The sequence below is a fragment of the Betta splendens genome, chromosome 10, assembly GCF_900634795.4.
Source record: "Betta splendens chromosome 10, fBetSpl5.4, whole genome shotgun sequence".
NCBI classification, from domain to species: Eukaryota; Metazoa; Chordata; class Actinopteri; order Anabantiformes; family Osphronemidae; genus Betta; species Betta splendens.
Window position 1 is genome coordinate 9,696,592 of NC_040890.2, and position 107,834 is coordinate 9,804,425.

At 45.9% G+C, this 107,834-nt stretch overlaps 9 protein-coding genes across 12 annotated transcripts; 5 read left to right on the forward strand and 4 right to left on the reverse strand.

The window, feature by feature from the left end:
* The first annotated feature begins 8,083 nt into the window (after positions 1-8,083).
* On the forward strand, positions 8,084-13,410 carry si:ch211-153b23.7 (uncharacterized). The gene is made up of 7 exons (XM_029166112.3): positions 8,084-8,339; positions 10,976-11,126; positions 11,492-11,635; positions 11,739-11,867; positions 11,949-12,188; positions 12,454-12,579; positions 12,674-13,410. Exons 1-7 carry the CDS (start codon positions 8,194-8,196, stop codon positions 12,899-12,901), a joined length of 1,164 nt encoding a protein of 387 aa, XP_029021945.1. The 5' UTR covers positions 8,084-8,193; the 3' UTR covers positions 12,902-13,410.
* Positions 13,411-14,329: 919 nt separating this feature from the next.
* Positions 14,330-16,102, forward strand: zgc:174917 (uncharacterized protein LOC565650 homolog). Its single transcript, XM_029166118.2, has 7 exons — positions 14,330-14,413; positions 14,506-14,653; positions 14,729-14,987; positions 15,059-15,150; positions 15,279-15,418; positions 15,525-15,629; positions 15,723-16,102. The coding sequence occupies exons 2-7, from the start codon at positions 14,524-14,526 to the stop codon at positions 15,807-15,809; spliced, it is 813 nt and encodes a 270-aa protein (XP_029021951.1). The 5' UTR covers positions 14,330-14,413; positions 14,506-14,523; the 3' UTR covers positions 15,810-16,102.
* Positions 16,103-16,411: 309 nt separating this feature from the next.
* On the forward strand, positions 16,412-20,702 carry si:ch211-153b23.4 (uncharacterized protein LOC335392 homolog). Its single transcript, XM_029166106.3, has 9 exons — positions 16,412-16,566; positions 16,893-17,006; positions 17,093-18,769; positions 18,852-18,951; positions 19,029-19,177; positions 19,261-19,373; positions 19,457-19,546; positions 19,639-19,761; positions 19,837-20,702. Exons 1-9 carry the CDS (start codon positions 16,512-16,514, stop codon positions 19,978-19,980), a joined length of 2,565 nt encoding a protein of 854 aa, XP_029021939.1. The 5' UTR covers positions 16,412-16,511; the 3' UTR covers positions 19,981-20,702.
* A 4,235-nt stretch (positions 20,703-24,937) lies between these two features.
* On the forward strand, positions 24,938-27,029 carry si:ch211-153b23.5 (uncharacterized protein LOC321177 homolog). Its single transcript, XM_029166121.3, has 5 exons — positions 24,938-24,988; positions 25,662-25,774; positions 25,889-26,060; positions 26,345-26,546; positions 26,629-27,029. The coding sequence occupies exons 2-5, from the start codon at positions 25,667-25,669 to the stop codon at positions 26,819-26,821; spliced, it is 675 nt and encodes a 224-aa protein (XP_029021954.1). The 5' UTR covers positions 24,938-24,988; positions 25,662-25,666; the 3' UTR covers positions 26,822-27,029.
* An 8,114-nt stretch (positions 27,030-35,143) lies between these two features.
* Positions 35,144-38,242, reverse strand: irg1l (immunoresponsive gene 1, like). The gene is made up of 6 exons (XM_029166111.3): positions 38,102-38,242; positions 37,221-37,275; positions 36,951-37,138; positions 36,728-36,820; positions 36,446-36,651; positions 35,144-36,335 (listed from the first exon to the last, which is right to left on the reverse strand). The coding sequence occupies exons 1-6, from the start codon at positions 38,117-38,119 to the stop codon at positions 35,408-35,410; spliced, it is 1,488 nt and encodes a 495-aa protein (XP_029021944.2). The 5' UTR covers positions 38,120-38,242; the 3' UTR covers positions 35,144-35,407.
* A 30-nt stretch (positions 38,243-38,272) lies between these two features.
* On the forward strand, positions 38,273-43,178 carry si:ch211-153b23.3 (uncharacterized). Its single transcript, XM_029166105.3, has 12 exons — positions 38,273-38,410; positions 38,497-38,545; positions 39,073-39,260; positions 39,344-40,822; positions 40,898-40,990; positions 41,077-41,181; positions 41,265-41,374; positions 41,476-41,667; positions 41,781-41,943; positions 42,027-42,192; positions 42,359-42,453; positions 42,537-43,178. Exons 3-12 carry the CDS (start codon positions 39,104-39,106, stop codon positions 42,620-42,622), a joined length of 2,646 nt encoding a protein of 881 aa, XP_029021938.1. The 5' UTR covers positions 38,273-38,410; positions 38,497-38,545; positions 39,073-39,103; the 3' UTR covers positions 42,623-43,178.
* Positions 43,179-48,977: 5,799 nt separating this feature from the next.
* glod5 (glyoxalase domain containing 5) lies at positions 48,978-50,588 on the reverse strand. Its single transcript, XM_029166122.3, has 4 exons — positions 50,360-50,588; positions 49,807-49,962; positions 49,409-49,564; positions 48,978-49,332 (listed from the first exon to the last, which is right to left on the reverse strand). The coding sequence occupies exons 1-4, from the start codon at positions 50,414-50,416 to the stop codon at positions 49,177-49,179; spliced, it is 525 nt and encodes a 174-aa protein (XP_029021955.1). The 5' UTR covers positions 50,417-50,588; the 3' UTR covers positions 48,978-49,176.
* A 285-nt stretch (positions 50,589-50,873) lies between these two features.
* On the reverse strand, positions 50,874-57,368 carry rlim (ring finger protein, LIM domain interacting). 3 transcript variants are annotated; one of them, XM_029166108.3, is made up of 4 exons: positions 57,240-57,368; positions 55,969-56,195; positions 54,541-54,645; positions 50,874-54,456 (listed from the first exon to the last, which is right to left on the reverse strand). In XM_029166108.3, the coding sequence occupies exons 2-4, from the start codon at positions 56,135-56,137 to the stop codon at positions 52,811-52,813; spliced, it is 1,920 nt and encodes a 639-aa protein (XP_029021941.1). In that variant the 5' UTR covers positions 56,138-56,195; positions 57,240-57,368; the 3' UTR covers positions 50,874-52,810. The 3 variants fall into 3 exon arrangements, with proteins under 3 accessions (XP_029021941.1, XP_029021942.1, XP_029021943.1); XM_029166109.3 differs by lacking the exon at positions 57,240-57,368 and adding an exon at positions 56,538-57,180; XM_029166110.3 differs by lacking the exon at positions 57,240-57,368 and adding an exon at positions 54,992-55,049 and having other exon boundaries at positions 55,969-56,109.
* A 2,740-nt stretch (positions 57,369-60,108) lies between these two features.
* nexmifb (neurite extension and migration factor b) lies at positions 60,109-102,599 on the reverse strand. Of its 2 annotated transcripts, XR_003787476.3 has the most exons (4): positions 101,827-102,599; positions 71,914-72,044; positions 61,981-67,524; positions 60,109-61,110 (listed from the first exon to the last, which is right to left on the reverse strand). XR_003787476.3 is itself a non-coding variant. In XM_029166104.3 (3 exons), the coding sequence occupies exons 2-3, from the start codon at positions 71,993-71,995 to the stop codon at positions 63,314-63,316; spliced, it is 4,293 nt and encodes a 1,430-aa protein (XP_029021937.1). In that variant the 5' UTR covers positions 71,996-72,044; positions 101,827-102,599; the 3' UTR covers positions 60,109-63,313. The 2 variants fall into 2 exon arrangements, 1 of the variants encoding a protein (XP_029021937.1); XM_029166104.3 differs by having other exon boundaries at positions 60,109-67,524.
* Positions 102,600-107,834: the final 5,235 nt, after the last annotated feature.

Sequence of the window (107,834 nt, forward strand, 5' to 3'; positions counted from 1 at the left end):
CCCTCTGTCTTCTATACTGCTTGGTGACAAGTGTGTGTGTGTGTGTGTGTGTGTGTGTGTGTGTGTGTGTGTGTGTGTGTGTGTGTGTGTGTGTGTGTGTGTGCTCCTTGGCTGTCAGCATGAATGAAGGGATATGTGTATAACCAGTGTTTTCTCTGCTCTACAATTAAATAGACTCCCACAGAATTGCATTAGTATCAATTTCAGTGGAGAGTTTTACTGTTTCTGACATATTTCCAAGTACTTGTCAGTGTGTACTTTAGTGCATGTGTGTGCACGGTGAGACGAGGAGCAGAGGGAAAAGTAAAAGTGAATGGCCAATATTTTGGATAGTTTCCAATCCGATACGGCGCGGCACCTTGCTTCTTCCCCCTCAGGCTGCCTTGACATTTAATTTCTCTGTCCTGGTGACCAATGCAAAACAGAAAAGGTGCTGGTGCAATTACAGCCAAGGTCAGTGCAGCGGAGCACAGTGTGCTGTAATGTTAAGATGTTGAAAAGAAGCTTTTATGGTGTCATTATTCTGCCATGCCCACACACACACACACACACACACACACACACACACACAACCACATGTACTGTATTGTACAGATGGAGCGTTTCAGAGTAAGCGGTCATAACTTCTGTATCACATATATGTACTGTGGCTTGTTTATGAAACTATACTATCACACTTTTTTCACCACTTAAAAGTGTCATAGTACTAGTATTATTGTACTGTATGTAGTGAAAGACCAGCCAAGATATAGTATTTAATAAGGAGTATAGTGTATATTTATTTTAGCACACACGAAAATGCAGTAAATGCATGGAGGCAAACCCCTTCCACCAGATAATAAACGTCAGTCAGGATGTTTGCATACTTAATTTAATCCATTTAGAGCTATTTCAGTGAACTGGCGTGTGATCCATGTGTGGCATAAATTCAGCCTCCTCATAATGGTTTTAACGTAATGGTTTGGCTTTGCTCTGCCTGAAAGATGAACACGTGTCACTGCATGTTTGATAATGGCCTGTCAGTCATAGCGATGCGGTCACCGCGGCAACCACGGACCGACACACTCCGGCAAATGGACATGACTGTGACCTGAACGCTTACATGCATGGAAGGTGAAATGCGGCTCAGGCGCACGCCCGCGTGCACGTGTGCGGCGGCTTGTTGATCTGTGCTTGGAACAATTATTGGCCTGGTGAGTCTCGTCGTGCAGATGCTGTTCCACTGTTACATTCCAGCCTAATTTAATTCCCGGCCGACTGATTCAGTTATAACTTACGTTTCTTTTTTTTCCACCCCACTTACTGCAGCTCTGTCTCCCTCCAGCTCTTCTTATCCCCTACTTCTCTCCTGTTTTTTTTTTCCAGAGCCTCATTAGGGGCATACTGGACCCATGCCTGGCCAGAGGAGCTGTCTGTCAAAATGGAAACAGCCACTGTATGTGTGTGGTGTAGTGGCGGGGAGCGGACTCAGGGGGGCTGTAGTGTGCCACCTAGTTTTTGACTTTCCAAAGCCAGTATTTCTTGACGTGGCTCACAATGTTCCCAAAATGAAAAGAGCCGTCTAATGTTGGACTGGACAAATCAATGCTGTGTAGAGACAGGAAAAATGTACCGGGTACCATGCAGCCCACACGTGGGTAACAAAGTAAGGGAAGGGAACCTGGGGAGAGGAGTGTTATTGTTCAAAATGAACATGGGGTAACATGGGTGCTGGGAATGTCGATGGATGGAGCAGATGGCAGACAGATGGAGGAGGGAGGAGAGGAAAAGGGCGACAGAGACAGAAAGGAGAAAGGGCAGGATCCGGGGTGAATCCATCAGCGTCTCACTGTGAGGCGTGACAGAGGAGCGGACGGCGAGATGGATGTGTGAGCGAGCGCTCACTGAGGGGCAGAGCAGCTGGCTGCTCACTCCTCCGTCTTCAGTTGGACTCACCTGGATGCCCCATTGACACATAATGCTGATACAGCACTGGTACCACACACACACACACACACACACACACACACACACACACACACACACACACACACACACACACACACACACACACACACACACACACACTCATGCATCCACCCACAGCTAGTATTTAAAATTCACAGTAAGTCCTGCACCGAGCGGCGGAGCAGACAGCCCCGGCGTTGTTTACCAAGTGTTCAATATCAATGCAATGCCACACAGATTCAGGCCTGCGCTCAATCAACTATCTCAGATTAAGGTTTGTGCAGCTGCAGTTGCAGCACAACGCCGGGGGTGAAATTAGCAGGGAGGCGTAGGCTCAATAAAGAGGATGGAGAGACAGGGGGGACAGATGGAGATAAGCCGGAGAAGAAGTCAGATGCTGAGCAGGTCCTGCCTGAGGCCTGCGAGCCAATATCCGTCACCGTGGCATTAATTATATTCTTTATTCATTAGAGCACACCTTTGGGACTGCAGTTATTAGACACAGTCCAATTAGGCCTGTGGTGAGCTAACGATGCTGGGCCGGGTTGATGGGGCAGTGGGACGGATCAGGAGACCTTAACGGTTGCTGCAGCTCGCTTTTTATAAGGGGGGGGGGGCTTAAAGCAGATGGAAAGTGTGATGTCTCAAGTCGTAGCCTCCAAGACGTCCTAATGAGAGGAGACTGCGCAGGGTTGCATCAGGAGTTAGGGAGAAAGTAAATTAGCATAAAACCCACACTGCTGCTGAAGCGCGGCACAAATAATCTTCATAGACAAAGGTCTCCAGACTTAAAGATGCTTTAGGAAAGTTGCCTCTCAATAAAAGACAGTGACTTCTTCTATTACTCACTTTAAAGTGGAAAAAGGACAGAGCTCACGGACTGACGAGATAATACCTCATCTTTATGATTTGGCGAAGAGCTTACAAAGCCAGCAGCTCTGCAGTGAAGGGTGGGGAGAGCTTTACGGTGAGACCTTTCCCGAGTCCGACGACGCATATTTCACCGAGACGGCCGTCGTTCCCGGATCCGGGCAGCGTGAGGATGCGGCGGCCGTGAATCCCGGCTTGCGCTCCATGTTCTCCTTCCAAAGGCGTGCAGTCACGTTAAAGTCAACCTGCCTCGCATCCCCTCACTCTGAGCCGCACACACAAACTGATCTGTGTGATGACTTCATTTACAAATAAGTGGAAGCAGCGGCGCTCCCATGAGACACTGGGAGAATCCACTGGGAAAATGAGAGATCAAAGAGTATTTCATGCTTGAAGTGTAATTGCTACCACCAGCCTGTAAGTGATTTGCTCACTACTACATTAATTGTGTGCTTGAGTGTGAGGCTGTATTTCTTATTTCTTACTATTTATACACCACTGACGTGATATAGATGTGCAGGGGAGCTACTGGAGTCCTATTGATCTCAATAACGGCAGCACGCGTGGCTCATGCGACGCACGTATGACGTAATGGCTGTAGGTGAGACGAATCAGTGTATCAGCTCTTCTCTGATCCAGAGCCCGTTTCCCTATAGCGTGTTTCTGGCTGATTAAACACATGGACTGGGCTGTCAGCGGGCCGGAGGGATGGCCCGCTGCAGCCCTCTCCCAGCCGCCGCCGGAGGCTGAGGGAGAAGAGCATCGCTGGACAGGAGGCGTCAGCACAATGAATCCCACAACACACGCGAGCGTGTCTTCATCACCTGTGTTTTCCCTCAGGAAGCTTGGATGGTTTGTCCTTCCACTTCAAACCGCAAGGTCTAAACAACTCCTCTGTCCGTGGCAATAAGGGTCCAATTTAAATGCTAAATGGACGACCATACTCTGTAATTGCTTCATCCAGTCCTCTGTCCATTATTGGATTAATGGTTTTAGATGTCTCCTGTCTCTGAATGTCTCCTCCCGTCGTCCCTTTGACTGTCTCGGCCTCTCCGTGCATGAGCTTGATGCAATGATATCGATGACTCCCTGACTACAGTGCATCCATGGGCTGATTATGCACTTTTCCCTCCAATCTTACCCAGCTAATGATCCAGGGATTTCATATTTATTAGGCAGCGCACCATCGTCTATCATTTCCCCGCTCCCCGCATAAATAGTCATATTGGCTTTGAGTAAATGAGAAGCGGGCGATGGCAGAAATTAACCGTCTGGAAGCTGGGAGGGATTGCACGCCCATATATTAGAACGAGGCCTGAGCGCGATTGGAGGTGAACGTCTCCCACCTTTGAGCTTTCTTACGCCGCCGTGCTTATCTAAAATAAATCAACAGATTAGGTTCAAGGATATCTGTGCCTCCTGTCATGCATAGACTTGTGAAAGGCACCTAGAGTGATTTAGAGAAGACAATGTTAAGCTCCACCCGTCCCATATGATACGTATGTGCCTGTCCAGACACACTCTCCCTAAAGAGCCGTAGTGGATTACAAAAATGGATTTGATATAGTGTTTACTTTCGGTCGGCCCTATGTTAATTGACGCTATCGATTCTGTCAGGCTGATCCAGAGCCTGCAGGCTCAGAGCCACCCTGCCCCCCCCCCCTCAGCTCCCATCTCTGCATTGCTTTGTCAACATGCACAGAATCTCACAGATGCACGGTGCCGCATACAAATGCACTGATTAAATCACAGGTCATGGAACTCCTGTTTACTTTAGTTCTGCTCTGTAACAACAACAGACAGTTGTGAAATGACTGTGATGTTGCCTCTGCACATATATGCTGCTCTGCATGTGTCCTCCCATTGAAAGCTACAGTACAGTATGCAATAAGAGGCCGTCCAGGAAATGTGTGTTATTATCAATTAATTAGTAATTAGTAATTATTAAATCGTAATTATGTGTGTGAGATTTCATGAGGTATGTGAATGGGCTCAGAGGTGGAGGTGCAGTCATTTTAAAAGGTCAGGCACATGGTGTGGCCCAATGAGACAGGAACTGGATCCAGTCAACGCTGAAACTGAGCAACAGGAACTCACAACTTCACAGAGCTGCACTCTGACATTGGAGCTCGTCAGAATCAGAGACTTGGTGTAAAGTCCAATAACGCGTTCAGGGAAGACGTCGTGTTTAACTGTCCCAGTAGGGACCCCCGAAATACACAGCGAGGCTTCAGGCAGCGCTCCGACCAACGTGAGGCACAGGCACCGATGAATGTGTAGTGAGGCCTGTCAGTCCGAGGGCGCTTCTCCTCTTCCTCTGCTGGTCGGGTCCAGGCAGCATTTCCCTGTAATTCTCCTTTTACTCTATGATCGTTATTCAAAGTGTGAACCTCACAAGAACACTGGCCTGCTTTAGCTCTATGTCGCCCGTTGCGATGAATAGAGGTCATGAGCGCCCAGATGAGCACAAGAGAGACACAGAAATGGAGGAGGAACTCACACTGGTAGAAAACAGACCAGGAGGAGTCAACCATCACAAGGATAAGCCACATGTGGATGCGACAACATCTGGACTGCACCAACTAGCTTGAGTTGCTCCCGTACGTTGACCCAGTTACTGCATGTTACAGCACAATAAACTGGGGCTGTAGCGTGTTTTGTCATGGTCAGGCAAAGAGGAGCCGCGTTCACAGATTGTCTCTAATGAGCTCGCCCATGCCGGAGCACAAAGCGCGCCGACATTAATTCTTAATAGGCGCATTAAAAGCTTAGTTAAGGGGGAAAAGCGAGCGTTCGTGATTAAGTGTCACATTCCAGTGTTTCTGAACTGAGTCTGCAGCTTTTCACGGGCACACGAGACGCTAGAAGTGATAACGCAAACATTTTTTCAGTGCACCCCTAAATATTTTCCAGCTCTAATCTCCAAACTGCCCTGTGGTTCTTTTCATTGGTCTTTGTTGGGGACTAGGTTTTGCCTAGCTCCACATTTGGGCTATTTGAAGTTAAAAGGGCTTCCTTTTTTTATTTTCACACTTCAAACCTGACTTCACACGACTCCAGACCAGTTTACAGCCAGACCAGACCAGTTTACATCTGGACCAGACCAGTTTACATCTGGACCAGACCAGTTTACATCTGGACCAGACCAGTTTACATCTGGACCAGACCAGTTTACAGCCAGAGCGGGTCGCCATGAAACAGCAGATTCTTTCCCCCATTTGCTTTCTCCTCATGCTTATAATAAACAGAGACAGTGCATGTGCTAGGGGACACCTAATTAAAGTACATTTTATGTTATTGACAGCTTTTGAATTTTAAATGGCCCTGGCTTGCTGTGGGTGACATGCTGATGAACTCTACATTGGCGAGCAGAAAAATGCTTTACTGTATTAATGTCTCTCATGCTCTTGGTACTTTCACTCTTTTCCAATGCCTGCAAATACGTTTGTATATTTAGAGCATAAAGAAATCTAAGTATTAATACTGCGCTGGGTTATGTGAATGTGCCAGTGTCCTTTGTTGTGACAGGTTGCAAACTGAAGAATTATTGACCAAGACTTGAGCTAAAAGTGCTGCAGCTATTTTAGTGCTCACATGGTTGAAGCTCACATGACTTCCCTTTGTGGTCAGCTACTGGACTAACCCATGCATCCTGGCCCTGGAACAGTTAATCCCATTCAGTCCTTTCACTCAGTGGAGTCTGCTGCAGGTGAGACAAAGTCCAGTTAAAGAACTGAGACTTTGTTTTCGATTAGCTGATGAAGTATTCACTTCACATACAGGAACTTAGGAAAACTATCCACCCCTCACTGTTCCTCCATCCTCGGGACACTCCCCATTCCTCTCCACGGTCTCCTGTTAGGCTGAAAATCAATCCCCTCATCGTGCAGCAGCCCATTTGTCCTTGGCTTTGACAGTAGCTCGGGTCAATAAAGGCACTGCATCGCTACTCCCTTGCCGGGCCTCCCAGCAAAGCCCGCGCTTGGCGCAGCCATGCTCTGGCGTCCGTGATAGATGGCGCAGGTATATGAATGGAACCGCTGGAGCAAACCAGAGCCACCGGGCTGATGCATTCTGTGGCCTCTGCTGCATTTATTTCATGCTGCTGCGTCACATGATACAATGACTTTGGCCTATAGCTGTAGTTACCACAGTAGGTTATAGAGGCACAGGCACTGTTCGTATTGGGTTCATCCCACCTGGGCTGAAGTGCCCTGACGTAGAGACACGAGGGCTTGGAAGGCAGCTACATTTACAGTTTCAATGCGTAACCAACCTTTACTCTTGGGACGTAGTAGCAGGGTTTACAGAAGTCTGTGGCTGCATTTGAAATCTTAAGCACAGCTCAGGACTGATGTTTTACAGACACAGAAAGCCGTTTCAATGCTGGGTCACTCCAGGGGGTAAGAACCTCATAATGCTGCTCTGTAGCTGATGAGTGTGTACATAAGCAAAAAGTTGGTTCTACATGTGAACAACTTTCTTTCATTACCGAATGGAAATGTGACAGGTCCAGACACTGAACTTTGAACTCCATTGCCCTAAGTTCCTGTTTTCTGTCTGCGACACCAGAGTCTTTGTCTTCATCTGGGCTGTACTGCCCCTTCTTTATTTTTGCCTCTATTTCTCTCGCCTTCTTCACCTCAGGTGCCCTTAAATGGGTCGGTTGAGATGGTAGGCAAACGAGGGAGGCAAATTAATTCTCTTAGCGTTAATACCGACAGCTTAGTCTGACTAAAAGGATAATTAACTAAAATCCTTTCATTTACTTGATTGTTCCTTGGATGAAACGTCTGATTTACTAATTAACCTGTTGCAGCAGACTAGTGAATACAATTTGCCTGACCCTCATCATTTGTCATGAATAAATGTATGCGGTTCTGTTATTATCAGTTACATGTACTACAATATACAATCATGCACAAATTATGCATATCTATTCTGATCCACACCCCTTTGTTCTTTCAAGAAGTACTCGCTTGAGAACATTAGACAACAGCCTGGAAAACAGTGTCTCATAGCGCGCGCACACACACACACACACACACACACACACACACACACACACACACACACACACACACACACACACACCATTCATACCGACCCTGAGGACTTTTCTACGTAGAATTAAACATGTGAACGATACAATCCACCTCAACAAACAGTGGGACGGGCCCTTTTTAACATAAAGCTCACACAGTCTGGCCGTGTCACTTCCTATTTTCTAAACTGTGCATTGTGTGGTCGGCTACTTCCTCTTTTGCTACGTATCAATACTGGCGACAGTATTTACTCTCCGCCGCATGCTGAGCGGAGGCTCAATGAGGAGGACCTTCACCCTGTGCGTTCAGCTCTAACTGTGTCGGGTCAGCCATGGATGGAGACGTGCTGTCGTTGTCCTCCTCCTCATCGTTACTGTCCTCATCGGCGACGGCGGGAGCGCAGACAGATGCCTTGCCCAAGAGCGACAGCAGCCTCCCTCAGAGCCATGAGGAGCACAAGTCAACTGAAGAGCTGTGGTATGTCCACCGCGTTAATTCTTCTTAGAGTGAACGGTCAGAATGGTTAAAGAACCTCATACTGGTTCATGTAGTGTCAGTTTAGGTCAATCAGAGTTTGACACTAACTGTGACTAAACCAAACAAAGTTAGATCGTTATCTGTAGCCTCTGAAACACAATATAAATCATGTTGTCAGAGCTGCCTGGTGAAAAAGCTGATCTGGGTAAGAAGAGGAATAAAGGGCAACGCTGGAGTTTCCCATGATGTCATGTACTAAAAACACAGACGCTTTGTTTCACAATTCTGACATTTCAGATGACTGCGAGGCTCTGGGTCATAATGTCACTTCTCTTAAATACAAGGGACTTACAGTGATGCTGTGACATCTGGTGACACTCATAAATGCTGCGACCTACGCGTATGAATAGCCCACCTTGAGGCGTGCGGGCGGTGAAACCCATCCGTAGGACAGTCTGAGTGTGCGGCCAGACACACTGTGACACCTGCTGTATCTGATGAGTGATATGTGTAAGAGTTACTCGTGCTCTTTATCACAGCCCGCGACGGTGAATTAACATATCTCCTTGGCAGTGTTAAACTGGGTCGCGGCTTCCAGTGGGCTGTCAGAGCGGTTCTGGGTGAGGTACCAGAACGGCTGCCTGGCCAACACAGGTTCCGGTACTGGCCGGTGTAAGCGGGTTGGGTTTGAGCGCATGCCTTCATCCTCCCGCTGATCGCTGCGGATGATTCCCTCATTAGCAGCCAGAGACAGGTTTCACTAAAGACCTTTCCTGGCCTGTTGAACCCGGTGGGATCACAGATGGCTCAGTGTGAGGAGGGAAATTAACATCTAGCCTCTGGTTAAACTTCACTCTTACGCCATCACAGTTTTTGATTATCTAATTAGGACACAGAGGTTTCATACAGGCTGTGATATGCGTTATATAAATACATGCGGCGAGAATTGAGATACAGTAAGAGAAGCTCATATTCTGTATGATCTCATATACTGTATGTTTCTTTCATACATTAAGTACGTTGGGATTTTACGGGGATGTTACTGTTACAGTTCCCCTCCGGCCCGTTGGCGTTGGCGTGGGTTTATTGTGGATTTTTTGTGTGCTGATGTCTCGTGGTTCTTTTGGTTTCAGGTGCGTCTCGTTTCATTGAGTCTGTGTTTGTGTCTGTATCTATTCTGGCCCTCGTCACTCTCTTAGTTGCTGCTGCGTCGGGGTCCTTCACCTGTTTGCTCCTCTTCCTCCTGCTCGTCTTGTTACCCACAGTTTGTGGGTTTGTTGGTCGCTGTTTTGACAGCTCGTTAGCTCCTGCCCTGAAGTGATTTTGTTTTCTAGTATTTTCCAAAACTGTCGGTTCGCTTCCTCTCTTGCGTCGCAGTGACTTTATTTTCTTAGTCGTTCATTATTTGTAATTCAGTTGTTACTGAAGTTCCTGTTTTGTGTAGAGCTTAATGTTTTCTACTTTTTCTAAATTTAGAATTTTGTAATTCCAACGTTGCTGTGACTTTTGGTTCTGTACTTATTAACTCTTTAAAAGCCAACACGACATCTCTCCTATCTATTTTTTGCTTCTGGGCACAACCTGTTTCCTGTATGTTTGTGACAGTTATAGGCAGGTTGCCAGGCAACCAGTGGAAACACTGGAAAATCACCACGGCCAAATAAAAACAGTCCCACCACTAAACCCTGGTAAAAGTGCAGCTTGTAGTGTTAGTTTCATTTTTATTACCTTTTGACAGAGTTTAGCTCCTTTACCCTTTTCTGGCTGTTGGCGACACTGACCCACTGGCACATACACAAACATATCATGTGGCGTATTTGTGCTGCCTTGACCGAACAACAGTTTCTAAAATAGTACAACACCAGTTTTTACAGAGCAGGATATAAAATATAGAATAAATATGAGTGAGTGGGTGACATTAGCTTCAGTTGGGTTGCGATGTGGTGGCAGATTGAGCTCTCTGAGGTTAAGTCATGGGGCCATTGCTGCTGTGTGTCCTTCCTCTTGGGGGTCTGGACCCCCCCCCCCCCAGCCTGACTAATTAAACTGTGCAAACATTTTATTTCTCTTCTGGAGGTTCGTTAGAAGTCGCCTCCTTTCCAGCGATCACCACCGACCCTGTTCCAAGGTGTTTTTGATACGCGGGTGATTCTGATGCCGATTGACCAGATGCAGAGAAACGCAGCGCTCTGTGTGCGAGTGTGTGCCTGAGTGTCTTGAGTGCATAATGTGACCGTGCTTGCATGTGTGTGCGTGGGTGTGCATAAAAGCTCCGACTCGATTCTCTGTAAGTGCACTCTGAGCGAGTGGGTGTTCAAAAGTACCCTGATGTTCTTTTGACCGTATACGTGTGTGCTTATTAATGGAAATCCTCTGCTAATGTTCTTCATCATGTCTTTATTTATGGCACACGGCCTCTGTGTGATGTTACCTTACTGTGTGTGTGTGTGTGTGTGTGTGCGTGTGTGTGCGTGTGTGTGTGTGTGTGTGTGTGTGTGTGTGTGTGTGTGTGTGTGGTGGGTGTGGTGCGTGGTGGCGTGTGTGTGTGTGTGTGGTGTGTGTGCGTGTGTGTGTGTGTGCGTGTGTGTGTGTGTGTGCGTGCGTGCGTGCGTGTGTGTGTGTGTGTGTGTGTGCAGGACAGAGGATGGGGGCCCTGTGGGTGACCGGCTGCTGTCCACAGAGGAGCAGGTCACTCTGATCACAGAGAGCATGACGGTCACCTCCACTGACCAGGAGAAACTGCTGCTGCTAAATCGGAACACCGAGCTCCGCCGAGTCAACAAAGAGGTACGACGCCGCGTGAAACTCTCTCCAGGTCCACGTCTGATGCTGGCAATTACATTCCGTTCTCCCGGACGACCGTGGGCGGTGTGAGCAAACTGCTGCTCAGCTGTGAAGAATCATCATTAATGCAACATTTTTTTTGTTTTTGTCGTTTCACGATTATACAACCTTTGCTTTCTGATTTTAATTAGATGCAGCTTTTATAAAAACGAAGGGGGGGGGGGGGATTATTCTCTCGGCCGATGCCAGCTGTCACGTATTAAACGAGAGCACAAAGTACAAAGTGTTTCAACTCGCCGCTGTGCGTGCTAGAGCAGTGCTGTCGGTGGCGGTGAGCGCGATGTGATGGTGACGGTGATGTGTTCCAGCTGATGAAGCTGAACGAGGACTGGGACCAGGTGTACCGCAGTGCCACCGTGGGCCTGCAGCACCGGCTGGAGGCCCTGGAGCTGGAGAACACGGCCATCAAGCAGCTCAACAGCAGGCTGCTGCTCAAAGTGGAGCACCAGGAGGTAAACATGCGCGCGGGCCTCGGGACGGCGCCGCTGCTGCAGCGCTTGTGGTTCACCCGCGGTGATGTGATACGATGCTTACCGCCTCGCGTTGCGGCCGCAGAGCGCGAAGGGGTACTACGAGCAGGCCCTGATGCAGGAGCTGAAGAAGAACCAAGAGCTGCGGGAGTACGTCGCCGTGCTCGAGAACAGGATGCACCACCCGGAGAGAGAGTGCACACCTGCCAAACAGGTTTCAAACACCATCAGCCTATTATCCTATACGTCCTGTCATCCCATACAGTGTCGCTCATGGCTTTTATTTTCACTGCAGGGCAACTTCGGTGCTGCGGTGCGTGACCCTCTCGCGTTCGCTGCCAATAAGCCGGCCGTTCCCGACCTGGCACCCAAGAGCAGCTCTGAACGCCTCTCCTCGCCCTCCTTCCTGCCCGCGTCCTCCCGCCTGGAGGCGGGGCGGCCGAGGAAGAGCAATAGCGCGCCACTGGGAGCGCTGGGAGAGTCCCAGCAGGACATGCAGGCTCTAAAAGAGCAGCTGGAGGCTCTGCGGTGTCAGGTAGGCTGCCCCCGTCTGCACAGCATCAAGAAATGTTCCCATTTCTGATGTGATGAAAGCTGAACTGATGTCAACTCACTGTTGCCAGGGAAAGATTTGCTTAATGCTGAAGTGACTTGCGTTAGACAGGGGAACTGCGCCATCAAGTGGTGGATATGGGAACATTTGAAATTTGCTCCCAGCTCAATAAAAGAAAAAAATCTGCAGGTCACAAGATATGACTTTGATATTGGACCACTGCCATATTGATGTCTTGTGTCAACAGACTCAGATTTATGAAGCAGAATACCAGACGGAACATAATGACCACAAACACACACTGCAGGAGAACCGGAGGCTGAGGAGGAAGAGGGAGGAGATGCGCCAACAGGTGGCACTGCTGCAAGAGCAGGTACCGTGGTTCACAACGTACAGCTGTGACGAAACACTGTGTGGACACAGACGATGATACTAATGGTGTTTTGTTTGTTCTGACGTCGCTAAAGCTCAAGATTTATGAAGATGACTTCCGACGGGAGCGGTCCGATAAACAGATGCTGCAGCGCCTGCTGCTAAAGAAGACCCCTCCGAAAAAGGACCCGGTGCTGGTTCACCGCTGCAATAACGACGAGCGGCCGCTAGGGGGAGACAAGAGGACACAAAGCGGGGAGAAACGAAATCAGCACCACCCACTGTGCCCCAAGCATCCAAATAGAGACAAGGAGTCTGAATGAACGAATGAGGCTCGGATGGAAGATATCCTGAGTCTGTGTGAGACGTGAAGCCGCAAAAAAAGAACAATGTGAAATGATTTCAAAAAACATGTTGTGACATTGCGAATGCTTTCTTATTCCATGTGCCAGTGACAGCACAGCATTATATATTTCCCATATATATGTGTGTGTGTGTGTGTGTGTGTGTGTGTGTGTGTGTGTGTGTGTGTGTGTGTGTGTGTGTGTGTGTGTGTGTGTGTGTGTTTAAAAGAAACAGTAACATGAAAAAAAATGTAAGAATGTGACCCAGCATGAACCAATCTGGCTCATAATGATCCATGATGTATTTTTATACCTAAACTTAATAGAAATTGCTGGAGTAGTAATTTTAATATGTAATGTTACGCAATCATTTATTAACTTTTTTATATTTAACATATATATCTTTCTAATATTAATTCTATATGAATTAATCTATTTGCTTATTTTTCAAGCATTGAAAAGAATAATAAAATAAAAGATGCACTTGGTTTGTTGCCTGTTTCATCATGTTTCTGCTGATACCAGGTTCTAAAACTGGTAAAAAATAATCTTCTCAATTTCTCATATTAAAACGTTTAAAGAAAGAAAACGTTTTACTGTAATGGCACCACATCGATCATAGGAACTCTCGACACCCCAACAAACTGTTACGTCAGTGTTTCTCTTCAAAGGGGATTTATGTGGAGGTAATTTACTTTGCAGAAGAAAGTTGGTGTGATTACTGATACTTATTCCTTGTCCCTAAAACAGGGTGAAGGGATGAAGTGAAACTGGTGACGCTTCAGTCTCGAGTCAAACTGATTCACAGTTTTATTGGGGTTTTCCACTAAATGTTCTCAGCATCCACATAAAGTTCCTGTAAATAAATAAATGAATAGTTTATTTATATTGATGAAATGTTACTAATTCTTTCTAAAAAGAATTTTAATTATGATTTGAAATAATTGTGGACAAAACTAAATATATAATGAAAAACACACAACATAATAAATAATAAGGATAAGTTTAGAAAATCACAATCAACAAACAAAACGCTTCACCAAAATATTATTGTAGCTCGTAGCAGAAATTAAAATACAGCAATATTCTCTTTTTCATTCTTCACACAGCTAAATGTACACTGAACATGAAGCCTTTGTTCTTACAAAAAGTGTTCCTCTTGATAGATAATGAATTACTGATAAAAAATGTGTCAGGTACCAAAAAAAGCCCTCGTGTTTAAACACCAGCACAAAGTCTCTGACAATGAAGGTTCACATGTCCTGCTGGTCGTTCAATCGCACCTTGAACTCACAGAAAACCAGGGCAAATTACAAATCCTGATGTCATGGGTCTCGTTTGATTTGTTCTTTTTTATCGAAGATCACGTGTCACCATACTGACAAAAGAGGACTTTCCCAGTGGTGCTCAGCACTACTTCTTCTTTGCCACAGAAGGCTTAGGCAGTATCTGGTCTCCGAGAGGCAGAGAGAAACGCAGAGCAGCCGACGGGTGAGTAGATTCTTCTTTATACTGAATAATACTAAGCTAAGCATTAATACACATTAACTCATCTTTATCTCATCCTGACACGCTGGTGTCAGAAATCCAGTCTGGCAACGATGACCGCAGCCACAGCTACAGTGCAGCAGCGGTACCGGGAGCAGGGCTTTGCCTCAGCGCTGCCCGTGCTGAGCGAGGCAGAGCTGAGGGAGGCCAGACAGGCCTTCGCTGAGCTGGAGAAGGAACGTGGTGAGTACCCCTGGAACCATGCGGAGCCCAGAGGGAGTCGGGAAAGCAATAGCTGTGAGCTGTCTGCGTCTCCAGGTGAAGAATACACCCAGTACGGCCTCCACAATGTGCACCTTCAGTATCCGTGGGTGATGGGCCTGGCCAATCACCCGCGTGTTCTACGGGCGGTCACGGCCGTCCTGGGCCCTGACGTCATCCTGCTGGACTCGCGCTTCATCTGTAAATACCCGGCGCTCCAACCAGCGCACGTGCAGACAAGCGGAGGAGAGTCCAAACTGGGTGAAGGGAGCGGAGAGGACGGACTTCCGTACGTGGCCTGGCATCAGGACCTGAGGTGGGTCGTGCACACGGAGAGGAAGGGGAGACTGTGGCGCCTTCAACGCGTTTGTTTCTGCTGCGCTGCAGGTACTGGGGCGTCGCTGGCGGCCCGGTTCTGTCTGTGTGGCTTGCTTTAGATGACTCCGTGAAGGAGAACGGGGCCCTTCAGGTCATCCCAGGTACAAGCATGCTCCTCGTACAGCTCTACATCTGTCTCCGCTGTCCTGCCTGGGCCCTTTCACAGCTCTCACTGCAGACGCCCGCTGAGCTCCACGGAGCTGAGCTCTTCCCGCTTCGTTTGCTGTAGGGAGCCACTGCTCCGGCGTGCTGCCTCATCGCCAGGCCTCCCGCCCCGGAAACATGCTGTCGGTGAACCAGGAGATCCCGGAGGAGCTGGTGCGGGTGGAAGAAGCCGTGGTTTGCCCCCTGTTAGCAGGACAGATGTCTGTGAGTTCATCACACGGCCAGAGTCAGTGGAATATGAGTGAAACCGAGTGCCTTTAATATAAAGTTGAGGTTAAGATTTGTCACTAGGTTTCGTTTGTCTTAACAGATTCATGATGGACTCCTTGTTCACGCCAGTGATGCCAACATGTCACAAAGGAGACGCTGCGGGTTCGTCGTCCGATATGTTCCCACCTGCGCCTTTCCCACAGAGGTGAACATGAACGCAGTGTTCCTATGCTCCCTACTGGTTGAGGGATTTGATTCGTACTCTAATTTAGAATAATTCTATTCTTTTTCTTGTCAGGATCCTGACCGTCCCAGGAAATTTCATGCCACCATGTTGGTCAGTGGAACCGACAACTTCAACAATTTCTCTAAACAAAGTCAATGAGGACTTGCTTTTGTTCTTTACCTAAAAATCAGTTTCTGATAAATAACACTGAAAACAAAACTCCAGATTTCTGTGGCGTAAGCACTAAACTATAGAGACCTAAAATCTCTCTGCTGTTTATAAATGTCTGTTTTTTGTTTGTTGTCAGTTAGGGCATTTAGGAGCTTCTGTTCTGTCACTTGACTTGACTTTCTCAGTATTTATTTTCTGACATTTATGAAATCAATAAAAGCTCTGTCAATGCAATTTATTGTTATAAAGTTGTGTTTGCAAAAACGTCCAAATTTGTTTGTTGAAATGAATCAGATCAAAGTGGCGAGGAAGAACCAAGGTTAGATTAGATTACAATTAATAAAATAACTCACTCACTCACTCACTCACTCACTCACTCACTCACCTACTCACTATCTCACTCATCTATCTATCTATCTATCTATCTATCTATCTATCTATCTATCTATCTATCTATCTATCTATCTATCTATCTATCTATCAAACGTAATGACACCTATTCATATTTCTAATAACTTCCTGCCGAAAGTTCTCGCATAGCTTCCTTAGTGAAAGGTGTGTGTGGGGGGGGGGGGTTGTGGGCGTGTGTGTGTGTGCTTTCAGGCCTCCGCTCAGGTGTCACGTGCACGATGACGTCACGCGTCACAACAATAAATTCTCCGTGAGCAGTCAGAGGTCCGCACTTCTGCGATGGCGCAGCCGCGCTCTCTGCACGTTTCCGTGGGCATCCTGGGCGTCTCTGGCGGTACGTGTGTGTTCTCTTTACGTTAGTTACGTTCGTTAGCGCGTCTCTCACACGTTACGTTGTTACACATTAGTTCCTTAAAATCTAATCAGCTCAAAACTGTTGCATGTCGGACCGGCGTCATGTTAAACAGATTTTTTTTAAATACTATCACAAAACAGCTAATTTCTTCTACAGATAGACTCAGTTTTAATAAACTAACAGTGTTGTACAATTGAATTCATTCTTCTTATTAATATGATTAGGAGCTCAGTCCCGTGGTTGCTGTTGTGTCTTGTAGCTACCAGCAGGGGGCCGCAGGTAAAGGTGCTTGTGTTAACCCACAGGTTCCCTCCTGCTCCTGGTCAACAGCTATGGCAGCTCCCCACAAAGATCCTTCATCGACCACACTGCTCTGGGGATCCTGCTCCTGATCATCGCAGCCCTCTTATGCTACGCAGGTGGGTTGTGATGTCATTGACGTGACTTTCCCTGCGTGCTGTTTATTTGTGTACCGATCGCCCTCTGTCTCTTTTCCCGCTTCCAGGCGTCCGACGCAGTCTGTCTCATGCCCAGCTGCTGTCCGCCCTGTGTCTGACCGTCTCCGCCCTGTGGTGTGGTTCAGGCCTGGTCTACGTGCTGGTGGGGCAGGGGGTGCTGCAGCCCACCGACCTAAGGTCCTCTCTGGTCCCGGGTTTCGCAGCGTTTGCGTTGGCCCTGCTCGTGTTAGGAGTTGTCGCCGTGCTGGTGAAGAAAGTCGTCCTGGCTCTCATGGCGATCGGCATCAGCTTAGCGTGCGCCCATCAGATCGCCGGCCTGTCGGCGGCAGGCTTCGGCCAGTCTGCCGCCGCTGCCAACTACCTCCTGGTCTGCGTGGTGGGGGTCTACTTTGGCTGTGGGCGCCTCCTGTCCACCATCACTCGTGGTAGAGTGGAGCCTCCGGGAACGGGTCTGAGGAGGAGCGCTGCAGCGAAACCAGAGGTGACCCTCGGCTGCAGTGACACTGTGGCAGTGGGTCTAGTGATGAACCTGCTCTCCGCCTCTGTGTTGGCCTGTCCCCTGTTGGGCGTGGTGCCTCAGCTCTCCGTGGGTCACGTCCCCTGGCTGTGGACGGCTGGGGTCTTCCAGCTCGGCACGTGTGTCCTCTGCTACCGAGCCATGGACGCGCTGGCCGCCACCTTTTACGCCTTCGCTGCTCTCCTGAAATTCGCAGAGGGCTACGGCGCGCTGCTGTCGCTCTACTCCGTGCTGCCGCTCTCTCCCGTCCCCTTCCCCGCCGTCTTCTCCGTGCTTTTCTTCGTCCTGGCTCTGTTCAGTTGCCAGAAGGACCTGCTGGAGGGGCTCTACCAGCTGTTCTACGTGGCCTACTGCATTGCCATCGCAGCCCAGCCTCAGGGCTTCTTCCAAGGAGGCACTCAGGGGGTGCAGGCGGCTATATTCATAGCCTCTGCTAGCATGATGTTCATTACCGCATTCAATATGGCTTCCGCTGCCAAGATCCCCACAGGACGGCGTCATTTTAAGGCGTTAGTGGGCAGAATGCAAAGTCTTACGCTCAGAGCTCAAGATGCCCAGCGGCACACGCCTCACCTGGGCTACTCTAAATACGCCGATGCGGAGGTGCTGGGCCACGCCTGCAGCGTGCTCGCCGCCTTCGCCATCACGGCCACGGCGGGCGGCGCCGCCCCTCTGTCTGTGCTGGTTCTGCCCTGGGCGGTGGTGGCCGGCGGGGCTCTGCAGCTGCTCTGCGGCGCGGTGGCCTTCGCCCGGGGGAAGACCCTGGAGAGCACGGCCTTCGTCCTGTACGGCATGATGTGGACGGTGTGGGGCCTCACCCGCTACGGGGGCCTGTACGGCCGGACGAGAGGCTTCAACGTGGCCGTCGGCATCGTCGGCTTCATGGCGTTCAACCTGCTGGTGACGGCCGCGGCGCTGTTCCTGAACGTGGCGTGGTTTGCCTGCGCGCTCACCTTCCAGCTCATCCTCATCAGCTTCCTGCTGGATGCGTTGGGCAGCCTGCCTTACGGCTACGACATTGGCGTCTCCATCATCTTTGGCCTCGTCAGTTTTTACTGTTTCCTGGCGCATATTTTCAACGGCACCTTTCAATCGCCCCAGATCCCTCTAGGGAGGCCTCTAGTCAGGTGGAGTGGGGCGGGGCTTGGGGCGCGTTCGTGCCCACACGTTCCAGCTCGCAAGGCCACATCAGTCCAGCAGATCGCAGGTGACGTATGGAACTCAGTAATGCTCATTAAGGAGGTAAGGGGTGCGTGGGAATTAGGTGACAGTTCTTCTCTCTTCTGCAGAAATCATGAAAAACGGTGGCACGTGTGGAATGCCGACTGACACCGTCTACGTCCTGGTGGCGGCTTGCAACAGGCCGGACGCTGTGGTCAAAGCTTACAAGTGAGTTCTCGTCCGTTTGCCTGAAGCCGCTCTAATAAAGCCGCTTCAGTCGCTTCAATGTTTGTGCTTGTTGTTAGAGCGAAGAAGCAGGCAGAAGACCGACCCATGTCCCTGTGGATCTCCTCCATCAAGCAGCTGGAGCCGGTGCGACACCTGCTGAGCCCTCTGCTGCTGGACTTCATGGAAGCTGCGTGGCCGTCCTCCATTAGCATGGTCATACCCAGAGGTGGGTGTGAGTGGGTTTGTGGGTGTGGACGTCGTGTTGTCTGCGTGTTGAGCTCCAGCTCTCGTTCTGGTTTTATCACACAGGCCCCTGGATGGACACGTTCGGTTTAGGAGACGCCGCCAAACATATTGGGACTCCACAAAGCATTGCCATCAGAAACCCAGACTGCTCCGTAGCCACACACCTCATAAGTCTGGTAGGGACACTCAAAATAAACACTATATGAGTGAAAGTCTTCAGAAAACCTTCCTAATAAAGATCTGCTTGTTGTTCTTGCAGGTGGGGCCCATTGCAGTGACCTCGGCCAACCCTACAGGAGAGGCAGACACAACCCACCACAACCAAGTCTATGCAAAGCTGGGAGACAAGGTACTTGATGCGCTGCACCTTTAGCTTGTAAGATACACTTGTGTTGACGTTTTGGTAGTTAACAATGCTATGTACCTGTGCGTCACCATAAGGTGGATGCTGTTTTATGTGACGGTCCTTCCCCAGAGAATATAGCATCTACTGTGGTCGACTGCACCAAGATCGACACAGGTCATATTGGTTTCTTCAGAGTGGGTCTCATTCCTAAATCAAAGGTAAGTGAAGTATCTGTCTGTGTTAAATTTCTCTTACCTGAAAGCTAACACAAACTCCCCTATCTTGGTTTGAAGGTTCTTCAGATCTTTGAGGATGTTCAGAGAAGACACAGGCAGGGGCAAACAAATCAAGCCTTTGAGTTGGATTCACCAGATACAGAGTCAGAGGGAGCAACTGGAAGCTCAACACCAGCTACAGATTCACTTGAAGGATCTTAGCACTAATAGTAACAAGGCAGTGGTTTTATAGTTGCTAAGTAATGTATAACATCAAGTCAAACATACATATGTATATGTTTTTTAATATATATTGTCAGGTTACTATCCAAGAGTAAATGGTTTTAATACATTGTGTTACTTGTATTATTTTATGACACAAATCAATGCACTGGTTTATCTAAGGTACATCACCAAACTGCACATGACTATTTAATTTTCTTTTAATATATATTTGCATATATTTGAATGTAACTAAACTACTGTAGTAGTGCAGAAATCTATACTGTAAATATTTTCTACTGTTGTGCTACATTGTCTAATTAACTGATGTTGGATGAACACTGAAAAGTAGTTTTATGTACAGAACAATGGCATACAAAAAGTTGCTGCTGTGCAATAATCTGCCTCCTGAAACGGTCTGTATCTTCTATCAAAGTGTGTGAGGGGGGGTTTTCTCTTATTTGTTTATTATTCTTACTTTATCTCACTCTCTAAATTTCAAATAATAAAGATGAAAATTATTACACACTACCCCCCCCCCCCCCCCCCCCCCCCCCCCCCCCCCCCACACACACACACACACAAAGTAAAGTAAGTCAGTAGAATACATGATCATCATTTGTTTGCGTAGGTGCTTGTGTATCAGATATCAAGGCTGTCTGGAGCACCCAAAACCAACACCTAAAGAAGTCAATTGTGAAATAATAAAAATCATACTGGTTTGTGGGGCTCATGTTTATTCTGCTGCGTGGTTTCCATTCTTTACAGACCTGAAAAAACAGTAAAAAGAGAGCATGAGGGTGGATGGATAATATGATGACGGTGATCATAGAAATATTGACTCCATCACAGGATGGCTCATTTAATCTCCAAAATATAATTACAGCATTATTTGACAGTGAAAGTTGTTATATAAATAATATTATAGAGATGGACTTTATAGTATGTTTAATGTAATAATTTGGTGAAGATTCTTTGTTATCCAGGTTGCCTAAAAGTTGATTTGTGTGAATTGGACAAAAACAAGGTTTAGGAAGACGTGATGACACAAATTTCAGACGCCGCAATATGTTTGTGTTTTAGCTTAGGTGGTTTTGCTTTTTGTATCCTTTTTACTCTCTGTTTTTCTGGATGGAAGGACTGTATATTGTGCAAAGAATGTGTCATTGTCTGTTTAGATGGTGTCACTGTCGAAACTGCAAACTCAACTGGCAGATTTCACCATGAACCTCAGGTGAGTTTCAGTACTTGGGGTTTGGTTGTTACATAATGTGCAGTGCTATATGATGATGATATTCACATAACTACAGTATGAGAACGACAGAGAAAGGGAAACGAACCCACATAACTAGAAAGTCAGTGAAGATTCTCATTCATGCTGGCGATGTTATGTTAAAGATGAGTCACATGAAAACATTCTTTTGTTACAATAGGTTTATTTTTGTTGTTCAGAGCAGAACATTTTACAGTATGTAATACATGAAGAGCTCATTGTAGGGCACTAACCAGCAGGAAAACAACTGACCTTCCATGTTAAAATGTGGTTGAAATAATGACAGGTAACATTGTGACATTAATGTAATGGTGAAACAGTTTGCTTGTGAAAAACTAAATAAATAATAACTGAATTGAAAAATAATAATTGAAAAACCAATAAATAAAATAAAATATGGTTGAAATAATTACTAAATAACATTGAAACTACGTTTAATGATTATTCTTGTAAACAGATTTATACTATGAATCAACACTAACATAAAATTTGTTGAAATTACAAAACTTTAACCAAAACATTTTGGCGGTTGGAAAATGTATTTTATTGTTTCAATGACAATAAACTATAATAAAAATGAAATAATGTTGCCCCGTCAACATTGATTCAATTTTCAAAATGAAAAACTAATCCAGTGGTCATTTAACCATGATCATGATGTTGATTCAACTATGATTCTACTGTAAAACTCGTGCTGGGTTTACAAAGAAAGTTCCATAGTGTTAGATAGAAAAAAACACAATAAAACATTAAGCAACAGAAGGCAACAGGGAAGAGGAAGAAATTATTTACCAGAAGAAAACCTGCACCTTAACCAGGCTCAGGGCTGAACCAGCTGCCTTGACTGGTTGGAGGGGAGAGAGAACAGAACAATAAGAGGCCACAGCAAAGCTGAGGACTTGATATCAATGTCATGTATACTAATATAAAACGACTTTCCATCCCTGTATTCATAAATAAGGCCCCTAAACCACATGTAAGAATGATCCAGTGGATCGTGGAACATGTGATGGTGCAGGCCTTATTAGAGAATGCTGACACAGAGCCAGCAGGAGGTCCAGACCAGTCACTCAGTGCTAACACAGAAGGACGAGGAGAGGCAGGGTGCCATGTAGCACCCAAGTCCATGGAGCAGAGAAAAGAGCATCTTTATCTCTAAAAACTAAATCATTGTATGAAACCAGAACGATGAAAACGATGAGATCATGCTATAAACAGGGTGGTTTTCATTCTTCACTGACCTGAATAACCAGTAAAAAGAGAACAGAGGGGGGATGAACAATATGATGACGGTGATCAGAGGAATATTGACTACATCAAAGAATGGTTCAGTTGATGTCCAAAATATAATTACAGCATTATCCGACAGTGAAATTTATTATATAAATAATATTTTGTCAATTTGTGGATGGACTGTATGTTTACATGTAATAATTTGGTGAAGATTTCTTTATGTATCCTTTTTACCCTCTGTTTTTCTGGATGGAAGGAGTTTATATTGTGCAAAGTGCGTCATTGTCTGTTTAGATGGTGTCGAAACCGTAAACTAGACAGGCATATTTCACCATGAACCTCAGGTGAGTTTCAGTAACTGGGGTTTGGTTGTTACATAATGTGCAGTGCTGTATGATGATGATATTCACATAACTACAGTATGAGAACGGCAGAGAAAGGGAAACGAACCCACATAACTAGAAAGTCAGTGAAGATTCTCGTTCATGCTGGTGATGTTACTGTATGTTAAAGATGAGTCACGTGAAAACATTCTTTTGTTACAATAGGTTTATTGTTGTTGTTCAGAGCAGAACATTTTACAGTATGTAATACATGAAGAGCTCATTGTAGGGCACTATCCAGCAGGAAAACAACTGACCTTCCATGTTAAAATGTGGTTGAAATAATGACAGGTAACATTGTGACATTAATGTAATGGTGAAACAGTGTGTGAAAAACGAAATACCAATAAATCAATGTTGAAATATGGTTGAAAGAATAAATAAATAACATTGATTTTTAACAAAAACATCTTGGCGGTTGGAAAACGAATGGTAATGTTACAATGACAATAAACTATAATAAAAATAAAATAACGTTGCCCCTTCAACATTGATTCAACTTTCAAAATGAAAAACTAATCAAGTGGTCACTGAACCATGATCCTGACGTTAACGACCATGATTCAACTTAAAAATGCCTGCTGGGTTGACAAAGGAAGTTCTATAGTGTTAGATAGAAAAAAAATACAACCTTGTGCAACACCAGGCAAAAGTGAAGAGAAAGAAAAACCTGTCAACAGAAGAAACCTGAACCATAACCAGGCTCAGGGTTGAATCAGCTGCTTTGACTGGTTGGAGAGGATCAGTCAAAATAAAAAGGAAAACAATAACATTAAATAAAAAAACATTTGACTTGTGAAAAATGTTTTCATTCTTAATTCATTTCCTTTATCTCCTTCAACTTTGAAGTTTGAACAAGCCAATGACTGTACATCAGGAGCGATACTGTTTTTTAGTATAGTAATTTCTCCATTGCGAGACAATGAAGGTATTCTATTATACGTCACCACCAGTCTGCTGTGGCAGAACCAGCACAGACAGAGGATTCCGTCACCCACTGCGGCTGCTGTCGCAGGCGTGTCCCAACTCCTCTGCATTTGCACATTTACGATACCGCTGGCAGATGTTGAATGCTGAAATGAAATGCCAGCAGAAACAAGTCTCAAGGCTTCTTCCAAGGAGCCACTCCTCGGGCTGCGATGGCACGAGGGGACCGCAAAGAGCAACTGGTAAAACCCCTCCAGCAACTTCTTCTGACAAGTGAACACCGCCAGGACAAAGAAAAGCAAAGAGTGGAAGAAAACAGCAGAGCACTGGAGCCTCTGCAAGTTCCAGCAGAGCAGTGAAGCCACAAAAGGTGGCAGCTAGTGCGTCCATGGCAACAGAGGACACAACTGTTGGAGGATGAGTGGACAGCAGACAAGCAAACCCAAAGTGAACCCTCACCGCGTAGATGAACGTGAAGGGGTGGTGTGTTTGACATGTCGGCCTCAACGCGGCCACAAGACCAATGTGATATGCTCTTATACTGTAGAAATGTGAACAGCTGATCTGCTGGAAGAAAAATATTACGTTTTAATTAATACCCTATTATAATTTTTATTATATTTAGGATATTTGGTGTCAGACAGCAAATGTAAGTGTCACTGGTCAATACAATACAATAGATACAGTATTACTTTGTCTTCATAACGTTCATGTATCAAAGAAATAATATACGCCACTGTCATCTTATACCACTTATGCCAGATGTTCAGCCGTGGCAGCAGATCCTCCCACCGCCATCGCTGCCGTCCTTTAAGCTGGTGGAGCGTTGCAGCGTCCACACAACAGCAACAACTACCTGACAGACGGCTGCTTGAATTCCTATCAGTTCAATGATGGTAAAGGCTAACTATCCTGGAAATTACATAAAAAAACATATTGACGGAAATTTAGATGTTAGAAAATAAATTAAAAACAAGTATTTAGTTTTGCCTTGACTGAAAACTGCCACACAATGATGACGAGTCTGTTCCCAGACATGAACATGAGTCCGTTTCCTGCTGTGCATGATGTCAGCGTAGGGAGGAGCCTGAGGCAGGCAGCACTATAAAGAGTTCACACCTGTGCGTGTTCACGCACACTGAGCAGCGTGATCACACACACACACTCACACGAGTCAACAGCAGAATACTGGGTGAGATCATTTCCTTCACTAACACTACTATGTATTTATTAATGAGCCACTGCTTTCTTATATTTTACTGTAAAGTAATTTTAAAATGAGTCTTAACGTTTCACACTCAGAGGTATATAATAGATATAAAATGTTATCATTATTACTGGCGACCCGTCCAGGGTGTACCCTGCCTCTCGCCCGTAGCCAGCTGGGATAGGCTCCAGCACCCCCGTGACCCCGCATTAGGGAGTAAGCGGTTAAGAAAATGGATGGATGGATGGATCGATGTTATCATTATTATCACAGGCCAAAAATGCACTGTTAGTGTTTATATTATATGTTAATGTTTGTATGAAATTATGCATTTCAAAATTTCAATTAGAAAAATAATGACTTTTTATACTATGTATTGAAAGTGCTATGTAAGTGTTCCTGTAGGCTGTGGTTGCTGGTTTAACCAGGCAGCAGACGGGGTCCTGAGCTTCCTCATTCACCTGGCTCAGTAAATAATTCATGTGGAGGTGAAACTAGTGTCTGAGGAGCTGTGCTCAGCCATTTGAGAAGCATTCTTCAGTAATGCTAGAGAAATGATTAAAGTACAACAGTTTTGCGGAACTTGCAAACACATCTAGTATGAGATGAAAATACATTGACTGTCTGTTTCAGTGTGACTTTTTTTTTTGTTCTGTAGGAGTCATGGCAAAGCGTGTTGCAGTTATTTTGTCGGGCTGTGGCGTCTACGACGGCACAGAGGTCCACGAGGCCTCCGCCGTCCTCGTCCACCTGAGTCGTGCTGGAGCCAAGGTTAGTTTACTAATGGTGACGTGACTGGACCAGTTGGTCATAAAGATCCCACAACCTTCACACACACACACACAGTGGAGAAATAGAGTGTTTTAGCCACTACTTTTATTTCAGGTACAGATGTTTGCTCCAAATGAAGATCAAATGCATGTCGTCAATCACTGCGAAGGAAAACCAACAGATGAGAGAAGAAACACCCTGCAGGAAAGCGCCCGGATCGCCAGGGGCGACGTGACTGATTTAGCCAAGCTCGACGTGTCAGCGTTTGATGCCGCTGTCATCCCAGGTGAGAACAACTCACAAACGAACCTGGTTGTCACATTTGTGACGTACTACATGACGTAACACACGTGCGTGCGTGTGTGCGTGCGTGCGTGTGTGTGTGTGTGCATGTGTGTGTGTGTGTGTGTGTGTGTGTGTGTGTGTGTGTGTGTGTGTGTGTGTGTGTGCGTGCGTGTGTGTGTGTGCGTGTGTGTGTGTGCGTGTGTGTGCGTGCGTGTGTGTGTGTGTGTGTGTGTGTGTCTGTGTGCGTCTGTGTGCGTCTGTGTGCGTCTGTGTGTGTCCACTCAGGTGGCTTTGGCGTGGCCAAGAATCTGAGCGACTGGGCCGTAAAGAACAAGGACTGCACGGTTCAGGCCGACCTAGAGAGGATCATCAGGGCGTTCCACGGAGCCGGGAAGCCGCTGGGAATGTGCTGCATCGCCCCCGTCCTCGCCGCCAGGGTCCTGCCCGGCTGCGAGCTCACGGTGGGACAGGACCAACAGTGCGAAGCGTGAGTGAAGCAGTTGCCGTCGGCCGCCTGTCCGGACCCTGCGAAGCTCTGAACGTCCTCTTCCTGTTGTGCTCTTCCTCAGGTGGCCGTTCGCTCAGACCGCCGGCGTGCTGAAGGACATGGGCTGCAAACATGTGAACAAGGACGTGGAAGAAGCCCATGTTGATGTGAAGAACAAGCTGGTCACCACCTCCGCCTTCATGTGCAACGCTCCCATTCATAAAGTCTTTGATGGAATAGGTGCAATGGTGCAAGAGACACTGAAACTAGCTTAAAAAGGCAGTGTCTGCTCATTTGTCCTAGAAACTATGACTAACTATGACCAGTGTGCTGTTAGTTATAATAAACCTGTTACCAGTTAAAGTACAAACCATGCAAAGAAAATCCAGGACTTTTGTGTATTATTTATGTTTATCAAAAGAAGTAAAAACAAAAATGAAATAAAAAGGATTGAACACCAAACAGAACCCTCCGACTATATGTGAGTTTAATGATGTCACCTGTGACCCACTGAGGTTTGGTCCATTTGGTCCTCGGACCATTTTCAGAACATCTTGTGATTTGACATACACTATGTTGCATTAATGTCAACAATAAAGGAATGGACGCAACACAAGGCTGTTCCACAGGGAGCTCTACCATAAAGTCATAAAAAAAATCTGACCTTAAGGCATTGAAGCTATGAGACTGTTGGTTTGCGGGAAATTATTGTTGTTTTATTATTGCTTTAACCTGGTTAAAGAAACTAGGATCTAAAAAAATCTATTGGAAAACTAGTAATTTCATACTGGCCTTACTGGTTTCTAATAATTAGGAATAGATGGTTTGTAGTTTAAAATGATTTAATGATGAACTGGTTTAGTGATATCTGTTTTGCAAAAGGATAGAGAACATGTGTCAGTCCAATGAGAACGGGTTTACACAATTGAAAGAAGTGTCTGATGCTCTGCTGGAATAGTGATAATAAAACTGAGTGGATCCTAGTTTCTTTAACCAGCTAAAAGTCATCATGAAAAACTGTAACAATGCTTTTATTTAACAAAATGTACTCGGACAAGTAAAATATGTGTATGTATTTTTTGAATTTATGTAATAATAATATATAATAGTAATTATGTAAATATTTGATGCTTGTAATCAAATTCTTCAAAGCTATTGCGATGACACCGTTTTGATTATTTTTTGAAGATTAAGGAAAGTTATTGGAGTACTGTTTTGGCCCTAACTGTGTTAAGACATTGGAAATATGCAACAAAACAAAAGCAAATTTTGCCTTAAAACAGCACAACTTACAAACAAGTACATGAGCTCTTACAATCAGTCATTACACAATGGACAACAGAACACAAAACACCAAACTCAGTGTGAATCAGTTCATTGATTGTAAGAACTGGATCCAGGTGAAGTAATGCTTTGATACTTTGTTTTTAATGAATCCATGACATGATGCTGAAAGCAAAATAGACTCAATCCTATTAGAGTGTAAGGCACAGCCCCTATTGATGCTCAGTCTCTGCATTAGTCCTCTTCCATCAATGCTGGCAATGAACAACAAGACGTGTCTTCTTCTCTGCTCAAAGAGTGAGAGTTTAGCTTTAATCAGCTGAAAGCAATAAAAAAAACTGTAATTTGTTTAAGAAAATGTACTTGGACGGACAAACAAAATGTTATTATCTTGTATTTTTTAGCATCATGACACACACAGAAACTCATGGCATGAATATGTCATTGTGTTAATAACTTACAGCAAACCAGTGGATGCGAGAAACCATTTGTTTTATTAAGACCACACAAATTCCAGTCTACACCTTTGTAATCAACCAAACAAGCTTACCATTTGACTCATCAAACTCAATTGTTCTATTGACATAAAAGGTGTTTTGTTTTCGAGCAGAAACAATCAGAGAACTGACCTGTTTTCCTCATTCCGACCAGTGGTGATGATGATGTTAAAGTGAAGCAATAGATCCAGGTGTTTCCTCAGAGGTGAGACGGAACAAACAGGTGCTCGTCTTTTCCGTCTATCCTTGTATGTACAGAAGAATGCAAGCGGAAATGATTTGCCAAAAAGCAAATATTATGTCACACACACTATAGTTATTGTTATGTAATGCTTCTACCAGAGGCCTGGGAGCTCGAGGGTCCTGCGCAGCATCTTTGCTGTTCCTAGGTCTGCACTCTTCTGGACAGAGATCTTGGATGTTATAAAGTAAAATGTTTCAGTAATGTCTAAGGAGAAATGCACGTTTAAAATGAATACCTCAGTAAAGCAGAGGCTGCTGAAACCTCTAACCCCATGAAATCATAGCACAATTGGTGAACATCAACTCAGCAAAACGTACAGCAATGCACGACCAAGTTATAACGATTTTAATGCGAACAGGCAAATGAGCTTAGGAGTTTCCTAGTGTGGATATTCTATATGTTTTTCCACTACTAAAGGACAACACAGACATGGTACCTTTTCTATGAGGTCTCACTGATTGCTAAATGAAGATTTGTGTGATGGAGTGTCAAACTGGAGCTTCAGTAAATTCATACTGGCCTTATTGGTTTCTAATAGTTAGGAATAGATGGATAGTTAAGTGAATATGAGTGAATGAGTTTTGGAATCGTGAAAACTGAGTGGATCCTAGTTTCTTTAACCAGCTAAAAGCAATCAAGAAAAACTGTAACAATGTTTTTATTTTTAACAAAATGTATTCGGACAAGCAAAATGTTATTTTCTTTTTTAAATGTATTAAAAATAATTATGTAAATATTTGATTCTTGATATTTGATAAATTCTTTAACACAATTGTGATGACACCATTTTGGTTATTTTTGAGAATGATTAAGGAAAGTTTTTGGAGTACTGTTTTGGCCCTAACTGTGTTAAGACATTGGAAATATGCAACAAAAGCTAATTTTGCCTTAAAATAGCACAACTTACAAATAAGTATATGAGCTCTTACAATCAGTCATTACACAATGGACAACAGAACACAAAACACCTAACTCAGTGTGAATCAGTTCATTGATTGTAAAAATTAGATCCAGGTGAAGTAATGCTTTGATACTTTGTTTTTTATTGAATCCATGACATTTGTTTTGTTTTTGTTTTTCAAACTGAGGCTGAACAATTAAATATAAAAAATACATGTAAAGCAAAATAGAGTCAAACCTATTGGAGCACAAGACACAGCCACTATTGATGCTCTGTCTCTGCCTTAGACCTTCTCCATCCATGTTGGCAATGAACAACAAGACGTGTCTTCTTCTCTGCTCAAAAAGTGATGACGAAAACTGAGTGGATCCTGGTTTCCTTAACCAGCTAAAAGCAATCAAGAAAAACTGTAATAATGTTTTTTATTTAACAAAATGTACTGGACACAGCATGAATGTGTCATCATGTTAATAATTTCCGGGAAACCAGTGGATGCGAGAAACCATTTGTTTTATGAGGACCACACAATTTCCAGTCGACTTGCAGAACATTTGCAGAGTGAGTCATCAAACTCAATTGTTCTATTGACATAAAAGGTGCTTTGCTTTCGAGCAGAAACAATCAGAGAACTGACCTGTTTTCCTCATTACGACTGGTGGTGATATTTGTTAAAGTGAAGCAATAGGTCCAGGTCTTTCCTCAGAGGTGTCACGAAACAAACAGGTGCTCGTCTTTTCCGTGTAGCCTTGTATGTACAGAAGAATGCAAGCGGAAACGAGCCAAAAAGCTAGCTATTGTTATGTAATGCTTCTGCCAGATATGTTTTTCCACCACTATCCACCTAAAACAGCAATAAAAGTGATCAAAATATCCAAATACCACATACCTATATAAATCTAAACATATATGGAGGTGTTCATTCGTGTCCCCCGTTTCCAAATCTGTCGCTGTACAGACCACTAGGTGTCGGTGTATTTATTGGTTTATTGTATAATATCTTTGTCTGTGTTTGATGCACATGAACAACACATATATAGTGTTGTAAACTGTAGTACAACCTGTAACATCATTATACATGTAACAATATCTTCTTGTTCCTCAATCCAGTCCTTTATGCTGAACACTCACATCCCATATCCTTTGGATTAATTGTCACCACTGCAAAAAAAAACAGTTTCTGTTTCTCTTCTTCCTCTTATATAAGAAATACAAAGACAAAGCAATCATTTTTACATCTTGACTACGTTGAAACAAACCAGTTACACGGGACTTAAGATGTAACAAGAGCTTTATTGAATGTTTTGTGCTCCGGTTTGTCAGAAAAGTCGTCCTCTAAATTCAGTGTTATTTCAGTGTTTGAACGCATTGACATTATGTTTCCAGCGAATAGTCAGGTAGAATTGTAGCTAAAGTTCTGTTGTTGATCTTTTTTCATTTCTGTTGTCTTCTGCATTTACTGGGTTTGCAGTGAATGCTGAATAGTCAGGCAGAATTTTAGCTAAAGGTCTCATTTTTATCTCTGTTTTCATCTCCTGTGTGAGAAAACTGTATGCCATACAGTACATACACTATAACCAAGACACACTTAATCACTCCATTTATTGAATAGGTCAATAACATGAGTTGGCGTAAACACTTACAGTAATCCCATTGCTTTCCATGTCAACACCGGTCACATGCTGGGAAAAGAAGGCTCTTCCTCATCCTTCCCCTCTGAGGCGCTTATACTGTAGGTTATTCTGTGGTTATTCTATGCTTGTGCTGAGCAAAGTATAAATAATGGTTAAAGTATTACCAGAGAAGGTTAATATTGGTGAATTTTTAACTTTACAATTTATGCAAATAGCTGTAAATACTGTCATAAAAACTGCATCCACCTACTCACGGATTTTAAGGGCAATGAGTAACTTACTGGGAAAAAAAGACATTAGTCACTGAGGTTTCTCAGGTTTCAACAATTGATAGTTGACAATTGTCTAGGTGACTTCAAAAATTTAAATGTGTATGTAGTATACAGCAGTGTTACAGTATAGAAGTGTTTTCTAGATATACAATAGCTGTCCAGGGCGGCACGGTGGTGCGGTGGGTAGCACTGTCGCCTCACAGCAAGAAGTTTCTGGGTTCGATTCCCGGAGGCGGCCCTGGTGCCTTTCTGTGTGGAATTTGCACGTTCTCCCCGTGTTTGCGTGGGTTCTCCGGCTTCCTCCCACAGTCCAAAGACGTGCATTAGGTTGATTGGCTTCTCTCCATTGCCAGTAGGTGTGAGTGAATGGTTGTCTGTCTATGTGTTGCCCTGCGATGGACTGGCGACCTGTCCAGGGTGTACCCTGCCTCTCGCCCGTAGCCAGCTGGGATAGGCTCCAGCACCCCCGTGACCCCGCACTAGGGAGTAAGCGGTTCAGAAAATGGATGGACAATAGCTGTCACTTTTTGTTTTATAATATATTGTAACAAATAGTTCAGATCAAAACAATACACATCATTCTATCAAAGTAATACTTTAAACACTCACCCAACTTTGAATTTGAAACCAGAGGAACCTCAGTGACTAATGTCTTTGTTTCCCAGTAAGTTACTCATTGCCCATAAAAAAAGAGGTGGGTCCAGTTTTTATGACAGTATTTACAGCAACACATTTGCATAATATTTATAAAGTTAAAAATTCAATAAATTAACCTTCTCTGGTATTACTTTAACCATTATTTATACTTTGCACAGCACAAGCACAGAATAACCTACAGTATAAGCGCCTCAGACGGGAAAGATGAGGAAGAGCCTTCTTTTCCCAGCATGTAAAGAATGTTGACGGAACGCAATAGAGCTCTTGTTACATCTTCTGTCCCCTGTGCTGTAACAGGTCTGTTTTGTCTTTGTCTTTCTTACATAAGAGGAAGAAGAGAAAAGGAAACTGTTAGTTTCTAATTTACAGTGGTGACAATTAATCCAAAGGATGTGGGATGTGAGTGTTCAGCATAAAGGACTGGATTGAGGAACAAAAAGATATTGTTACATGTATAATGAAATATTACTTGTATAATAACTGTTCTTACAAATAATAAACCCACTGTAGACAATGAACTTATCACAAGAACAAAAGGTAAAGGTTTGTGTATTTTGTTTATTTAGTGCTAAATATTTTCTGTTTATTTTAATATACAGTATAAATCCATTTCTTTGGAAACTTTTCGCTGTAAGGAAACATGCCTATTGTAAATACAAGAATGAAGCCAAAAGACCATAGGCGAGTAAACATAGCAGCTTCTAACCGAACGTTATCACGCCATTCAATGATCATTATCAGTGGTTATCAGCCCATACGTATGAGCCGGTAGGTGCCCATCTACCTGCTGGCAGCGGTGAATAGGTGCAGTAGATCACTGTCAATGATCCGTAAGGTTGATCACGGCGTTGACAACGTTGATTTTGATTTATTAGCGAGCATAACTTAGCAAATAGCTAGCGGTATTGTGTTAGCTAACTGTAACCTGAACCCCCCACCCGTTATCCAGCCCTAACCCTAACCACAAACAATGTTAGCTGTTCTCTGCGAGTAGGCAGAGCAGGCACCTATCGGCCCTTACGAATGCGCTGATAAGTTCTGATCAGCCCATTCGTTATGGCTGATAACATCCGAAGTGGGTGCCATAAAATGCATGCATTACAGGTATGTTGTTTCTCTTTCCACTCACAGCAAGAGCAACAAAACTAGTTTAACCTTGGATGCCTATAGACAATGAGCCTTTCATTGTCTATAGCGGAACAATTCTGTGGCGCTAGGTGGGTTGAGTTACGGTTGAAAGTCCTTCGTCTTCCACTGACCTGACAGGTGACAAACAAAGCATGAATGGGTGGGAGCTTATTCAGAAACAAAGCCTTCTGGGCGTTTCATTGCAACACCTAGAGAATTGCTCTTTATAGGCAACTGTGCAGTATGGGCAGAAAAACATAAGAAACATCCTGGTTTGGGCTCAAATGGCTTTTCTTGGTGCTTTGGTGGCTCAGTCGCACAGTGATGGTTTGGAAAGTGGAACGTCCCAGGTTCAAACCCAGTAAATGCAGAAGAAAACAGAGATAAAAAAAGAAACAACAACAACAACAGAACTTTAGCTACAATTCTACCTGACTATTCACTGGAAACATAATGTCAATGCGTTTAAACACTGAAATTAGAGGACAACTTTTCTGACATACTGTACCGGAGCACAGAACATTCAATAGAGCTCTTGTTACATCTTAAGTCCTGTGTGATGTAACAGGTTTGTTTCAACGTAGTCAAGATGTAAAAATGATTGCTTTGTCTTTGTATTTCTTACATAAGAGGAAGAAGAGAAATATATATATATATATATATATATATATATATATATATATATATATATATATATATATATATATATATATATATATATATATATATATATATATATATATATATATATATATATGTATATATATGCTTATATTATATTATATTATATTATATTATATTATATTATATTATATTATATTATATTATATTATATTATATTAAAAAGACATTACATAAAAATAATTATGTGTGACATAATCTTTGCTTTTTGACAAATCGTTTGTTTTTGTATTTTGTTTATTCAGTGCTAAATATTTTCTGTTTATTTCGGGTTTTATTCGGGTAGATATATATATATATATGTATATATATATTAGACCAGTCGTAACATTAAGTCATAACATTACACAACAATAATTATGTGTGACATAATCTTAGCTTTTTGCAAATCTTTTCCGCTTGCATTCTTCTGTACATACAAGGATAGACGGAAAAGACGAGCGCCTGTTCCGTCACACCTCTGAGAAAACACATGGATCTATTGCTTCACTTTAACATCATCATCACCACTGGTCGGAATGAGGAAAACAGGTCAGTTCTCTGATTGTTTCTGCTCGAAAACAAAGCACCTTTTATGTCAATAGAACAATTGAGTTTGATGACTCAAATGGTAAGCTTGTTTGGTTGATTACAAAGGTGTAGACTGGAATTTGTGTGGTCTTAATAAAACAAATGGTTCCTCGCATCCACTGGTTTGCTGTAAGTTATTAACACAATGACATATTCATGCCGTGAGTGTCTGTGTGTGTCATGATGCTTAAAAATACAAGATGATAACATTTTGCTTGTCCGTTCAAGTACATTTTGTTAAATAAAAACATTATTACAGTTTTTCTTGATTGCTTTTAGCTGGTTAAAGCTAAACTCTCACTCTTTGAGCAGAGAAGAAGACACGTCTTGTTGTTCATTGCCAGCATTGATGGAAGAGGACTAATGCAGAGACTGAGCATCAATAGGGGCTGTGCCTTATACTCTGCTTTACATGTATTTTCTATAATATTTTAGTTTTCAGCATCATGTCATGGATTCAATAAAAACAAAATATCAAAGCATTAATTCATCCGGATCCAATTCTTACATTCAATGAACTGATTCACACTGAGTTTGGTGTTTTGTGTTCTGGTTTCCATCTGATTGTATGAGCTCATATACTTGTTTGTGAGTTGTGCTGTTTTAAGGCAAAATTTGCTTTTGCTGCATATTTCCAATGTCTTAACACAGTTAGGGCCAAAACAGTACTCCAGTAACTTACCTTAATCTTTCTCAAAAATAATCGAAACAGTGTCATCACAATAGCTTTGAAGAACTTTATTACAAGCATCAAATATTTACATAATTATTTTTTAATAAATAATAGTATTTGTTATCACACAGCACAGAAAAAAACAGCAAAGGAAACATCTAACTTCTACTACAGTTCAAACACACTACAAGATGTAGTAAACTTCTCCTTCATATCCTCAGTTTATTTTATTTCATTTTTATTAAAGTTCAGCAATTTAGGAGAGTGAGATATTGTGTCATCAACATTTTTAGCAACCTATCATTATACACCCCATTTCTTTCTCATTGAATCTGGGAGAGAAGCGCTGTGCAGTCTCCCAGTGTCTCCAGCTCCTCCACCACGCCGATCAGCCTCTCCACCTTCTCCGGGGGCAGCACGGCGCCGGCGTTGCTCCTGAACTTCTTCCTCAGGCTCTCGTCGGTCAGCGGGTTGCGCCAGTGACCGTAGAAGGTGTCGCAGCGTCCCGTCAGGACGTCGCCTGCGGCCGTCGTCACCCGGACCTCCGCGTACATGCGGTCGAAGTTAGCCGGGTTGTCGCCGGGATGCTCCACGCGCACGCGGCTGAGCAGCGCGTGCAGCTCGGGCCGGCTCATGGCGCCGGGGCTGAAGGAGCGCACCGTCACCTCGCCGTCCAGCAGCGCGCTGCAGGCGCTGAACTGGAAGGAGTGTCGCGCCTCGTGCTCAGACTCCGGCAGCGGCCTGTTGATGTATTTGGACCCGGGGACCCGGAGCAGGATGTCCCGGACCCGAGCAGGGGCGACAGAGCCGGGGTCGGCCCCCACGAGCATCTTATGGACAGAGGCTGCGGCGTCCGCCACCCAGTGCATGCCGAGGTGGGCGGGGAAGCGCTTGAAGCCCATGTCCTGCTCCTCGAGCAGGAACACGTGACCTCCATCCTTGGGCGACTCTAAAGACTGTGGGACATAGTCTTCATAAAAAGCACTGAACCCCGCCACGCCGGCAACGTCATCCAGGACCAGGGGACTCGCTTGGAGACCCCGGTAGGCCAGCAGAGCCGCCTCCAGCCCCAAACGGGCCGCATTGCCAATGTGGAGGGGTTTGGACTGGGTGGCTGCGTTCGCCATCGGGGCTCCAGACAGAGACGCGGCTATGGCCAAAGCGTGGCTGCACTGGGACGCATCCAAAGCCAGGAGGCGAGCACAGGCGGCAGCGCTGCCCATGGGCCCAACCACGCTGGGAGGGTGAAACCTGTGGACAAGGAAGGAGGGAGGCACGGGTAGACGTGGATCAGAGTCCCGGATGTGGTGGATCATCTGATGGATGGATGAGGAACCTGGACCACACCCTGAGACACTCACCTCTTAGGGATGTTACGAGCCTCATTAGAGAATCTCATGAGTCGACCCTGGATCTCGACGCCCACGTTAAAAGCCAGCAGGAGGTCCAGGCCGGTTGGTTTGCCGTTGGCGGGCATGGCGTCGCCCAGCGCTAACACGGCAGGAAGCACGGCTCCGGAGGGATGAGTGGCAGGGTGCCAGGTGTCATCAAAGTCCATGGAGTGGGTCTGCGGCAGAAGCACTGTAGCTGTAAGCACCGAGTTAATGCTTGACCCTGCTGGTCACTGTGTGACTGTGACTCACGGCCACTCCGTTGACAAAAGCTGCCAGTGTGGGTGAGAGCTTGGCGTCCGCGCGTCCGTACACAGAGCTGATGTCATCAGGAGCGTACATGTGCTGAGGGGACGGAGATGAGGGGAATATTTAAACAGCATTTACTGTAAGTAGTTCTGGTTTGTCTCACTTGACTGGAATAAAATTAACTTTATATAAATAATTTTTAACTCATAATGGCCGTGTTACTCACCCGGCAGTGCTGCAGGGCTAATTCAAACACCTCCGTCGTGCTGCCGATCAGTCCGACCCCAAGGCTGTCCAGCACCATCCGCTTGCTGCGGCGGAGCACGGTGGGCGACAGGTGCCGGGGCTGCACGTCGCCGACGAACCGACCGAAGCTGGCGGTGACCGTGTCCTCGGTGACCGGCTGCCTCGCGGCTGCGCAGATGGAGGCGCGAGGTGAGCGACGGGGCAGCGTTCACAGACAGCGAGGAGCTAAAGCGAGCGCACTGGACCGTACCTTCCACCGCGTGCTTGTGAAGTCCTCTCGCCGCCCTCGCGGGTCCGAGGATTTTCTGCAAGACACGCAGTAGATCGGTGTAAAGCGCGAAGCAGAACACGTGTTCGCGTGTGTTTTCTGCTCCTCTCTATAAATACACATACATAGAACACGCTTCACTACAGTATGGCCATTACAGTATGAAGTATCGATCCGATACCAAGTAAATACTGGACCGTTATCGCCGATATCGATACTTTTTGACAATTAATGCATTATCAAATATAATTACATTTTCACGACTTTTACGTGTTTTGTTTGAAATTATATTCATTGAACAAAGCCCGGACAAAGTTCAACAGTAAATATAAATATATAATATAAACAGGCGGTGTTGCCACTGTATTTGAAAGCCCTTATACAGATTGTACAGGTTGCCATTGTTTTATTTTTGGCTTGAAAATATAATCACACGCTGCAACACGCACGCTGTTTCCTCCGCCTGCTTTTTATTTTTTGCTGGCCCGAGTCGCTGAGTCACGTGAGAGGGGTTGGCGCGTGTTTCTGGCGTACGGCGCACATCACTTAGAGATGCAGACAGACAATGTAGTTAGGTCGCGTCTTTGAAAAAAAAATGGTAGCAGTGCGGAGGAGTAAAAATTAAACCAAGTATCGAATATTTTTGTTCACGGTATCGTTTTATCGTTCGATATCAATACTAGCGTGGGTATCGATATTATCAATATAAGGATCGATCCGCCCACCCCTAACAAGGATTTATTTTGGGTTTAGCTTGTAATTAGATTATATTAATATATTTAATTCAATAATCCATAATTAATTTATATAAATAACTATAAAAAAGTTTGAAGTTATATATTGTGAATCAACCAAAGCCCTACCTGAACGGCGACGATCATGGCTTCAGTTTGCTGTTCTTTTCACAGAGCTTCTCTCTCTTCTGGTCGTGGCTTTGCAGTCAACAGGTGCTTGTGGCTTGTTAACATTCAGATCGAGAGGACATCTCTCTTATATAGCGCGGGTCGGGTCTAATCCCTGCCCCCGAGGAACAGGAAAGTTTCTTCATCGAAAGGATGTCGTGGAAGGAATTTCCTCTGTAGATGTCATCGTGATGTTTAACTTCATCCTCGGAGGAAAAGGGACAAAGGAGTGGTGCATTATTACATAAAGTGGGTGACTTCACCTCTCAGGTAGGTTTCAGTCCAACGTGGGGCAACTTTTTCTAACTCCTCCTACACAAATACCTTATTTATACAAACTTTCATTGCGGCTTCAGTGCATCTCACTCCTTCATCTGTTCGTCGCTTCATCTGCAGCTTGACCAGGTAAGACTTTGTAATATATGTCTGTCTTTATATTTAATCACAAAATAAAGGAATGGCAACAACCTGCTTTTAATATTGCTGTAATTAAATGTCCACCGACCTGAAAGATATGTTATATACAGTAGGAACACAATATTAATTGTAGTACAGTATATGATTTTAATTTGTACTAGTAAATGTGAGTAGTGCTGCTTCTGTGTGTAACATTTTATTTGGGCAGAACCGCACTAGTTATTGAGTGTTTGATTAAAATCAACAATAATCAGAGAGAAGAACATATTCTTTTTAATAATTTTAAATTAAAAAAAATAAATAATTTTTAAAATACCATATAATCTGTATGCCATGGATGTTATATAATTATAGTTGTGTGTAGGTGTTTTTATTTGCATATCAGCTTGCTACAGAGCATTTTTGCTGTTTGGAGGCTACAACATTTCCTTACTTCTGTGTAATTTACAAATTTTATCACAGTATTAACATTCTGTAGAGTCACTGACACCTTAAGCTTTTTCATCTTTTGGCAGCTCTCCTGCTTGTCATCAAAGGTACGACAGCATGGCGACGTCCGACGGCTTTCCAGCCAGTTTCTACGGGGAACCGGGAGTCCTGGGCATGCTGTCCAATGGGATCAGCGCATTCCTCGTGCTGCTGCAGAATTTTAACTCCGCTCGTACCGGCGTGGCTCCAGCAGGGGTAGAGAACATCCTTGCAGGTAAACGCTTTAGTAAATATACTACATCTACTACATTCTGACAATGAGCTGACGGCTTATAAGACTTTCCCAAACCTCTGCAGGTGTTCATCTCATCCTGATCGGTGGTCTATGCCAACTGGTGGCTGGGCTGCTTTCCTTCAGGAAATACGATCATCTAAGCGGCACTGCCTTCATTGGCTATGCCGCTCTTTGGGCCAGTTATGGTGCAACCAGAATCTATTTTGGTTCTTTAGCTGATAATCAAACCACCACATTTACGCACCTAACAATGAACAACACATCCCTGACTACTAATGTGACAGGCAACATGTCACTGTTCCTGTCTCTAGAAGAGTCGGCCATTGCTGGTCTGGTCCCCTACATTCTCCTGTCCTTCCTCCTAGCCTTCTGCTCTGCCACACTCAACTACATCATGCCATTTGTGTTCGGCGCCATCACAGCCACCTTAGTCTTTGAAGCCGTCGGTGTGCTTGGGGCTTCCTGGGCCCTTGTGGTCTCCGGCGTTCTGGAGCTCCTCATCCTGATCTTCGCCATCTACGGTTCCGCCGCGCTGCTCCTCAAAGGCCTGAGTCAGCGTCTAGTGCTGAGGGGCTTCGGCACCCCCCTCTTTAACGTTCTGCTGTTGGGAACTGCCCACTCAGCAAGAGCTCAGAGCATCGGACAGGAGAAGAAGAAGAACACCAAATATGCAGAGCCGATGGCCTTGGGTTTCTTCTGCGACACCGTGTCCTCCTTCATCTTCGCTTTCTACAGCTTTGGGTACATGAAGTCGTTTGGTTTGGGAAGCGCCTGGGTCTCCATCATTGCAGTGGCTCAGCTGTTTTCCAGCTACTACGCCCACTTGCGCCACGATTGCTACCACACCACAAAGTTTGGTCTTCACGCAACCTATTGGCTGATCAAAGCCTGGGATGAGTTTGTGGTGTCTGCAGTGGTTGTGGGAGACAGTAGAGTGGTCTCAGCAAGAGAAGCCATGGTGGGAAACTGGTTCTTCGTGCTGGCCAGCTTAGTGCTCTGCGTGGGCAGCCTGAACATGGACGCCCTAGAACTGATCCATAACATGCTTTACGTCCTGCTCACTGTCTCCACAATCCCCCAGATCCCTCAACTGGCTTACTACACCTTCTTTGGTGTAGCGTGCTCCCTGGTCACTGCAGCCTCCCTCTATGGCACCTTCTCACGTCTCATTAACACCATAGCAGAGAAGTCTCTCATCCCCGTGGGCCCACAGCCCGTGTCCACTGATCGGATGAAGACAGTTCTGAAGGGCTGCTGGTGTAAACAGGGGGAAATGGAGGCCCCGCCTCAAACTGACCAGGATTCAGACGCTTTGTTCTACCTTTTGAATGGAGTTGCCGCCCTCTCAGCCCTCCATGCAAGTGATTCTAGCACTAATCCTGCTTTCCTACAACTGACTGTCCCTTGGGTTGTCATCTCTGGAGCTATTGTTCAGATTTACGTCAGCCGGCTACAGGTCACAGGAGGTGGCCGGTTCGGATCCGTCATCTCCTCCATCTATGTAGCAGTATGGGCGACCTGGACATGGTTTAGATTTGCAGGTCTGTTGGAAAAAAAGTGCAATAAGACTAGTTTAGAACTAACTACCCAAAAATCTAACTCGTTTTGTTTTATAGGTTATTCCCTCCAGCTTCCTGCAGAGGCATCGTACGGGTTCACAGCAGGAGTCACTGCTCTTCTGGTTATTAATGCTTTCCTCATGCTAATTGGTACGTTTAACAATGTTTTATCATATCATAACTATCTATGTTACTCTTTTTGTGTAAGGTATAATTATTTCAACTGCTTTTCTCAGCTGCCTACAGAAACTTAGTTTTGCTGTTTCTAACAACAATCATGGAGGTAGTTCTGGTCTGTCTCCTGCTCTCCACACTGGGTCGACTACCATATCAGCTAGAGAGTGAGTCATTTGCAGTCATTTGTTTTCTATTTAAAGAAGTAATTCTTCAATTTCCATGACATATGTTGACATTTTGCTCCTAGTGGCCATGCTCGCCCTCCTTTCCATAATTTCTGCATATGGAGCTCTGGGATCACTTCTCAACTGCAACTTCTCACAGCGGCTGCTGCCTATGGGCCCTGCTCTCCTGAAGGTAACAGGACAGTGGGCTCCTATTAACCCTCTCCTCTCATCTATTGTATAATGGTTTGTTGGTTTCTTTATATGGACGTGTCTCGCTTTGGCCCATTGTAGGAGAAATTTAAGCAGGAGTCTGCGGCAGAGTCTCCATGTACAGTGGCAAACTCGCGACACACCAGTGGCCTTTTGAAGATCGCCGGCCTTCTGGAAGAAGGAGGAGTGTGTGGTATTCCCACAGACACAGTGTACGCCCTGGCTGCCTCATGCAAGAATCCTCAGGCTATAGAGAGAATCTACAACATTAAAGTAAGAAAGGCAACAAGCTGTTGTTGATCTTGACCTTCAAAGTGTAGGACACAAAAATGACTGGATTAAAATTCTAAATTTTGCTTTCTAAAACACAAACTCTCCCACTTTAGGACAGACCAGCAGAGAAACCCATCTGTATCTGCATCTCCAGTCTCGAGCAGCTGGTACTGACCAAGCCTCCCTTCAGTCCTCTGCTCTGGGAGTTTATGAGGAATGTGTATCCTGGAGGCATCAGCTGCATTGTCAGCAAAGGAGACTGGTTGACCAGACTAGGTAAACAGGACATGACTGACGCTGCGACTGAGCTTTGCTTGGTTTAAATAAACAAGAGTTAACTTTTAATCGGGATCCTGTAGGTGTGGGGCCAGCTTATGATCGGGTTGGAACCAAGGACACCATCATGATCCGGGTCCCTGACCACACAGTGACTGCTCACCTATGTAACATCACTGGACCCCTGGCCATAACCTCAGCCAATCCCAGTGGAGAAGCAGACAGCACCCACCACAGCATGGTCATCAAGTCAGTGTCTCCATAAAGAACAGAGAACTGTCATTTGCTTTCCCACTAGAGACTGTGTCTCATAGAATATTTAGATCTTTTAAAATGTTCCATGTTCTTTTAGACTGGATTGATAGGAAGTATTTGCACATTCTTTTACTCTTATCTACTGTTTACCTTCCCACAGCCGACTTGGACACAAGATTCAAGGGGTTCTGTGCGATGGAGACTCAAATGAACTTTGTGCTTCTACTGTTATCAATTGCCTGAAAATTGATGAAGGTACCGTCCACACACAAACAAAAATGACCTTATGCTTTATGTGTTGTAACCATGAAGTCATACTATTCATTCTTCCATTCTAGGGACCATCACCATTGTGCGTGAAGGCTGTGTTCCCTCACTAAAAATCCACCAGATCTTTGACAGAGTAAAAAGCTCCATGGTGTGATTGTTGGGTTCTTTCTTCTCAGGCTGTAGCATTTTCAATGAAAAAAAATCCTCATAAACACTAAATAAAAACAGTGTGACCCTAAGACGTAGTGTTGCTAACACATTCATAAAAGTTGAGGTCAACGTCAAACTGGAATCACTATTAGTGGCTTCAAATGCTTTTAAGGAGCAGAAAATATGTTATTTTACATGAAGGATGACCTAATGAAGGAAAACATGTGGAGAACTTTAGTTTTATATTAATAAAATGTGAAAGTTTAAAACCTTGTATAAATGTATTTAAAGATTTAAGGTTTAAGGAATTTTAACATTAGTCTTTGTTTTTGTGGAGTTGAAACAGAAATTATATGCGGCATAAAATCACTGTACATTATTAAACTGAAATAAACGTGAAATAAATAGAAAAATATTGTGTATTCAATAACTTTAAATTAGCCATATCTGCCTGCAAATTTGCGTTTTTCAATTTGTACATTTTAAATAAGTTATGAATTAACAAAAGATGGTGTAAAATGTATTCATACACACAGTTACTTTCAACTATGAACTAATAAAGCCTGAAGCTTCAGCAATATGTTTCCTTTCACTTTCTACTTATTTGTGATCTTTGTGTCTGTGTCTCGTGTCACATCTCTGATTCATGTTTCAGTTAGTCATCAGGTGACAGCTGACAAAGTGAATTAAGTTCCACTGAAGCAGAAGTACAAACCTTCAGTCAGTAAATACAAAAAAAACAATCAATTAGTATAGGTCTGATTAATGTAAGTTGCACTTCTGACTTATCTCAGGGCCTCGTACACCTCCTTGAGATGTTGTTTAGTTCATGTTACTCTTATTTAATTATTGTTCTGTCTAGGTACTTCCTTATTATTTTATAATTTTATCATGTATTTCAATTACTTTAGGGGCCTTATTTATGAATACAGGAGTGGAAAGTTGTTTTATATTAGTATACATGTCATTAATATCAAGTCCTCAGATTTGCTGTGGCCTCTTATTGTTCTGTTCTCTCTCCCCTCCAACCAGTCGAGGCAGCTGGTTCAGCCCTGAGCCTGGTTGGGGTGCAGGTTTTCTTCCAGTAAATAATTTCTTCCTCTTTACTGTTGCCTGCTGTTGCACAAGGTTTTTTTTTTCATATACAGTAACACTGTAGAGCTTCCTTTGTTAAGTGAATTACTGATAAATAATAATACTGCCTTATATATATTTATATATATATATATATATATATATTTGCTGGTTTAAACAATATAAATAGATAATGGACAACATCATTAGTGATAGTAGTACATACAGTATATATATATATATATATATATATATATATATATATATATATATATATATATATATATATATATATATATATATATATATATGTTGTACTGCAACAAGAGTCAACAATAAACCTAACAAACTCGTAACAAAGAAATGTATTCAGCTGCCAAGTCTTATCTTTAACATAACATCACCAGGATGAATGAGAATCTTCACTGACTTGTTAGTTACGCGAGTGCCTTTTCTTATCTCTGCCTTTCTCATAGTTATATAAATATCAACATACAGCACTGCACATTATGTAACAACCAAAAGCCAGTAACTGCTGCAAATCTGTCAGTCGAGTTTACACAGTGACAACATGACACCAAACAGACAATGACGCACTTCTTTACACAATATACAAAAAGTGAAACCAAGTAATCTAAAACACAGGCATACTGTGGTGTCTGTAAATTTGTAATCCTGTGTTTCTGTCACCTCACATTTCTCCTCCTGCCAAAGTAAAAACCTCATCATGTTCTTTCTCAGCATCATTCTTTAAGTACATTTGACAGGACTCAACTTTCAGACAACCTCACCTGGATAACCAAGAATCTTTAACGACTCATTGTGATGTAAAGTATATAAAACAGTCTGTCGGACCTTTATATACAGTTCATTTCTGTTGCTGTGAACCAGAACCTACCTGCTGTGCAATAGTCCCATCATTGTGTCTTTGACTCTGAGTCTGTGCTGCAGGGACACAGCCCTTCACTCTGATTCAAGCCTGTGAGTCTGTAACAAAAAGGGCATCATTCAAACCCAGAGACAATCCTAATCCTAATAAAGTCCCACTTACAGCAAATGAGCTCACTGTTTTCAGTGTTATGATTTCATGCAATGATTTACAGTTTATAGAAAGTTAAAGATGCTTTATTCTCTGCTTCAGGCAGCTCAAGAAAGCCCTCAAATTGTAAATTTAAATCTTCTACATAATTTCATCACATAACTACGAGGTAAGAAAACGTGTATGTAAAGGCTTTCAGTTAGGTTAGGGTTTACCATTAAATTACATACCTTAGGAATAAAATATTACATGAAGTTAATGCAATTTTACACAAATGAGGAACTTCATATCAACTTTAACTATTTCAGTTTATGGTTATGTGAAATAATGACACAAAATAACTCAAGACATAGTTGATTTATTCCCGCGTGGAAATTGTATTTTTCTGCATTTGACCTGTTCCTTCACTGGATAGCAAGTAGTAAGCAGCAACCTCCTGCTTCCCAGACTTACGCTATACCCACTGAGTATACCCTATACCCATTTTTATAAGGGGCAAGAATCCGAGTGTGGACTTAGGGCATATGGCACCCTGTCAATTCTGCTGTGTTAGCACTTATTGACATCATGCTCACTAACTGTCAACCTACAGTACTGGTCTGGGCTTCCTGCTGGCCAGTCAGCATTCTCTAATTAGGCCTGCAACATTCTTAAGCAACATCATATATTCCATGATCTGGATGATTCTTGGATGTGGTGTGCTCTTTGCTACTGCAGTTGGCCAATTACTTGTTGAAATAGTTTTAAACGCTTAACAACCTTATGGCTGCAATTTAAAAAATTTACAGTGCAAATACTTCTACAAGTCTGATTAATGTGAATTCTGACTACTTCTTTAGGTTCTGTATTATTTTTCATCTTGGCCTTGTAAGAATATACATTTCAATTTAATTCTCATTACTGACTAATTATCTACCTTGTTGTATTTGGATACGATTGGGTTTGCTGTACTGATCATGATCACTGGATGCTAGATAGACATCAATTATAAAATAAAAGACTTCATTTCTCATACACCATCTTGAGGTGCTGTTTTGTAATGTCATAGCCTTTAATTGTTGTTCTCCTCAACCATCTACTGTAGGTACGTCCTTCTTATTTTAGAATTCTGTCATTTATTTCATTTACTTTAGGGGCCTTAATTATGACTACATGAAGATCTCCTCCTTGAATCCCAACCTTGTCGGGGTGGAGGAGTTTGTGTGCCTGAATAACCCCAGGAACTATGTTGTCGGGGCCTAAATTTTCCTGGTAGACTCTCCCATAGCAAACAGGCTCTGGCCAACGTGCCAGAGCAGTTCACAAACCCCCCTATGATGAATGAACTATTAAGGACCGAAACATCGCCAGGTATGGCACAGCCGGGACCCCACCCTGGAGCCAGGCCCGGGGTTGGGGCTCCCATGAGTGGCCTGGCCTATTCCCAGGGGACCTGAGCTGTGTGGAAGGTTGAGCAGCAGCGGCCTTGAAATAGTCATGGCTGTGGAACCCAACTTCTTGAGAGGGGCTGAATTCTCTTCCAGTCTGGTGTTGCCCGCTGTGAGAGGCGACGTGCTGGTGTGGGCCTGCTCAAAGCTTGCTCACATCAAGTTTTGGAGTTTTCCTCGGTACACGAGATGGTTGTTTCCCAGCGCCTTCAGCTCGAGGATATGTCACCAACTGTTGTTTGTGCCTAAGGGCCGAACGGCAGTGTGGAGTACCCAGCCATCTTGGGGTCTCTGGAGGGAGTGTTGGAAAGCGCTCCAACTGAGGACGCCATCGTTCTGATGGTGGATTTCAATGCCCACATGGGCAATGTAAGTGAGACCTGGACTGGCCCTGATCTGAACCCAAGTGGTGTTACGTTATTGGACTTCTGTGCCAGGCAGAGTTTGGCCATAACAAACTTTGTTTTGGAACATAACATCAATGCATCAGTGCATGTACCACCAGGACACCCTACGCAGGAGGTCCATGATAAACTTTGTAGTCATGTCATCTGACCTTCAGCTATATGTTTTGCACCTTCGGGTGAAGAGAGGCTAAGCTGTCAACTGATCACCACGTGGTGGTGAGAAGAATCTGCTGGCCGAGAAGGAGGCTGGAAAGACTTGGACCATGTTGTCCATCTCTATTGTCACCACGGCCAGTCGGAGCTGTGGACGCAAGGTCTCCAGTGCCTGTCGTGGTGGTAATGCCAAACCTTACCTTTGGTGGACGCCAGAGGCAATTTCCTCAATGGCAGGGCATCAAGAGTGGATGAGATCCGTCCCGAGTACCTCAAGCCTCTGGATGTTGTGGGTCTGTCTTGGGTGATACACCTCTGCAACGTTGCATTAAAGCTGGGAGACCACGTCCACGAGACCACGTCCCCTGTAGCATTCTGTGGGGGGGCTCATAAAGTATGAAGTATTAGGCTGTCTAGTCTCTGTACAACCGGAGCAGGAGCTTGGTTTGCATTGCCAGCTGTAAGTCAGACTTGTTCCCAGTGCATGTTGGACTTCGGCAGGGCTGCCCTTGGTCACTGGTTCCATTTTTTCTATTTTATGGACAGAATTTCTATTCGCAGCCAGGGGTCGAAGGGTTTGGAGACTACAGGATTGTTTTTTCCTACAGGATCTGATTTTTGCAGATGACAGTGGCTTCATCGGACCAGAACCTCCAGCGTATGCTGGGGCAGTTTGAGGCTGAGTGTGAAGCAGCTGGGATGAGAATCCGTTCCTCCAAGTCTGAGGCCATAGTTCTCGACCAGAAAAAGATTTCTCAAGCTTGGAGGAAAGTTTTTGCCCTAAGTGGAGGAGTTCAAGCATCTTGAGGTCTTGTTCACAAGTAAAGGAAGGAGCATGAGATTGACAGACGGATCAGTGCAGCGGCTACAGTAATGCCATCAGTGTCTCGGTCCAGTGAGGTGAAGAGGGAGCTGAGCCGAAAGACTCAACTTACTGGTCAATCTACATTCCTATCGTCACCTATGGCCATGAGCTTTGGATCATGACCAAAAAGACAAGATGGTGAGGTGGCTCGGGCCTCTGTTGTGGATGCCTCCTGCATGCCTCTCTGGAGAGGTGTTCCGAGCATGGTAGGAGACCCACCGGTAGGACACCCCAGGGAAAACCCAAGTTCTCTCTCCCCTCCAACCAGTCGAGGCAGCTGGTTCAACCCTGAGCCTGGTTATGATGCAGGTTTATTCTGTTAAATTAATTCTTCCTCTTTACTGTTGCCTGGTGATGCACAAGTTTTTTTCGTGTTTTTTTATATAACACTATAGAGTTTGAAGAATAAAGTGAATAACTAATAAATAATAATACTGAACTATGTCCCATTTGAAATCTAATTGGCAACTGCATATCCTGGGCTGCTGAGTTTTAGCATGGTCATTATACAATATATTTATATACAATAAAGAACTGAAATCACTGAAATCAGTCTTGTCCTAATAACGCTACTTCCTTAATTAAAGTATTGTGAACTGAAATCACTAATAATGTTGTCCATTATTTATTTATATTGTTTAAACAAGAAAATGCCCAACACTTCTTTCAGCATGACTACTTCATTTTATATAGTATAAAATGTACTGCACTGAACAAGAGTCAACAATAAACCTATTTTAACATATGTAATATGTTAAAAATATATGTTAATATATATTAACAAATGTAACAAATTGTAAAATGTATTCAGCTGCCAAGCCTCATCTTTAGCATAACATCACTCGGATGAATGAGAATCTTCACTGACTTACCAGTTATGTGGGTACCTTTCCTTATCTCTGCCTTTCTTGTAGTTATATAAATATTATCATACAGCACTGCACATTATGTAACGACCAAAACCCAGTTACTGTAAGTCACCTGAGGTTCATGGTGAAATCTGTCAAGTTTACGGTTTCCACAGTGACACAAACTAAACAGACAATGACGCATTTCTTTGCACAATATACAGCTCCTTCATCTATAAAAAGCAGAGAGTAATAAGGATACAGAAAGTGAAACCATAGAAGCTAAAAAAACAACTTTTCTGGACTTTCTGCTGGCTGAGTCACCATGGTGAGATCCAGGATCATTCTTAGATGTGGTTTACTCTAACTGCTGCAGCTGGCCAATTACCGGTACTTGTTGCAGTAGATACATACTTAATAACTTAAAAGCGGACATTTAAATTTACAAAAAAAAAAGTGTTAAATTGCTTCAATCGGGTGAAAATATTAAAAAAAGTGATATTCAAAAATGCTGGTTTCTCTATACACATAAATACAACTCACATGTTTTTTGTTTTATTTCCTTTAATTAATTTATTTATACAGTGCGTTAGATGTATGTAAAGTAAATAACCCAGTGAAAGATTATAGCGGGCTCTAATTGTGTTGCCTCAGTTCGGCAACAACATAAAGACGATGACAACACAGTCTAAACAACTTGGATGGACAGAGAGAGGTGTTTATAGTAAAGGCCAAAAGAGACCCCTCAACCAGATTCAGAGGATGAAGCCTCTGAATCTGGTTGATTGTAGTTTGACACTTCGATCAGATTGTGGTCTGGATCTCTAAAATACAAAGACGTGATAGTCCCCACAGCCCCGGTGCGCTCCACCGGACCCTCCTCTACCTCGACTCCACAAACCTGCAGAGGAGACGAGAGAGGCCACTGAGCGTTGTCAAAGCCAAAGACATGCAAATGCGTCATACATGTGAGCTACCTTCAGATGTGCAGCCACTGTGGCCAGAGGAGTTGTGGTTATGAGGCACAAGTCTGCAGAGCCTGAGGTTGGACGCTTGGCTTTGGGCTCGAACTCCTGTCCGAGCTGGTGGAGGTTAAACTTCTGCTGGCCGAAGCTCAGAGCCTTACGGTTGCCCTTGAAATGGCATGAGTTGGCATGAGTTAGTGTTTGGACCTCTTTGAAGAAAGCGTTCAAATGACTGGATGCCTCATCAGCTGTCACTTAAGCAAATCGTGCCATCTAGTGGATTTTCTCTCACAGGGCACGATAATCTTACAACTGTACCACAAATGAATGTATCACTATGATATTATAATAAGGCCTCCTACTAAAGTCTAAGTTTAAAGTAATAGTGTGTTTAATCATCATCATCTTACCTTGAAGGTAGTGACCTCCATACCAAGCACTGTGGTGTAAAACGTGACCGTGTCTGGTACATTTTTAACGGTCAGAACCAAATGGTCCAGATGACTCACTTCAACGGGACATGTCCTCTTAAAGCGGACGACGGCCACCGTTTGGATCGGAACCGTCTGCACAAGGACAGAACAGGGGATTTAAGGAAACCCTACGTGGACCAAATCGAGAAACTCACGTGTCCACAGCGCCGCCGTGTGGTGAGTGTTCGCTACAGCGAGCGCCTGAACCACCTGGTCCAGCGGTCACGCATCAGCACGGCGTTTGCGGGCTTTTGTTGGGTTGCGTGCGTAACGTTAACATTATATTAAAACCTTAGATTTACGAATGTATTTTCAGTAACTAAATATCACATGGCGCCTCAGACGCTGCCATTTTAGCCAGTTTCGAAATGATAGAAAAGTCTGAAGAGTCGCAACGAGTTGTTTCCGTCACAATGACGAACGCCAAAATAAAAGACTTAATGTTAATTGAAGGTTCGCCAAACGAGTTGAAAGAAACGCACGAACGTACCTTCAAACAGTTCCTATGGAAATGCGACAGACTGCTTCCAAGCATCCGCAGCGCCATTGGACTTGGTCTGACACCGACACTTCCGTGTTTTCCCACGGACGGTGAAGCGGCCGCAGATCCGCAGAGCAACTAATACCGGGTTATTCCTGCCATTAGTCAAGCGTTTAAAACGTTTGATGGTTGTTATTTCAGAGCATGTGACGTATTAACGTCACACACACGGAGGCCTTTATTTAGAACGTGCACGTTAGAAATGAAGTCTTGTCCTAATAACGCTACTTCCTCAATTAAAGTATTGTACTTTAATTGAGGAAGTAGCGAAAACGGCTAAATAATATTCTGCTATGAGACCTGGCAGTTATTCTTGTATTTGTATTTTATCACACTCCATCACTAGTGAGAAGGAAACAACCCTTGTTTCAGCAACTCAATTGTGCACAAATCAGCTTGAGGTTTTCTTTAAATCCATTATTTGCGCTACAAAACATCAATGAACCAAAGAGCAATGGCGGTGGTGAGTATATTTACAAGGTTTAATATGCAAGTTTTTATGTCCTTGGAGTGCAACGTAAAATAAGCCAATAGCATAGTGAGCGTACAGACTGCAGTGCATCTTGTAGCATAACAACTTGTTTAATTCAGGGCTTGCTTTCATTGAACACCCAGTTAACATACTGCACTGGGTGCGTCACAGAACAAGGCCAAACGTGAAAACATGGCCCGAGAGGGAACATACATTTCATTTACATTTGTAGGTTATTCCACAACGACAACGTCTTCCGTTCGAACCCCATCCCACGGAGGGAAGTTATAATTGTGGCAGAGACATTAAACAGTGAAACAAGAAACATGACAGGAGGGGCACTGATAGTGATGCCGTTCCATCCTTCAGCCAATGATCCTGTTCGTCCACAGTGCTATAAAAACCCTACAGAACCTCTAAATAAAATTAGCTTTTATTTAAACATTTTAAAATGCAGTAAGTCTTCATTTAAGATTTATGCAATAACAAGACTTTTTAACAATAACATACATTAATACCATGGTTTGCATTTCCCTAGCTTCACATATTGTACACTGATATAAAGCAGGTTCTTGAGACAGCAGGGCAGATTGACTGAGCATCTGGATCCTCCACTGGAGTGTCCCTAAGACAGAGCGTCCATTTGCTTCCAGAACTAATGGCTTGGTAAATGTCTGACATTTGGACCGTCGGGTTAATGAAACAAGTTGTTAACGCAAAGAGTGCATTCAAGTTAACTGTAAAGAGTAAGTAGTAAAGAGACCTTTTCTGGCATGAGTGGAGAACACCTGGTTTACGTTTCATTCCAGGTCAAGCTCTGGTCATTTCTATCCATGTATAAAGACTTTCTCCTGTCAAAACAGATGATCCATTATACGTTGAGGAAAAAAAACAGAACGAGTTCAGCAGTTTATCTATTGCATTACAAAACTATTGTACTTAAGAAAACAATTAGTCCTTTAACGTGGGGGAAACAGCCAAAGCAACTATGTGAACTGTATTGCCTGCTAATATAATGTTCTTCAAGTAGAAATCACATCAACTCAAAAACCACTATCAATATTGAGACATTCCAAATTTCTGATAATTTATTAATGATTAACATGAGGCTGTATCATTTCAAAATAACCTTGCACTTGTCAAAAGTAACTTCATTGAGTTCTTCTTATCCTTAAGTCTGTACAAAATTCACTGTTTTAAATAATTCAGCACACTAAGAATCCGTGTGTATGCCAGTCCAGCAGAGCAGTTCCTTCCTTTCAGGTGAACACAATAGGTAGAGCCACAGTAAATGACAAACCAATTCATGTCCCACGTCCTTCGGACATCACCGTCTCTCGTTACTTCTGCTGTGTACACTATGTGAGTAACACCAACTTTAGGGAGACTAAGAGTAACTGCAGCCAGCAAACGCCAAACTTTCATGTACACTCCAAAACAAATCCCATGATACAAAGTATGATTCAAAATTTTTACAAGCTTATTTACAGCAATTACTTTCATGAGGGGTAACTGGTATACAAGGCGCCATTTTAGGGACTAATACAAAATGGCACATTTGCCTGAACTACCTGCAAGCTGCAGCCTTAAGAACCAGGGGTTTCTCTATGAGACATTTCAGGTTTGTTTGTGCCTGTGGATTTCTACATTTAAAAAAAAACTCCTTTGTCTTTGCCCGTCAGTTCAATCTGCATGCATTGCTGAGTGTCTAACTTTGGACTGTGTTAGCAAAAGTCTTCCTAGAGGCTGAATGTGTCCCAGTGTTACTGTATGGAGCATCCCAAATCAAACCTGTGACTGCATTATGACCAAACTCACAAATGGTACAAAAGAAGTACATTTCAACAGTGAGACACCTCAAAGTCTTTCATGGACTTGGGATATTAGATTACTTCGGTTGAGACAAAAGGCCTGCAGTCTGTTTTGAGCTACACCACACTCTCTCGGTTAGCCGATACCAAGACAGCCCTGCGGCAGATGGGGCAGGTGGAGTTCTCGGACAGCCAGCGATCAATGCAGTGCACGTGGTACTCATGTGAGCAGGGCAGCTTCCGTAGTTTGTTACCTTCTGCATACTCCGTTATGCAGACACTGCAAGTCTTCAGTGCATCACTCTCACCAAAGTTGCGCATGGAAAGGTTGTCAATCTGCTCTTTAGTCAGTCCCTGGGGCTGGTCGTCATCTTCGTCATTTAGGAGGAAGAAGTGGGCAAGCCGCAGTAAAGGCAGTGAGCTGGTATCATCTAAACTGATAGGCGGTCTAGGTCTAGACCTGCCACCAGAGCCAGGTGGACCAATGGGAATGGTCTCATCCACATCAGGCTCAGCTGTCCTTGCTCTAACTCCAGCAGCCACAGGCGGTTCATCAACATCTGCAGCAGCAGCAGCAGGAGCAGCAGCAGCCTGGCTGTTAAGAGCTTCAGCCAGATCCACAGGCGTGCTGGCGCCACGATTTGAATCTGAAGAATCTGAGTCTGAGTCCATGAAGTCACCAAAACCAGTCATTATCTGCCTAATCATAGACTGAACAGCCATTGAGGTCACCTCTCCTAAACCTGGATCAGAGATTCTTCGGATAGGAATTCGAATAGTACTGACGTACGTCCTCACGCCAGCTCGCTCAGATCGTGAGAAAGTCCTATGAAACCCACCGCGCTCACTCTCATAAAGAAATGTGTTGTTTGAGTTCTGGGACCGTGAGCGCGTACGATTGGCAATGCTATCCCTCTGCCGGTATTCACCTGGACGAACACGCCGCACCTGTAGATCTAGCATGATAGTTGGGGGGCGCCGCCCCGCCGCGCCTCCTTCGCCTCCTGTAGCTTCTGCTTCCTGAGATGTGATGTTTTGCGGCTCTGGGACTGGCTCTGCACCAGCTCTAGACGGCTGAGCATCACTTTCAGCAGTGCTCTGCCTGGACAAAATGTGTTGTCGAGTCCGAGAACTGCCCTCCACCTGAGGCACAGGGGTATTCGTGGCGGGGCTGGGACCTTGAGAGCTATGAGCTTGACGTGGATTGAAGCCATCGTCCAGCTGATCCATGTTGAGAGGCGAACGGCTCCTGGCTGTACGAGCCCTGGTTCTTCGTGGTTCTGGACTGCGGCTGCAGGGTCTCCGCTGTCCTCTGCGTGCAGATGAAGGGAGTGGAGGTTGTACTGGCATGGCAGGAGGGGAGCTGGGAGGTTCTTCAAAAATCTCTTGTGAAACAACCTCTTCAAGTTCAGCCTCTGGTTCCACTATGACAGCCAACTCTTCTACAACTGGTTCCTCCACCACTTCTGTCTCCATGGGGACCTGGGGTTCAGCATTTGGCTCCACAACTTGAGCCTCTGAAGTCTGCTCTTGAGACTCTGGCTCTCCTTCAGCAGCTGCCTGCTGTTCAGCCAGGTTCCGGTTCATACTTATTTCCAGGCTGAAGCGAAAGTCACCACTGTTTGGGTTGGTCTGGCTTACTGCACGCCACGATTGGTTTCCACGATGGCCAGTTCTGGTTGTGTTGCCGGTGCGCCTCACTGTGTGCAGCCAGTCTAGCAAACTATCCCCGCTGGCAGGATCCTGAGAGCTTTGTGGTTGTTCTAAAAAAATAAGCAGAGTTAACAAGTGACAAACTATCTCTTCACTTTACAGTTAACCACATTGACAAAGAAGGTCAAACCCACCGACAGGCTCTTCTCGACTTTCAACATTAGGAGTGTTATTCTGCTGTTCTGGACCATCTTTGATTTGCTGAAGTCTGTTGAACAGCTCATCCTCTGTTACCTCTCCTGAGCAAAAAACATTACAAAAGAAAAACAAGTGAAACTCATGTCTAACAATCCGCGCAGTCCTTTTAGGAACATTTTATTCATATCCACTTCTCTAGTCTCAGCACCAACATATGCCGAGATAGAAACATTGCAGCAATATTTCTTGCAGGTAGCTAAGAAACTTGAAAATGTAACTGCCCATGCCTAGAAACCAAAGGGGAGAGTTTTTTTTCCAGCAAAACATCTGACTGATAAAAACAAATAAAAAAACATCTTGTGCTATAGTGTAGAAAACTGGTGTTTAATTTTCGAACTGGCCCTCACGTTTCTTTGGTTTGGCGACAGGACAAAACTACAGACTTACCACAGCATGCCATTCACCATTCTGTGCCTCTGCTTGCAAACTTACATATCCCCTCCCACTGTAATGGGACAGAAGAGAACCAAGAGTCTATGGTAGTTTGTAAGCTGTTGCCTTTCAAGCACTGACAAATCCAAATTTATATATCACCCTCCCACTGTCCTGCCACAGAAACGGATTGGGTGCCTTCAGTCTTACTTACGAAGTACACAAACCCCTACAAACTGGAGGAAGCCTAAGCTCAACTGTTACCACAATTTCTTGCTTGCACGACAACATGAATAAGACATAACTACTTTTATCAATAGCTTGTAAAAGGAACAATAAAATTATATTTAAGAATTGTAATGGAAACCTATGCTATGGAAACACTCCTTTGCTGTACTCGCGCCGGTAAAAGTTTAGTTTATTGTGGCGTGATAACACACCGATGTAACAAAAGATGTTTATTTTTACTGACTTAAAGTGCCCATTCGGAATGTCTGCTTCTTTTGATGAAGCACTTTAACATACTTATTGGCTCAGATAATGACTTGAGCAGAAGGTACTCCATGTTACTTACTGACACACTCCTCACAAACGTTCTGAGTAAGCCACTCATTAATCCAAGAATAATATAGTGGCTTATTCATGTTTATGTAAACATATATATAGGCAATGTTTACCAGAGATACTGAAGTTTTATTATTATTATATTATTGAGATAAGCATACAAAAAAAGACAGCAATTAAAATGAAAACTCAGATTTATTCCTTATACCCTGTCCACAGCAGACCTAAAGAACCTGGAGGTGAAACCAACCATCAAACAGGCAGGTTTGGGAATATACGCTGCTGGAGCTCCTTATGACACATCCGCGTAATGTTATACAACTTCAATACTACTCAGCCCTGCTCATCTTATAAGAAAAACTGTGAATATGTAAAATAATAGAAATAATTGACATTTCCACAGGCAAGTGTAATTAATTGATTATTACCTGGGGTGCCCAGAAGATTGTTGTCTCTCATGAGGCGATAGTCCTCATCACTGAGATTGTTGACAAACTGGTAGAAGGCCTCCTCCCTGTCCAAGCGGTCCAGCTGTCTCCTGCGCTGTGACTCCGGCTGGTCATTACCACCCTGCTCCGAGCTGTCAGACCCTTCCATTGAATCAAGAGGAAGGGACGTCGAGGAATGTTGTCCAATGTTCAGCAAGAACCAGGAGCTGCGTTAAAAACACACAGTGATGAGGATCCGCACGCAGAGGTCATAAAATGGATTCATCATCAAACGGCACGCGGAGGAGTCGTGTCGTCTTTGGTGATTCCCGTAATGTGATCAAATAACCAAGTGAACACAGCTGCCATCGTTTGAAAATGTCACAGCATCACAACGCGACGCGACATACCATTAACGTTAGCTACCGGTAGCTAATGTTAGCATGGTTCAAGTTCAGTGGTTACAAAGCAAACTGGAATAATTGAAGTACAACGCTGGAAGGGGCACTTGGTTCAGCTCAAACCACAACGTATTTACGTGGACACCTTCGAAAACGACGAATAACTACCTTCTATGTGAATAACTTCATGCCTTGTGTATTTCGAAGATGTAAGGCTGGGATGGTCAAAGTTGACATAAAAACAAAATGGCATCATCTAGCTTGCCGTGTTTTAGCCAGCTAGCAGTGAATACGATGGCTAGCATGTCAACTTTAACTAATGTCTTTAAATTAGTACCAACTATATTTTAAATAAGAAGAGTGGCACACGCTGAGCATTGTTATACGACGAGCGTGACACCCTTTGTATTGTCTGCTCACAACGAGCTTCTCACATGACCAAACAAGCCTGGTTTTGAGTTTGCCGAACGCTAATGGTAGTTAACGTGGAAGCTAACTAACAGGCAGGCTAACTACGTTCACAAACAACGGCATACATAGCCTTGGCTAACGCTAACTTAGCCAGCAACTTGGTCGTTACTGTGCCCTGTTAAACGCTACAATAACTTGACGTAGCGTTAAACGTTTCTTTGGGATACGGGCACTCACGTTCCAAATTGTATATATATCCTTAATATTTAAAAAAAAACTGTTTTATTAGCATACAATGACACTACAGTTAGCATTGCCGCAAGCTAACCATGCAAACGACGTCAACCAATGACGTTCATCAAGCTAACCAAAGGAAACGAGCCACAATTTCATAGCTCCTTCAAATATATGTGATCAAAACACATCGAGTTACACGGCATCAGCTCACGGATACAGTACCTCGTCGGTGTTGTTAGCAGCACTATAATCTTACTACCCAGTTACGGCGCAGCCTCAACCTGGCTTCTTATTGAGATTTTCCGGTTCACCTTAAAAGTAGCATAATGCCTGTAGATGGCGTTGTTCAGTTATTTATTTTTTTAAGTTAGAAAGGGAAAAACAAACAAGCGAGTGAATTCATCTAAACCTCTTTCTTACTTGATACGTAAATAATTTACAATCAGGAATTGTAATAACTGTCTATTAAAATTATTATAATTATAGCGTTTGTTCCTATTTATTTCTAAACTAAGCCTCTGATATTACGAGAAAGTGTGTTGTCACATTCTTGTGTCTATTGAGACCTGAGCACAGCAACAAAGCATAATCAGTCATAAATCAGAATTTATGACTGTGCTATAGCTTGAATCAACCCAGCATTTATTTAAATGCCTTTACTGTTTTGTTTGTGTTTTTGCAAGTTTATCTTGGGAAGAAATGACTGAACAACGGCCTCTAAAGGCGTCACGCCACTTTTAAGGTGGAATGGAGAAGAAACTGCGAATGTGCTGGCAGCTCGTCGTCATTAACAGCCTTCAATAGTCTCGGTTAGGCGAAGTGTAGCGTCGGGAATCCATTTTCTTTATTTAAGGACAATCCGATTTTTCTCCCCGAGCTCGCGTCCACATATAAGGTCGGCACCAACATTTGCTATAAACGGTGTTCGTCGGCCAATCGCAGTGAAGGAGGCGCATTCATGACGACGCAGGGTACATTTCACGCAGCTATCGGTGCCGTGTGGGAGACTTAACCCAGGGCCGCAGGACAGCGCTACTGCAAAAGGCACGTTCGCTCCGGACGGTGCGCCCCTTTTCAGCTGCCGCGTCACGATGCGGCTGTACATTTAAATGCCGTTCTGTATAAGTCGCGTCTGAGGACCAACAGAGGATTTGTTTAGAATAACCCCCTGTAGCGTCACGATGCGGGTGGAAACGCTCCTGCAGAATGCAGCCTGGAGCAGTGAGATATGTAAAGTGTGCTTCAACTGCCAACACGATTAGGCCATTTGGAGAATTTTGACATAATTCCAAATTTTAAGAAAACGATTCATAGTGTTCGATTTGAATATCAAATACAAATACATAGAATGCCTTTATCCTCAAGAATCACTTGTACAGTTACAGTATCAGTCAGTGTCATCATAAATATATTTTAATTTTGAACCCTCGATGTCCACCCTTGATGCTCATCACTTATTAAAGACAATAAATCACAAGTGATCAGTGTTGAAGTCAAAATTAGAATCAGAATCAGCTTTAATGGCTAGGTTTGCATAGCACAATCAAGAAATTATATGTGGCCTGACTCCATCTTTGTTCCCTCTTGTGACAACAAAAAATGAAGGAAATGTTGTCAAATGGTAATGAAAAAAGCACATTAACTCCCATATTTGATTATTTTTAGCATTATTTAAGGAAGCTATTCTTTTGTAGTCAGAAGAGGTGCAGCTATACACAGTATTCATACTTATGCTTTATATCCTAGTAGCCTTGCACATCTACAGTTACACTACCACTGCTAGTGCAGTAATTGGCATTTTTGTGGTTGTGGTACAATAACCCTTAATCATAACCTACAATTGTGTCCATTTTTTTCCTTTTTAATTATTCTTTCATGACTACATACAGAACTGTACTGTAACTGCAACACTGACCCATCATGTTCTGTGTCTTTAGGTATTCATAAAATTGACAGCAGTATATGCTGCAACAGTGCAACAGAAATAGGATGTGCATCAAGCCATGCAACATGTCAGGTGATACCGTGCCCGCACTATTACCCTTAGTAATAGAAACTGACAGAGAAAAATATATTTATTTAGAGAAGGAAACACCACAGGCTTAAAGCAGGCCCTGGTGGGGAGTGGGACAGTGTTGATACATTAGCATGCCCATAACAGGATGTGATCCTTCAGCAGTAGCTACGCATTAGTTCAGGAAAATTGCATTAATAGAATTTATGGGTAAAATATGCATCTTCTAGCAGCCTAGCTTAACACATAACCATGTACTACACACGTGTATGTGTATTTTAGGGACATGCCATCTAGCAAAACTGTGTGAAATGCATGGTACATTGCAAAATATAGTGGATAAAGCCATAGTCCTCCTGTTAAAATGCTATGCTAGTTGTCCTGATAATTATAGAAACACAAATTCACATACACATCCTAATAAGAGCGACACGCATGGTTGTCTATTCAGCTAAACTAAACAACTAGCATCTCATTTAATAACCACAGGTGTACCTGGTGCATTGCAGTAGACCATGCAGCTTGTAATTTGACGGCCCCCTTTTCGGCTATGGGTGACTAAAGAACAAAAACAATGCTAATACCACCTGACAATTTTAGAGGCATACATCACAGGATCTGTTTATGGTCTGAGACAGTATCTCCAGCTCCAATTAAGCATGCCAGAATGAGTTGCAGTGTGGACCACAGCAGCCCAGCTCAGAGTTATGGATGAGCAGTCACTCTAGCAATGCCTGACCCTGAGTGCTAATTAGATATGACATTAAAATAACATGAGCCAAGCCAGACTTGTGCAGAAATTAAAATGCCTTTCATCTAAGGATCTTCCAATATAACAAATGGGGACACGCCAATAGGAATTAAGGTTCTATTTACACTTACACACAGGAACAAATATGAATATAACATATTATTATCCCCTATTATTTTAGTTGCAGTAATACCACTATGCTAAGGGAATGTTGGCTTAACAAAGACTCAAACAATAAGAATAACAATATGTGTACAGTTCTTCAAATGGTGTAATTTACTAACCGGGTGGGTGGGAAAAAACACAACCCAACTCTCTTCAGAAAGCAGCATTCAAAATCTTATTTTAATTTGTATATTTACTCCATAAACATTATTACAAAACTCAGCAAGTTACCAATATTACATTATCACCATACAGGCTTGATCACAAATATTTAAAACCTTTGCAACAGTTACAACAAAAACAAAAAACAAAATAATACTCAAATAATTTACATGAAAATCTATAAAACAGCAAATTGTTCACAAATTATATTTTTTTCCAAGTTTTCATTTTTTTTCTTTGCTTATTTGTGTTTTGCACAGTAACACAACACTCTCACAACAAGATCATGGTCTTATTACAAAACTCCCAACAAAATGTAAATATTTCTAGTTTCCTGTTGATACTTTCATATTTTGGTTTTTAAAACCAGAAACTTGTCGTTGTATATCCTTTCCACTGCCCATAGAGGCGCATAAAAGGTTACTCACACACACAAATACTTCACAGCACTTTCTAAGAAAAATATACACTTACAAAATATGTTACAAATTGGCACACAAAAAATATACAAGATTTTGTAGTGTCAAGAGTTCATTAAGATTCCTTCTGGTAACAACTCTAGACAGTATATATAAAGCTCGGTAATCTTTTAATGAAAAGAGCAAAAGTAATTCCAATCAATGTCAAAGAATCATGAAGTGAATACATCAAATAACATAACATAACATTATAATATACATTCATAAAGAGGGTTAGGTACCTAATCTAGTTTGCATTTCTTTTTTGTTAACTCTGGGAAAACAAATGTAAAGAAAAAGAAAGTAAAGAAAAGAAAAGAAAAGAAAAGAAATTGTCGGCTTTCTTAGCACCATTAACATGAGGCAGCTCAACAGTGGCACATTTGAGAAACATAAAGAATTAAAAAACAGAAAAAGAATATGAACTCAGAGAAGTACATTCAATTTGACAATAGGCAGAAATGAGAGAAGGCAGACTAAATGGGCTTACAGCCCATGTGGAGCTTCCCATCAGCAGCTTGTCTTGGTCCTAACCCTGATACACTGGAGAAAAGAAACAAAGGATCATGGCAGAGAGGAGAGAAAAAGGGAGACAGAGAGAGATTGATTATGATTCTTGCCTTATGCAAGCAATCAATTACTATCACCTGTGCGTCAGAATTAGCATATCCAGCGAGGCCTGTTTTTAAATCAAGCTTCAGTTTGTCCACACATCACCAGCCAGTCTCATAATTACTCCTATACTTAAGAATGAAAGCGACGCAAAACATAGTGCTATTGTTTGAGTATACGGTGTGTTGTAATCAGCTGAAGGGCCTCGGCATTTCTCGGTTTTGTATACAGTGGTTTTATAACAGATTAAACATGATTGTACAATCCTTATTAAGGTGGATTTAGTTCAGGGCAGTGAGGCAGTGACTGAGCCAAAGTAATTAATATAAATGACCTGGGAATACACTGGAACAGACAGCTCTAATGCATTTTTATTCAATTTGTGCATTTATTGGCCTTGATTTTTCGCCAAAGTATTGACCCATTAAAACCGAGTTGACAATTAAAGGCAGTATATAGAAGAACGTGTCTAAAAACAAAACAAGAAATCTGACATCATGAGGAAAATCATAAAATATGAGGATGTTGGAAAAAAGAAAGACATATAGGTAAGAGTGAAGTAAGGTTCCCATGTGGAGGGAATGTGATACACGCTTTCTTTCATTTACAAGATTACTGATTCTGTTTGTACTGAAAACTGCTTTCACGTTTGCCTGAAATCTAACTGCAAAAATGTAATGTTCATGCACAACCGATGCGTGCATCACAACCTCTATGAGTAATAAACTGCCTCAGATTTCCAGTACAAAACAGCCATTCAGTGAGGCACAGCCCCAACTAACAAGTAATTTCCTTGCTTACCCTCAAACATCTGCACTACACTCTCCTTGGTCCAGAGAAGCTCATTTGAACATCTCTTTTTTCATCTTCTTCCTCTACAGTAGCCTTCACAGCAGATCTCCCCTTCGCCTCTCTTTTGTTGCTTCTCGGTGCCAGGCGATGTTGAGGTAAATTGAATTTGGCAAACAAAGTGGGGAAAACGAGGAGAATTCAGAGTCTTTCTGATTTGGTTTAGTGAGTGGTGGTGTACCACTGCCAGCTGTTGGTGCCTTTCATCAGAGAAGAGAGAAAAGTCCCAAATAAAGAATTCCTGTAGTGGCAAGTCTCTGTAAGGAGCCTCCAACCCGAGCAGCCAATATTCCAATGGATAGAAAAGAGGAACAGCCAATATTCACACATATATAAGAGGTCATTTACACAGCATTGTTACTTTTGGCACATTGATTTTAAGATTATAATTATCTTTTTTGCAAATATTGCATGTCCCTGTACAACAACATTGACAAAAATACTCTGAGGGTGGAGCTTTTATGAATTGCAAGGCGTAAAAATGTAAATTTAGATTAACCAGTTCCTCTAAACTCCAGAAGAACAAAGAAAAACTTGACAAAAGAAACAAGGAGTCATTCCAACTTTGAGGGGATGGGTGGGGGGAGGGGGGGGGGGGGAAAGACAACGTCTGATATGTCATCAATACAAAATGGTCCCATCTTGTGTTTTCAAGATGTCTTGGGCTTAAATCGGGCTCATTAATTGTAGGTGTCCCTCTTGAAATGAGCCAGGCAGTGTATGAAGGACAGCAACAACAGGACATCCATATTCTGCATACAAAAACAGATGAGGAGGAGGGTGCGTAGATGTCACTCAATGCATTTGTGTATACTGTATAGCTACATCTTTAGGGAAAAGGGGGAATAAATACATAATTCAGGGGAGCAAGTTCTGCTGAGAAAAATACAAAAACAAAGTTCCTCAAAAAGGCGACAGAACTGTTTTCAAGGCTTATTCTTTTTTTCAGACAGAAATTAAAAAAAATTAAAAACGACTAGAAGAAGAAGAACAAACAAAGCAGAAACAACGAAAGCAAGAAAAATGCAGCCATGGTCGTTTCAAATCTCAATCAAGCTTGACACAATCACTCGATAGGTAGTTTGCAAAGTACAAGAAGTTTGTCATGCAGATATTAATTTCCTCTTCGGGGGGGAGGGGGTTAAAAGGAAGTGGGAGTAGTCAGGGGGAACGTAGTACTCATGCAGCTCTGGCATAGCGTCAGTGTAGGTATGCTTGGGAGGGAGGGCTGAGCAGGTAGTGGGGGGGAGTGAGAAGGGGTGCAACAGCAGCCGATAACAAAATATTACCTCAGTTTCTCAAAAGAGCTCATCAGTGCTATGTCCTTATTTGGGTCTCTCTCCGCTCGCTTCCCCTTCAGTGTCTCAATCCGAGGGAACTTTGCACTGGTCTTGTGGCGGTACAGCTTTTTGTGCGCAGGCCCGGGGTTAATAAAGCTGGGTTTATCGAACATGTTACAGCCCAGGGCCAGTTGAGGGAACAGGGGGTGCGATGGGTTGAATTTGGCCTGGTTCTTGCCCCCCTTGCCCCCCGCCTTCCTGCCCCGCCCAGCCCCCGTTAGCGCCGCGCCCTTCTTCTTCAGGTCGGCCTCCGTGCCTGCCAGGATTTTGAGGGTCTTTAGGTTGAGGCTGTTGGCCTCCGAGGGCATGCAGGCGTCCGACATGGGATTCCACAGCGGCTCAATGGAGGCCATCATGAACCGTTGGACCTCAGCCATGCCGGAGACAATGTTGGACAGAATGTTTGAGGGCTCCTCGAACTCTCTCTGGTCGTCTCCGACCAGACTGTTGCTCTCTGACCAGCCGGTGCCGGTCCAGTCCCCAGCGCTGCTGCTGTCAGTCAGACCGGTGCCACAAGCACCTGCCTGGTTCTTCGCGGCCTTCCCCTCTAACATGGCCTTTATCTTTTTGGTGGAGCGTGAGTTCTGTTTGGGTGTCTTGGCTTTTTCGGACTTGGGAACTCTGGGGGCCCTCACCTTCTTTGGGCTCTGTCCTGCAGCTGCCTGTTTACAATTTCCTTTCCTCTTTGACTTAATGCTTTTTGCACCAGTCAACATTTCACCAGTCTGTTCATCGAATTCACTTCCTGCCAGCTCCTTTTTATCTAAACACAACACGTCCTGATTGTTGAAGTTGTGCAGTGGAAACTGGCTGTCCTCCACTGGGGTGTATGCATTTGACGTGTGCTCTTGTTGTTGCATAACATCACAGTTCCACTTCACCTCCCTATTGCAGTCCATATTCATATCGTTCACGTCCTGGTATTCTCCGACGTTACCGGCGATCTTTATGTCCCGCCCCACCACCTGGGGGGACAGGTTGGGGGTCTCAGGGGGGGAGAGCTCTGACAGTGATGAGTGTCTAAATTTGTCAGGGGTGAAGTTGGAGATATCCAGCAGGTCTGAGGACTCCCTGAGTGGAGTAAGGGCGTCCACACTCTGCTGAATCACCACTTTAGGACTGCAATGAGCTAAGAAACTGTCTCGGCCCTCCTCCTCACCCTCCCTCTCACAAGACTTGAGGCTGAGGGAGCTGTAATTGCTGGAGGAGGCTGACAGAGAGCCCACTGAGTCATAGCTGATGAGCCTGCCATTGTCTGTGCACAGGGACCCTCTCTGGTATTGCACCTGGCCTTCCACACATGCAGACTGACACACTTGCAGATCTGCCCCGGGCTGCAGCCCAGCCTCAGTCAGGTAGCTCTTCTCATAAAGCAGCCTGTCAGCCTCGGGGCTCAGCTGGCTGTAGTTAGACACAGGCAGGCTGTCATTCAGGGGCACAGCGGCCGGGAAGTTGCTGGGTAGGATGGGAGTCTCGGGGGTCTCGGGCCCAAAGCTCTGGTTGTGACTCGCACAGAGCTGTGGGTGCCACATCTGGGGAAAGTTCGGGCAGTTCTGGGGAGACTGCTGGAGCTCCGACTCCGAGGGGGGCGAGAGGACGCAGCTCTGAGCCAGTTGCAGAGAGGAAAACTGTTTCTCCTCTAGGGACAGCCCCAGAGGATACTGCTGCCTGGAGGGCTGCTGGGGGAAATAGGAGATAGCTGCTCCAGTGGAGGAGTCTGTAGCATCTAATAGGGTCTGCAGGTAGCCCCCCGGGATGACAGGGACGCCCGTTTCCACCTCCTCTGAAGCAGGAGTCTTGTCAGGTGAGCAGGTGGACGAAACAAAGGGGAATTTCTCCTCAGATGTGTGAGCAATTGTAGTATTGTCAGAGAAATGGGTCTTGACTGCATTTGAGCTAATGCCTGCCTCTACTAACCCAGCAGTAGGGTCCTCAATCTGTGCCGCAGCGACACAGGCATCCGTTTCATTTGTCACGCTCCTCCCCTCCTCTCCTTCTGCCCCTTTCATTTTCTTGCTCCTCAGCCTGGCTTCGCTTTTGAATTTCCTTATCCTTACTGTTTTATTTCCTCCCAGTCTCCTCCCCTCCCTCTCCTCCCTCTCCTGGGAGCGGCTCTTGGCTGTGACTATGTGCGTGATGGAGTTTGTGTCTAATGTGACTGGGAGGCCTGGGGCTGCTATTATTCCCCCTGCCATAGGGGTGGCCTCCTCTTTAGCGACACCTCCCTGGCCTTGATCAGAGTGAGGGGAGCCCTGTGCTGTTGCTGATTGCTCCACAGCATGAATCCTCTGAACCTTAAGCCTGTTTGCAATCTTGTATTTCCTTTTGGGATGACTGGAATTAAAAGGGCGATGATGGCGTCCGTTTAGATGAAAACCGCATTGTTGTTTATCTCTGGCAGCCAGCTTAAGCTGTTCCTGTCTCTCTCTTTGCTTCTCCTGCCAGAAATGCTTCAGAGGAGCCAGTGTCTCATATTTGCTTACTGTGTCTGCGTTCAAACTCACAGTAACACCCATAGGGTCCAACTTGCCCAGTTTAACTGACATGAGTCTCTCGCCTTTGAATCTGTTGATGATGATGTACTTGATGACCACAGGTGGCTCTTTTCGGTAGGATTTCCGGCGCTTTTTGGGACACCAGTCTACATCCTCCTCCTCTTTCTGACCAGTGGGAGCTTTCTCTTTTTTCTCCGCATTCTTCTCACTCTCAAGCGAGTCAACATCATATAGGTAATCGTCGCTGTATCTGACCTTTCTCTTGGATCGCAGGCCATAGTTGAGGGGGTTGGAGGGGCTGAGGAATCTCTTTGAGTGGCTCTTTTTAAATCTGCCCTCCTGCAGCGTGTCCGAGGACGAGCCAGTGCAGGAGCTGTCGTCGCTGAACTCGCCCGACTCCTCGGTGGAGTTGAAGTCCATCAGGTAGTTGACTTTGGACGTGGACATGGGCGAGCCTTGGGAGCCGTGAAGGGGGCTCCCGCTGCTGCAGTCCCCGGCCTTCCCTTCCTGTCCCGTTTCCAGAGCGAGCGCATCTGTCTTGGACTGTAGCTCCTCAGAACTCCTCCGTAGACCCGCTGCCCCCTCCTCCTTCTTGGCACAGTTGGCCAGCACGCTGGGGAAGAAGTTGAACTGTGTCTCCTCCTGGAGCACGTTCGTCTTTTCCCTCATGTTGTCCTGGAAAGACTCGTAGCGGATCTTCAGCGAACACACGTCACTGCTCAGGGTCGAATCGTCGTCCTCGTCGTCGAATAGATTGTCCACGTCTTCCTCAGAGAAGAGGTTGACTGACAGTTCATTTTTAGAACAAAGGTCCAGCAGCTCCATTTTGCTCTCACTGATGAATGACTCAAAGTAGCCCCAGTCCTGGCCAGCGTTAGCTAGCAGGACCTCTTCCCCGCTCACTTTGTCCAGTAACAGTCCTTCATATAAGTTCTTAGCTGTCGCATCATCCTCTGGGTCATCACAGTCTTCTGTTGATTTGTTTACATCCACTCTCTTGCCCTCACCTGGAGCTTTCGGCAGAGGGAAGCTAAGTAGCTGGTCAGAGAGTAGCTGTTCTCCATAATGACTCACTGCCTCCCCCGCATGGCTCAGGCACTGGATGCTGATGTTACTGATGTCAGAGAAGTCCTCTCGGCTCACGTCCCCTATTCTTACGCTTAGTCCAGTCACTGCGTCAGGGTTGGCGTTAGGGTCATGTGGCGGGTTCTGGATGGAACTGGGGTCAGCAGCGTCGCGGGTCTCGATGAAGCAGCCCAGGCAGGTGCGCGTGGGCTGCAGAAGACACTCCTCTGTCAGTGCAGACACAGTCCCGGGCTCCATCATTGCGGCAGGCAGAGGAAGGGCAACAGGTAGCGGGAGGGAACCTTTCTGAGCGTCCTCTGTTGGGCCCCAGGAGCTCACAGCTGGGGCAGGAAGTGACGTAGACGTGAGTGCCGGGTGAAGGTGGGGGACTACAGGTGGAGTGTCATCACAGGGAGGGCAGGGGGCTGCTGTGAGGCCCAATGAGGGGTCAGCGGTTAGGGGCAGGGGGAGGACGGCCCTCTGGTGTGTTGTGCTGGCCCGTTGTGAAGTCTCTGCAGTGGGAGGAGATGAGGATGGCGGGAGAGCAGCATCAATGAGCCCGCACAGACTCAGATCACCACTCTGCTCACATACCCCTGCAGGGACAAAAATAGAAAAGATTTCATTTTTTTTCAACTCTTTGAACAGAAAATCTGAAGTTAAATTACACGTTTTTGTGCTGTAGGTACACTGACATTTGTCTCAGGCTAATGAAATGCAATTAGTGTCAATTAACCCCCTAGAGCTTAAAATGTCATTTTGAGATGCCAGCCTTAAACATTAATAATCCAGTTTTGCAAGGTATTAGCAATATCAAGTTGGATAATAGCAACTCCTCATCCATTGCCGCATGATTTTCTAACGTCTATGTCTGAAGCGGGGCAGAACTGACACGTTCATACGAGATTCAGGCCAAATTCTGAGAACACGTAACACGTGGAAGGTGATTCGCAAATTAAATCTGCTGTGAAAGTGATAAAGAGCTGTTAGAACGGCAGTTGTTCTGGTTAACAGAAGTACATTTTCTCATACGCTCACAGGAAGCAGACAAAGCTATTAGTGACCAACAGACTCATACAATTAATTATTTGTGTGATGAGATAACAGTTATTAAAATGATTTGAATTTGTGCAAAAACAAAGCTTTTCATTGTGTGACAGATGGTAGTAAAATCCAATGTGTTAATAATTAGCTTAACAAAAAGAAATCTGGCTCAGACATACACAACTTTATGTAAATAATGCACAACCACATTACTATAGCATTATACGTCTCCCTTTAACAACATAAGAACTGTCTGTGAGATGAAGGCAGTCACTGAGCTCTGCCTCCCCCTCTTTTACGTTTTTATCTGTATACAGTCGCTGAGTAGACGACTCAGTTCTTACGTAGAAAGATGCCACATGATTACACACATTGACAGCAACAATAGCAGTCATGACTAAATTGAAAGCGGGTTTTGGTGACTTCCTACAGGTCGATTGTGACAATGTCTAAATCAGTGGAAGACATCTATCTGATGAGTAACAATCAAAACCCACAGAAGCGGGGCTTGCAGCAGGAGGCAGATAGCTTTGTTTGCTCTGCATAATTAGACGACAGCAGCGGAGGCAGGTACGTACACATGGGACACGACAGGCCCATATGTTGGAGACTGTATAACCAATATCATCTACACCTGCTTCTCGCTGCAATCCCGAGCCGCGGCCGTGGGCATATTTTCCACAGTCACGCCAGAAAAAACAGCGTAAGTAAAAAACACACACAAACAAGGGTTGAGCGTGTTCGCAGAGGTTAACTAGCAGCATCCCCCATTTTAGAATGGATGCACCTAATCATTATTAAGGCAGTGATAAGTGCTTAGGGGGAGATGCTTAACAAACAGCGTTCAACATGGCTGTGCTGGTGGTGAGTAAATCTTTGAATATGGATATGATTTGCGAGCGACTTAACGAGGTAATGAAATTTCTGAGAGCCGGTCTCTCCGGATCTGCGGCCTGCAGACACACCGGTGCAACCAGAACGCCTACTAAGAGCACACAACTGCGCTACTGTCATCCTTAATGAAGAAGATCCCAGGAGAAATATGCATCTTCGCTCCCGAAAAAACGCTACAGCGGCGGCGGCGGCGGCGGCTCGTCGGAAAAGCATGTTACTGACACACGCTCTCTGTGGACAGGAGGCGCAGTGACCAGCGGATCACGGTAGGACTGCAACGCTATTTGTCCAGACGAGCACACAATAAGTTTGGCTTTATTTAAAATTATATGTAAACAGTGGCAGAGCTGCTAAGTCATTTTCCAGCAGCCATAGACAAGGCAGAGATGAAAAGTGATTACTTATCTGTTTCATTAGTCCTACAAAGAAGCACAGCCGCAGAAAAGGGGAAATTACAAAAAAAGGGGAGAAATTAACTTCTTTTATCCCCTTGTGCTCGCATGAAACCTAGGCCTCCACCTAATATTGCCAAAAGATTGTTCAAAATTGCTGTGAAACATTAAACTCATATTGAGAAATGTGTTTCCTCAGGGTTTATAATGGATTAACAATCTATCCTATCCAGTGCGTATGTGCGCATGTAATTTTCTAGTGTCTGCGAGGGAGAGAGGGAGTGAGGGCAGCGCGCGCGCGCGTGTGTGTGTGTGTGTGTGTGTGTGTGTGTGTGTGTGTGTGTGTGTGTGTGTGTGTGTGTGTGTGTGTGTGTGTGTGTGTGTGTGTGTGTGTGTTTGTGCATGCATGTATGGATGCATGCATGTGTGCATGAGAGGGAGAGTGATAGAGTGTGAGTATTGGCTTGGGGGTATAGTGTTATCGAGAGGCCATCTGTCTCCAGCTGGACCATTAGCTCTTCAGCTGTTCAGAATGTGCCACAGATCAGTCAGTGAGACAGGTACACACACACACACACACACACACACACACGCACGCAGGGCCTCACTGCGATGACTGCCGCTGACAAATCAAGTTTGACATTAGAGGTCAAAGGGGAGCGGCGGCATCACATCCACTGATATGACACAGCGTAATGTTACTACAGAATCCGAGCTGGCAAATGTAAACAAGATAAACATCCAAAATGCTCACGGCTGCCAGATTTGAAAGCTGAGAGAAAGCGCTAATAAAAAGGGAAGGTTCGCACGCCGCCACACTCAAGGAGAAGCGCTCCTTGAATAGAACTGGGGGCTGGATGTGACACGGCTCATGCAAGCTGGCATGGACGTTCACCACCGAACATATGGAAGGAGCCCGGCTGCTGGCAGGTGGTAGTGATCTTCTGATCCTGGGCCCCGCCAAGCCCAGCCATGCTAGACAGCCTGACAACCGCCAAACTAGACTCGACCAGACCAGTTAGCACTCGGAGCTCTCTGAGTCTCACCTATTATCCTAGCCATGACAGTCAGGGCTTCATGGACCCGAGGTAAGCCCGATCTGCCCTGTGCCAGCCGGCTCCGCGGGGAGACACGCTCATGCAGAGGGACATGGACGTGAGGGGAGAGGCGAGTTGGCATCTGTGGCTTCATCCATTAGTGTGTCAGATGCCACACACACACACACACACACACACACACACACACACGCATGTGCAACCAGAGTTTTTTCCCATTAGACACTTATAAATAGGACAAAAGCTGAAAATATAGGCATTTCTATATGAAGGCCATCTGTTTCTGATAAGTACAATGTAGGACAAACCAGCAGACAAGATCTATTCCAGCTTCTTAAAATGATTCCTCACTCCCGTCCCCTCTTCCTCCCTGTTCCGCTCACTGCCTCCCCTCCTCTCCCTGCTCCTATTGGCTCCTAAGCGGAGGCTTTTACATCGGTAAAAGGCCGAGCTGGCCGTTCTGCAGCCACAGCCACCCGGGGCGTCCACCCACCGGGCTGGTAAGCAGCCGCAGCAGCTGCTCGCTACCTATTGCTCCATCTTTACTATATGACATTTTGTGAATGGTGGGGGGAAATCAATCCAGCCAGTACAGCTTGTTCATAATAAGTGGTGAGTAACTGCAGCATGATTCATGGCCATCCTCCTCAGAGAGCTGCCCTATTCCTTCTCAATGGAGCTTTCACCCTTTCCGCTACCACAATTTTTCCTACTCTTATTCGCTGTCCTCTCCGGCTCTCTCTTTTCCTCTCCTTTTTCTTCTCAGAGCCTCTTAAGGAACAGGCTATTGCTGAGGATAATCCGCGCGATTCTCACAGTGGGAACTGGTCAGTTCCCCATGAGCCCGACCAGACCTGAAACGGTGAGATAAACCTCATCTTAGCATCAGTGGAAGGGGTGGCTGTAGACTACAGGGGGCAGTATGTAGTGGCTGAACATCAGTATAGGGGTGTATAGAAATATATAGACAATGAACTATTACAGTACTATACCTAGGTTAACTTGAAGCAAGTTGGATACAGAAAACGTTGAATGGCTATTGTGCATTTGTTAATGAATGTTAATATATTAGTGCTTGTGCCCCATGTGCACTTTTTAGTGCAAAACAGGTGGTTGTAATATTTCTTGGTGGTGGGAGCATCAGGAGAAAGGATTAACAATAGCTTATAAATCTTCATTTTCCATTTTGTTTCTACTTTCCATTTTAAAAAAGACGGGATGCGTTTCACATTTTCCCTTTCTTTTGTGGAGGAGCTTAAAACAGAGGGTGAAACGCTAATTCACATTTAGTCCCATCATATGTGGTAATACTAATTGTCTTTTAAAAGTTTTCGAAGCTCCTGTGAGAGAAACTCCAAATCATTCGGCTTTCATTTATTCTAACGAGTGCTTGATTACTCTGGGGAGAATTAAATGTTCTTCTCTCACTGTAGGTCAACAACTAAGCGTCTTCGCGTTCAAAGTAAAATTTCGGAAGAATAAAAAAGGCAAAATTAACATTTCCACGTGCCGTTGCCAATTAAAGCTAAGTTATATAAACGCCTGCTACGCTGATGACATGAGATAAAAGAACATTTGGAAAGAGTGAAACTTTTGTCACCTGTGTTCTCCACTGCATTCGCATTCTCCGGGTCTGACGTCTTCACGATCAGTGTGAGACTGCTGTCTGTTAACACATCCATCAATACGGCTCGACGCTGCACCTCCTACGCATCATTTTGACTGTCCCACCTGTTGAAATGGAGAGGGGGGGGGGGGGGGGTAGAAGAAGAACACGTGAGTCGCCTTATGCAGAGTAACAGAACTGGACTAGCAAAGACAAGGACTAGTGTTAGACACAGAAATAAAAGCAGGTAAAGTTGCAGAAAGTGAAGAAGAAGAAGCTCCAAACATGACAGATACATCAAAGGGCCCCTGGGGCAACAAACAATCATTCATTTCTCCTCTCTATTACAGATTTGTGCCTAAGATTAATTTAAACTTTGCCAACCAGGAAAGTACACAAAGAATCACAGATGAGATCACTATGGCAACTGTATGCCATACTATCCTATTTTAGGCTTCATTTAACATTTATAGCCGAGTTGTTAACCTATGCGAACCTTACATGGGCGGCTCTGAGCATATTTGTTTATTGTAATTAGCTCCCTCCCTCCACGGAGCCGCCGCGGTAAAACCAACCCAAGGCTCCGGGAGAGATGCGACTGAGGCGGTGACAGCGAACGGCGAGTGGTGGTGGGGGGGGATCGAGATGTCACACAAAACAATAGGTGGAGGCAGACGGAGACGAGGCGCTGAAGTTCGACAGCCTCTAAAAATCAGGTGGGGCGGCACAGGGCAGAGGAGGAACATTAATTCCTGAAACGGCAGCGATGAGACGCCGGCAAATGATGAACATTTTATGCCGTGGCCTCCTGCTTTCTTATATTGTTTTCTTTTTTCAGTCGCTGCAGTCCTTCTCCGGAGGAGTGGTGCTGCAGGATGACAAATGAGCCAGGGGAGAGGATCTAATAACATGATCTCCTTGTGGTGTGAAAAGGGTGGCTGGGAGATTAAGACAGACGGCAGACAATAAGACAAAGGTAGTGAGCTGCTGACTACAAACAACTGCCGTCCCTTTTATCCGATCCCTTCTAAATGTCATTAGCTGTTCACTGGCCTGAGCTGGAGCTCTACCCAAAGGGAACCCCTGCTTCAGCTTACAGTTGCAAACACACCGGCTCAGTGGGTAATTACCTCATGAGCCATCGCATCTGCTCATGTGTGCAGCAGGTACAGAGACCCTGCAGGTACGCCCAGCCAGAACCCATTCATCTCTTCACGGGGAAAAAAAGAGAAAAGCGCCGTTCCTCCGAAAAAACCCCCGGCCGAGTGCACCTCGCATGCGCTCACGCGTCGGTTCTGAGGTCGCCGCGCTCAAAATTCGGCAGGATTCGAGAATTTTACATCTGCTGATAAACACGTCTGCTTTGACGGAATCGGAATGGAGTGTCCTTCTTGAACCGGCCGACCCAGATGAGGCGGGCTCGAACTCATCGGTGCAACGCTCCCGCGGACCCGGAAAAACACAAGTCACAGCGGCGCCCTATTAAAAATAGGCCTCAGCCGCCGAGCAGTGTGTCTCTGGAGTGGCGGTGACACGACGCACAGCTGGGATGCTGGTCAGGCTACAGAGGTCCTGCCAGAACGCAGAGCCTGGAGCTGCTTGTGGATGTGCAGCGAGGCCTCTGCCTCCGTGTGTGTGTGTGTGTGTGTGTGTGTGTGTGTGTGTGTGTGTGTGTGTGTGTGTGTGTGTGTGTGTGTGTGTGTGTGTGTGTTAGACAAAGCCCCAAGGCTGAGGATCCACAGCATCAGCATCCACTGGCAGAAGCTGCACATAGAATCACATGTGCAGCTTGTGCAGAGAGCGAGAGAGAGAAATACTGTAGAGGAACGGAGAGAGAGAGAGAGAGGGAAAAACGAAAGCCGGGCATTTCACAGCACTCACAACACCCCTCCTGCCAGCCAGCTCCAATGCCTCAAATGTGTTTATTTTCCACATTATTCATGATTCTCCTGTACGCTCCCCCCGCTCCCTCCCCTCGCCGTCTCCGCCGCTCTGTCAAGACCTGACGAGAGGCCATTTCAATAATGAAGATGGACTAACTGCAATAGAGAGTGCACATAAATTGAAGCTACAGCCAACAAGCATGTCCAATTTGCCAAACGGTTAAGCCTGATGTCTGGGTGCAGCTTTAAGAGAGCGCGGCGGCTACCGTCAACAGGTCTGCGCTGACCTGATTCATCCATCCACATCATTAATACTTCACAGAGGGCGCCACCATTTAACTCTGCTGCAGGAAACCACTCTTTAAACACCACACATTAGGGCACGTAATCACCGTGCACTCATTCCTGGAGTGTTCGGCAGGTGTAATAAAATGGCTCGCGCTCCTGACCCCGCCGCCGTTCTTGCATATGCGCCGGGTTTCTTCGCGCGACGGCAACGAGGAGCAGAGACAAAGAGCGAGAGAGTGGGAAAAAGCCAAACAGCGTGATTAGGATTTGATTTATCCTTTTAAACCCTCCTCCACCTCCTCCACACACCATGTGTTAATGTGCAAGCTGGATAACAAGATAAGAACATGTTTACTTGCTCTATATGGAACTTATCAGCGCCACAATCTAATTCCTGCAAGCCTCTTCCCGGGCCTGTGTTTCAATGCATTTCTCCTCGATTCAATTGCATTTTCGGTCCAATGAAGCGGCAACGAGGGAGCGAGGAACGGTGAGAGCGGGATCCGGTATAATTGCTGAAAATACGAAGCCAGGTCCCACAGCGGTAATATACGAAGGTACAAGGGGCCCATTGTGTCAACAGAGGGGGGGGGGGGGGGGGGGGGGGGGGGGGGGGGGGGGGGGGGGGGGGGGGGGGGGAGTCAGGGGCCGAGGAGCAGCTCCCCAACACAGGAGCTCTCAAAGAGGCCCGGGAAAACTGATCCAAACAGACAGCGCTGAAATGGCGACTCCTCCTTTCAGCGCAGGTATAACGTTTCAGAGCAGCTTGGCTGCAGACAGACAGTAATACGCCGCCTCACACGCAACTCGCAGTAATACTATTGAGCGTCTGAGCTCCCAGCGATACGTGGTCGTAGTACAGACAAACGCGGATCCGATGCCGACGCGGGCCGTATTTAGAAATAACACATTCACAGACACTTATTACCAGGTAAGAACCCGTCTTTGATCTTGAGAAAACCTTCACTTAGAGGTACATAGAGGATGATGGCGAGGGCCTGAGCTGCTTTTATTAAAGTGGAGGCCGTTTTAATGTTCAGTACGTGGCTCACAAGCCCGTGTTTGACCTGGAACCATCAGGTTCCAGCGGTTCTGAGAGGACGCGTCGTCTGCAGCAACCACAGACGAGCTGAGGACGACGCTGCAACACAGGGATAATGTGCACATTATGATCTGATACCAAGCATCGTTCTGTTAACTCATCACCGCCCTGCTGGCGTCTCTGCTCCCTCCGACCGTTGCTGTGCAGTAACGCATTGTGTTTCTCGCTCACACACGCCCATTGTTCTGCCGAAGGTCAACAGTGCCGACACGCCAGCGCTCGGCCCCGGGAACGGAGCGGCGGCTCAAGCACTCTGCATCGTCTCACGAGGGCTGCAGCTGACTGTCAACACGCAGTGAATGGACGCTGGTCCTGCGTGAGGGAACATCACAAGGGGGTGTTTGTCATATGCCTGAAACAATGAGATTTAAATGAGGCCAAACCAGTTTACAATAGGATGGAAATGCACGGTAGAAATAGAAACTATATATACTGTAAAACACACAACATGCTCCAACATTGAGCTGGAACAGCTCTACACAATGTACCGGAGGTGTTTCCTCAATCGCGCTCGTGTTTCGACGCAAAGCTTCAATTGGCTGTCTGTCACGAAGATTGCGTGTCGGGTAATATCTGGGCCGGCGCTGAAGACAAATCTCAATGATTTTGTATTTGACACATAAAGGGAGAGACGGGGGAAAATCATTCCCCATCTTATCTTAATTCAATGGTGCCTTCCACGTGTGCTCCTGCCGCCGCATGTGTTCTCCGCCAGCTGTTTGGTGCCGTGTTTGATCAAACCTCCTCACCTGAAATCCCTGACTTAGCCGCGGCGATGGCGAGATATTATATCTCCTTGAGATAATCATTGTCAATCACAGGCGGCTGAAGAGCCCAGGAAGCAACTGATTGTAAAGATTTGGGGAGGAAAAAAAAAAAAAGTCAGGATTATAGAGCTGGATCTTTATCGGAGCAGCACAAGCTGCAGAGCCAGATCCACCAATTTGAACCACTGCTACCAGTAGTGCCCCTGTGTGCCTTGCACTTGGAGAGCACATGCTTGAATCCTGCCTTTTTAATCCAATACCTCAGAATGGTACTGTTAAATCTTATTTAATGATTTAAAATCTGTACGTTGGCTGCCACTGGCTTCAAAGTAAGCAAACAGTCGGCTGCGCACTAATAACTGGCTCTGTTTACCTTTCGCACAACCTGAGCTCTTCTCCAGCGAAGGACACGTGCGGACGGGCGGTTTTAAAGCACAACACCTGCTAAAAACAAAAGATGATGTCCTCTAAATGGGAACGGGGCCCAGCTGGTGAATGACAGAGAGAAGAATGGCAATAAGGCAGGCGGTAGGCGAGGTGTTAAAAGTTGATTAGGTTGTTAAAGGTCACATAGTCAGGCCTCATCAACTGTCCCAATGGAGCGGGAGAAGCAGCTCAGGGCCTCAGCGCTGGCGCTAATGAGACAGAAGCAACGGCATCCACACCCACATATGGATAAACCCTGACTTATGGCGCAGCTCCGCGCCGACGCCACGGCATTAACGCCAGCGCGTCTCAGCAGCGTGAGGTTGCTGTAACAAGCCACGCACAGGAGCACGGCGCGGGCCGAGGGGCGCGGCGGGCGCAATTATGTGATCGCCGGAAATTAGCACCGCGCCGCGGCGTTTGGACGCGCTCGCGTCGCCGGACGCGCCGCACAGTCTCACGCTACACATGCGTTTGCTCATTGGAGCAATTCATTCATGTTCGGTCCGCCCACTTCTCTTGAAGGGTCAGTCTTATGAAACTATTGCGTATTTAATGAGGCGCTGCACACAAGCAACGCTGCAGGAACGCGCGCACACACACGTATTTCCATACACACTCATTATATTCACAATGCTCCCACTCAGTGTGGTTAAAAAGTTGCTGATGTATGAGTAAGTGCTGGTAAAAACACTAAGATGCATCCACCCCACAGGAAGACGGGGCTGAAGCTCCTGATCATGACCAACCACACACACACACACACACACACACACACACACACACACACACACACACACACACACACACACACACACACGTGCGCCTGCATCAAATAATCTTTACTGCAACAGTGAGAAAAGGTCATATCACATTTCCAACAGGTGCATTTATTAGAGCTGAGCTTCAATCCAAACCACGCTGGGGGGGGGGGGGGGGGGGGGGGGGGGGGGGTCATTACGTCACAGTGATCAGTGCTAATACAGTGACATAATGTCCTGCAGGTTTACATGCCTGCAGAGCGGCTCTGTCAATGCCTGTTTCTGCCACAACAATGCCTGTCACACACATTATGGCTTGAAGTGATCGATATTTTTTATTACCACCACTTTGTTCCCTCCCTCTCACATAAGCTCCAGAATAATTGACATTTATGCAATTTTCAGGGCCACTGCTTTTTCTTTTCTTCGCAAGCCAGCATATGCGTGCGTCCGTGCACGAGCATGTGCTGGCGCTCGGCTCTGAAAGCGAGGGCCGTGTTTACACGCTGATCGGTGTGTGTGTGTGTGTGTGTGTGTGTGTGTGTGTGTGTGTGTGTGTGTGTTGTGTGGTGTGTTGTGTGGTGCGTGTGTGTGTGATGCGTGTGTTGTGTGTGTGTGTGTGGGGTGTGTGTGTGTGTGCGTGTGTGTGTGTGCGTGTGTGTGTGTGTGTTGGTGTGTGGTTGTGTGTGTGTGTGTGTGTGTGTGTGTGTGTGTGTGTGTGTGTGTGTGTGTGTGTGCTTGTTTTTGTGTTTAACGTCGTGCACGCTGTGCAAGTCTGTTGGACTTAAAGTTAGAGTCCCTCATAATGAGGAGCCCTTAAAGGTGAGGCTGGATCACACAGAAAGGGCATGAGAACTAGAAGTGATGATGGTCGCTATGGCGCTGGCCTCCACCGTAGCCAATCGCAGCTGCGAAAAAAAAAAGCCCGGCACATGTAGCGACACAGCCGCACTGTATACATTTTAATTCCACCTCTGCAAGAATAGACCTGCCTACACTAGACACAGTGGAATAAAACAGAATCTCACTCGATATCAGTGTTGGCTACAACTGCCATCAATGGCTAATCAATAGCACAGTGCACCTTTGGGAGACATGTTCCATTAAGTCTGCGGGTCAATGTGTTTGCCAGCAGATAGCACTGGTTTATTTTCCTTGACACTTGTCCCCAGTCCCACACCCCACAGGCCTGATTAACTGCCCTGCTGAGCTCCATTGATGTGTATCAGCTCTCACCCCCAGAGTCCCGTCAGTCTCCGAAGACAGAGGGCGAACGCCCCTGACCCGCGACCTCTGACCCAGGACGACCCCCACATAATTAGGCGCACGTGTGTGTGTGTGTGTGTGTGTGTGTGTGTGTGTGTGTGTGTGTGTGTGTGTGTGTGTGTGTGTGTGTGTGTGTTCGCCGGCGTTTCCGTGCCTGTCAACAGACGCAGCATCGCATTTGCAACACAGACACAAATATTGTCAGCGAGTGATGATGCAGAGGTGGGCAAAATACTGAGCAAGACGACAAACTGAGGAAAAACTCCGGCCAAATTCCAACCACCCAATATGCTCGAGTATTGGCTGGCTTGATGCGGCCGCCGCCGGTCATGTGTCCTTTGGTTGATATTTTCTTTGTTGGCCGGGTCTTCGGTCACCGCGCGCATGTCATCGCCGCGCAGGCTGACAAACAGAATGTGCGAACGCGCACGTAACACAAGAGCTAGTAATTAATGAAATGACCTCTGAATGCTGCACCTACAGCAGCTCCCGCTCATCACAGCTACACACACACACACACACACACACACGCACATACTCATACACACATACGCAACAAGAATAGAATGGCTGTCTGTAGCTGCTGGAACCTGCCAATTATTCTGTACTTTACTGGACCCTCGCTGCATCTGAGGTGTGATTGGAATAACAACCATCCTCCGAACCACGCAATTCTCCAATCCCTGTAGGGCAGCAATGTAAGCAGCGGGGGGAGAAGGAAGGGAGTGTGACGAGATGGTAGCGGCGATGAGGAAGGGGATGCGTGCGGGACGCCGGCAGATAAGGGAGGAAGGAGCGCGGGGCGAAGAAAGGGGAGAGGAGAAGGAGTCGAAGCCGGGGAACCCTGGCAACATGCAGAGACAGAGGTAGTGTGACAGCGAGCGCTGCCTGAGTGACACTCACTCTCATATCCCCCCCTCTGGGGAAATAACCCCCTTAATCCAGCGTGCTCTTTCAGATAGACAAGATCCCCCTTCTTCTCCCAGCACGGATATGAAACGCCCCCCCCCCCGCGATTCAAATACCAGTGATGAGGGCAGGAAATCAAATAAACAACAATGTGACGCGGTGCAGCCGGAGAAAGACATCAATGCTGCCGTCTCCTCCTCTCCGGCAGCTGACTCGCTGCCACGGGAGGAGTCAGGGAGTCATTGGTTCACATGGAGGGAGGCGGCCTGCCATTGGCTCGCGTGTTGGGAGGTGGCGTAACATCGGTAGTAAGACGCATAATATTCCGTAGTCAGGTGCATTTCACCGCGAGCACCTGCTTTTCACGCAGGAGGGAGTGTTTTTTTTTTTTTTCATACGCCTGACCTAAATATGCCTTCGTTTCAGGAAATCATCCACTGTAGTCTTCCTGCTGCTCCTTAATGCCAAATCCCCCCCCCCCCTAATAACAACCCTTTTCATAAGCGCACGAAATGTGACCGGCGTTCAAAGACAGAGTTAATTAACAGTACACGGCGCTGGACGGGCCGCGGAATCAATAAAGTCAAGGCGGGCCCAGTCGCAGCAGGCCAAGCGGTCGGACCCGCCAAGCGCACAGCCTTTTCAGCGTGAACCAGGGGAGGTCTTTTTCTCTCCATACTGGTAAATCACTCCACAGCCAGGCTGCTTGGTACACACAGCGAACCGCAGAGCTAGGCCGACACAGTGTGATATTATATTAGCATTACAAAGGCTTTCCCACCATCTGTGACACACAGTGGAAAAAAAAAAAAAAAATCACTTTTCTGTTTCCAAGCCCCGAGTGCTGATGTTTCCATAGGTTCTGTGCGGAGGGCCGGTGGGAGTGCGGCCGGGGACGGCGAACGGAGCGCGCCTCGGCGCCGCCGCAGACACGTGCGACCCGGCGCACGCGGAATCAGCGGCCGCGGCCGTCCGCTGATTCCGGGGGACTTTTAACTCCGGCACATTATTAACAATTAAGGCTATTCACGGCCATTATAAAGCCACTAAAGCCGCGACGCCGCACGCTGTGGCATTTCTACAATGATTCAAAAGGTTTATGATCATTACGAGCACAGCGTATGATAAAAAAAAAAAAAATCCATAAAGCGCTATGTTCCCCTTAGTGGGAGCAGATAGAGTTCTGTGCTTCGCTCGGAGGCCTGGGGGAATGAACAGACTTGGCTCTTCCACACAGCTCTCCTTGCTTTCCACTGTAGCCTGTTGTCACTAGCCCCTGGTCGTACGCCAGTCGCCTACTTGGCAGGGAGAGGTGCTGTACAAAGCAACTGGCAGGTCTGGTAAATAATGCTGATAGAGTGTGATAGAGAGAGAAGCATCTCCTTTATTCCACACAGCTACTCTATCGGTTTCAGCGGGGAGAGGGGACAGACAAATGTCGCCTGCTTTTTTCCCCGTCTATCCGACTGGAGGGGGGAGGGAGGGAGGCGGGGGGGGGGGGGGGGGGGGGGGGGGGTTTGCCAGCTTAAGGACAAGCCAATAGACCTCAGCCAGTGACTTCCCAGCATACCCAGCTCTGCAGGAGGAGACGACCTGCCAACAGCTGGGATTTACAGTGGAAATTTCATGCATGCAATTACACAGATGAAGGAGGGACAAGTGGACAATAGCAATGCAGCGTTAAGGGGAAACACTCATCCAGGCAATCATGCAAAGCCCTCTACTTAGTCAGTGAAACAGGGAAGAGGCAGCGCGGGAGAGAGACGCGATTATCACGCGCCGTACGACCGACTTCGAGGTTCAAACTTCGGCGTCGACACAGAAACATGATCAGCCGCCGCAATTAGAGGTGCACAAATGCAGCAAGAAGCTGCTAAAGGGGCTTCCTGCATGCTGGCACACAACCAGAACCTGGGTCGGGGGAAACCACGCTAACCAGTATCGTCCCTGTAGAAGCATCAGGTGAAGTGAAGGGAGGAATCCCCGCATATATGCACCAATTAGGTGGGTTTGCACAACGCACACACACTGTAAACACGCACAAACGCCGTGATTGACAGCACGCTACCCCCCAGAGGCTCGGCATCAACCTATAATCCATATATTTGAGCTAATACACTTGTCGTGTGGCCCCCTGTCATCTGACGTGGATATTAACTGGCAGTATTACTGCATATAAAGAGCACATATGGCTCGGTGGCTGATATAAAAGCCACTGTCCTCCCCGCGGGAGTGAGAGGGGTCAATAAGGCTTCCAACCCAGTGTAATATTCCTGTCAGCGAGCTTCATTCTGAAAACACCTGTGGACGCAGCCGGCATCCTCCCTTTCACTAAGTGTAATTCGCATTAGCATATGGCCCAGAATACCCAGCGAGGAAGACAGCGAAGGTAGCGGGGTGAACTCTCTTGTCAAAACCAATATCAACCTCTTGAAGACTAGACTGGGGAGAGGCAGCCGGAATGATCTGCATAAAGGAGAGGCACTAAAATCACCTCTCATAAAATACGACAGGGGAGCCAGCTCACACTGGTTAAAGCATGATGAAAGGAATGGAATCCAGCACAGCTCCCTGTCTGTGGATAATCAAACAACACTGGCGCTAAAAGCATGGCATTCAAATTCAATTGTGAAAGCTGCTGCTGTCTGAGCAAAGACGCAAGAGGAAAATACATTCCTGTTGTTTTGAACTCTGTGGGAGCCTAAAAGACGTCTTTCATAATGCCTCCCATTAGAAATAAACATACAGATCCTAAAAACGGAGAAATAGTTAACAGTCCACTCGGCGCACGCTAAATCGAAGAAATACAGTTATTGCATCAAATGATGATTGATTAGTAATACAATGAAAACAATAAAGGTTTATTAAAGCGATGGGGGGATCATGATGTCCTCAAGCTCAAGCATGACAGCCACATCTAATCCCCAAGGAAACAGCAGTACACATTAACCAGCAGATGATGACAATACATCATATGGATTATCACAACATGTCAATGCACCAGATATCCCCGCTGCTACAAGCCAATCACCCTGTGCAGAGCAAGTGTGGGAGAAAAGACAAAGGGCTGGGAGATAAAGAGGCGCGCTATAAAAACGCCTAAACGCTGCCGCATAACGCGCATATCTACGGGGTGGGGGGGGGGGGGGAGGACATCAAAGCGCCGCACGCGCGTCCGCTGACACAACGCGGGCTCTTTACACTCGGACCGCAGTGTAGCGGTGCGGCAAAGCAGCCGAGGCAACGGCGAGAGAAAGAGTACGAATGTCTTATTACAGTGTGTGAAGTGGAGCTGGAAGCGGGGCGAGAGAGAGAGGGAGAGAGGGAGGGAGGATGGAGGAGGGGGGGGGGGCTCGGTGACAGAGGCAGGGGCTGATGAAAGCCCTGCACAGAGCAGCCGAAAGCGCCGACACATGACACAGCTCATAACTGCTCGCCGTCCTGGACGGCAGCGCGTTCGCGCAGCCCCTCTCGCCTTCATGTATATTTAAGCACTCGCGCCTCCGGTTCAATTCCAGCTAAAAACAGTTGCTTCTCGATACACGCGGATGCAGCACCAGCGTTTAAATATATATTAAAAAAAAAAAAAAAAAAAAAAAAAAGGAGCCAGGCGAGGCTCGCTTCGCGCTGAGCTGAGCTGCACAGACAAAGCAGCGATGACCTCCGCTTTTTCCTTACAGTCATTGTTTGGTTTTAATTGAGCAGGCTGTAGTGACTCTGACACATTAAGACTGTGTGATCTTCACACATGGGTGTATCTTCAAGGCCCTTGGTGTGTTTGTGTATGGGTGTCAATGTGAGAAACCGCGTGGGCGGATTTGCTTGACTATATCTTTGTGTAAGAGGAAGGCAAAAAAAAAAAAAAAAAAAAAAAAGCGGAATGACGTGATGATGAGAGTGACTGAGCGAGAAAAGGAGAGAAATAACATGGACACGAGGGCTGCGAGTGAATGAGACAACATGGTGGTGATGCTGGAGAGGGAGCGGGGAGGGAGGGGGGCTTGTTTCTCTGCGAGCCCAGGGGGTAGGTAAGATTACAGATGTATACACAATGTTCTGGAGCATAGGCCGAGTGTAGCTGCTGCTCCAGAGCTGCTCGCCGCAGCTCACTCTGTGTCTTGTTCTGCACAATGCCCAGGGCAGCCATTCAGAGACGCTCCCCCAGCAGCAGCACGGAGAAACTGTAATATCCCAAAAACACACACACACACACACACTTGCTCCAGCATAACAGCACTGCTGCCCATGCAAACATCTCCTCCTCACTGCAGCGCTATACGTCATTAGCGTCAGGCTCCTCTGTTGATTTTCACTGTTCCTAATGTTAAAATGTAGGGCAGTAGGTAATTGCTCCTCCTTAACCCCCTTACATTAGCATCATGCTGCATTTAATGTCAGGACTGCACTTATCCCAGCTGTTATGTACTGTAACTATCCAGGCTAATGTTTCTCAAATTAAAGTAGCGATAGCGTGATTAACCTGGATTAGTTGCCAATCTTGTGAATTACGTCGTATGTTTTGAAGCTTAGTCCAACTGTCACGTGCGGTGATTGGTCTGATTGTCTTCAACGCGATGCAAGGGAGCGTGTTTTCTGATGGACAGCAGAGAATGGTAAGGGAATACGTAAACACGTCTTTTAACTTGTGCAGCTTATGCGACTGTGTTGCGTGTCCGCACGCTGCAACAAACCAGATCATCAAATAGCTGAAGTGATTCAAACTCCACACGTCAGAGCTGTAGATGAACAATTACCCGACAGTTTTTGTCCTCGTGAAGACGGTTCCAGTGCTCATGTAAGTGCTCGTGCATTTTCAATGTATTCGGTAAATACAAGTCTTGTTACAGGCAAGGAAACAAATGCTAAAATGTTTCTTTTGTCTCTGTTTGTTTGTCAGTGCAGTGACAAAAGGTACAAATTCAGTTTTCCTGCTGAAGCAGTGATATCAAAGTGTGTCTTGTGCGTATTGCACCTATAGAAACAATGCTGCCTGTGAGGTGAATGAAAGGATACAATGTGACACACAGCTTGTTGATAGTAAACCTCGATTTCACTTACAATTTAATAGACCATATGAAAAGCAGCCAAACATGAAACAGAGGAGTCCGAGACCTGAATCTAAAACTGGCAACGCAAAAAGTAAAACATTACATCTATTTAATTTTTGATCCTGACCTAAAATGACTGAAACAGCTGTTGATCTTAATGCAAAGTTGTATTTTCTGTATTTGAATGTAACATGCATTTTCTTTCTTTCTGCTTTGTCCATTCAAGTTGTGAAGTTGTAAAAGCATTTAATATTTGTCTTGTCTCTCTGATAAATAAGATTTGCATGGTAACGCATAATGACAGTTTGGAAATAAATCCAAGAACGTTTTAATCCTGTAACCTGTCACAACAATCAAAAGTGGGGAACGCGTGTTTTGCATTCACGCTGGGTGCAGTGCCATGTTTTCCAGGAGGGCGTGTCAGCGAGTAGGTTTGTGTTTGCAAGTAAGTGCCACAAAAAAAAACACACAAAAAAAAAACAGCAACAACAACAACATCACACACGAAAGGGAGATGAATACGAGCATGATCAAAAGAAATAAGAAAAGGAATATATCCAGTAGCGTCTGAGCAGCCAGCTGTTGCAATCAGCCTCGCTACTTACTGGCTGATAACATCACAAATCACCGCTAAACTAAAAAGCTTAAAGGGAGAGATCGCTCTGACCACTTAGTCTCACAGCCGCCGGAGCGCCATGTTAGAGCGGACGCCGCTCGTGGCTCCAGTTTCACCAGAGAATCCCATTTGCGTCCAGTTCACTCCTAAACTTACTGTCCTGTTAATGCGTGTGGGGCCGCGAGGTCATTCAGGCCCAGTGGCACGAGGCGCGTGGGATCAGAACCTCCAGAACCCAAAATGAAGACAAAACTGGGAGTGTTTTGGTGGCAGCACCACTGTGTGGACCGCTCCAGCTGAAGTGTCTGCCTCCACGCGGCACACGGGTACAGTCGCTGTAGGCCGCGCTGTCCGTGCCATTACGTAACGCCAGCGTCGCTAGTGGACCACGGGGAGGACGGCAAAAAACAATATTACGTGCTTAACCGAATGCGGCCATTTTAATATTTCAAACTGCACACTGATTACTGCGCATGCATCATGCATGCAGCTCGGCGCGTGTCGTTAATAAAAAACCGCGGCCTGTGTGCGTGTTTGGGGAGCAGCGTGTTCCTCACGGGAGAAGCCAACCTGAGCTGTCCTCAGGCCTCATCAGGAAACTATCATCAGCTTCTGAATGGGATAAGAGGAGCTGATTTGATTGGCCATTATTGAAGCTGCCCTGCTGATAATTTATTCTTAACTAACAATGTATTCATCTGGCTGCACTCTCTGATTCCAGACTGTGTAGCACTGATTTCTGGTCACCAATATTAATACTATATTTAGAGCACAGTATTTATTTATATATATTTAGAGGAAAATTTGGCCTTCTAGTTTATGTTTGAACCCAGGTTTACAGTATTTGGGGTTTCTGTGCCATTTTAAAACCTTATTTCTTTTCTTGCTAAGCTAAAGAACACAGTGCTTTCCACTTTGAGACGCCAGCCTGTCCTGGTGCTAGGTATGTAAAAGTGATCAAATCAGAAACTGAATGAATATTTACCATCCGGTTTATGGATTTTTATGACCTGACAGAAGAACCTCACAGCCCACACTGACCTGCGAGCCCGCGCCCCGATCATGAATATTTATGGGAAACCGAAGAAAGAACAGACATCTGTAATAATATCAAACAGACCTTGAATGTGTCTCTTTTTGGTGTTGCAAAGTCAGGGACCTCGACCCTAATAAGTTCAGGTCAAAACATTAATGTTAATGTCAGCGTGTCTATTAAAATTCGCCGCAGCCTAAAACCACCATCTAAATAGAAAAACGGTGAAATGACTCATTAGGATGAAAACCTGCAGTTCACAATGTTTGTTTAGAGCTCACATTAGATTACAAGGCCTGTTATTACACACGACAACCAACCAATAATCTATACCCGCACAATTTTCCATTGTGCAATTAGTTTGTTACTTTTAATCGCAGAGTGAACAAACATTAAAACTAAAACTTCAACAATTTGCAGTTTGAACTTTGCAGCGGTAACTTTTAATGAAGTCGGCAGATCCGATTAGTTTATTTCAAAGCACGCTGTAATTATCAGGTGTACTTGTGGTATTTATGGCATCCAGCTGCAGACCTGTGAACGGCGGCGACCAGGCTGCAGAGGTCACACACAGGTGAAGTGTGTGTTCATTATCTGGTGATTAAAAGGGGGTTTCCGTGCTGAGTGAGGAGAGACAAAGCGTTTTTAACTGCTGCTTCTTTTCATTATTATTTTTGCTACGTTGTTGTAAATAGGTTTTGTCTAATAAGAAGAATGCATAATACAGATACGCTCTTTACTAAATGCTGGGAACTGCAGCAAAGGTGAAGCACTGGATTCTATCATTGCGAGTATTTACAATATGTTTGTTTGTTTGTTTACCTGAAGCTGCTCCAGTAAGTGTTAAAATGAATTCTGGAGTTGTTACTGAAACCATTTGTCTCCGCGCTTGTTTTAACTGCGTGTCAGTTCTCAGTGTAAAAGAACATTTAGTTCTCGGGTTTATCAGAAAAATTCAGCTGCACTGCATTTTTGAAAAAAAAAAGCGAAGCTTCTCATCCAGTCCGACTGTTTTCATCGTCCTCAACTGCTTAAGAAAAGCTGATCCTTTGTTTCTGAACTATGTGCATCACAGATGCTCTAAATCAAAGCTATTATAATAACGAGGCGTATCATATTTTACCTGTAGCTCAAACAAATAGGTTTCACCCATATAACACATACATGACATAAACCGGCTCCTGCTTATGACAGTTCTACCACGTGTCCAATGCATGAAGATTTGAGAGGAGTCCACACGTTATCGGGCATCTGATGCAACAGATGTGCGAATATTTTCCGTGTTTCCGTGGAAATACATTTGCCGATCAGAATCAAGGCTACAGTATGGTTTTGTCATTAGAACAGTGCATCAACTCCACTGCAGCACCTCGCTGACCTTGTTAGATGTCGTTTCTCTCCCTCTCTCTCTCTCCCTGACAATTACAGCCCAGTATTAGACTTTTGTCCTGTGCCATGGCGTGGTGGCCTTGGTGCCTGTACCCAGCTTCTCCTCTGTGAATGACAGCTGATAAAAGCCCTGGGCTTTTGCTAGCGTCACTATGTAATTCCACTGCAGGGGAGTGTGCTTTTAGCTATGAAGCCCACTGCCACAAGAGCACTAAACACACCGCCACAAACCCTCGCCAAATTGCCTTAAGCTCCAGAGACATTTCATCTGACATTTTATTGACAGAGACGATTGTCACTATTCTAACCGTGTGTTATTTATCGTCCTGCATCCGTAGCCTTGCATATGCCGCCGCTAACGCTGATGCGCAACAGCGAGCGACGAGGCTGGGAGCTGCATCAAATACAGCCGCCGTAATTACGAGGTACCGCATTAAAATTTCATAACAAAAAAAAAAAAAAACAAGAAGAGAAGACGACAATAAAGCCTCTCAAGTCAATAATGCACCAAGGCGGCACAATTCAAAATTATTTTCAACGGCCCAGGAACCTCAAGTAAAACACTGAACCCAGCTCATTTATGCCTGCAAACGTGTGTGTGCGTAAGAGAGAGAAAGAGAGAGAGACCTTGAGTGCAATGGGTGGAGTAGACGCTGCAGCATTCAGGGAGGGAAAGCAAAACTAATTGTGAGTCAGACTCTCTCGTTCTCCCTCTTCGGCCCTCACCTCCCTCCTTCCACTTTCACTCTCCCCTTCCACTCCCTCTCTCAGCACTTAAGCAGCTGCCTCCACTTATGCAGGGCACATTTCAGATGACAGGAGGGAGGGAGAGAAAGGGGAAGAAGGGAATGATTGGAGGTGGAGGGGGAGCGAGAGGAGCACTGGGGGAGGGAAACAAAAGGTTGCACAATGATTGCACAATGATTCAAAGGCTGCTAAAGGGGGACATTCCAGCCATAGGTGAGGGCACTTCCCCATCCTCATCCTCCTCCGGCTTTAAAAACCCAAACCGCTATACATCAAAGAGGAGGAGGTCAACTGCTAGACACAGTAACCTCAGTAATACAACTGTTTTCTAATGACCATCAAACAGTGTTTACCGCCTCGAGTGGTAAATGGCCGCACGCACGAGCAGAAAGCTTGTTTCACGTCGGCCCTTTAAAGCGCGGAGATGGTAGTGGAGAGTTTCTGTAGCATCGTTTAGGGCCCAAACAGCTGAAGCTCGCCGTCTAATCATTGCCCAGTAGCGCAGACACAACACAAAGAGCACGCGTCCAGTAACGACAGCGTCACTGCATGACGACGCAACAAGCAGGACTGGTCCAGAACACATATAACCTGTAGTATATGCAGACGGAGCAAACATGTAGTTTGACTTTAAAGAACTGGATTTAAAGAAAGATTATGTCACAATCACCGCCATCACGTACTTTAAGTGTTTTATCACACATAAAGTACAGAAGTAGCAGTTTTCAGGCAGATCCAGGTTAATGGCTTAAAATAAATATTAACATTAGTGAGGTTATTCTCATGAATCCAGTGCTTATTCATGGCGTGAAATAATAAAAGGAACAACAGTATCTGTGCTAAAGTTCAGCGCTTTGTGACCCCTCCATTCACAACATCACCTTCCATCTTTGTTCCTGTCAAATTAAATAGAGCCACTAGACGGCTTTGTCACCAATTCATTAATGCTCCCACTTTGCCAAGAAAAATCTAATACCGGGCAAGAAGTGATACCTTTTACAGAGGCGCTGTGTGTGTGTGTGTGTGTGTGTGAGTGTGTGCGTGCGTGCGTGTGTGTGTGTGGAATCGAATACAGAGTAAAAAGCTTACGTCTCCATAACACTTCCTTTCCTTTTCTACTGCAGATGCTGAAACAGTGACGCAATTATTGTTTATTATGCCAAAGTTTTCTTAGATGTGAACAATTAGCATCTAAACGTCTGACTGGACTGTCATCGCTAATTATCGCTGACAAATAATGTCAGCAGTAAATAAAAGGTTGCAGGGTCTATTTTCCCCTGACTAATGTGCTGATGTATGAGAATTAGATGACTAACACTTCATCAAAGCCGGTGTCAGAGGGGAAGGTGGCTGCAGGAGGCTCTGTCTGCAGCTGCAATAAGTACAGAGGTGAAATGAGGGATATTTTCACCTCTTCATGACTCACAATTATTCAGCTTATCTGTGGAGGTCGTACGGTTCCAACAGCCACTGTAGCCGGACTCCAAGTGGGTTTTATTTATCGCTACTCGATGCAGAAGGTCAGTGTTAGAAACAATATGTTGTTCCACACAACAAAGAGGCAGGCTACAGACAGACAGAGGCAATTAGCTTAGCTTAGCATAGAGCCCGGAGGCAACCAGGCCTATTTAAGTCGTTTAAACACAATCGGAGTCGTGGGTGGCATTACTCAATATTTTCATATTAACACTGCATTAATCCACTCGGCGTATAGTGAAAAGGGTCATAGTGCCTTGGTGACAAGCATTATCGCCAAACTCTCCAGCTCCGCCAGCCTTTTTAGCCTCTGTTAACACGTACTTCATTGTTTTGATGCTTTAATTCCGCTATTTGCTCAATTATTTTATGGTTTCCACTGAGTCACCTTCGTGATTTTAGGCTAAAAAGCAGCAGTAGAGGCAACGTCGAGCAGAAGAAAATACACTAGCCGGGGAATAAAGCATTATGCAAAAGCCCAGATCTATTGCACAAGATGTGGTGGAGTATAAATAAAATATTGTTTAAATATATATTTAATACTAAGTAGAAACTGTAAGGAATGTCCCACGTCTGCAGGATGAGAGCGCAGGTATTTGTGAGCAGTCTGTGGACCAGTCAGCCGTGCTACGACTCATCCAATTAACTTCATCAGCCCTTTAGTTTTGACCTAGCGAGGAAATAATGATGAACATTAAACAATAAACAAACTATGAACACTGCAGCTCAGCAAACAGAATCGGAGCTCAATAAAACCAGTGTGTGTCTGCTTGTTCCTGGTGCGTCAAAAAAAAAAACACTTCTTTTTTTCTACCTCTTCAATGAAAAACAATTCTGCCATTATTATCTGCCACGTCTCCGGCTCTCCAAATTTCTTCTTTTCTAACACAATAAATGTCCCGCTAATATGTCCACAGTCTCTTGAGCCAAGACAAAAGCAGCTCATTGATAACAGCTCGATACGTGAGCATGGAGGTCTGCCCAGGGCTTTGAGGAATTTCCAGTCAATAAGTGACCATTACTGATCGCACACGGGGCTTTTGAAGCTGGATTTTGGTGCTGGAATTGCAGCAGCTGCAGTTTGGATGCAAACTTCCACAACTATCACCTCCAAAACACACTCGGTTATAGTTTGCAGTGTTAAGAAATAAGTGGGTCTTTCAGTTTTATATGTTTTGTTTTTTTCCTGTGAATATAATAATAATAGTGAGAATATATTTTATCCACTATATACGACACCCTTATTATTTCTCTCTTTAAGTCGTAGCCTTTTATCCGTATTTTGTTTATCAAAATGAGACCCTAAAATGAAGTCAGTTTTCATCCACATCACAAAATCCATTCCATTACTCTCACAGCAAAGATTTCCCTTTGTTCTCGGAGCCACAAATTATTTCCCCATTGCTTCAGAAGGCGACTCCTTTACTTGGCTTCAAAACCAAAGGACAGGGGCAGGCGGGGTGGAAGGAGGAGGAGGAGGGGGGCAGTGGGGAACAGAAGGGGAAGAATGGAGATACGCAGCGAAGAAGAGGGAGCGAGAGCGAGGGGACGGGAGAGGGAGGGCGGCCGAGGGGGGGGGGGGGAGTCAGAGATAAGACGGAAAAATGCAGACAAGTGTGTCAGTCAGAGTGAGAGTGTTTGTGCGAGCTGGAAAAGGTAATAATGAGGAGGACACAGGACGGAACGACGGCCCCGCTCTGCCCTCCAGACCGTCGGCAAACTCAAATCTCAATATTCACACACCGTTTCTGCTTGCTAATACGCCGGCGTTCTTTGATATTTGTTTTCCCTTTTAAAGCCATTGACATTATTAGTTTTTGAAACGCGGCTTAGAGGCTTATTGATGAGGCTGTGCACAGGGAAACAGAGATGGCCTCCGACTCTCTGATGAGGCAGAACAATAATTCCTGTGCAAAGCTGCCACACGTGAGGGTGTTTCGGTGTCTGCCCCGCATCACAACGGCCCCCCGGAGGTTGCGGGTTCGAGGCCGCGGCGCTTCCAGGGCCCTTAACCCGTAATGAATAAAAAGCTCAGCCTCCCTGTGAAGCACTTAATCAGGTGGTATGGAATCAGTGAGAGCGGTTAAAGGAGCACGCAGTCGCAGCTTTAATGTGCATCTCTGTGTGTTCAGGAAGGGATGGGGGGTGGAGGGGGGGGGGTTATCCTCTCTGATGTGCCACAGCTGAAACTGGCAGGCTATCAGTCACAACCCTGTAACACAATGTACAGCATTTCTAAACAGTATAAAGAGATATGACAGCCAAGCAGGCAGAGAGACAGATTGAGGGAGGAAGAGAGAGGAGCGATGGAGACAGAGTGCAAAGAGAGTGAGAGTGAGAGAAATGCCATTTTTAGACGCCTGATGTGTAAGTCTAAATGTTTTTCCTTACAACTGGGTCAGAACGGCACATTATTATACTCGACTCGCACAACAAACACCGGATCCGTTCGACACCGACGGGTCTGAGTGGCGGCGCGGCGGGTCAGGCTCAAGCTGCGCCCGGTGAAAGGAGGCGCTGGCGAGGCGTTTGGGAACCGGCGCGAGCTCCTCCGCGGACGCGCCGGAACAAAGGCCCGTCCGCCTCCCTGTTGGTAATCAGGCCTATTGATTAGCGGCTGCGTGGGTCTGTGAGGGGCTGCAGAAGCCTGGGAGCGGGTGGCCGTGCGTGTATATGCACACGAGCATTAGCAGCACTTATTCTCTGGGCCTGTGGGACAATGCAGCCTCTGAGCAAGGTGATTAAAAAGCCCCAGCTATTGAGCTCCTCCGATCGATACGCTGCCGCGCTACTGGACGGAGCCGGAGGCCGTTTGCCCAAACAACGGACCCGCACGCATGCAAACACAACACCGTTCCCGCCGCTCCTCGGCCCTCGACGCCCTCTCCTCAAACCTTACAGCGCCGGGAACCGGATCCACGTGGCCCCGAGGCGCCGCGAGGGGGGACTCGCCATTTTCAACATGCGCAACGGCCAATTAAACAAATCTAATACTGGAGATAGAAAAGGGGGGTGTGGGATAAAAGTAAGAGCGGTTCATTTAAATGGATAAGGTTAATGAGTTATTTGTATGGTTGACGTATTCCGATGGTTTAAAAGGTTAGGCGCATCTACACAGCTGCCCTTTGGAGTGATCTCCTCTGTTTCACGCTCCCCCAAGCATTGGTAATGAGAGGTCACCGTGCACCATGAGGGCCCTGGGAGCCTGCAGCCTCGGCCAGACAACCACACAGCCACCATCATATTACTACTTCCTCCAAAATAAACAGGCCTTGAAGACTGGAACAGGTCATTTTAGCCCTTTCACTTCACCTGCCTCTCTCTCTCTCTCCCTCTCTCCCTCTCTCTCTCTCTCGCTCCCTTTTTCATTCCCTTTCAATATCCTGACAAGTGGTCTGCTCTCAGTTTGCCATGACCACAGAATACTCCTCCCTCTTGTTTTTTGGACCATCCACTTTAATATTTTCAATAAGTGCAGGGTCCTATTTCTGCCTCCTAATGGAGTCTCTGATTTTTTATTATCTCTAAATTTCATTTTGGCGAGCCAGCCTATGTCTTTACATTCACGCGCCACAATGGGACATTTCACAATATTACATATTGCTGACACATAATCACTCGGAACATCACATCCATCACAGCATGGCGAGGACCTGACACGCAGGTGAGCAGATACATGCAATATATTCAGATTATCGTTCACTCGAGAGTTCGGACTCGCGCTTGCCAGCGCCATGAGAACAGGCGCTGCTTCTCGTGATGCAGAGCTATTGATTCGTTAATTATTTCATAAGCTGCTATGTCAAAACACGCGCAAGTGCAAAACAGGCCGTATCACAGGCGAGCAGGCAGCCTGGGGTGTGTTGCTGTCAGGTTTGCCAGTGTGAGCGGACAGAGGCGGTGGGCTCTGCTTAAGACAGAGTATTGGACAAACACAAACAAACGAGGCAGCGGCCACTGTGACTCAGTGCTCTAATGAACCAGCGTATTGACTTGCTGGCTTTCTCTTTCTCCCGGCCTCCATGTCTCTCTCTCCCTCTCTCCCTCACTTTGCCTCGCTCCCTCTCTCCCTCTGTCTGCTGTGTTTGTATGGATCCCAGCTGCCACTCGGAATACCAATTACTGTAGGCCCAGGAGTGGGGGGGGGAGGAGAGGGGGACAGATAGAGGGAACGTGAAAGAGGGGTGATAAAGGAAGGAGTGAGGAACTGGAGGGAGAGAAGCCGGGGAAGGAAGAGGAAGCGAGCGTTTAGGTCGCTGCCCAGGGGCTTGTCCTCACTTAGGAGAGAGGAGAGGCACCTTGGAGGTGGAGGAGCATCTTCACCGCCGGTGCTGCGACACCTCGCGAGGAGGGCAAATCAAACAGCATCCCCGCGTAAGACACTTACATGCTTGATGCGATGACACTCTGGTGACCGACGCACAAGGGCGGGGGACTGGAAAGGGGCCTTTTTGGGGCCTGCCACGAATAGGTGCAGCCTGCGCGGCGAGCGAGATGCCGAGCGCGTCGCAGGCGAAGCAACAGTTTCCCTGTGAATTCCTGGGCCGGAGCTGGGCGCTGCGTCTCCCATTACCAGATAAAGGGATTTGGACCACGGAGAGCTTTTGGTTCCAGCGACACTCCTTCTCTCGCCGTCTCTTCCCTTTCCCTCAAGCACCGCAACAATTCTCATGACAACCGTAATGAGCATGCTCACATTCTGCACGATACCACTAATTTGAGAAATTTCCAGCACAAAGACATAATTAGACAAACTAATTAGACGAAGACTTCGCTGCACAGAGATCCTCCGCAGTTCAACTCATCCGCCTACCTGCCGATGACTAAAATAGGAAGCAGCTGTCAAGCCCATCCATGCTTATGCCCCTCAGTTAGTGCGGTGAGATGTTTGTGAGCTGGCGCGCAGGGGAGAATAACATAATCTCTCCCAAGGGCTGCAGCCGCTCCTCAGCAGCCGTACAGCGGCGTCTTTGTTATGGTTTTAGTGTCACAACAGGTAACCAGTCTTACCCAGTCGCCGATTGTTTTCCTATTTATATCTGAGGCAGTGACATAGTCTAGATACAGCGAGGAGGACAATCTACTGAGGCCTACAGCTCCACACCGGTGTGTAAGGCATATTAATAAATCAGAGGGAGGTATTCAAATGTGCCATGAACACTTAAAAACACCCAGAGCTCCGGCTGAGGTGTTCGCAGTGAGCTATAGGTGAAGTGGTGGGTTTCCTAATGAAGAATATGAGGAGAGTACTTAGAGGGAGCTGGAGAGGCGATGGAGGCAGAAAGATAATTGATTTTAAAAGTGATGGGAAAACCCACAGGTCTCAGGAGGGAGCAGCAAACCGTCCCAACGGATACAGGAACCCCAGCTGCCTCCAAGAATAATGGAATTACTTCTTAGTCTGACTTAAATACATTTTATAATGGGAACTTAAATTAACATTTCCTAAAGCCCCCAGAGACGGAGTCAAAGTGTAAATTGTTGCGAAATGTTTTACGTTCCTCGTGAGAACGGAGCCTTTGTCCTCCGAACGCGTGTTCCTTGTAGGCACGCGGTGTTATTCAAACAACTGCGCTTGCTCATTATCATTTTTCGTACACGCCGGGATGAAGAAACATAAATAATTTTATTGCTGCGAGACTGGGGCCTGACTGGTGCATACGATGCCCAGAGAGGAGCTCAGGGGGCCGGAGACGCATGCGCCGCTTGTACCGTACATACACACTGCTGTCCTTTATTGCAACGTCTCAATGGTTGCAGGGGGATTTCTAAGACAGACAATGTTTGTTATTCTATGCATTGGCTGCCCCTATATAGATAATTGTTATGTGCAGACACACATGCACTCCCATACCACACGGACCTCTCCAGAGGCCTCATCACCGGAGCCAAAAACACTGCAGCAGCACATGTCTCTAATAGACAGTTTCAAGCCTATTAGATCATAGGGATGTAAAGCACACGTAGGGGCCTCACGCTGGCTCTCCCCTGACAAAGAGTTCCTCTCAGCGGAATTACCTGCATAACTAAACCACCAGAATATCCCGAAAAGTGCGCACACAAAGCGAAAAAGGCACGCGAGCGGGCGAGCGCGTGCGCGGCTCAGGCAGATCTCAAAGGAGCAGGTTCGTACATGGCGTCATTTGAATTTAAAAGGAGCGCCGTCTTGTGTTGTGACGCTCCCAGAGTATTTAGCCCATCGCGACAGAAATATCGCTGCATCACAACAGTCGTGGAAAACGAAGGTAAATAAGTGGCTGCAGCAGAAAAGAGGACCACTGGGCCTCGTGTGTGTGTGTGTGTGAGGGGGGTCCAGCCGCTTATTATGCAGGTCTCACAATAATATTACTGATATAATAAAGCAAAGCACTACCTTTAGCTTACAAGGAATGTTTTAGTAAATGTAAACAAATATAAGTGATTTGCCAATAATACTAAAATATGAAACAATGTCCACTTTAAAAACTACAGCTCCTATCACACAGTCATAGGATTTAACAGCATTTGATATTTTATGTAAGGTCATATTTTTTTTCACTGGGTTAAGGATAATTTCCATTATGATGAATACATTATGTTTTCAGTTTTAAGCATGTAAGACGGACATTAATAGAAATGAAGCGAACAACAGCATCATTGTGACCAAAGACCCAGTTTTTGTGCTGTGTCAGCCACGACATACAAAACCAAGCAGAAAGGTCGGAAAGGTTAAACGCTCCGGCTTCACTGTTACAACTGAGATCGTTGTGGTATCACAGAATATTTTTCCGCCTTTGCTTGCACATTAGCAAAAATCTGTAACCATTGGAAACAATGATACCTAACAGAATTAAGTGCATACATAAATTAAAAACCCAAATGCGGTATCTCATTCCAAAACGCGTCTAAATACTCCGAGAAACACTGCAAATTATTCAGCAAATCCTTATCTCCTGAATTCCAGCAGTATACAAGATATTACAAAGAATCTCCGGGGCTTTGTGTGACTAAATGATGAATTAGCCCTTTTATCAGCATCGGCTACGCTGAGGTGCATATTTGACTCCTCGTGGAGAGCGCTTTACTGGCTCGGCTGTGATGTATGTGGGCTGCGTTCTGACAGAGCCGCTGAATGATGACTTGGGGAAATGGGTTAGAGGAGCGCTGAGAGATAGCGGCTTGAAAAATGTGTGTTTGCGCATGACAGAGCGTCAGTACGTCACCGAGTGTCGCTGTCAGGGGTGAAGCCGGCATCCCGGCCCTTCATGTGCCTTTATGCTACAATTAAGCACTTGTTTATGACAGCCCAGCCTGGGCCACTGTCACGCTGTGCAATATATGCCTGTGTGTGTGTGTGTGTGTGTGTGTGAGGGTAAGAGAAGCCTTTAGCAGCCGGCAGAAAGGAAACAAGCAGGCGTACACACAGCTGTACATCCTGGAAGTCAAAGAGCCACGGCACACACTTCATGCACTTGTCTGCGATGCATGTGAAATGAGAAGTCCTAATTATTATTTCCATTGTGCCCCACTCCTGTGACGAGGACCACTGGCTGTGAATGATTATAATTATTACCCGTAGTAGAATAGCAGTCATGCTGTTGTATCATCAGCAACATCATCCAACAGATCAGGGTCAAATCCAACTTCAGATTCGTGCACGCGGTTCCATTCCCATTGTCTGCGTTGAGATATTCGGATTTATTTACTTTTCCCCCGCTTGACTTTTGCTCAGATGCTCCGGATCGCACGGATCAGGAGCCCCTGACGTGAGGGGAGCGTCGTCTGTCAGCTCACTGTATGTGACAAGGTTTTTAACCTCAACCGCCGCCTCTAATAAAACAGCTTTTCAGTTCAATTCTCCCCAGCGTTCGGCCAATCGGGTGCGGACCTGGCGGCGAACGACGCGGCGGCGCCGCGCGTTTCACGCACTCGGCTCACGCGCGGCGCGGACGGAGGTTTACGGCAAAATACAGCCTGTCTCCCGGTCGTACAGAAATTCACAACATCGTTTAGAGCGGCAAACAAGCCTGTCTTGAATGGCTGGTAATTATGTACAGCAGCAAATAAAGCGTGGTTCCTTTCTGAGGCACTGGTGGCTTGTTAAGTGGCGAACAGACAAAACAGCATTTAGAAAATGAAAGATGCAGGGAAACATCCAGGGCGCAGTGAGCTTCTCTCCCATTAGAAATCACACTGTCTGTCTGGCGGCCCCGTGTTTGTTCCGACTGGCTGTGATGGGAGGACGCACCCTGAACCCCCACCACCAGCAGTAACTATGTATCTCCCTTTTTTCTGTCCCCTCTCTCTCCGTCTGTCCAGCCCTTCCTCTAATCTTCCCACCATGTCAATCCCCTCTCTCCTCCGCGGCTCCTTTTTTTTTCCCTTTCTCACAGCACAACCTACCCTATGTTTGGCTCCCTTTCTCATCATCAACCCTTTTTTTCATCTTACCCCCCTCCCCCTCCTTTTTTTTCCATCCACCAAATCAAAGATAAGGCTAATGAAGGTGGCCTATTATTCTAGCATTCGGGACCCTGACAGTACACACATGCGGCGTAACACCGATACGCAGCTTCTCTGGCTCTAGCAACATCAGGAATGAAAAATATAATGTCCAAATTAGACAAGGGGCGATGAATCTATTAGTGTTATTATATAACAAAAAGCAGAGCTGCTATTGCCACTGTGTGTCATTACAAAGGGAACAATGCATGGGAGCACACTGTGTGAAACCAATTAAAATCCCGTCTCGTCATATAGCGTCCTGCCTCCCCGGTCACGTGGGGAATATTCTACTTTCGCACCATTCATGTCAGAGCACCTGTGTCCACTGCATTAAATCCTCGCCTCCTTCTCAAACCCTCCCAGCGTCGCATCTCGGCGTCTGCCTCCAGAACCCCGCAAAGTACAAGAGGGCCCGAGAGAGACGGGGCGCGGGTGGAAATTTCACATTATCTATCCATCGGCAATATAAGGGGCCTGATGTGCGAGCAGGAAATGAGCTATGAACGTCAAGCCCGCGTGCTCACGGTCCCAGTGGCCGCCAGCCTACATATTGAGATCAAGTAGGCATCGCAGAAAGTGCTTTAATAGACCCCCACTTTAATTGGACTTTTATTTGTTAACGGCAGAAATCCTGATGCATCACTTTAATTATCCCGGCAGAACTAATTCACGAACACGCCGCAAGGACGTGACTGGACTTGGCGCTTAAGTAGCACCCAACTGCTTTCCCCTCTGCCCCCTTTTAAAGCGCCCCTCTTCAAAGTGCCCCCGCTTCCTGCTTTCCACGGGAGCCCTCTGTGATGGGGAGCGAAGCTGCAGCCGTCGGCCACGCCGTAACCACACAGCTGTCACGAACGAGTCCGTGGAATGAGGAGAGGAGATGTCCCAACCCCCCCCCCCACCGCCACCCCCCCCTCCCTCACGCCTGCCGCGGCCCACCCAGAGTCTATACGTGAGCATATCCGCGTTTGCCAGGCCCTCGGAGGGCAGAGTAGTCCTCATCAGTTTGGCTGCTGCTGGAGGAGGAGGGGGGGGGGGGGGGGGGGGGGGGCAGCTCCCCCTGCAGAGCACTGGTCCAAGACAACCACAGGCAGCTTCTATGCTCAGCCCAATCACAGATCAACTGCTCTGTCAATGCCAACCAATTGTGGGTGAGACCCTTAATGTCCCTCTGATTGCGCTGTTTTTAATTCGTTCCATGACGGCGCTGTAACAGTTTCGCCTCATGCTGACACATATTTGCTAAAGCGAGGCATTCTTTAAAGTAGATTAGCACAGTTTGCCTGTCAGCTACATATGTATTTTTTGCCTCTCTCAGCCGTGTGTGTGTGTGTGTGTGTGTGTGTGTGTGTGTGTGTGTGTGTGTGTGTGTGTGTGTGTGTGTGTGTGTGTGTGTGTGTGTGTGTGTTGTCCTGGAACAGCTCCCATCTGGGGGGTGTTGATGGGGGGGGGGGGGGGGGGGGGGGGCTTAGAGCAGGCAGCGAAGAGCTCAGCAGCGCCTCAGTCCCTCAGGACGTTGCTGCAGCTCTCTCCTCGCGGCCATGAAAAGCAATCAGAGCCCGGCCTCCTCCCCTGGACTTACCTCCGCCTTTAATTACAGAACTCGGCGGCGGCGGCGCGGGGAGGGACCGCCTCCGCGGGGCCGCGGCCAGCGTGCCACGGCCCCGGCGGCCTCCGCAGCGGGGCCTCCGCGCACAGCGGCCCCGCGTACATGCACCGCGCTCGCGCACGCGGCCGCTCCCGGCGCTCGGCGTGCGGCCGCGTGCGCCGGCGCTTCCACACCGGAGCGACACAACGTGCAGCGAGAACCGCAGCGCTCCGGCTCCCAAACGCAGCGGGAGCAGGAGAGGCTGCTCCTGCACGAAAGCGGAATGCAAGCTATTCGCCGCAAAACAGTCAAGCATATAAACGCCTGGGCTACGTCAGTATGTGTGCTTTACGGTAGCAGCAGCATCACAGCGGAGCCGCGTCCGTGCGATTATAAAAGCATGATTGATGAGGATCAGTTCATTCTGTGCAAATGAGACAGATGTGCTAGTGGAGGAGCGACACATGTGCCTGAGGCTGAAAGCAGAGGAGAAGCCACAGAGCACACATGGGCCGGGGAAGATAAGAGACTGTGTACACAGGCTGCCGGCTTTATTGCTGCAACACAACGCTCGCGTAGCGCTTTAAATGCACAGAACAACCTGCTCCGGCGGAACCCGGAACCCGGAACGGCGGCGGCGGGACCGGCCTGGAGGGGACGTGGACCTCAAACGAGGCCGGGAGGGTCTTACGTTACGTCTCATAACATAAGACCCCGTCCCAGTGTGCAATAAAGGCGCCCGCATCATGTGTCAACTCGATTCGGCCCCTCGTGAGCTGCCTTTGACGCCATCAGTGCACGGCCCTCCATCGGGTTCTGCTGTCTTCACATCAGCTCGCCGCCACTGCTCGCCGGACCCGTGCAGGTCAACGTCACACTGCATCCATTAAAGCAAGTCTCCTAACAAGTGGGCAGTGTAGCGTTGGAAAAGCAACACACACACACACACACACACACACACACACACACACACTCCCAGAAAAACAAACAGCCCTTTCAAATCGGCTACAAAAGCTCCTCAACACGCATGAAGCCGAGTCACGTCAGGTCAGTGCCAGTGCGCCGTGCACATCATTAACTGCCGCGGTGCGTCCGCCAAGTTCCTCTTTCAAAATCCCATCTCACAAGTCACTGCAATAAACATCAGTCAGGCAAAAATTTGTAGCTCGTTAAAATTTAATCCAATTAAAATGCTATTTAAAACAAGTTAACAACTAATTCTAACACCTCCGCGAACGCGCAGCGCAGAGGCTGTTATTACGGGGCTGCGCCTCATTATTTTTTTCCTAGCGTGCTCGTCTGGCTCGCGGTGCGGCTGACTGGGACATCCAGTAAACATCTGTCACGAGCATCCTTGAAGGGGAGCGCAGACACAGTAAGCCACTGATCCAGTGACCCCACAGTGCAGGCATTCACACGTGCCCTGCTGCACCTGTGTGTGTGTGCATGCGCGTGTGTGTTTTGAGAATTTCTGCATATAAACCCTTTATGAATCATTTATACGCCTTATCACAGTGGAGGGGCCTAGCTGTACGATGCTGTGTTATCCCATTGGGTTTCAATAGCCCATTCATGAATCATTCATTAGTTTGGGCCACAGCTTATTCCCCTTTATTCATTTCTTAATCATTGTGGGGCCGGCCGCGGCTCGGGACGCATAGCGTTCACACAAAATGACGTCCACAGGCCACTAGTTGTCTTGAAAACACACAAACAGTGCGGGGTAAGTGGCTTCGATAGCAGCGACCGCACGTGGCATTCTGTATTTGCGGCGCATTTCGGACGCTAAAGCGCACAGGATGGAGGCTGTGCTGTAAATATGCGGGGTGGGGGGGGGGTATTTTTTTTTTTTTTACGCAGGGAACGGGCGATCGATGGAGCGGAGACGCATGAATGTAGGCTACGACAGCTGTCCCAAGGAGGTAGGGCTGCTACTACGCCGCATGCCCGCCGCGTCCTCGCTCCGAATAAAATGTCCGATCACCTCAAATCGAGCAAAGCGCGGCCACAAATCAGCGTGTGTGCACAAATCCCGCTGTCATGTGCATAGCAAACAGAGCTCGCCGCCTATTCGCATGCATACGACGCCCTCGACAGCATCACAATACCGTTTTCGCTGCCTACCTCCAGAGCGTGTGCGCCCGAACTGCGCTTTTTTTCCCCCCGCGTCCTCCTGCCGTCGCAGTGGGATCCGTCCTCGGCTGCTTTCGGGGGCCGTATCAGAAATGCGTCGCTCCCCCGAAACGCGAACGCTTCCCCTGCATGTTAACCCCCCCCCCCGCCCGCCCCGCCACCAGCAGCACCAGCAGCACCAGCAGCACCAGCAGCGGCGGCCCGGGCCTCCAGTTACAGCAGGTGGACGCGCCTCTCAGTGATGGAGACAGCGCGACTCTCCTCTCCCCCGCCGCTCCATTTTCAATTACGGAAGAATTCGTATTCCAGGAAACGCGCTACAGGGCAGCCAGCATGTCCTAATATCGCCGCTTTTCTCGGGACAAACAGGGGTCGTCGCCTCTCACACTCCCGATTCGCGGCGCCCCCTCGCCTCTTCTCCAGCTTTTACGAGATGCTTGATGTTGCCATTGTCACGGCATATTTTTTTTTCTTCCTCTTTTTTTTTTTTTTTTTTTTTTGCAGCTGGACCTCTCCCCCTCCTCGCGGCGCGCAGTCTCGTAGGCGCGCACTCTGTTTTGCTCCCCCTCCGATTCTTCTCGGTCCGACCTATGAGCGCGCGCAGCCAGCCGACGCAGGGCCACGCACTGCCTTGACGGACGCGCTGAGCAAATCAGGTAGCCCACTCCAAATAGGACTGTATCATAACAGGGCAACTGCAATCACATGAATAATGAATAGGCTACTCATGTATGCCTATGCTGGATGATAGGCCCACTCACAACACTTAGCCTACCGGACTGGAAGCAGCGTTTGGATAGACTTAAGGGTCTCTCTCTCTCTCTCTCTCTCTCCCTCTCTCTCTCTCTCGCTCTCTCTCGCTCTCTCTCTCCCTCTGCAAACTGTAAAAAGATAGGAGCTCGACAAATCACCGAATAACCGACTAAATGTAAATGAAAAGGGTCAAACAAAGACAGGGAGGCTATTTACTATTTTAAGAAAAAGGCCAAACGATTTTCAGCGATTTTAGTTCCAACGTACTGTGTTGTCAAAGAGAGAAATGCTGCTCCACTCACAAAACGCTGCCCCATAAATCCATAACGGTAAATATGTGTATAAATGCAGTCCTCTGTTGGAGCTATTAGACGCCTTCATTATTGATTTTTATGCTGCTTCATTAGCTTCATTTTATTGATTACACTTATTACAATTTGGTTGGCAATGGGATAGTTTTGCTTTTATAACCTAAAACTCATATGGTGAGGTAAAGTATGTGTCTATCAGCAAATAAAATTTTATCTCAGATCATTTGAATAGTTGATTCACTCAATCAATTTAATTATCTATACTGTAGTATTTGTGGTTGGGCTTAATTATCGTTGGGCTCCAGCGTTATTGGGAGGTGTTTGCAGTCATCTTGTGGCTCCTCAGTTCTCCTCATCACTGGTGTAAGGACCTGCATATAATCGAAATGTGTAGTTATGCCCAGTGAGGCAGAACCTACTAAGCATAACAATTTATTCGAACTAAACAGTTTATTTCCTGTTGTGTGGTTACTTGATTAAACCATAATGGCTCCAATCAAACAGAGAAAAACACAGCATTTCTTCTGCAGGTTGGACTCATATTATTATTATCACTTGTAAAAATAGATTTATGGGTATATTGAACTTGTACGTCTGCATATTCATCGACACATACATGCTGCATTGCTCTATGCAATGCACACACACACACACACACACATACCAGATTACCTTGGAAATAGAAGCAACCCATTTACTTTATCAGGTATGTTTTCCCCGTCCATGTAAACTACAAGACGTATGCTAACGATCTCCATAGTAACAGAAATTATGTCCACGTTTCTTAAAATACCTGTTCAACTGCAGTCATCATTGCAGATGTTTATGAGGAAGGGACTAATTGGCTCAGGTTACAGCTTCTCTTAAGAACTGCAAGTTGACAACAAAACTCAAAGCTGACAAGAGCAGAACATGACTTTACTGTAAATAGTGGTAATTACTAGCGTTGTAGGAACGTACGATGAAATAATAACATTAACTATACAAATTAGCACCGATGCTTAAGTGTTGTTAAGAATTCAGAATTTTTTTGAAGACTAATTTAGGGGTTCAGCCGATGACTTTTTGTGAACATGGCACACATTCATTAGCTGTATAAATTAAGGCACTGATTAAAAAAGACAGAGTAATTATTATCAAAGGTCATCATAACATCTGAGCAAATGCGTGAAAAGTTTCATATCTATCTAATGTAATAAATCAAATGTAAACATTTCTCCATCATACTATATTTGCCTCTCAATATCATCAGCTTAGCTTAATCTTATTAAAAGATATTAGCATCACCCTCAGCGCATGAACACAAAGCAAACATTCTCTTTAGAATTAAACTTAAATAAAGATATTTGAATGTAAGGAACATCTAAAATGTAACTTTACGGGTCTTATACGACCAATAAAGTCAGAACATCCATGGAACATTTGAAAATCAAAACCAGAAAATATTAACCAGAATTTGCAGAGACCAGAAACAGGTGACATATTGTTTGCATATCCGTACTTCAGAGAGGCAGCGTCTCTAACAAGCCATCCTAATGCAACGCCCCAACAGCTGTCCATCACAGCTGGAAGCGTCACCGGCTCTAACTCATTCCATACAGACGTACAGCATTTGGTCCCAGTGCTCAGAAGGTTTGTGCATATTCTTACACTTTCTCTCATTTCATCGCTGCATTGTAAATAAAGAGTTCCTGTTTGACGCTAATGACACAGGACATAAATGCTTTGTCCAGGCTCTGTGGGTCCTTGTGTGGATACTTTTGCCGGCTGTCGTACGCGTCCCCGGCTCAGCGTGCGCTCCATCATCAGTAATCTACTAGATAATTTAATTTAGGTCTGCATCCTGAAAACTGTGTGAGACCAACTGAGACAAAGCGAGTGCAGGATGATCTTGATTCAGTACATTATTAATAGTGTTTATGTCAAGGTATGTGCGCCGTGAGCTACTCGGAGCCGGTAGAGAAAGACAAGGCGACGGATCTGACACAGTAACAAAATGTTTTACAGGATAATATTGCACTTTCTTTTCAGGCTGAGCAGCTGAGAAGTTCATCTGAATGACACGGGCGCAACGTGGAGGAGTCGGGCGCAACGCGGTGCAACGTTTAAATAAATCCACACACGGCGTGTGTCTGGCATTCAAGCCCATGTAAAATTAAAGGCGGCCAGGAGCTGGGAGCAGAATGTTAATGCTGGAGCCTCAGGTTGTGATGCTCACCGGGTCTGACAGTCCGTGTGAAACCTCTAATAAGATTATGACAGCTGTAAGTTGCATGCGCACGTCTTTGTATTAGCATCACCATGCCTGACCAAACAGTCTGAGTAGGGGCCATTTAGTCGGGCTCGCTTGATTTGTCAGCTCCAAGTTGAAGTGAGGGCGGTTCAGGAAGCGGCTCTGGAGCCCACGCACGGGTTTCCACTCATTCACGTGCACCCTCGGCCCCAGGTCCTGCACACGTCTACCAGCAACTTGTGGCTCTGGACACATTTCTGTAATACTTCATTGTTTAAATGGGTGCATTTGATTGGGCCTGTTGTAAGGCTGTGCAACAGCGGTGATGATGTCATGGAGACACAAACCCCGGAGCTGCTCTGTAGACAGTGAATAATGGAACAACTCCTGTGGGACTCTTTGTCAGCAGCCACACATATTTTACTGGGGCACAGGGATGTTTTCTGATCCACCAGCCGGTGGAAGTATATTAAAAAATGTCCATAGAGTCAGTCACTTATGCGGCTTCAGTGGAGCTGACCCAGTCACTGTGACCTGCTGTCCAAAATCTGTGGAACAACACAATATAAACTCTGTGGGGAGTCTGTTTTAAGGTGGACTTTCCCTTTCAGTGCCGCACACTCCTACGGACTCCTGCAGGTTTTACTCTCCACTTATTACATCAGGCACATGAAAGTCGGTGAACCCAGAAAAATGTCCTCTAATGCTCCGTAAATTGTAATTGCCGTTTGATTTTCGTGCCCTAAACCTGGATGTGGGATCGGCGCCGTAGTCCGTGTCCGAGTCCGGTGGCCTCCTTTAAACACGCTCCTTGTTAAATGGCCGTAGGTGTGACTGTCCCCGGTTCACCCGGCCATTTGCCCAATGACAGCTGGGATTGACTCCAGCGCCCCTGTGACTCTCATGGAGGACAAGTGGCTGAGATCATAACTGGATGAATGACCCGAGCAGGGCCTCTCACCACTGCCCACACCACTGACTCCAAAACTGATAATCCTGCAGGGACTGATTCAAGCGCCACCTACTGTTTGGGCCCGTCTGTCCCGCGTCACACAGAACGGAGCCTGATCTCTGGCGTTCATTTTCCTGCGTTAACCATAAGAAGCATTTTATTGTTCCAGACTTGTTGTGCTATTTCACAGCTAGCAGACGTGTTACAAATGTGTGGCACGGATCATCCAGACTCCGATCAGGGGTTGCGTCATCTGCAGCTACTGAGCAAAACCAACTGCATCGGTGTTTATTGACTCAAAAAGGATCAAGTGCACACGGCTGAATATTCATTCTGGTTCTGACCAGGAGCATAGATATAGTACACAGGGATTACGCACATAAATTTACACTCCCACACAAAACGGTGGAAATAACTACATCTTCTCTGAGGCGCCGATGCATATTTATCAAGGCGTAGACGCCCTTGGCCACGCTCAGCGCTGGTTCCATTGTAGTGGGATGGGAGTGAGCCCCCGCCTGCTCTGCCTTTTATCAGGATGAAAAAAGGACGTCGGACCTCAGCAACAGGCCACAGACGGGTCAGCGGGGATTTGACGTGCGTGGCCGAACGCTTCTCATCACCTGTAGCCTCTGATCGGCGGCGCCCGACGCGCAGCTCGCGTTTACAGATTATACATATTGGGTTCATCGGCGAGCGGATAATGTGCCACGTACGGACAGAGGGAGTGGGTTCAACAAGAAAATCTCTGTCTGTCGGCACATTTGCGGCACGTTCTTTGAAAAGCTCTCCTTCAGCAGAAGGTCACGGTTTACATTAGGGACGGACTTTCCTGCCGGGGTCCGTATTAAGGGCGTTGTTAAGTGCAGGCTTTTCTTTGGTGAGTGGTAAACTGGGTTAGGTTTCCTCATTACCTCCCGGAGACATCAGCTCACAGCAGCGTTAATAGCGTGCACGACGATTAAGGGGCCGCCCATTTTTGCGATTAGGTTTAAGCGTAAATAGCCAGAAAGCAACAAACTTTATCTCAGATCGCTGTGAGTCTTCAATACTGGAGAGCGTTGCGTCCTTGACCGTCAGAAACGCACACAATGCTGTGGCTCAGCCAAAGAAGGTGCTTTGTGTGATATCTAAGGCCCTCGCGCAGAACCCGAGCGGATCATAGTGAATTATGTCCACCGCATAATTAGCAACTAACCTGTTAAGGCAGCAGCTGAACGTTGTCGGGAGCCGCTAATGAATACGCTCCTAATCTCACTCTAGGTTAGATTAGAAGGACGCCATTAGCATCCACTCATCTGCCTGGACATCTGACGCATGAAAGGAGCCCCGTCCAGCCAGTAATCATCGCGTTGGCTCGCTTTTGAGCAGGGGCTCCATCAAAGTCTACTTTTATCTGTAACGTGTGACTTCAGAGCTGCACCGTCATTCTGTCCAGCAGACAATGAACACAACGCACAGCGGAAAGTTAGAATTACTGTCGCGCTCCCCCCCGACACGTCTCTGCTGCGTCAGTTAACTCAGACACATCAATAATCAATATTTTTACAAAACAATCTACCACAATTTCCTCCACGGTTCTCGGTGGCTGAACAAACGCAAGTTCTTCTTCACATTTTTATTTTAGTAGCTTCAATCCATCCCTCAGGTGAGAGACGAGCACCAGCCAGGACAGCTCGCCCGTCTTTTAGAGGGCCACACATAGTGAGAGACAACCACATACACTCACATCACACCTATTTATAATTAA

Bases quoted from the DNA above. Each gene is read 5' to 3' on its own strand.
- si:ch211-153b23.7 (XM_029166112.3), top strand. From the start codon at position 8,194: ATGGATGGAGACGTGCTGTCGTTGTCCTCCTCCTCATCGTTACTGTCC. The intron at 8,340-10,975 runs GTATGTCCACCG...GTGTGTGTGCAG, and splicing joins AAGTCAACTGAAGAGCTGTG to GACAGAGGATGGGGGCCCTG. The intron at 12,580-12,673 runs GTACCGTGGTTC...ACGTCGCTAAAG, and splicing joins TGGCACTGCTGCAAGAGCAG to CTCAAGATTTATGAAGATGA.
- zgc:174917 (XM_029166118.2), top strand. From the start codon at position 14,524: ATGACCGCAGCCACAGCTACAGTGCAGCAGCGGTACCGGGAGCAGGGC. The intron at 14,988-15,058 runs GTGGGTCGTGCA...GCTGCGCTGCAG, and splicing joins GCCTGGCATCAGGACCTGAG to GTACTGGGGCGTCGCTGGCG. The intron at 15,419-15,524 runs GTGAGTTCATCA...TTGTCTTAACAG, and splicing joins TGTTAGCAGGACAGATGTCT to ATTCATGATGGACTCCTTGT.
- si:ch211-153b23.4 (XM_029166106.3), top strand. From the start codon at position 16,512: ATGGCGCAGCCGCGCTCTCTGCACGTTTCCGTGGGCATCCTGGGCGTC. The intron at 18,770-18,851 runs GTGACGTATGGA...TCTCTTCTGCAG, and splicing joins ATCAGTCCAGCAGATCGCAG to AAATCATGAAAAACGGTGGC. The intron at 19,547-19,638 runs GTACTTGATGCG...CGTCACCATAAG, and splicing joins ATGCAAAGCTGGGAGACAAG to GTGGATGCTGTTTTATGTGA.
- si:ch211-153b23.5 (XM_029166121.3), top strand. From the start codon at position 25,667: ATGGCAAAGCGTGTTGCAGTTATTTTGTCGGGCTGTGGCGTCTACGAC. The intron at 25,775-25,888 runs GTTAGTTTACTA...CTTTTATTTCAG, and splicing joins TGAGTCGTGCTGGAGCCAAG to GTACAGATGTTTGCTCCAAA. The intron at 26,061-26,344 runs GTGAGAACAACT...GTGTCCACTCAG, and splicing joins TGATGCCGCTGTCATCCCAG to GTGGCTTTGGCGTGGCCAAG.
- irg1l (XM_029166111.3), bottom strand. The intron at 37,139-37,220 runs GTACGGTCCAGT...CCATCTGCGCAG, and splicing joins TCACAAGCACGCGGTGGAAG to CCGCGAGGCAGCCGGTCACC. The intron at 36,652-36,727 runs GTGAGTCACAGT...CTTCTGCCGCAG, and splicing joins CTTTTGTCAACGGAGTGGCC to ACCCACTCCATGGACTTTGA.
- si:ch211-153b23.3 (XM_029166105.3), top strand. From the start codon at position 39,104: ATGGCGACGTCCGACGGCTTTCCAGCCAGTTTCTACGGGGAACCGGGA. The intron at 41,375-41,475 runs GTAACAGGACAG...GGCCCATTGTAG, and splicing joins TGGGCCCTGCTCTCCTGAAG to GAGAAATTTAAGCAGGAGTC. The intron at 41,668-41,780 runs GTAAGAAAGGCA...CTCCCACTTTAG, and splicing joins AGAGAATCTACAACATTAAA to GACAGACCAGCAGAGAAACC.
- glod5 (XM_029166122.3), bottom strand. From the start codon at position 50,416: ATGGCGCTGCGGATGCTTGGAAGCAGTCTGTCGCATTTCCATAGGAAC. The intron at 49,963-50,359 runs GTACGTTCGTGC...GTCCTTGTGCAG, and splicing joins TCCATAGGAACTGTTTGAAG to ACGGTTCCGATCCAAACGGT. The intron at 49,565-49,806 runs GTAAGATGATGA...TGCCATTTCAAG, and splicing joins TGGAGGTCACTACCTTCAAG to GGCAACCGTAAGGCTCTGAG.
- rlim (XM_029166108.3), bottom strand. From the start codon at position 56,137: ATGGAAGGGTCTGACAGCTCGGAGCAGGGTGGTAATGACCAGCCGGAG. The intron at 54,646-55,968 runs GTAATAATCAAT...TTTTTTGCTCAG, and splicing joins CAATCTTCTGGGCACCCCAG to GAGAGGTAACAGAGGATGAG. The intron at 54,457-54,540 runs GTGGGTTTGACC...TTATTTTTTTAG, and splicing joins AAGTCGAGAAGAGCCTGTCG to AACAACCACAAAGCTCTCAG.
- nexmifb (XM_029166104.3), bottom strand. From the start codon at position 71,995: ATGGATGTGTTAACAGACAGCAGTCTCACACTGATCGTGAAGACGTCA. The intron at 67,525-71,913 runs GTGACAAAAGTT...TTGTCCCTGCAG, and splicing joins GAATGCAGTGGAGAACACAG to GGGTATGTGAGCAGAGTGGT.